Here is a 140,401-nt window from a genome sequence, read left to right as displayed (position 1 = left end):
AACTATAAACAAAACTCAAACTTCAAAGAATAGGGTAATAATTTGGTGAACTCGAAAGCTAGCATGATTGCAGCCTCTGCACTTATAGCTTTAGACTTGGCGATGGTAGCGAATGATTTTGTATAATTCAATTTGTAGTGTGTGGTTGACTGAAGTTGCTTTAAATCTAAGCCAAATCAACTAAGGTTCCTAGGTCTTGGGTTTGAAGCCTGCCACCTTCATCCAAATGTGAATGCTTGTAGACTCTCATAGCTATCTTTTCTAAAAAGTCAATTAAGGTGCAAAGAATTTGATAATCAACAAAAAGGATTAGGAAACAAAAATCCTTTCATAGTTGCTGGTATTTAAAAAGGGACACATTGTTCTACCCTTCTATCAAGAATACATCAACTGCTATTACAATGTTGTATGGCAACAAAACTAATTAAATTAATGATAATGTTTAACTTGTCCCACAAATTTTCTCCTAGAACAATGAAAGAAATTTAATTTTAAAGCAGCTACAGTAGCTACTCTATTAGGACATGATGAGAAGATGAGCTCTGTAAGATAATATAACCAATTTGTAGGATCAATGGTGGTGTGCAAGTAATTTTCACAAACAACAAAACTTAATGAATTAATGAACATGTCAAACAAGGTGAATACTGTTGCCGATCACTAAAAAGTTTTAGTCTAGTGCTAGTCATTAATTTGTAAAGAAAAGATGTCTCAGTCTTAGGTTTCACTATTTATTATGGTTTAGATGGATTCAAGCACTTTTCATAACATCTCTTTCAACTAGCCATGTATCAAATGATTGATGATGTACAAGTTCAGTAGTGAGGTTCATAAACTAATTACTGTATCTGGCTTGTAGGTGCATGAACCAATGCATTAATGTAGTTTGCTTATGTGTCTAGCTTATAGGTGAAACAAACTGTAGCTTTTTTTTTTCTTCCTTTTTAGCCATTTCTTTATTAGTTAGAAATGTCTGATGTCTTCCTTATTTTGTGCTTGTGAAGAAAAGTAGAACAGGTAACAGAAAAAGTGGATTCACTGAAAGAAAGTCTTGACAAGCACCTGTTCCGTCAACAAAAACGCATGCTGGAAGCCAAGGAACGGGCAGATTTGCTGGCAAGAGCTGTAAGCGCCAGTAAATTCTTTAGATTCAACATCAAGTTCCTTCCATCATTTTGTGCACCTTTTGTACCAAAGTATACAAAACAAGATGCATGTTAAGCACAATATATAGTTTGCCCAAATATATATTTTTCTCATAGGTATTTGCTTATGTTGGATAACTTAGAGTGCTTATTGCAGAATGGGGACTCTGCGCATGTTCTGAGAATATTTGATGAGGAAGCACAAGCAATGGAATCTGCTCGAAACTCATCAATAATGCTGGAAGAAGCTTTTGCCACCGGAGTTGCTGTACTGTCCAAGTATGCTGAGCAGAGGGATCGTTTGAAGGTGACCCAATTCTTTCCAAACATTTTTGTATATGGAAACTATGATAATCAGGCCTCTGCATTTGATTCATAGAAATAATTATTCAAAAAAATATATTTATGAATCATACACTATTATCTTACTCATCCAATTGGATTATCATGAATCATGTGGGATAAGCTTGCTTAATAATAGAATTAAAAAAAAAAGACTATTCGAAAAGCTAGTTAATGATGACCTTCCATGGATTCACCTATATAAGCCACGGCTAAGGTTGCAAAAATAAGTGCTTGAATACCACTTGTAAATAATCCAATGTCTTGTTTCTTCAAGTCTCTAGAATTACTATTCTATTTCTAGGAATAGCTATTCTATTATAGGATTCGAACACTACTACCGGTTCGAAAAAAAAACTCGATTTATTATGGTTAACAAAGTGGTTTCTATATGCTCATATATTTAACAGATACTTTCTGACCTAAATGAAATTTGATCACTTTTTGTTTGTGTATGAAACTTGCCCCTTGCTGATGTTGGTAATTTGTGCAGAGAGCACAAAAGAAAGCCCTGGACATCCTTAACACCGTAGGGCTATCCAATACCGTGCTGAAGCTGATCGAGAGACGGCACCGCGTCGACAAACGGATTGCTTACACCGGCATGGTATTGACCATCGTCGTGGTTCTTGCATTCATGTGGTGGATTCACTGACCTATAATGTTCTTCAAAATGTGTCCTGAGCCTCTGTCATCCATGCTCCACACTAAATTGGCAACTGTAACTGCTTGCCATATGAACTGTGCATTTCGATTTCAGTCCAACTATACGAGTAAATGACAATTAGTTTCCTCATGGATGCAGTTACTTGCGTAGATCAACGAAAACGATTACAGTGCGTGTGTTTGATACTGTTTAGTTATCCTTGAAATTATTGTAATATTTTATGAAGAATATGTCATATAGAGTAAGACTGGAATCTCATACCGGTGAGAGTTTGGTGCATCAAATTGTTTTTATGTAATATATTAATAAGACTAAGTAGATTAATTAAACCAAAAATAAATATCAGATAAAATTATAGTTAAATTTATTGATGAGTGGTCTGTGAATACACCTGTAGTCTTGTTATTATCATTTTTAACCTTTATATTTTATTAGTATTACCAAAGTACTCCTCCTCATTTTAATTGCGCACTTTCATAAATATCTCTCATTAACGTTTAACAGTAAAGTGCTTTTGCTTCTAGAATATAACTGAGTTAGTTACGACGGAGTAAAGTTGTAAAAGAGGATAAGAGTTTGAATCTCGATGAAGTCGAGTAATATCTTCTTTTTAATTTACTTTCTCACAAATGATCATGACATCGTTGTGGCCAATTGTAACTTCTCTCATCCACGACCTACCATGTGAAGCTGTTGGAGTGGCGGATTGAATGACACCCACCGTGTGAGGCTGTTGGAGTGAGATTCCATCTATGTAGAACCGTAAAGAGCTTTCACACATAAACCCTACACCAAAGTACTTTCATCATTTTCCTCTTGTTATCCTTTTCTATTGCTTCGAGTACTAGCTCCCTTTCTTTAGTAATCATCTCTCATGGGACCCTACATAAACCCTTTGACCTGAATTCCTTTCATCATGGCTAACCTGAATCCCTAAGAATAATTGGAACAATTTCTATTGGTGCCGAGTACTAGCTCCCTTTCACTTTCCCGAATCATCTCCCATGGGACTCTCAAACTTCGAATGCTGTAACCATAACTCTGTTCCGCCAGCCATTTCTTATTATACCACCAAAGTAATTCCTTCTAAAGGTTACTTATTCAGAGTGAAACAAAGAGCAGTAATCAAACTAGGTTCTTCTCAACTCTTGTCGCCAGTATCTTCCTTTTTTTTTTTTTGCTTATATACCATTATTACTACTCTCGTTCAGTATTTGCACATCTTTTGAGATATAATCTTGATCATTGAGATATATGCTACCCTGACTGTGATACTAGTTGTTTATATGTTGCAGAAGTATGTCTAGGTAGAAATAATCAGCTAGCTACCTTTAGCAGAAATGTATTAAACATAAAATAACATAAATTGGATATGTTGAGGCTCTAGCAGAAAAGAATCAAGTTACATCATTGGTAATGTGAGCCAAGTTATATGATAGAGCCAGATCTAGATTAGTTGACACTTTCATTTGACAGGTAACTGTTGTTTCTCATTGACAGATTAGCTTATTTTCACTATACCTTGTAGTTCAGTTGGTTCAGCAACGTTGATTATATCATTCAGCTCAGTTGTAGACAGTTGTTTTCTTAGTCATCTATGAATTACCAGCTTGCTTGGATTTCATCTTGATCCCTGTACAACCTTGTGTACTGACTACTGTTTTTGGCATTGTTTTTTAATGTCAGATGTGAAGCATGTAGCAAGAATAGATGTTTATTTAATCAAGGTGGCTGTATTTTGTCTGTTCATCTAATGTTTTCCTGTCTGAAAATCGGTGCATTTCTGTTTTCTGGTGGAATTCTCGACACTATATTTGTTATGTCTTAGCTCTGTCTTCACTAGAGGAGGATTTGATCACTGCATATCTGATTAGACTTGCAATCCTCTGTTATCTTGCTTGACTCAATCTCTCTAGCTTGTCTGTAAACTTTAATGTAATCAGATGTTTGTATTTGTCTATGGAGCCAAACTACCTTCTCAATTTTCCAAAGAGCTCTGGGTAAATGCATATTGAATACAGTGTTTCTGACTGATACAGTGGCCTTTTGGAACACAATGGTATGAGCAAACTTATGTATGCACCATATCACCGTCTCATTTAAAAACAAAATATGGTTCTTTTCGACTTCCAAATGGTTGGTTCCTGCGATCGTATCTGTGTTTACTTCTTGTTGCTAATCTACCTACCATTTACCTTGGCTGCCTGTGGTCATGATATCTTGTTGTTATCTTCCAAGCCTGATGGTTGTGAATTTGATACTAGGCACACTCATTGTGAAATTACATTGCGGGCAACAGCTAAGACTTCGAGCTATTGCTAGAAAAGGGATCAGCAAGGATCATGCCAAATGGTCACCTGCTGCAACTGTTACATATAAATGAGGAATTGATGGAAACATTGACGCTTGAAGAGAAACGAGCCTGGGTTGAGAGCAGCCCTACAAAAGTTTTTGGCATTGATCCAAATACTCAACAGGTTTGTCCTATTGTTAGTTTCCCAGATTTTGTGTTTGTTCCTTCAAGGAATTTTTCATATAGTTGCCATTTTCATTGCTCTTTATAATCGTCAAAACAGGAGCTTTTATCTACACTTGAATTTGTAAAAGTATATTAGCCTTCTTTGGAGTTCTAACCTGAACATAAATGTATGTATGCCCTTAGTTATCCCCACCAACTTGGGTTTCATTACAAAGATTGTGTTTATCAAACCGTTCATTTTGGTTTCGTTGATTAAATTCTATGGTTAAGTGCTTTCTACAAAGCTGGTATCAGAGTTTCCTGGTTTTGCTATGAAACCATGAAGACTATGGTGAAAATTTTCAGTTTTGTTACCTGTGGCTTTATACATTGTAGTGTTAAAATAAAAAACTTGTGCTGTAGTATCTTTAGCGATAAAATTAAACTCAAAATCTTTCCTCTTGTTCGAATTCATTACACCGGTAACAGTTCAGCTTCGGTGAGAGGGTTTTATGAGCTTGGCATTTGGAGTAACAAATAAGTAGTGACAGTCCTAGAATGTAAGGCTTAAGATGGATGCATAAAACTTTCAAATGCCTTTTTTGTGGAGTTAACAACGAAAGATGATTAAGTAAAGGTGATTATTATCGGCTAAGTTGCAGCAATACATTTGTGGTTTACCATTGTAAAGAGAAAGCAATTCCTTAATCTACTTTTATGAACAAGCAAAGAAGGTCGGGCAGATTGGATAGACCGATTAGGTGTGGCAGGCCGGGCGAGTTGACCAATCCGGTTGGGCATGCCAGACCAGCTGAATGAGTTAGACACAATGGACAAATTGAGTCAAATAAAATGATTGGGTTTGTCGGGCCAATAGGTCAGTCAGGCAGGTTGGGCTTAGTAGGTGGATGAATCAGACAAAATATTTCATGTAGGAGTATTTTATCTTTGTAAAAATTATTTATTGTCTATTTCTAGTAGATTTGAAATACTTATTCCTTGTCTATGTTCTTCTGTGTAATCCAAATTAAGGAAGAATTGTTTCTGCTCTATTTTGTCTATTCCATTCCATCTGCCAATCACATCCTAAATGAATCAGCCTGTTTATAAATTTGGAGTTTTTCAAAAAGTTGAAACTAATAGCATTTGATAAGTTATTTACAGTTCAGAACATATTTATCGTTTGCTCGAACAATATCGCTACTGAAGACTTGGCACTAATAGTTCTAGACTTACTGATATATAACTTTTCTTGTCGATATCAGGTGGTAGTTATCGACCCAGAGGCTATGGGGAAACCAGGCCTCATTGAGATTTTTGTTGAAGAAGACAGTTTCATATTCACCGTTGAATCAACCGACGCCATCAAGGCATCGCAGATGCTCGTCAATGTGATCGAAGTTCAAGACGAGGCATCCGACATGAACGAACTAACTTCACACCTGGGAATTCAGTCGATGTAGATGTGAAAGAGTTGTTAATCTTTCTGGTAGTTGTGAAAGAGTTAATGCTTTTTGGCACTAGAATTCTTCAGACTTTCTGTCATCTGATGTATATGTTATATCCAAGTGTGTAGGTAACCATAAATGGTTGAGACTAACACGGCTTGAGGAATATGATGAGGATTCAAAGTGTGTAATAGAGTTTGATTTATATAAAAGGGTAGTTTAGTGTATGAAATTTTTATTGCGGGTTTCGAGAAAGGATATGCAACTTTATATTACTCTGGAAGAGATTATTTTCGAGATTCTGATCTCTAGATCATAGAGTAGTGTAGTAACTTTATATATGGACAAAAATTAAAATAATATGAAATAAATTTGTAATAGATGGAATTTTTTTTATTAATTTAGTTAAAATTATTTCTGAATTAACCGAATCGAATCATTTTTTTAACTAATTAAATCAATTAAATTTTCAATTAAAAATTGAACAAATTGAATCAATAAAATATCAGTTGATTTGATTTTCAATCGAATTAATTGAAACAATTGATTTTTAAATATTATAAAAAATTTATTAACTAATTAGGGATTTATAAATTTAAAATTATTTCTTATTTTAATTAATTCCATTTATTCAGTTTAACCAAGAAATTTTAAAATGGAAACTGAACTGAATTAATAAAATTAATCAATTTTTTTTAAAAAATAATTAAAATTTTGAAACAATCGAATTGAATTTTTAAATTTGATCGATTTGATTGATTTATTTGATTTAATCAAATTTTTATTTACCCCTGTTTGCAACATCCATAATTGTAGTTGCTATAATTCCGATCAAATTTGAGCAATTTAATCTATTATAATTTCAATTATGTCTATAGGTACTATAAGTTTTATAGTAATTATGATTATCGTTGTTATAATAATTTTAATTAAATTGGATTAAAAAGAAAAGATTAAGTCAATTTATATTAACACGATTATAACTATGTATAGTGAATAGTAAATAATACAGTTATTTAATCTCAAATATATACATTCAAATAACCTTTTTAAATACTATATATATATTTTAATAATAAATAAATAAAATTTTAAAATTTTTTATGTTGATAAAGAAATTCTTATATAAACATTATATATCCATAAGTAATAATACGATTATTTATTATCACCTCCTCTTCTTGGACCGTGAGGGTTTCGCTTCGACCGTGAGGGTTTAAGCGCCTTCGATAACCGCCGGTGGAGGAGGAGGAGGAGAGGAGAGGGAGAGATGGACGGCGGCGGCGAGGACGGCATCGATCCCGCCGGCGGAGCCGCGATGGACCTAGACATGGCCCTCGATCTCGACCTCTCCGGCGGCGCCGCCAAGCGCCCCCCGCGATCCGCCCGCTTCCAGCCCAAGATGAAGGGCAAGGTCAAGGACGAGCCCCCGATCCGGATTAAGCCCGAACCCGACACCAAACCTTCCTCTCATCCCGCTTCTGGGCCAGACCCCGTCAAGGAGGAGCCTGGAGTTGACCCCTTGTCGTCCCGCCCGGACGCAGAGGCCGAAGCGAGCGGTGCGATGGATGTTGATGGAGGTTTCGAGGAGGAAGTGGAAGAGGATGATATAGTGGTTCGCGAGATCGACGTCCTTTGTTCTCCATCTCCTCTCGATGAGGATACCTATGTAAGTCTTTTCTTCTCTACTATGTTAAATTTGGAAGTCATTCTGGCTGGGTGCTGTGTACATTGCCTGGAACCTAGAGATGGATTATGATTCCTTGACAAAAATGAGATTTCAGGAAGTTAGATTCAGTTTTAGTATTTGTAAGCTAGGAATGGAATTCTGTTACTTCTTGTTATGAATTGTGAATAGGAAATTAAACTTGTCTCCTTAACTAGTAATGAAAAAGGATGGGCGTACAAATCTACACTTCTGGATGGAGTTTGGAATTCCAAGTTTTGTGAAGTTGGAATTTTCCTCTAAATTATCATTGGAAATATGATTTTGGAATACTTTGCCTATTTGAATACTTTACCCAACATAAATAGAAACACAATTTATTTTGAGATTTCAATGAGGACATAAATAAGCATGTGTCTTATAAGATATCCTTGACTAGGTAGTGTCAGTGACAAGGGAAAAAAAAATACAATCTTGATAGCATTATCAACTGAACATAGTTTCATATGGATTTGCTTGTCTTAAATGAATAGTACTTTCAATCATATTTAATGTGTGACTCCAGTTACAAACTTCTATTTTTTTTCAGCTATATATTTTGCAGTATGTACTTAGACCTTCTTGGAGACCATATGAACTGAATGAAAGATGTGATAAGGTATGTTCAATAGATTCAGTATCAAGTGCGTTTTCCTTTTTTTTTAATTGTTCAAACTGTTATACATGTCTATTCAGATCCTTATATATATTGCTTTTGCATTATTACAACCTTGCTTTGGCTATTTTTTTGTCCTTTTCAGGTCCGTGTGAAGCCAACAAAATCAAAGATTGAGATAGACATGAGTCTGGATATTGATAGTGAGAACTATGATCAAGAAGCTGCTGATGTCCTAAGGTTAGAGAAGCAGGTACAGAACTATGTGACCTTGTATTTCCACTCTTTCTTATTGATGGATACTCACAGGAGTCCTTTATGCTGCTGAGAGCATAAATTCATGACAAACTTTAGACTTGTGGTCTCTAGTTTGATGGCTATTGTACTTTAGATTCATTAAATGTCCCTTTGATTGATGATTTCTCTTAGCCTTTCTATGACATATTGTTGCATGAAGATGAAGGTATTTAGTCGATAGTGTTATCTTTGTTTGAAGATTTAAATACTTATTGCCATCCGGCATGTTTGAACATCTCGATCCACTGCTTTATTGAAATCATCATAGTATTGACATGTTGTAACTTCGTTGAAGATGGTGAGGGTAAAGTAGAGATAAGATTCTCCATTGTCCTTAGCCAAAATTTGATGTTAGAATTTATTGAGAATATTGTAAAGCATCGTAGCTGAACAAAATAGTTAAGAATGACGATAGGTACCTAACTAATTGGGTACCCTACTTAAGCTGGTCAGGTTCTGATACTAAATAAGTTGGATAATTGCCAGTATTTTAAGATATTTGGACAGGTTAGGTGCCTGTCAATATATGAATACATGTTCCACCTCCTTAGGTGGATTATTTTCCCCCATAACTCCTTCCCAAATAAGTCCTTTGGTTATGTTCATGATAATTCGATGGTATTATTAGTAGTTGCATGATATGTTGCCGATATATTTGTTATTGATGATAATCAACAAAGACATTTAGTACTTGTTTAATTAGTATGGTAAAAATCATGTGTACCCCATCCATTGCCATCCCCATATATCTAAACGTATAATTGGACATGCATAATTATTATATGCTTTATATATATTTGGACAAAAGGCTAAATAACCAAGATCATCAATGAGCCCTGGACAAACTTTTTAACAAACCAATCCATTAATTATTCACTAGCATTCTTCATTCTTCATGAACATTGATGAGTTAAATTCACAAGTGTTGAAGCTTGCTTTTCTATCTTATCTAGCTTTAAAATATGTTCAAGCTTCATTATTTTCCATTTCTAATATTTAAAATATAAATGAACTCTTATTAAGTTGAGTATTGAACTGGTTAGGGAACGATTTGTGCATTTACAACCCTTGTTTGGTTGACCAGGTTATGGATTGCCTTTATTTATCACTGACCAATCAATTTATTCTCCTAGTATAATTAGGTGCTCTTTGTTTTTTTTTCACATATGCTTATATTTTTTTCTTCTATACAACTTTTTGTCCTACCTGGTTTTGTTTCACCGCTAGGTCCATCGGTATGAAACTTAGTGGCACTTGAAATGATTGCCAGATAGCTACTTTTATAATTACTTTAGTGAGTGATATGTAGGTTTCTTGTATCGCAAAGTTTTCTTCACCCTGACACTTGATTCAACTTTTTCCAGACATTGTCTTCTTCAAAGACACCTTTAGTAGCTAGTTATGCTGTCGGGATGCTGAATGGAAACCAGGTAACTTTTTTTGCTTCTATTTCAACATAGTTCACATTTTTTCTTTCAGAAAATCTAAATTGATTTCTGCAAATTACCAGATTTTCTATTCATCATAACAAACTTAAAATTTCTTGTAAGTTCTGTTTTAGTCAACATGGATGTGCTTTTGTTGGCGTGAGCATTATATATAGATGCCCTTGGAAATTATATCAGATGCCCTTGCAAATTACATATCACTAGCAGATGGGTTTGATTGGGCTAGTACTGGATATTGCTTAAAGAATATATAGAGATATTGATGGGAATTTAACTTGATTTTGTAAACTTTGTTTGGGCTTGTATGATTAGCCTCATCTCTCTCTATTACACTGTGTATCACCTCTTGCTATCTTCTTTTGCTTCCTGACGGTTGGGTCATCTTTTCCTCACATTTTACTGTAAACAGAATGATGTTATATGTGCCATAAAAGGCAAAATTTTACTCATTTGTCACCCAATCAATTTTTTTGATAGAATCTCCTTGTCTAATTGACATTAAATAGATTCTGACATATTTGACTACTTTACATGGGTATTAATCTTGGAACAATCTTTTCACGTAGAAATACCTGCTTTCACTTATAAGCTCATAGCCTGGTCATTATTTAGTGCTAAAAATATAACTTCGTCAAACAAGAACTTTAATAAAGAGCAAAAGGAAACAATCTCTCTTTTAGAGTTATAGCTTCAATTTATTTTCCTGGTAAAAATTGTAAGAAAATGACTTAGGCTTTGTTTGCTTGAAGGGGTACAGGATACAAGAGAAAGAAAAGAGGTAGAGATAGGAAATTAAAGGAAGAGAAGTATATTATTTCTCTAGGTGTGTTTGTGTGTGTGTGTGTGTGTGTGTGAATCTTCTTCCAGAGGCAGAGATTGTTGATGCAATAGGAAGGCTCATAGTTGAGGGCAAAGTCCAAGAATGAGGGGAGACAGGTGTCTTCATTGATAACGCTCACTCAAGCTAGCAGGATCAATTTTGAGGGGGCAAGAATTTTCTTCTAGCTTCTTTCCATACCCAGCTTTCTTCAAACGAAATGCTCATTTTTCTCTTTCCTTGTTTTCTTTTCCTTTCTTTCAAGCAAACAAAACTTTAATCATGGGTTTCATTGTCTTAGTGGATGGATATTGGATGGATATTGTTGCTTACCTCTCTCAAATTTGTTTCTTATTTTGGTTGCTTCTAAGACTTTATATTTTTAATTGATGATGTATATGTTGTATGCTGTTTGACTTGTTTACATCAATGGCCTACATTTGTCAAGAGAAACTTAATTTTCTTAATTTCATTGCTTGCAGTTGCACTTAAATCCTGTACATGCAGTTGTCCAACTTCGCCCATCAATAGGATACTTAGATCCTGAGATGAAACAAAATGCGCAGAGTGCCGAATCAAGTGCAAAATCTGACATCAATGCTGCAGGTTTACCAGGGTCATCCATCAAGCAGGTGAATTTCATTTCCTAACTCCCCCTGCTCAAAAAAATAACACTTAAATTGAAAAAGGTCTTTGATATTACCCGGTCCCTTGTTAAAGATATTTTGTGGCATTTTCACCTGAAGGCTTCTTTGGTCTTTCACCTGAAGCCCTGCACGATGTTTTACCAAAGCTTCTTTGGCATCGCTCGAGCCCAACGACATGTTAGGAGGTGTCGCCCGGGCCTAGCGATGCATTCGTACTCCAGAGGCGTCGCTTGAGTCATCGTGCAGGCCATGGGTGCCAGCGATCGTGAGTCGAATTAAGGTTTTTAACTGTTTAACTTAGGTTAATAATTTTAATCTACTCCTAACTATGGTTAGGATAATTTAAATTTGGGATAATGTAAATAAGTTTAATTAAAGTCTAATAAAACTATCCTATTAATTTAATATATATATATATATATATATATAATTATTTTATTTTTAAATATTTAAATTATTTTTAGTTAATATATTTTATATTTAAAAATATCAAAATTATATCAGGTACAACATGATACAGTACCGAAACTGTATCGTTCTAATCCGGGACTTGAAACCTTAGTACGGTTGGAGATTTTAAATTATGGTTCTGTATCTTGATTAGTTATTGCATGTTCTTTAGTTTTGAAAATTTTGGACATCATTTGCTGCCTAATCTGTGTTAGTTGGAAACATTTTTTACTTGTGTCAATTTGTTTTGATGCATACTGTAAAAACTAGGGAAAATTAAATATTATATACTCAATAAAGATGGGATAACCTTTACTATATTAGGACTTAAGGCGTAACCTTAAATATAAAATTCTAATAACCTTATTTATACTAATATCTAGCACTTCCCTCGAGCTGGAGCATATATAGTATTTGTGTGTAGCTTTTATTATATCTATCTATATCTTTTAATATATACTATCTATGTCCAGTGAACTGGAGAAATTCCCATAAACAGACTATAGATTAGATACTACTATGAGGACATGAAAAATATTGATATTCTCACGGAAGCAAAACAAAACTTATATAGTTAATGAAGCATGCGATTCATAATCCGTTTGACCTTGGGCTAGAGATAGTTGATAGAGTACACATGTATTAGGATCGGAAGCAGGGGCTGTTAGTAGTTCTATTTGTGTCCAGGCGAGCATGATCATTGATCTGCTATCCTCATAACGATTTTGGTGGTAGGGTTTTGAATAGAGGCCTGCTCCCCTATTATTTGGTTCTGGCCTTATATCGTAGCGGGTTCAATGTTAGGATTCTCTGCATTTGGGTTTCACATTATGTCGCAGTGGCTTTGACTGGTTTTCCATTCCTTGATTCAAGCGTTATGTTGTAGTGATTTCAGTGGTAGATTTCTCTGCTTGGTTTCAACATTATGCCATGGTATGATCGAGGTGAATCTTGGATCTAGCAGCAGATGAGGTCTGTGCACGTGTGATGCATTACATACAATACGGTGGAGTTAGCTAGGTTGAGCATGGGCTAGCAGATTCCATGTCTCCCTGGTGACAATGAATAGATCTGTAGCTAGCCAGTTGGGCCCTTGTAGATGCCATACATCTAGAGCAGCCAAGTGTGAATCTTCTACATCAGTTTCATGAGGCGCCATACATCTAGATGAAGTTGGCATAGACATTGACAACGCACAGTTGATTCTAGTTGCGTGAGGCCTCACAAAAGTGACAATCTTATGTGCATAAGGTCAAGCTGTAGTAGAGTGAGGTTTTGCATTAGAGCTGTAAATTCCTATTTTCCAGCTGTGGTAATGACAGTGATGAAGGATTCGACGCAGGCATGACAATGATGATAGAGGTGAGATGATCAAAAGATGAGGGATGACCTCTCCCCTAAAGAGAATCTGTTTGGAAAATTCTACCACTAAATGGGTGGTTCTCAAACCTTGAAGAAATTAGGAAAAGCAGAATATTATATTACATATAATCATGGTTGAACCACATGGTTCTATATATAGGATCTTAGGCAACTCTAAACCTAATGTAAAATTAAACCTGTTACACCAATAACCTTATTAATACTAATATCTCTAACATATACATACTCTCTTTAGTAAATTAGTAAATATCCTAATAGAAGCCAATCTAATTTAGGTGGAATGACTTTCTCTTTGTCAGGGCTGCTTCTATGGTTTTCTAGTAGTATCTTACATCATAGTTATATTCAGTCTAGAATGTGTATTTGTGCTTCAGCCTTCATTGAAGTTTTACCATTTAAATACTGTAATTACTGAAAACTTCAAATTTCCTTTTCCTGAACAGGAAAAGTTGGGCCAGGCAGGTTCAAATGTAGGTGGAGAAAATGATGAGGTTTGAAGCTCCATGCACCTCATTATTGATTTGATTGCCTTTCTACTTTTGATTCTTCTCTCTTTAATTTTTGGTTTGCTCAATCAAATTGACTTTGATTTCGAACTTAGCTATGATAAATCAAGGATGACTGCAAACAAAGTTCTCAATCTTTTGTATGAAGGAACAACTCACATAGCTTGTGATTTATCATTGAAGTAACTAAATTTTCTGCTTTGGTCAATCTCAAGTTCTCAATTATTCTTCTTTATTAGAGAAGCATGCTATGTGCTATTCAAAGAAAGGATTGGAAAGGAGATCTAACAAGGACAAACAATTTGAAGAAAAGTATAAAGTAACCAGTCAAAAGCAATGTGTTATTTTGTAATGTTATCATTACTTTTCCACACAACATTACGGAGCAATTCCATAACATTCAATAGGATCATTACATATACTTTTTCTAAAAGATCACCTCTTTTTCTCTCTAGGTGCAAGTATCTGTTTTTCAGACACACAAACTGCATTTTGTTTCCCTGCTAGACTAGGGCCTCTAAACGGTATAACCAGCAGTTCTCCAAGTTAAACAATGCTTCCTACTAGATCTTCATTGGGGTTTTCATTGAATTGTTTTAAGAAATAGATGCTCTAATAGCTTTACCTCCTGACCTGTACTAGATGGTGGTTCATATTGTGAAAATTTTCTGTTGAATTGCTAAAATATATTTTTTACAATGTTAAATCTCTTTCATTGTTCTATCTGCAGCCATGGATGTCTCTAGAATATCATCCAATTGATAGCCACTTTACAGATAGATACCATCAGAAAATGATTGCAGAAGATCATCATCAAATTCCATTTTTGATTAAACCGTGAGACCTCAAACTAGAGAACTACTAAACATAACTCTTTTGATTTTATTTCCCTGCTATTAGTTCTCAAAGGTTGCACCTTTTCATATATGTGATATAGATTCCTGACATTTATCATATTGAATTGATGCTTTAGATCTGATTATATCGACTCATTGCACCCTGGAACATCAACAGACAATAAGAGAAAAAAAGTTTTTTCTCTAAGGTAAGGGCTTCCAGCTGCAGTTTCATCTTATGATCTTCTGATTGTGTCCTGCAGGTCTTACTTCATTGTACCCTGCATGTCTTACTTTTTCTTTGAACCATATTTCATTTTGCATGTGTATATCAGTTCCAATCATTCTGTTAAACATATTGTTTTATTAAAGGACTGCAAGGGTATAATTGATTTTATTTCATAGTTATTAATTTAAATTCACACTGAGTTTTTGATGATTTGACTGCAATAATTATTTCAAAACCCATGCACCTGGAACCCTTATTATCACAGATCAAACAAAGATTTGTCATGTATCTTTGATTTCTGAGAAAATATTCTTTGCTTAGGTTCTCTTCTAGCTCTCTTTTCTAAAACACAAATCTATTATGAACATCTTATCCAACTGCTGCATTTGTTAAAACCAAACCTATTGGTAAGCTCTGGGATGCTCATTAACTTCATATTTGCATCTTGAGCAAACAACTTACTCCAAGACAATGAAATTTATTTGTTCAATAAAGTGCTAGTAACTCTCCTTCACCAATTATATTCTAGGAGCTTTCTTCTACTATGAGCTGGTTTTTGCTGTTTTCCCCCTTTTTTGTTTAAAAAAATGAAGCTCACCAGGTGTATTCAACCTGATCTTTGGATGTATGCTTAGATTTTTGTTTTTTTATTTAGTTATTTTTTGTGATTTTGCTGCAAGTTCTTGCTGACTTAAGAATTCTTTTTTTTATATTCCATATCAATAACATGAGCTAGATTCTGATTAATTCTCTGCATTGCTTGAAAATCACCAAAACCTCATTTTATCTTGCCTTGTTTTTTTTTAAAAATTTCTGGTCAGCTATAGTCAGTTGAACTGAATGCTTGTTGAAAACATGATTCTTATTTTTTATATTGCAACTGTAATAAATCTGGCTTTTCATGTGTCTGTAGGCACTTGCTCTCACTCCCCTTGGAAGAGCGGTTGAAGAAATGGTTTTGTGAGGTTTAATCTCTTTTTGTGCTTAATTTTTTTTATCTGATCTGCATTTCTAAGTTTAAAGCAAACACACTTTTATACCTTTAGGATTTGATTTGTATAAACAACCTGCCTCCTGTCCTATTCTTATTTGTGTATTTTATTTTTTCAAAGAAGTTGAAGAATTGTTACTGTGATATTATTCCTTAGTTGTTTAAGAAAACACTCACTGGCATACTAATCTTTTAGTTTGTATGAAGGTTTAAATTGTTTATATAATTTAGTTAATTTCCTGAAACTTAATTTTGGAATTGTTGGATGAAAAGTGTGCATTCTCATTTCATGATTTTATTTTAAATCATTTTCCCATAAGCATGGAATTACAGAATCTGCCTGAGTCCCACAAAAATAGTAATTATTTGAAAACTGTCAAAAATTTATTCTTACCCACCTTGATGTGTCATTCGACTTTATACTTATACATTATTTCTGTGTCATGTTTGTTGGTATTGACAAAAACTTTTTGAATACTTTTTTTTCTTGTTTGTTTGTTGGAATTGAATTTAAAAATCATTTTTGGACCACTTTATTGGCGCTACCATTATCCTATATTCTGGCCAACGATCTGATTCTGTGTTTATGTACTATTAGTCGCTGCGCTTCCTACTTACGTTAATTGTCATTTAGTTGCTGCAGGAAGGAATACCAGGTTGACAAGGTGGCAAGAGAGAAAACTAGAATAGATCTAAATCATTAACGCCACGAGTGAAACTCAACTTTGGCTTGTTGAATTGGGGATGGGAATGTTGGTGAAATGGCAGCTGGAATGAGTGACAGTAAAGTGGTGTACAGTTATTGAGGCAAACTGGTAGTGGCTGAGGAAGAAGAGGGTAATGTGTGACAGGAGGGTCAAGGGCGACTGGAAAAAGAAAGAACTGAGATGGCTGGTAGAGAAGAGGAACAGGAACTGGAAGAAGATAAGAAGCTGAAGAGTGAGAAAGATAAGACTGAGAAGAAGAGGCAAGCTGGGAGAATCTAGGAGCAGAGAAGGCATGCTCATATGAGAAGTGAAATAGAAGAGAGGAAGAGGAATGTGATAGGACCAGAAGAGGAAGCAGAGCAATGGAAATGAGAGTATGAGAAGAAGAGGAAGAAAATAGAGGTGAAAGGGGTGAAGACTCTTTACCATATCAGGAGTTAAGAGACTTGGGACATGAGAGAAGTGAGGAGAGAGGAAATTGGAAGAAAAGGGGAGAAATCAGGATGCTTTGTTCTTACTGTTAAACCTCCTCTTTAAGGGCAGTCCGGTGCACGAAGTTCCTGTCAATGCGAGGTCTCGGAGAAGGATCTATTGTACATAGCCTAACCCTGCATTACAAGAGACTGTTTCCACCATTCGTACCCGTGACCACTAGGTTACACGACAGCAACTTTATTGCTGCCAAGGCTTCCCTTCTTAAACCTCCTATTTCAGTTCAATAAATTCTTTGTATAGGTATCTGAAAAGAAACCACCATAAATAAACACACCAAATAACTAAGACCTAATACCTTACCTGTTGTATCAATTATCACTAAATACCTATCACCATTGTATATTATTTGATCATCAGATTCCTGTCTCTACTTAACTGTCATTGCTACTCTCATTGCCTGAATGCCTGGTATATATTTCATTATTTGTCTTAATGGGATTCACTTGTTCATAAGACCATGAGGCTTTTTCCACTGCATTTATGAAGAGTCAATTACACTTATAGAGGTCTATTTCATTTCATGATACAGTAGTTAGGTCATAATAGAGAAGAGCACCATAGTTCATTGGTTTTATTGATTATGTGATAATACCTTCTGTTGATTTATCATACTCTACCTCTACGTGCAGGTTTGCCATGTGAATAATTTTAATGCACTCTTGGATCTTGCTCCAGATAGTTCGAAAGAAGATGTTCTGAATGTGCTGCCACATTATGCAGATTTGGTACAGGGATTGTGGGTTACAAAGAGCTCATTGTTGCATGAAGGCGAAGCTGCTCTTTATAGAGATTATCTTCTTTATTTATTCAGTATGAATCCCATAATTCTAACAGACAGATTGAGGATGATAAAATACACTGGTCTGAAATCTATACTTGTTCCATTGGCTGTTGAAAGGCGCGTACTCAAGCACTGGAAATTCATAAAGTCTACTGACTTTGTATTTATTAGAAACAATCCAAAAATTGTGGATGAGCAGGAAAAGGCTTGGTTGGCTTGCTGGAATAACATTAAAAAGTCTTTAGGCGAAAAGATGCATGTCCCTGCTCCAACTGGTAAAAGAGTTAAAATAGCCGATGATGTACATGAAAGCAAAGATAAGGCATCGAACACAGCAGTGTCATCACTGTCAAGTGAAACACAGGAGTATCTTCCAAAGATTCTCTTGAAAATTTTCCAGGATAAAAAAATTCGTAGGTAATGCATATAAGACTTATTTACTTAGGATGTTTCCTTGCAGGTATTCCAGTTTCAGTAGCTTGTTAGTTGCAAAATCTTTTTCAGCATTCATAGTCAAGCATGGATGTGTGTTTGACTGCTTTGCATTACATGTATATTGTAGTTGTATGATTCAGTAATTGATTTGAATTTTTTTGCCTGCAGTATAAACTCAGTTGTCAATGGATTGAGAGGCTTGGCAATCAGCAACTCTTCTCGTCCAAGAGATGACCCTAAAATTAGAGCGATTATTAATGCTGCTACCAATGCTGCATCTGCCCCTATATCTGAGCTCCAGTCTATTGTGTCTCAAATCGCTGTGGATGTACATGGCGTATATGTTCTGAAATCTACAGGAAGTTCAGATCTCCATCGATTGAGGTTATACCATTTTGCGAGCTTTGTTATGTTATCTTTGTTTAAATGCTGAATCATGCCTAATATTAGACACATTTGTGGCAGAGATGTTGTCATTGATCTTTTCAGGGGCAAAGAACCTAATGCGAAGCTCAATAAGCAGGAGATTCGCATAGCTGCTAAAACACGTCACCAGAAGGATATTAATGATTCTGACTATAATCAGGTTAGTGCAATAGTTTCAACATTTTTTTCCTTTTCTTTTCTTTGTTATTTTTTGAAAAGAGGTGTGATAGATATTAAATATTCAAATGTGGATTACTTCTCATTTAGTACAATAGCTGAAATTCTTTTACTATTAATCAGTCTAAAGGCAGCAACACGCACACGTGCGCACACACATGCGCGCGCAAGTCTAGCCCTACCTTTTGGTTTGAATAGGTTCAGTTGTCCACTCTTTTGAATGTCAGCCTAAAATGTAAAATTGTGAAGCTGCTTCTATACTGTATCTTCGCTCAATTCCTTGTCAGCTTATTTTCCTGTTTTTGGCATCTTCTACTTTATGTAACAGGACATAGATAATATTTACACCCAAAGTCTACAAGAGTGGATATTTCAGTTAATATGTGAGCTTATATGCTAAAGAATTGTTTGTCAGAATGAACAGTGTTGGCCACATGAATATTTTATTTCAATTTGCCTCTATGCAAGACACTTATAAATCATTGAATCCACCTATGTATCTGTACGCTGAGAAAACATAATTTGAGATTTAATTAAAATATTTAATATATGATATGATGTTTCTTATGATAAATGTAATTGAAAGGCATTGTTTTCCAATCCAATATTCCTAAAATGATTGCAGTGTCCTTTCCAATTCTAAGTGTTTGTCCAATACTAATTCAAGTCTCCATTATGTTCTCATGGCATTCGGTTAGACCAATTTCAGGGTTATTACATGTCAGTATCACTTCCCTACATATGATCACGGTTCTAAATTGGTGGCCAACCTTGATTTATCTTATCTTTAGGTCTGATTTTTCCTTGATTGATCTGTTACATGATTATTCATGCATGTTACTTTGGTGACAGTTTCAAGTTAACCTTAAATAGATGGAAAAATAAGAGGAAATATGTTAAAATGATACGAACATTTTCCAAAAGTACTAATAATTTCAAGTTGAATCAAATTAAGAGTGAGGGTTATAGGGAAACTGAAGAAACTATTAAATTTTGAGCATTTGGATATTGCTACCAGTTTAAACTTCATATATAAGTTAACTGGTGAGATAAGATCCATGTAGCAGATCCTCAACTAATATATACTCATCATTTGTTCTTGTTTTTAACTTGTTATAATATGACTTCAAGAACCTAAAGCTTTAATATCTTTCTTTAAGTTGGAACATCATCCAATTTGGAGTTCTACTAGTGACCTCTGAAGGAACCAAGAAGAAATTGGTGGCCTCAACTTAACCAGAGGATGCAATTGCAAACAAAACAGAATGATAGTTTGAAATCATGCAAGCTGCTAAACTTTTGTCAACATTAAGGCTTTTTTGATTTTCATGTAGAATTAGTTGGTTAGGTTTCAGGATATGCTTCTATTTTGTTTTTGTTTTCCTCTTCATCTAGATGAAGGTGCCCAAAAAATTGACAAACTGGGTTCTTGGATGCTTAACTTAAACTAACAACATAACTGCATCTAGAATGAATGATCATAAAATAGTGAAGTTAGTCATCGTCTCTCTTTTCCTTCGATGTGGGTTTTGTAGAATTTATATCATATGCCGCCTCACATATTATTTACCATTTTTTCTCAACACTCCAACTTCTGATGTTCAATTATTTGCAGGTAATACGTGAGTTGTGCGATTCTAGCAAAGGATCGTGGGTACTGAAAAGTGGAGACTAGTAATCGAAGACTGATGGTTACTCGGATGTGGATAAATTTGCAAACTGACACCTTTTTTTGTGAGTCTCAAATGCTAACTTTATATCATTAGAGAAAATGCGCTATGTTGAACTTGTTTTTCACTTTTTGAATATCCAACACAACTCTATCTGCCATTTAAAAGCTTGTTCTAACTGATATCCTTTCGTATTATGTAGCCTAATAATATCGTATTTTGTCCATGAAATAATCAAACGCGCAACAGCTAACCATGTTATATCGCTTGCTTGTTTCATTAGCATACTTTTAGGTCTTAGCATCTTGCTACCCTTGGCAGGTGATATGCCTGTACCAAGATCCTTGATGGAAAATGCTACCAGTAAGATGGTTTTGCCTAGTCACTCAAACCTTGTTTCGCGTGCCATAGGCGCTACGGAACTTGAAATATGTCCTTTGTAACTTATTGCACATTCCATGCCAATTTCAGTGTGTCACTGTATCAACATGTTAATGTCTTCATGAAAGCCTGCATGTTTGAACATTTATTTCTCTTAGCATGGCTAATTGTATCTATTGATATGTTCTTTCAGGCAACATTGTGCTTGTTTTTTATCGGCCAAGAGGACTACTACTACCGTTATGAGTTTGAACAATCGAGGTTCAATATTTTCTCTCGGTTCTGGGTTCTCCTATTGTTTAGTGATTGGAAGCTCCATGAACTCGGGTAAAAGTTGACCATTCCATTTCTTTGGAATTCTGTGATGTACAAAGTTAGTTGATGCTTCCCAATTTTAAAGAAACTATTTAGTGAAGAATTGTAATTTTATATTATCTAGTATGATGGGAACTTAGTGCATTGGCCTATTGTATGTTTAATTTTGATAGACTAGCCTTTGATGTTCTGGTTCCTCTCTTTTGAAATTGGATTATATGTACATTTTTTAGTTTATTGGCATTACGTACATGACCTTTTTTTTTCCCAAAAAAACTGTATGGTATAGTCCATCAAATTTTAGTTGACTGTGTTAGATTTAAGAAGCAAAAAAATTCTATCAACTCATTGGTGTACGTTTTTTTTCCAAATTAATTATTCAAACTCTTGTGAACTTTTGAAATTTTAAAACCTGCATCTTGTTTGTTTTTTTGTTTTTAAACAAATTCATAATAAAAACTAATAATAATAAAATATTCAAAGTTAGTGAATTGACTACTTTTTTATTATAAAGTAGTAAATATATTTGCTAAATATGAAAATTTACAATGAGATTTACTAACTAGTGAAGATGATGATAGATTTGATTATGAACTATATAACTCTCAACAATAATTATTTGATTCAACAACAATATATTTACGTACATGACCTTTTTTTCCCCAAAAAAACTGTATAGTATAGTCCATCAAATTTTAGTTGATTCGCATTCACTTTTTTTTTTCTAAAATTATTCAAACTCTTGTGAACTTTTAAAATTTTAAAACCTGCATCTTGTTTGTTTGTTTGTTTTTTGTTTTTGAACAAATCCAATAATATAACAAGTTGGTCCATAAAAAATGTAATATTTTTTATTCAAATTTTAATTGTAAATATAATTTTTTAAAAATAATTTATAATATTGAATTTGAAATATTTATTTGATAAAATCTTACTATTATATAACATTTGTTTATTATCTTCATAAATATGATAATAAAGTCTACTTTTTTATAAAGTAGTAGTAATAATAAAAACTAATAATAATAAAATATTCAAAAATAGTATAAGATGATGAATAGATTTGATTATGAACACTTTTTTTTTATTTGATTCAACAACAATATATTAATTATTCCAAAATTTTAGTTGATTCTCTTGTGAACTTTTGAAATTTTAAAACCTGCATCTTGTTTGTTTGTTTGTTTTTGTTTTGTTTTTGAACAAATCCAATAATATAACAAGTTGATCGTTTTTTCAACAAAATAAAAAATTTAATATTTTTTATTCGTAAATCTTTCATATTGTCATATATTAGCCTAACAATTGTAAATATAATTTATTAAATATAATTTAGAATATTGAATTTGAAATATTTACTTGATAAAATCTTACTATTATATAACATTTGATCATTATTATCTTCATAAATATGATGCAATAATAAAGTTATTATAAAGTGAATTGACTACTTTTTTTTTATAAAATAGCAATAATAATAAAAACTAATAATAATAAAATATTCAAAAATTAGTGAATTGACTACTTTTTTATAAAGTAGTAAATATATTTGCTAAATATGAAAATTTACAATGAGGTTTACTAACCAGTGAAGATGATGATAGATTTGATTATGAACTATATATCTCTCAACAATACTTATTTGATTTCTTATCCATAAACGCAACATTACATCTTCAGATCCAATCCATGAGAAAGATTCACGCAGACAATTACATGTTTTGACCCATCTGAGAGCCTCTTGTACTAAACAACTGCATTTACAATGTCCGTTGCGGAGATAGAGGATCACACAACTCTCGGCGATAATGATCAGTATCATTCTTCTCGATATGAGAGTTCATAAGCAACGATACCGAGCGAATCTAGCCACACCAGTATGCGAAATGTTCGTCTTTGCGATGACTACTAACCAGACCACCACACTTGAGACACACAAAACTGCTCCCGTCTGCGAACGCATCCAGCATAACCTGCTGCCTCCCGGACATAGCGAGGAAAGATCTCCCTTGAGAATCTAGCGGAATCGACGGGCCAACATGAAGAGGCACCAATGGGGGATTGTTGGACGACCTCACCGGTCCTTGTGCTTCTGCAATAGCACATTCTGCGAACAATGAGGCCAACTCGTCTGCTGCAGCATCCGTCTGCAATCGATTGCGGTATAGCTCACGTGCCCGATGCAGAGTTTCAAACACTGCTTGTTCTCCGCCACCCGATCTGATTGCTGCAAGTACCTACATGTTAGGGGCGTTAGGAGAGCATCAAAGGATCAATTTCACACAACTGCAGTTAAAGTAGGTGCCTCATCAAATGATATGCAAATCATTACGAAAGAGATTAATACTTTACTTATATTTTAAAAAAATATAGTCCGATGCATGAAACTTCTACTAATGCGGGATCCCAGAAAAGGATCTATTGTGCGCATATTTTCCCTGCTTAACAAGAGGCTAACTAGAAAACTAGAATACATAACCTCCAAGTCATTCAACAGCAACTTTACCATAAAGCAGTTCAAGCATACTACTTGTTTCAACTGCAATAGAGAGACTACAAATTCCTGAGATGACAAATCGCTAAGTCTCTCAAATGGTACAAGCTGTTTGTTACCAGCCCCATCTTGTAGCCACTACTAATTTTTTTCTAGCAGTCATAAAGCAGTAGGATTTAACCGACTACTTTCCTCGCCTTCAGGGCAAGCAGTTATTGTTCAGTACTTCCCGACGAGATCTAGGGAAGGAATCCAATAAGCACCCTTCCTGCAGGCCTCTAAGGAAGAAAGTACCTCTCCAGAAGAACATAAGCATCCTATTAAATAAAATCACATAAATGTTACGAGATATGTTCTACTAATAAAGATCCCAGTGCAATCGCATATACTGTCAATAAACTTGTTAAGCAACCAAGGAAAAAGCATCAGTTGCATTAACTGTTCCCAAGCTACTTAGCTATGGGATAATCTACACAGTATATCTAAGCAGACTGCTAAAAAAATGACTTGGCATCTTCATGTTCAACCATGAAAATAATTCTTCAATTTCTACATAAATTTATTAGCTCAGTTTTGATTTAGCTTTACCTTTGAGAAACTTTGTTTTCAGTTTTGGAAATTTCAACTTGAATTGATCTATTGTTGCTCAATCAGCAAAAGCAGAGGAACTCATGAAGAGAAAAATAAAAAACTTTCCTGCATACCGCATACGTAAGACTGTAAAAACAAGGGTAATTTTTAAAATGCACACAACGGTTAATATCGTATTTTTTTTTAAAATGCCCCCCTAAGGTTTCATTGATGTCAAAACTAGTCCCAAGGTTTACATTTAGCTGTCAAAGTACCTTCTATCTAAGAGTAAAATCCTTATTTCACCCTTCTAAATTACCACCTAAACCATTCATTTGTTAATAGAGAGAGAGCATCATAGAAACAAAATAGAAACCTTAAGACGGTATTTTGAAAATGCAATTAACTGTTGGGAGCATTTTGAAAATTACCTCAGAAAACCTATCTACTCTTGTTTGCATCGCATCATTTTCATACCTCCACACCTTTCTGAATGGGCGCCATAAAGCGCTTATCAGGGTTAGAAAGAGCCCATTAGGAGAAAAGTGTCATCTTCACCATATGACTAAAACCAAATTAATTTAACAATATGTAACCTTCTAATCTGACTAGACGTCATTGATTCATGATGGAAGGGTTCTCATAAGGCAGGTTTCATAAAAGGCCACTATCATGATGACTAAGGGCTATGTTATCTCATAATTCTTTACCTGTATCCAAGTGTTTTCCATAGGAATGTGATACTCTATTGAAGCATGTAATCCAATATTCGTGTGGTATATCAAATATCAACAATATAATTGGATGTCAACCTTTTGTGTTGTATTGTGAGGCCTTTAATTCCCAGTCAACTGTCAATTCTTTCCCTTCTCATCCATTGACACCACTACCCACAAATGCTCTCAAAATTTTTTTCGTGATCTAATTGGAGGACATGGGCCCATCAGAGAATCCCATAAGGTCATGCAAGAATATAGCTGTGATGGCTACTTGTAGGACAATGTTAAGCTACTCACACAAAAAATTTGTGTCAAACAAAAGAGAGGAACTATCTAATCATCTCTGTATGAACAACTTGACACCCTCCTTTTAGAGGAATATCTTGTCAGTTTAGCCCATCAAGTCTCTATAATCTGTATGAGTTAATTAATATTCTCTTGTTAGAGGAATTCTTTGTTAATCTCCACAAACTTTTAAGGAAAGCAACAACTTACATCTAGTTCTAGTACACTAATATACAGTTTATTATCACTGACTGTTGTTTTAAGAAAGAAACCAGCTTTATAATGCACAAATTACATTTTGATAATAGCAAGGACTCTAGCTAATGATTATTAATATTGAGGCTCTTCTTAGCGAGGAAAGCAATCACCTAATTTTTTCCTGCCCCATGTCATTCAAACTACCCCAATTAAACTAAAAATAACACTTTTCTTTTGTTTTTTATAATAACCAATCCATTCATGCATTACAGGAGTTCTGGGCCGGTCTAAACTGGAAAAGGGTAGTCAAGATCTATACACCCTAGGACAAGAGAGTTTCTCTCAGTCGTCTGTGAAGAAATTGTGCAACACTTTGTAGTGAGATTATCTTCCTCTTGCCCATGATTTCTTCATCTCTGAGTTTACTTAAATTATTTGCATTAGCAATATTTTCATTGTGCTTTACCATTGTCTGCTTTGACACTTTAGCTCCAGGGAAAATTCATTGAACTTGTTTCTGATACCAATAAGGCAATAACACATACCCCAACCCAACCATAAATCATTAAACTGTATACCCCAATCGCTTCGGATTGGATAAAGAATTATATTGTACCATTAAACTCTCTTCACACCCTCTACTCTTCGCATTTCTAACATTAATTGATTCAAACTTATTTAAATAAACCATTTAAACTATCTTTTTTCTGATTATATCCTCTCAAAGGAACACATAATTGTTAGTGAATAATATTTTTTTTTAACCCAAAGGATCAATCTCAAGATTCATATCTACTACATTTAACATGTTGCAATTATCCAGGTAAAAGTGAGCTCTAGTCTGAAACAAATGAAGTTTAGCATGATTCCTATAAATGATAGAAGTTGTCTAAGCCACCACTATTGGACAGGTAACAGTTCCACAGGTTGCTATGCTTGCGTGTTTACCTCACAAGAAGTAGCAAAGCACCTCAAATACAAAAAGTATGGATCAAACCTTTTTCTAATAACCTAAGCTTTTGGGATAAGAATCATAGCAGGATAGTACTCAGTTTCTAATCATATGCCAAGACTTCAGTAGGGAATTATTACTCGAAGGAAAAAATAGATGGCATTCTTCTACAATAGCTCAAGTCTTTAGATGAGTGGTCACTCAGAATCTAAAAAAAATAAAAATGAACTACATGTTTATAAAAGACACCTAAGGCCCAAAAAGCAGGCATTGAGCACTACAACTAGTCTGAAAAAAATTCAAAAGCAAAGAATCATATAAGTGCATTTGAATCAAATAAAAGCAACACAAATTACATGTTAATCAGAGGGCATATTGAGGCAAAATATTTACTATGCATACTAGGACAATATCAAAAAGAACAAATAAGACTACATAGATTAATTAGGAAAATGAAATATCTCTCTAATAAGGTAAAATTCATTTATCACTACTTGACATTTAAATTTTAAATTTAAAATGGGTTTGTGTTACCCATGTTTTGCATAACAAGTGGCACCTTGGCAGGTTGCATTTGCAAGGAATGCGCTGCATGATTGATGTCACCATTATTTATACGATGATAATAAGAATCATGATATTATTAGTTGCTTCTTATTACAATGATCAGCACACAAAACTAAGTTATTTCCAAAATATAAAGTACCTATTAATGCAATAAATTCACGTTTTGTATGCATGAGTTCAAAATATTCTAAATCATCACGTTGCAGCATAGGAAAAATTGATATAATGTTGTTTATTTACCTTGACAACTTAGTTTGTCACAAGGGTTATCAAAAGGGAAGGAAACAAAGACAAAGTCCAAAAGGAAGAACAAAGCAGATTAATTTTTTTACTCACCAGAAGGGGCATCCAAGGAAAAGATAATAAAGATATGTTTATTAGAAGTTAAGTCTCAAATTGTGTTACTCCTATTGCTTAGTCATTCTAAAGAACATCTAAGCTGCACATGCTTACACCTCGCTTGAAGTCAAGGTTTTCCCTATGGGAGAAAATAATGCAGATTAAGAATAATCCAATTTTGGATTTTGAATTCAATTGCAGTAGTTGGCAATAATTTGAATTGTTTGGTAATTATCTTTTATGGATAATTGATTAATGAGCGTCAATGCATTTCCCAAATTCCTTGTTTACTTCTAATTTGTTTAGAATTGAGACAATAAAAACGATGTCATATCTATGTATTGATTGCTTTCAATCAATAAGAATTTTCCACTTTCAGTTCTCTCGGTGAGATTCCTTCTCTATGTGAGACTCCTTTCTCTACGAGAGATAGTTACCCTCATGCTTCATCTAATTTTTCATAATTTATGTGTGATAAAAGGGTTTAAATTTTCTGTTGCATCAGCAATCAATAAACTAAGTCTACACTAAAATAAGTTTTCTTTCTTGTTTAACTGGTAGGGTCGTCCTCCGATTTGAACTCAAAATGGTAATATTACAAGCTACAATCTTGTCTTGGATATTATATCTAGAAAATTAAGAATCCGCCCCAAAGCAAGCAAAAAACAGAAGATTACTCAGATGGACCAATGCAGCTAGTCGACATTGCAATTAAAATTGAGTAGTGATTTTAACTGAAACCCCACAAAAAATGATCAGGAAAATTACTTAGATTGGAGAAAGAACAATTCAAGATGCAAGAAACTGCAAAGACGATGCTGAAAATGCCAGGTTCGAGAAAAGCGAACACGCAACATTCATACTAATTCGAACAAACATATATACATAGTAACCATCCATACACCTCTTTAGCAGACAAAGTCACAATCATATTTAAGCAAACAAAATAAATTAGGTATAGGGCAAGCAACTCTATTAATTTTATACCAACTCTCGCAAAACAGGCGAGGAAGGCCGAAAAAAATCCCCAAAGACGGCGAATTAGGAAATTAGGACATACAAAACATCAAGAACACCGATCCCTCGAACAAGAACAGAGCAGCGACGCCACCACAAAACGACAGCGCGAAAAGGTGTTCCTCAGAGAACTCACCGCTTGTAGAGCGAGGGAAGGCTCGCCCCGATCGACGAGCTGGCGGGCCAAAGCGAGGAAACTCCACGCGTTCTCCTGGACGCCGCCGCCGCCGCCGGAGGCTGCTGCTAGGGTGCCCGGAGGCGGAGAGAAAGCTCCCGGGGCGTTCCCCGCCGCGGCGTCGCATCGATCGCCGGGGTGGTCGGCGTCCATGTCCTCCATCTCGCTCACAACGAGCGATGCGGCGATGCCCCAGAATTTGCCAAGAAATTATAAATAAATCAACCGTCCGCTTTAGATATTCTCAGATGCTTCTAGTTTATTCTAGATAAATAAATAAATAAATAAATAAAGATAATAAATATATCTTTATTTAACTATATATTTAAAATTGGGCCATTGAAAGGCTAAAAGTACAATGTTTGGCCCAATAAGACATAAAAGGGCCCAGTTCTTTTTATAGAGGCCCACTTTTATTTTTTATTTTTTTATTTTATTAAATAAATTTAGATTAAACGTATCGTAGCCGTCCGTCCATCAATCACTATTCCTCCGCCGATAACCGTCCTCCTCCGTCCATCCGCCTCCGCCGCCCTCGCCGGTGAATCAGCTGCCCAGTGGAAAGCCTAAGGTTGCTATAATATATAAAATAAATTAATTCAATAAATAGTTGATGGAAACAACAATGTAGATCAAAATTTTATTGCCCAGTTGAGTTGGTTACTTCGGGGTAGGATTTGTTGAAGTGGATAAGAATCGAATTTTGACAAAGTCGAGGCAATGTCCTTCTCCATAATGACCAAATGAAACTTCTCGATTTACCTCCTCATAGATGGTCATATGGCCGACCGTGTGGATTGTTAAGGTGGGAGATTCCACCTTTTACTGAAGTTTATTCGTACTGAGTCGGAGTTATCAGAGAGGTCGAGCTGTCAAACGGACCAACCTATGATGGGGTGGACCAATCCGTCAGGAACCCTTCATATGGCGTGGCGGGGCGGGCCACGGTGGATTGAAAATTTTGCAATCCAACCCAACTTAAGACGGGTTGCGGGTTAGGCGGGCCAACCCACGAGCCTGTCAAAAAATAAAAAATATAAAAAATATTAAAATTTTAAATTTGGATTGTAGTTTAAATGGATCAAGTTGAAAATTTAAGTTTGGATTGCAATTTAGACGGGTTAAGCCCATTAATTCATTGAATTTTCTCCTTTAATTTTAAATTTTAAAGAAAAAAAATAAATTTTCTAAATTCGCGGACCAACCTACGCGGATCGCAGGCCAACCCAAGCGGATTGCAGGTCTAGACATGTCGACCCACTTGAACCCACCTTAAAATAGATTTATAAAATTTCAACCCAACCCACTTAAATTGTTTGGTGGGAGTCAACCCGACGGATCTAACTCAAATTGACAACTCTACAAATCAATGAATTCAACAGTTAATAGATTATAGAAAATTACTTTCGATATTCGTGCACGAATTAACGGATTCAATAATTTCTACTGTGTCACATACCGACCGGTTCAAAATGGTTTTTCAGGTTAAACCAACCTAATGATCTCTGGAAGGCCTAATAAAAGCCTGAAAGAGGCTTCTGTAGATCAAATTTCTTGAGAAAAGTGAACTTGATACAATCTTACAAGCTTCTGCACAAAGAATAATAGAAAACAACATACAGATTTTTAGTTCTCAGACATTACAATAATAATAATAATTCCTCCACAAATGTTTTGAATCTTAGAAGCTAAGAGCATGCCCACATCAAAGAAGCCCTGCAAAATCTAGTGAAAGTCGAATTCCGAAACCGCAATCGCTTCCATCCGCTTTTCGACAGGTATGGATGCAGACCCAAGATGTGCTCCGGCATGAAGTCATGCCTTGTCAATACACCGACCACCGGCGCCCTCTGCATTCAAAGTTACACTAGTTATTTCATGAAGTAAGAGTTGAGACTAATTTTTGTTGAATAGCAAACATCAACAGGGAATTGAGAAGATAGAACAACTTCAGGTTGAGTTTCTTACATTGGAGGACTTGGGAACAACCAACAGATGCCTCAGACCGACTTCCCGGAATAGGATGAGAGCCTTTGCGAGTGACATTGTCTCAACGACTGTGTAGGGGGAAGTGTTTGTAAATGGATGCAAATCGATAAACATCTCCATCTCTTCGGCAGTGAGCTCTATATCCTCAATGCAATCATGTTTCCCTGATCCACGCTTTGCAAAGTCATCAGCCACAAATTTCTTCAAAGCATCAGAGCCGATGAGTGAACATGTCGGCAGAAAATGCTTCTTCCTCAACAAACTTAGGAGATGCGCGCGGAGGATCAGACCAAACAGCACAGGAGGAGAAGAAAATGGTGGTTCATCTATCACGGGGAATGCATGATGGCCGGTTGTCTTCAATATATGAACTATGTAGCTGACCTTTTCGACACCGTTAAAGGTTCGTAGAGGACCTGTAACGACATCACTTACTGTGAGCTGCCTCATGTATGGTTCTGCATGGTCTTTCAGATAAGGAAGACACTTCAATTTCAGAATCAGATCATAGATGTTGGGATTGAAAGAGTCGGCAACCGTTTTCGATATCAGGAGAACCAACATAACCAGGGGAAGCAACAAGAGGTTGTTGGTTAGCTCTAGTATAATGACACACACAGACACAGTCATCCTCATTGTTCCACCGAGAAAAGAAGCAGCACCAAGGACCGCAAAGAGACCATGATCTAGAGTCGTGTTTGTGCCCATTAGCATTCCCGTGACACGCCCATAGGCTGCACCGGTCAATATAATAGGCACAAAAAGGCCGAAAGGTGCAGCTACACCGTAACTTACGATGCCAAGAACATACGAGGCTACAAAGGACACCATGATGGACGACTTATGGAAAACATCATTTGTGCCACTGCTGAAAAGTTTTCTGATTGTATTATCGTTGGTGTTGAAAAACAAGCTGGCTAGATCATTGTAATGATTTGGAGGGCACTGGAAGTTATTATAACCACCGGAGCGGCCTATAACAGGACAGTCATCCTTTTCACAAGGCCTACAAGGTGCGAACCATGGTAACCCAAACAGACAACATGATGTAAATATCGACACAGTAGCTGCAAGAAGCAATTTATAGGCTGGTCCTTTTCTGGTAAAACAAAAGATTTCAAGTTTGGAAAGGCCATCTTTCAAACAAAAGAACATATGCAAGTAAATAACCAATCCAAAATTGTCATCCTAAACATTTGGAAAGAAGAGGGAAATGAGAAAATAGTGCGTACTGGTTGATTAGGCTGAATGTTTGAAGGACCTTCAGCATAAGAAAGTTGTATAGACTTCCCAATATCCCCCCAATCACCCCGAGGAGGATCACCGGAGGTAAGTCAGCTAGATGATAGGCAATATTATCAGCAGTAACATCGTACATTATGAGTCCACCCTTCCCAAATAAACCGCATTTTCCTCTTTCGCAAACATCAATCAGAGCCCTGAGGGTGACAGCAACTACAGCAGTTGTGAAGAAAGCTCTCCATATTAGGGCACTTCTCCACCTGTGACATGAAATGAATATCTGAATTAGGAGGAGACTCGGAATACTATCATCCATTGAGACGAAAGAAATTAGCATCTCAGCAAGTAATCGAAATGGCCTCCTTTTTTGTTACCTGAAAGAAAAAGGGTATTTCAATCAAACAACATAAAATTTCTATTACTGCTGAGAATGAAACCTTGTTGATTGGCCTAAAAGGATAAGAATGTCTAATTGTGAGCGATATTCAAAAGCTTTAACCAGTGATTCTTTGTTCTTTAGGAAACAAATGAAGTCAATATAGCATGTGGCACTACCATGAAGACAATGACTCGAGTGCAAAAAGAACTCCACCAACCGGAGCACGAAAAGCAGCAGCAACGCCAGCAGCCGCACCGCAGGTGACAAGGTCACGCCGATCTCTATCATTTTTGAAGTAGCGTAGCCATCTCCATGTCATGCCATACTTCTGCGACCCGCCCTGTCCAACTATTGCACCGATGCACGCACCAATGTGAACCATTGGGCCTGCCTTGCCCACATGGAGAGAGGATGACACAGCTGCAATCAAACCTACAATCTACAATTCAACTCATGAGAAACAATCATAGTTACTCGAGTTAAAAGATACAAATGTTAGAGCATGGAAGTTCAATAAAGTGAACTAAAAGTCGATAAAGTTGAAGAGGTTAGAGATAGACATTGATGAACTAACCAAGTTTCAGGCAAGCACTAGTTTTAGCACCGAAACATCTTGCCATTTCCTCTAACTTCGATCTCTCTTCTATTGTCATCGACTATGGATGGAAGGACCCATCTTAAGCAAATTCAATTCATTGAAGTGCAAATTTTAGCTAACTTTAATATGAAAATGATCTACACAGATCATGGATGAAGCTAAAAGGAATAAGAGCTATGAAATTTATGCTTATCCTTGATCACACTTTTCATTTGAATATCAACTTCAACTTCACTGAAATGTGAGAACACTGATAACAGTTTCAATTCAAAGAAAAAGAGAAGAGAAATCGAATCTCCCACATGAAGATTGTCAGCATGCGCATCGAAATCTCACCTTTACAGCAAGGGTGCGCAGTGAGAAGATATCAGGAGCATCGACGCCATTCAAGTAAGCTTTCACCTCTGGAATCCCTGAACCGCCGGCGGCAGTCGAAACAAACGCCGTAATCGTCGTCGCAAAGATCAACAGGGCCAGATTGGAACCAGCAAACACCCCAAACGCAGTCCAATACCTTGAGACAACCACCGTCGGCAAATTAGCTTGAAGAAAAGGGCCAATCTAAGACGGTGGATCAGATGGGGGAAGATCTCGACTGAGGCTTACTTATCGGCGAGCATCAAGTCGGAAACGGTAACGAACTTGAGGCCGGCGACGTTCTCCACGGAGAGGTTATTGAAGAAGCCAATAGCGCCGGCGACGAGGCCGATGAAGAGGCAGAAGGTCCACTTGAGGAAGACGTACCGAAGTATAGCCGACCGGCCTCGGCTCCTCCAGTCCTGGTTGAAGATCTCGTTCTCGACCAACCTGAAACGCCCCCAAAAGCAAAATAGCAAAGCTGCCATAAAGATCCCATCTTTACACGCCAAAAGATTCAGATTATCCAAAAAGAGACAGAATCATCACTCGTAATCGAGGCTCTCTATGGGGCAGAGGTTGGAGCCGACGATGGCGACTTGGGAGGTGTTGTTGGGGGCGTGGCGGCGGAGATTAAGCGAACGGTGCTCCAAAAGCGGCTCCTTTAGGGTTCCTATCTGCTCCTCTTCCTCCACCTCTTCCTCCGGCGACGAAGAAGCAGGAGGCAGCTCCTCTTCCGAAGCGCCCGCGGCGTCCGCCATTGAAGAGAGGAGAGAAGGTGGCGAGGGGGAAATGAGAGGGAAGAGAAGAAGGAAGAAGAAACAAAGTTGATGATGGATGATCACTCCATCACAGCCGTCCATTCGGTGCCTACAGAAGCCAAGAGGATATAGAATCCAATGGCAATTTTGAATGTTCTTCTAATTATTTTTCAAAAATAAAATAAAATAAAATAAAATTTGTTTTTTTTTCAAATATTTCGAAGTTATCAACTTATTAAATTAATTAAATATTTTAAATAAAATTAGGTAAATGTCACAAAGGCACTTGAAATTATAGAAATAAAAAAAAAAAAAAACAAAGAGACCTATTATATTATTTATTTCAAAAATATCCTTGCTTATAACATTATTATAGTAATTATAATTAATTATTATAATTATAGCAGCTACATTATAATTGCTACAATGTTATAATTAGAAACGGAAACTAGAAATTTCATATTGGAGGAGATGCGTGTTTACATTTAAGGGGGTGACCGTGTCATGTGTTAAAATTAAGGGGGACATTTTTATATTGCCCCTGACTTGTATTAAAACTTTAATCGTTAATATAATACTATTGTAGCATTATACTATACTATTTATAGCTGCTACATATTTATAGTACTTACTGATAATTGTTATAATGTTATAACTGTTAGTAAGTAGTTGCTACAACTATTTTAAATTAATTTTGATAAAATTTTAATCAATTTTGATAAATTGATAAAAAAAATAATTTGATATAATAGTGTTAATCAAAATTTTACATTATAACTCCATAATTATTATAGATTATAGTAGCTACTACAGCTAACAATATTTTTGATATAAAATATATGATGGATATCTTTTTATTTTTTTATTGAAAAAGAAATATCATTTTAACTATTTACATAATTTGAAGTATCTTTTTGAATTTTTGTCCAATAAAATTGTATTATTTTATCATTCAATTATTAATTGCATGAATAATAAATCACATGGAAATGATTGGCAAATTGTCACACTCTCTTATTTATTTTGTTTTGTAGGCATTAAATTAATGAGACGAGGTGGAAATTGGATTGGGGCCCATGTAAATCAATAATTGAATCATACCGGTCGAGATCCACCTCATTATTTTGTCATATCTACATGTTTCAATTATCATCGATAAGGAGAGTAATAATTTCAATAATTTCAAGTCCTCATAAAAACATCGATGAAGTTATCGCGAGATTATGCATTTTGCGTGTGGATTAGTCGACTCAAGTTTGTCTTTTACACGGTCGACATCAAAGAGGTACGAAGAATCCATGTCAAAATTAGTCAGAGTTTAACTCCTAAATGTAACCTAAATGTAATAGGAAAGAGAACCTTAACACAACGGTAAGGTTATTGTTATGTGATCTAAAGATCACGAGTTTAAATATCAAAAATAATCTCTTATAAAATAGAACAAAACTGTGTATAATAGGCTTTTCGCAAGAACTCCACATAATAGTCGAACTTATCAAAACTAAATTGTCTTAAGGCACACCATATAAAGGAGAAGCCAAGACATTGTAGAGAAAGAAGTCGAGGAGGAGACTTTTCGATGTTGTGTCAAAGTAAGAACGAAGTCTCAATCGTTACTGGGTATCGATAAGGATCCCAATTGATCCACCAACCCATGCAAAGACATCCTTGTGCATCATCAACACAAATTTGTATCACAACCCACACAAGGAGAATGACAAGAACCTCATTCACAAGCAAATTCTCTGTAATCTTTCGATCCCGACTAGGTTAGATGATCCATGTCCAATTTCTCAACACAAATTTGTATCACACAAACCAAGAGCTTGAGATCGTTAGCTTCAAAGGTCAGTTTCCAGTTCTTCCTGAATGCGTTGGCCTACAAAGGTTCCACATTGAACTGATACTCATCCATATCCTCACCAATCTACTGCAAGAAGAACGAAGTCTCGATCGTTACCGGGTATCGATAAGGATCACAATCGATCCACCAACCCATGCAAAGACATCCTTGTGCATCATCAACACAAATTTGTATCACAATCTACACAAGGAGAATGACAAGAACCTCATTCACAAGAAAATTCTCTGTAATCTTTCAATCCTGACTAGGTTAGATGATCCATGTCCAATTTCTCAACAAACCGAGAGCTTGAGATCATTAGCTTCAAGGTCAGTTTCCACCGAACTCTTCCTGAATGCATCGGCCTTCAAAGGTTCCACATTGAACTGATATTCATCCATATCTTCACCAATCTGCCGCGAGAACGTTCAACGTGAGCGAAACATGATTTCTTCTCTTGTTACCAAATTGCGATAAGTTACCGGCAAGGGCTTGGAGCAGCAGCACTCTCTTTTGAACTTTGGTCTTTAGCATTTGAAGGTTGAAACCCGACTCTTCAGTTTCGTTCTCAGCCTAAATTGTAGTCCTCCACTTTTGTAGCGTCTTCGCAAGAATCTACACCATTGCAGATAAAAGGGGTAAAACCTCCTAAATCATACCGAATTAACCGAAATACCGAACACAAACAAACATAATTTATCCTGATCGAAACAACCAGAAAAAAAAAGTTACTAACTTCACTTCAGCATGAAGTTTGAGTTTCTTCTGATTAGCAATTTGCAGGTTCTTTCTCTTGGCCTCAGCTTTCTGTAAGAAATTTTATATCAGAAACAAGATACTGTGCCAGTCGAAGAATGTGTAGAAGAGTCACAAGATTAATGGTGTTCCAGTTTATTCAAAACAATTTCATGATGGAAAAGAATTCCATCTTTTCCCAAGAGCTGAGAAAATTTCTGTGAGATTTTATATAAGAAACAATGCCAATTCACGAAGAACAACAATTCCAAACTTCTTGATAATTCATGAAGAACAACAATGCCATTTCTATGATTAGGATCATTGAGTACATTCTCATAAATTCTTGAATTTCATTGTCTTTCTAATACACAATCAGATATAGAATTAATATTCAAGAAAATTATGAGGTTGCAAACATCTCCAAGAAAGATTGGAGACTTTGAAAATTGCAATTCTTGAGATGCATAAACTAAATGAAGAAGAAAAGATTGATAGATTTTGAATGATCTCAAACACAAATCTGACGAAGAAAATTTTTAGAGATAGGGCCATGAAGAACCATCTGAGAAATTCATCAGAAAAGTCTTCTAAGAAACTGATCAACAGATTCAATTGGACTAAGGAACCAACATATGAAAAAAAGCTCTTGCCATATCTCAGATTCCAGGCCTAAAGATCTCACCTTTACCAGATCCTCGTAATTCTGCAAGAGGCTCCGGTGGCTGAACCGCGCCTTGGCCGGCGGAGAGAACTGCGCGGCCAACTTCTTTCCCTTATTCATCGACGCCGCTGCCGCCCCAAGATCTCACCTTTGCAGGCGGAGGAGAGAAACCCTAGAAAAGTCGGCCACCAGATAATCGCACCATTGGAGTCACCACAGAGAAGGCGTGCACCAGCCAGGAAAAGGCTCCGCCTTACAGCCTGATCCGCCGCCTTAGGGCTTGATGGGGAAACTGAGGTGGGGATCTGGAGGAGCTCTCGCGCTGGGTGGAGGCTGTTCTGGTGCGCAGAGGGGCAAATCTGGCAACCTGCGGGCAATAGCGTTGGGTGATCCATACGCTGAGGGGCACGCACCTGCCTTGTCTTCCCTTCCTCCTTCCTATTCCTTTCTCCCGCATTGATTTCTCACCTCACCTCACCTCTGGGCTTTTGGCCTTGCCTTCGGTTTGGAGTTTTCTTCACTCGCTCACACATCCGTCAGGATCGAGGAGCAAGGCAGTGACTTTCGGCCTCGGAGGGTGGAGATCCTTCTCCGAAGTCTTCCTTGGGATGGTCGACAGGGGAGGAGATCGGGAGAAGGGAGAAAGAGACGCTCTGACAAGGTCGGTCGCCACAGAAACATCCGACGGACTAGATCGATTATCCTGCTCCAGCGCCGGTAACACAAAACCTTCTCCATGGCTTCGTCTTCTCCGCCTTCGATCTCTGCTTCGGACCGATCTTTCCACCAAAGCTGCTGCCTTTGATGCGATCCTTGTTTTCCAGCACATGTAGCTGGAATCTATGTTTCTTTTGCGTTTTTGATCTCCGTTTCCTTCCCCTTTTCTTCGGTTAGGATCGCGGAATCCAGCGTAGTCGGATCGGCGACAAGGGAGAGATGAGCGTGTCGATCTCGGCAACCTGCGGGCAGTAGCATTGGCTTCGTCTTCTCCGCCTTCGATCTCTGCTTCCAAGGACCGATCTTTCCACCAAAGCTGCCGTCTCTGATGCGATCCTTGTTTCCTGGCGGGAATCGGGAGTAGGAGGATCGGCGACCGGGGAGAGATGAGCGTGTCGATCTCGGTCATGACCTTCAATCTCCACGAGGGGGATCTGCCAGCGATAGCTCCAATTCGCTCTGCGTCATCATCAACTACTCCCCTACCATTCTCTGCAATCAGCGAGGTGAGTTCTTCGCGGAGGCGTGCAGATCCGATCATCGATTGGAGGATTCCTCAATTGATTGATTGATTGTAGGCTGCTTTCTCCTCGATTGATTGATCGTAGGCTTGAAATGGCAGCTGGAGTATCTGCAGCAGTGTTTGCAGTGCAAATTTAAATTAAAAAAAAACATGATAATCCTAGTAGCTACATTTCTGTTCAGAGTTCTGGTCGGTTCGGTCCCACGGAAGTTTTTTATTTTTTTTTCTATCGACCATGATCGACTACCACACATGGTGGTCGACCAGCGACCATACGATCAGGTCAATCACCATGTAGTCGATCACCTGATCAACTACCACGTGGCAGTAGAGCCCATGGCGTTATAACGCCACGTACGTTGCGGATGCACTTAGGGATTCATGACTTGCTGCAGTGTTCTTCCACATCAATCTTCCTAGCATTTTCAAATTTAGTTTAGAATTTAAGATTTTTTAAAGATCAAATTAAATTAAAATTCAAATAATTTAAATTAAAATTGAATTTAAATTATTTGAAATTATAATTTAATTTTACTCGAATAAATATTTAACTAATTCGAACCAATCTCTAGTTCAAATTTTATTTCAAACGATTTCTATTAAAATTATTTATATTTTTAAATTTGAATATATTTGAATATCATTTCTTAAATATTAATATTTTCATATACTGGTACATGAGATATTGCCTACCGTTGTCTAAATGCGAGTATAATTAAATCATAAATATAAATATTTTTCTTTTCCAAATTTGAATTTAAAAATACAACGATATATAAATAAAAAAATTAAAATAATAAAATTTAAGTTTTTATCTTTTATTTATTTTATTTTGCTTTTTAAAAATGATCTTCTATTTTTTCAATCTTATTTGATTTTTTTATATATTAGATATTCAATTTATATTGATTAATTTTGAAAATAGATGATTTAACCCCATATTATATTATGCTCTAAACTCTTATTTGAGGAGGAAATAATTATTTTTATTAAAAAAATCAAAGTCAAAAGACCTTCATATTACTGGCAATATAATTAAAAGAGTAGTTTTTTTTTAATTATCAAAATAATATTTTATTTATAATTTTATATTTAAAATGTACTTAGAGTTGCTCAAAATTAGTGATCTAAGCAGTGAAATCAGCTGCTGATAAAAAAAATTATAAATGTGACGTTGTTTTGATGATGATAATAATAAAAATAAAAGACGTATTTTGATTTTCTATCCATATTATATTTACTTCATTGTCGCGTATTAATCTTGCCTGGCTCTATTTTTTTTTTTAAAAAAAATCTTATTGAGAATGCAAAACGATAATGTTTTCACTAGATAGATTGGGAATAGTTCTTATTATAATATTAAATGACCTCAAAATATTTAAGAACAGCGATGACTCTCAATGCATAAGCATTTTTCGATTTACCTCTTTTAATAATCGATGAAAAATTTTTATAAAACCAATCAATCATTTTCAGAATTAGTTACTATTATCAAAATTATGAAGTTTGCAATTATCATATAAATTCTCGGTCGCAATCAAAATTAGTATGCACGGTAGAACATAAATGAACTAAAAGAAAGACATGAGATAAGAATTTTTACTTAGTTCACACTCTTAATGTCCACTATCTTTTTTTTCTTTTCCGAAAACTTTCTCAAAATGAGGAAACCTCTTACGGGATTAATTCAAGCACAAGTAGAATAAAGATAGAACATATATAATAGATTCACTCCTCGTGGCACTTTTCTGATAGAACTTAAGACTTTTTTTTCTACAAAAGGTGGATCCGCCACCTTAGCGGCCTCACACGGTCGGCCCCACGACCATCTGTGAGGAGGTAAATCGAGAAACTGCAGTTGATCACGACGCAGGAGGATATTGCCTGGCTTCGCCAGTATTCGAATCCTTGCCCTCTTCTACAAGTCTGCTATGTCGTAACCAACTCAACTATGCCTCGGGGACGAACTTAAGACTTTTTTGAGCACAAGACAGAGAGATTGAAAGTAGAATTGATTATTGAGCCTTTGCCATCGAATCCTCTTTTATAAGACTTTATTGATCGATTGAACTTCTTTTTCGGTCGACTGATCAAAATCCAATCCCGCCAAGTTAGGGCTTGATTTCTGACTTTTCCGATCGATTGAACCTCCAAATTGATCGACTGAACTCAAGCTTTCCTTGCTGGTTCAATCTGATCAGATCAATATGCTTTATGGATCGATTGATTGTTCTTATCGATTGATTGATCCTCTAATTTCCTTCCTCGGCCAGATCACATCACACTCAATTGGTGAATCAAATCACGATTCGATCGACTGATCCATACAATCAATCGACTGATCTTTTTCCTTTTGGAATCAGATCTTATTCAGCTCGATCTTACTAAACGTGGTCAACAAAACACTTTATTTCCTCCAAAACAAAATTAGTACAATAGCAATAATAGTAGTACAAAACAATGTTAACGACACCGTACTTCGGTTGAGCAAAATCCATTGGTTTGCACACAATTGATCGAAAACTATATTTTAGTCTCCCAAACCTCTGATATACTGATCCCACTTGTTTGAAGTTTGTTCTTTCAAGACTTCTCACTACTTAGAATTTACTCTTCTAGGATTTTTCTCTTTGTCAAACATCCGATCATCGTTGGCCTGCTTTAGCTTTTTCTTTACTAGACATTCGATTAACCTTGACCTGCTTAGACTTTTCTCTTTACTAAACATCCAATCAACCTTGACCTGATTAGACTTTTCCCTTGTCAGACATTCAATTAACTTTGACCTGTTTGGACTTTTCCCTTCACTAAACATCCGATCAACTTTGACTTGACTGAACTTTTCTCTTATCAAGCATTCGATCAACCTTAATATGCTTGAATTTTCTCCTTTGCCAATCATCCGGCCAACCTTAACCTAACTGGACTTTTTCCTTATTAGCCATGTAATCAACTTTGATGATCATCCTTCATGTAACTAAACTTTAACCTTTACTAGTCATTCGAACAACCTTAATTAATTTACTAGACGTTTCCTTTATTAATCATCTAGTCAACCTTAACTTGACTAGACTCTATTATACGTATTGTCAAACAAATATCAAAACTCTGAAGGTCGATTGCACCAACATATTATCTTTCCTCCAACTCTCCTACTAAATTTGACTTCAGCGTCGAAGAAGTCTAGTCAAAGTACACCTTGGCCTCCCTTCTAATCCCTTTCCAACTCTTTCCAACCTTATCACTCAAAGATTACCATCAAAGTCTCAACAATACTCTATCATCATAAGCGAATCCGAAAGAGACCGACTCGATAGAAACTGACCTAACATGCATCCAACTTACCAAAAGAGTTTCATTACATATATGTTAAAGAGTTATCTCATCCCTTCATCTCGGACCGAATCATATTGGCACCTTTAATGATTTCATCTAAGCATACTCAAATTATTATTCATACATTTTCATTCATAAATTACAGTCGTATTTATTACACAAATGAACCATAATTAGTTTACAACTTTAGGGCATCCACAATGCATGGGGATATTTCATCCAAGTATTTGTGATCCCCACGTCCACATCATCAACCAAATATCTCCTTCCTCAAATATCCCAACTTTCACAATCAAATATCCCACAAACTAAATATTTATGGGTCCCACCTATTCTCATTATCTCACTTTTAAATATCATACTTAAATATCATAACTAAATATTATAATTAAATATTATAAATCCCTTTATTATTTTATTAATTTATATTTAAATAAACTTATTTATAATTTCTAATTTTTAATTAAATATTAAATAAAATTAATTTAATAATATTATTTTTAATTAAATATTAAATAAAAGTAATTTAAATATTTTTTTATAATAAAGTATTTGAAATCACCGGGCAAAACTCTTTGCCCGGTGATTTCAAATCACCCCCCTCCAATGGGGGATATTTGGTGCATGGGGGTATTTATCCAAATATCCCTTCCAAATGTCCCCCATTGTGGATGCCCTTATGTCCCTGTTATGAAACCAATTCCAACACGCAATATATATACTATACAAATAATTAGGTTTATTTATGACTTTTTTTCATTGACTATTGATTAGGTAGAGATAAGATTTGACACTCAAACAAATTTAAATATACAAAAAAAAACTTCCTCTCTCTTTAAAGAGAGAGGAACCTGAAAATCTGAAAACCTATTCCTATTCCTCAGGTAACAAACTGTATTCTATTTCTTTCATGCTCTCTCTATTGTTTCTAAAGTTTTTGCTCACTTTGCCTCTCTAGGAGACGTATATAGCGTGCAAAGGTGGGGAAGCCAGTCGTAAATAGAAGTGAGGATCTTGCAGCAAGAAGGGAATTGAAAGAAGTAGGGTCTCAGTCACTGGAATGTAGACAATGCATTCACCAACTGAACGAACTCGACTTTGGAATACATCAGCTCGGTACAAGCAAGGATACATGGAGAAATCCTCCTCTCAAAACACCAGCTCTTCGCACAAGACAAGAAGGCCAAGCTATTGGGGAACTGTAACAAGCATGTGGAGAACTGTAACAGACTCTTGGAGCATGACAACAAGGAATTGGAGAGAGACAACAACCTATGGCAGAGAGACAAACTCGTTACAGGATCGAAGTTCACCTTCAGAACATACAACCTGGATGCACAAAGCACCAGACCCTCCAACGGAAATTCACAAAAAATACCGTTTGGGTCCATCAGAGAACAGGACCCGCAAGATAAAAGAAAATATTAAATATATTTGTCAATTTTTTTTTTTTTTAGATCTTTTATCCAAATAATGACAACAAGACTCTAAAAATATATCTTGTGTGTATGCAAAGTGTGTGGGAAAAAACAAAAAGTCATTAAGGTTGTGGTGGAAGTTTGTGGTTTATTGTAATAGTGTGTTACTGTGTGCATGCGTGAGCTATGTGCTTGTAATATAAATGTGGAGTAACGATACAATACATAAAACACAATATGAAAAATGTAACATGACACACTATAGATCTGGGTCTCACATCCATGCAGTGGATCCCACATCCATGCAGTGTAGTGTGTCATGTTGCATTTTCATGTAGTGTATTATTTCTCATAAATGTGTATCTTAAAATATTTGTAATATATATAAATGATATACTGCACGACGAGAAATGCATGACTCGTGCGTGACACCGCCGATCCACTGCCGCCCTCACGCGCTTGCCGGCACTTCGTCCGGCATCGGATTCCGACTAGATTGTGGCCGAAATCTGACATAATTTGATCAAAATCCGACCCGATCGCGGTCGGCAGTGGCATAACCACGATCGGGCCGAGGACAGGTCGGCGCCACACGCCATTCCTTCCTCAGCCGATCTTCGACCATGATTTGATCGGATTGTGGCCGCGCCATTGCCGGACGCATGATTTGATTGTTTTCGATCAAATTACACCAGATTCCGATCACAATCCAGTCAAAATCCGACGTCAGACGAAACACCGATGAGCAACGCATTGATCGCGCCCAAAGCGACGACCGACAATAGTCAGACGGCGCGGCAAGGGAGACGACAACGGCGGTGGATCGGCGATGTCGCGCACAAGTTGCGCATTCCTCATCACACAGTATATCTTTTTTTTTTCTCTCTCTCTATATATATATATATATTTTGGGGTGTATTTAACTCTATAAAGAGCAACAAAAGTATGATTAGTTTATCAAAATGAAAAAGAAGACGTTTTTTATTCGAATTTCAGTTTTCGGAATTAAAAGCACCGAAAGAAGTAATAAGAAATATATAATTGTTTTCTAAAACAAAGTTTGAAAAAAAACATTCAATTAAGCGATTTAAAAGTTGACTTGAGCAGGTCAAAAATGGATAGGGAGAAAGACAGCACAAATTTAATTTTAGCATTCTAAAATATAATGGATAAATAAGGAGAAAACTGAAGTTTAAAATTGAGAGGCAAAAATTAAAAGGGTGTCCCAAATTTATCAAATGTCATATGTATGCCTCTTTTTAAAAAAAATTAATTAAAAGAACACCCTACTTTCCAAGAAACTCTTATTTTAAGTATGTAATTACAACTAATTACTACAATATATAACAACTAATATAACATATAAAAGCTAACATCTATATAGCAATCATTTAATAACTTCTATAACTATTTTAAAATAATTTTAATCAATTTAAAATTTTGATAAAATTAAAATAATTTTAATTAAATTGATAAAAAAAAATTTTGATATAATAATATTTAAATTTTAAAATTTCAAATTTTAAAATTTAAGATTTAATTATAATTATATAATTGCTACTTAATAGCTTCTATAACTATTTTAAAATAATTTTAATCACTTCAAAATAATTTTAATTAAATTGACAAAAAATATTTTAATAATAATAATTTTAATTAAAATAAAATAATTAATTTTTTACATTGTAATAAATAACAACTATTACATATTATAACAGCTAATCATATTATAACAGCTAATCTTAATTATACCTAAATTAAAAGTAAAGATATTCTTAAAAAAATGAGATGTCCTTTTGTCTTTTTTTTAAAAAAGAATCACCCGTTTGGTAAATTTGATCTATGCCCAAAATTGAGTATCTAAATTTTCAAAAAAAAAAAAAAAAAGAAATGAGAAAATTGTATTTTGCATTGTTTTCTTAAATCTCTCATGTTTGGGAAAACTATAATGCAAATGATAAATATACCAATAATTTTCCAAAAACTATAATGCAAAATAAACATACTAATAATTTCCAAAAAAAATACATTAAATCAGTAATATATTTCAAACAAATCTACTATTTAGTTATTTAATTAAAACAAAAACAGAACATGCAGCTGAAGAACACGTCGTGGACGTCGACCCACGACGTGTCAACTGCCCCAGAATGCAATGCATGCGACCGACCATGGCAGTGGAGCAAAAGGCAAACAAAGAGTCAAGAGAGGAGGAAGGATCACACCAACAGGTGCAGAGAAGAGAGAAAGGAGAGGAGCTGTGTCATGGATAGGGAGGCGAAGCGGGTGCCGCCGAGCTCATCGGATGTGCTGCACGGGCGGCGCCGGCTGCCTTACAGCATCAGCACGATGGCCGTCGGCGGTTTCCTCATCTTCGCCGCCATAGGGTATTGCGGCCTTTACTACAAGTCGAAGCCGGGGACCAAACCCTCCGACGTCGCCCGCGCCACCACCGCGACCACCGCCACCGATAAATCCAAGTAGTTAATGTTCCAGTAGTTCTAGCTAGTTTGTGTTTACTTCAAAAACTAAGGTCCTATTATCATCTACATGTTCAGAATCGAGCAGGGAGTGAAATATGAACAGTTGTAGTTGTGTATGAGCAACTGGTAATCAAGAACAGTTCAGAAAGATTTCTAAGCAGCAGCCCATGTTCTTCAACTTTATATCGAAAGACTATTATTAAATTTGCAGAGAAATGACAATCAAAAGAGAATCTAACCTTTTTCCAGCCACTATCGATGTCGACAATGTCAGGATTGAGACAAGGACGCTGCATTATTTGTCACGGGGAGCCTGAGCTGTTGCTATCTCTTCTTCTCGTCCATCAAAGAACTTTTACTGCATCATTTGAATATTGATGGAGGAGGATGAACTGAAACAAATGAAGTTCTTGAGACAGATATGAATTAGTACAACAATGGAGGATGGTGAACTGAAACAAGGCAGAGTGGAGATCGATGGAGATAATTACAGATTTTGATGATGAATATAGTTACATATGTTGATTGAGGATGATCAGACTGTAGAAGTTTGGAGTTCGTCGGATGATGAAGTCAAGATGATGTCTTGGAGCGCGGGGCGGAGCTCGTCGCTGCAGAACTTCTCGTATTCGGCAGTGTCGCCGCCGTCCCTCGTGACCTCCACCACCAGGACCGGCGGCGCCACTGTGAATATGTCGACGGAAATCGTCAGCTTGCCCATCCGACCTCGTTCCTCGCCCTCCAGCTTCACTCCCGCCGAGCAGATCTTCGTCACCCGGCACTTCGCCGCCGCTCTGGCCGCAAATTTTTCCAGCCTGGACACCACGTCGCTGGCCGGCTCATTTGTGGCGAAGCGCATGACCTTCTCCCTCCGCTCTCCTCCGAGGAAGAGGGCCGAGAGGTCGAACCCATCCGAGAACGATATCAGATGGAACGCGTTTAGTTTCTCTGGTTCCTCCCCCTCTTTCTTTGCTGGTTCTTTGTCGCCGGAAAGCTCCGATTCTAAGTTCGCTGAAGGAGACGGGGTAGCAGTTACTGATTTGGGAATCGTCGATTTTTTGAACCAGGGAGATGCCGTGAGCCGTTCGACGGTGATTCTTGTCTTGGGGTTCGGGTCGAGCAGCTTGGTGACGAGCCGTCGGGCGTCCGACGAGAACCAAGGGGGGCATCGAAAGTCCCCGCGGCGGATCTTCTTGTACATAGCGAGTATGTTCTCGTCCTGGAAGGGGAGAAATCCAGCGAGGAGGACGAAGAGGATGACGCCGCAGGACCAGAGGTCGGCCTTCGCCCCGTCGTAGCCCCTTTGGCCGACCACCTCAGGAGCGACGTACGCGGGCGTACCGCAGGCGGTGTGAAGGAGGCCGTCGGGTCGGAGGTGCTCGGCGAAGGCGCTGAGCCCGAAATCAACGATCTTGAGATCCCCTTGTTCGTCGAGAAGGATATTCTCCAGCTTGAGGTCGCGGTGGAAGACACCTCGGCCATGGCAGAAATCGACGGCAGAGACGAGCTGGCGGAAGTAACGCCGGGCGGCGTCCTCGCGGAGGCGACCGGATCGGGCCACCTTGGCGAACAGCTCCCCACCGCGGACCAGCTCCATGGCGAAGTAGATCTTTGACCGCGTCGCCATCACCTCGTGAAGCTCCACAATGTTGGGGTGGCGAACCATCTTCATGACCGAGATCTCCCGCTTCACCTGCTCCATCATTCCCACCTGGATCACCTTCTCCTTGCCTACCACCTTGATGGCCACGCCCTCACCTGTAAGAAGATTCCTCGCAAGATGCACCTTCGCGAACGTGCCCTGCCCGATGACCCGCCCTATCTCGTACCGCCCTTGGAGCACGCTGCGTCCTTCAACAGAAGTCGCCGGCGATGTGGCCACCACCTCCTCCATCCCGATCTACTACAATCTAGAATTTGCTTGCAGAGAGTCGTAGCACGAACGCAATCGCCTTAGAGAAAGTAGATACTGAATGTAATAATGCCGATCTACCCGTCCTCGACGTGCTTCCGGTGGCAAGTGCGGCCGGAGGTGTGCTTGCTGGGCCTCCGCCCGCCCCAGAGCTCAAAGAAGGATCTCCACGTCATCTTGCTGCATCACCTGGAAACGAGAGAGACCACGCGCCCCAACCAAACCCTGATCGATCTCTCTCTCTCTCTCTCGCAATCTCGACGGCGAAGAGGAAGAAATGGAGACCCCTCGGCGGAAGCGCACGCCGCCGCTGCGCTTCTCCATGGACGCCTCGGCAAGGTTAAAGTAAGGGCAAATTGAATCGAAAAGACCTAATTGCCCCTCTTTCGCCAGCCATTAAAATGGTCGTGGGAAGAGCGGGAGAAGGGTAACATGGTCATGTAAAGATTTCGAAAAACTAACCCTTAGATGGAGATCGGACGGTGGGGATGGGAAAGACGTTATGCCACCTCACGTGATCGAGTCCGTTGGTGGACCCACGCATTTGCATCTTCACCGTACAATGTGTTGGCGATCAATTAATTAAAGCTAAAAAATGTACTATTTATTTCATACTCAATGTCTATACATTACTATATTCTAAAAAACAACTATTTTATTTATAAAATTATTTATTCTCATTATATAAAATTGATTTTTATTGGAGGGATCAATTTGACACTAAATCAATAAATCAAATAAATTGATCGATTAAATTTAAAAATTTAATTTAATTATTTCAAAATTTTAATTTTTTTAAAAAATCAATTATATCAATTCTATTTTAATTTTAAAAATTTTTATTCAATTAAATTGAAATAATAATATTAAGCAATAAATTTCAAAATAAACAATATTATAAATTTAATTAATTGATAAATTTCTCTTATTTAAAAATTTTAATTAATTCGATTTTCAATCGAATTAATCGATATCTTATGGATTCAATTTATTCGATTAGTTTTAAAAAATTCAATTTATTTGATTTTCATTAATTTGGTTTGATTCTAATAGCAACCCTAAGTGCAATTATAAAATATAAAATAAATAAGAGACAAGATTTGAATCTCATATATATTTTAGAAATTGTGTATAAATTATATTTTAAAAAATTAAATATGCTAAATTATAATTAAAAAATACTTTAACAAAAAGTAAAATCTACCACTCTAACGGTCATATACGATCAAACTCAACCCATGACTATTTATGAAAAAGTAAATTAAGAAATTATAATTGACCACTACGACTTATAATTAGAAAATACAAACTAAGGATTAGTTGATGCACATTATCAAAGTAACTCTAGTGTGATTTAATTAATTAATAATTTTTCCGGGGCTAACTAACATCTACAATGCTGCTCTGTTATAACACCTATTAAAATTTAAAAAAAGTATGTGGGACCCACTCTTGTGATATGAACACGTTCAAAACGTTGAATGTGTTCATGTATTCACTTTTTTTTTTTGATTTACAAGGGGTATCTGGGCATTTGGCACCATGTTCATGTATTCACGCTGCAAAAAGGTTGGAACCGCCAACCTAGCGACCCCCCCACCCCGGCCCCACAAGTATGAGGGGGAGTAAATCACGGTGAATGCGGGACTGACCAGCGCGTGGTGGCCGAGGAATTTGAAACATGGCACAGATTGATGTTATCGCAAATGCAACCATGAGACCTCGAACTGCCCACCTCATGCTGCAAGCATCCACGCCCTGACCAGCTGACCCCGCCCGTAGGGGCTGTGTTCATGTATTCACGTTGCAAAAGGTTGGAATCGTTCATGTATTCACGCTGCAAAAGGTTGGAATCTGCCAACCTAGCGGCCCCACACGATCGGCCCCCCGACCATCTGTGAGGAGGTAAATCACGGTGAATGCGGGACTGGCCATGACATAGTGGTTGAAGGATTTGGAAACATGACACATTTTGATGTTATCGCATGTGCGCCATGAGCCTTCGAACCGCCTACCTCATGCTGCAAGCTCCCATGCCCTGACCAGCTGTTCCGCCCGTGGGGGCACCTCCATGTCAGGTGGAAGATAATAAAAAAGTATTATTAACACGCTATTAACGTGATGGTGGAGATGCTCTAATCACAGGCTTAAAAATTAAGAAAGGTGACACGTGGTAGTTAAAATAAGTTATGTGGGTCCAATCAAGTGTGATAATGTGTTATTATAATCATTATTATTGAGAAGAGGACCCGAAAAGAATCAACGTAGGCATATGCCAAAACTAATAATTATGACTCATCTACCAGTAAATTTATAATTTATATACCCGTCACCAATTTTTTAATCTAATAATAATAACAATATCTACAATTGGAAAATGGGAGTATATAATTGCATTATTGCATGCGCTTCATTATTATTGGAATAGATGGTCGGGAATCTCCTTGTCTCACTATTATTTTAGTATTAAATATTACCTGAAAATTTTATAATTGTTCGGTAAGGGCTACGTGGGTGGGTGAACAAATTTATGCATCTCTACCTGAAAAATTATATTTTGTATGACAAATTGACATAATTTAAATTACATTATATTTGTGTGTCATATTTCCACTAAGTAAATTTTAAGAAATTACTCAACAAATGATATACAACATAAAAACACATTTTAAAAACAAATATAATACAATTTTCATACTATATTTTTATGTAGTATATTAATTCTTTTAAATTTTATAACAAGATAACAATTAAATCAATTTTACTATATGAGATCAACTACACCATCAAACAATTATTATTTTACTAGTCTGATACAGCCATTAAAATAAAAATTTTCTCGAATTCCATTAAAATCCTACGACAAATTTCAAAAATCTCGAATTTGAAATTCAATTGCGATACACTACATGTGTGATTTTTCTTTAATGGATACAAGATCAGAAAAAATAATCTATCTAGATGGGTCACCGTGAATGTCTTAATTTATTCTAGTGACAGGTAAAAAACTTTTAAAATAACATCAATTACCACCAAAATTAAAATGCAAATTAAATACCTAATGCCAACTAAAATTTTTTTTATTTTATTAAATGAGATATATTATATTATTATTTATATTTAAATAAATTTTATTTTAGTTAATCATTATTAAAATCTTCTTTTAATTGCTTAATTAAAACATTCGTTAGTCATTTAAAATATATATTTGTAATATTTTATATATATCTTTTAGAATTTTTTTTTTAATTTTCTTTTTATTATTTTCATCTAGACTAGTGATAACCTAATATTAACTCAGTATAATATAACATAGGAATTTTAACTATCATTTAATATAATTTTTTTTTAAAATTTTAAAAAATTTTACGATAACAAAGAACACTTGGATGACTCTCAATGATGATTGTTTAGATTGCATTTCAAGTGGCAATCCTCTGAAAGCAAACGATGTGTAGTTCCATTGTTGCAACAAGTAATGGTTACATGATTGTTCAAATGTGGAGGGAAAAAGGTCTAATCTTCACCATTATCCACTGACCACAGGGGATCTGTTTAGGTCTACATACTAAGAACTCACTCGCATTCAGCATAACTATTTTTTTTTTTTGTAAGATGAATAGCTCGAGATAGGAGTAGCATACGTTTTATACCAATTGAGAATTCTCACTTACTCAAATTAGTCGGAAGAAAGACGCCCTCGGCTACTAACCAAACATTGTCGGTACGCTTATCGCGAATTCCGCAAACCTGCAAGTTATCAAAATTACAACAAGTCACTCATTTTCTCAGTGATAATGAGAAGAATGTATCGATCAACTACTACCTCTTGTTGTCCTCCAGCTATTCGAGTATATTTCTTGTCATGGCTATGTAGGTAACCACCAGTATCGACATGTCGCAGCCTTATCCGCTGATCTTGCCTCCATGTCTCCCCATTTCCCTCAATCTCCAAACTAAAGATGAAAGTAATGATATGGGTTAGAAATCTAATCTACAAGATTCACTCATCCGGCAAAAATGTTTAGATATGAAGCTATTCTAACCGCCAATAGTCGCCAGTGTCCGAGTTGTCATCTCCTCCATAGCAACTAACCTGTAGCAGACTAATATAGTAAGAAAATGATCGATGTTGTGTACATAAGATCAACATTGACACCAGGTCAGCAAGAACATTTATTTTCCTAATGTACAAAAGCAAGCATGCAGGAACTTCGCGGATCCCTGTCTGTGATTTTGTTTTTGCCAATGTTGGAGGATCTATAGGAACCATATCCTGATTAATCGATACACTGCAAGACGACGACATGTTTTCCTCAGTTTTGGATAAAACTAGAGGTTTGTTGGAGCTAATAGCACAATCAAGATAGAGGTGAAGAAAGGGTGCACTTAGAATGCATGTGATCTACGCTAGGCATCTGGAGCTAACTTCGAAGGTAGAGTTGAACCCTAGAGATAACAATCTTTCTCAATGTAATTGAGAGAATCTCGAATCTTTCCACTAAAATATTGCAAGAAACAAGTCAATGGAGACTGGTCTGATGATATTTATCTCAATATAGTGCAATTAAATAATCTGACTCCTCCAGAAAGACCTGTAAACTCTTTGAAGAAGATAAAAACAAGATCTATTTCTGAAAGCTCTTTATACATAAAGAACCCAACTCCAAATAGTTGGGCTGGACAAACATGGCTTGATGGATGGTGGGACTCAGCACATAAGCTTAAACCTGAAACAGTCCATATGGTACTAAACCTCTCTACATGATGATGATGATGACAACGATGAGCTTTCTATATAGATTTTTTATACAATATTTACACTTAAGCCACAAGTTTCCGGTAGCCATTTCTATCTAGTGCAAGCCAACAAATTTAATGCAAGAACTTATGCTACCATTTCAATGGATTGATCATGTTATTCATCATATTTCGGTCCTTGGATAAGTAATGCATTTATCGATCCTATTGTTTATGGTATATCCTAATTATCCTACCTGCATCTCCTAAATATGAATTTAGCTCTTGTTCCTCATTCCATTTTTGTAAACATTCACTATAATTATCTTCCTGACGCCTCAAAGTATTAGAGCAGGGAAGTAAAATGGTTCAAATTGATAGCAGTTGTTGTGTTTTGCGAGTTGCCAATGCGTATATATATTCACAATGAACATAACACAGGACAGGTCACTGCAAAGATGATTAAGCAACAATTTCTAATAGACAATGTTCAAGGAACAAAGATGTCAACTAATTTTTGTACACACATGGAAAAAAAAAAAGTATTACTGATTGTGATAGCAAATAAAAAGGAAGGTAAAAAAAGCCCAAATATTAGTATGTTACTGACTTACATTAAACAAGGTGAGTACAACCCATATCCACAAAAGCTGTCCTCCAAACTACTTTAACATTCATGTTAACTATATTATGCAAAGCTCATCCATAGATGATGCACCAAATAAACTCAGATAAAGTTGTGCAATCCATAGATTCACTAATGGAATGTAGTTTTTTGCATATGCAATTGCAAATCCAGAACTTATTGGTTGTACGAGTCTAAAAAAATTAAAGAAAAAAAATGAGTATTTTATTTAAGCATTTAACCAAACTCCTGGTTGCTGTCTTGCAACAACTTTGAATGCACCTCAATAGCAAAATGTAGGAAAACAACATGATTACTTTTGCATCAAATGCATGCATGTGTGTGACTACCGGATCCAAACTAATTGCCTTTTAGAAAAGGAGCAAATCCCAGATCACCATAGAAGATCAAGAGAGTTTAATGCTAGCAATCAACATGTACCATCACAAGCAATACTGACCTCCAAATTTCCTGATATTGGCGAAGCATGAAGATGGCTATGCAGCCATTTTCGAGTTTTCATATGCTGTAATCTTATGATAGTTCCATGTGGTATTACATCACCTTGTTTCGCAGATGAATCAGGTGGAGACTTCACAACCTGCATTGATAATCATGATGGCATATATCACACTAGGAAATGTTGAGATGGATGACATAAACTTAAATGTGTACCAAAAGTACAAGTGACTAGTGAATGGAATCAAATAAACTGTATTTATTATTCTAGTTAAATACAATCCTTGTGCTTTATCAAGAAGCAATTCACAATTTTTATCTAGTATGTTACTCCAGCATGTAAGAATAACATGATTTGAAAAAAAAAGTGAAAAAGAAAATGGCAAAAAGCCAATAATACAAAAATAGCAGGGAGAGACGTGAGGTATTAGATCACAGTTTGGACTTTTGGGCATCATGAGCGATCCTCGAATGTATACAAAAAGGTTAAGATATTCAATATGCTTCCAAATATGTATTCAAGTTGGGATAGCAATCAAAAAATAATTGGTTGATACCATGAGCTTTTTATTTCCAACCAAAATTTCACACTCAGTTCAGATGGCTATGGTGGTGTGCCCATTATGTTTGTGTTTGTATGCTGCAACAATAAAAAAGGCATGGTTTTTGACTCTTTAGGGCCCATGTGTCATGCACTTTTCTTGCATTTAAGGTTTCTCTATATGGAATGGGAAGTACAATATCAATTAATTCTTTATATTCTGTCATGTAAAGATGCTGTTTGTCCATGCAACTGATTTCAATTTCCTATCATTCATATTGTTATGCAGTGAATCTACATATCAATGCAGAAAGGCATTCTCCTATAGTTCATATTATTGTCTAATTACAACAGATATTGCGACCTACTAACATGTAGCCAGCTGAGGTCTGGTGTAGGTGAGATTAGAGAAAGTAGACAATAGAGTTTGGCTGAACTACAGCCCAAGTCAGCCAAGCTGCTGGTGATCTATTCAGTTCATCCAAACTGTTAGGAGTTCAGACCAGGTGTCAGGGTTCTTTTGCAAGTTTGAGAGTTCACGATGGTTCAAAGCTGTGTCACAATGTTGTCTGAGGCTAAGATGAAACATGATCCGAGGTTGAGTGAGAGCATGGTCCAATTGAGTTGCCCGTGCATAGCAATCCCCAAATTCATAGGATTCAAGATGGGCGCCCCCTTCACCATATAACATGGGGCAGCGGAGGCTGTTGGCATGGAGCCTTTGGCGTCAATGATGCGTCAGTCCCTGGTTGGCCAAGACCAGTATTTCTAGTCCAGCATTTAGCCCTTTATCGTCCTGCCACCTTTCCACTTTCTCTCAAATGGATGTGTAGGGAATTTTACCCTCAGAATCCCCACACCATGGACTAACCTCTTTCTCTCCTGACATTAGTTCAATACATCAACGAACTAAAATCTCAGATTCTCATTCTTCTTATATAATCTACATGTCAGTTTATTAGAAAATGTAAGTTTATTGAACTTATAGACAGATCACACAATAATTATGAACCCATGCTATTATCAAGAAATCTTGCGCAATCTTGTTCCGGAAGTAAATAAATCGATGCAAAGAGAAGAAAATAGAGTAATCGCACCAACAATTCTAAACCATACCCAATAGCTATTCGAATCATCCACGTTGGGAAATCCAGTGACCGACTGCTGCCCGCTCCCGGAGCCATACGGCACATCGTGCGAGTGCAGCCGAAACTTCGTCTTCTCGTGCATCAACTTAATAACGCTACCGTAGGTTATCTAAAACAAAATTAGAATTAGAATTAAAATCGTACATAAGAAATCCAAGAAGCGATCTAGGGTTTGGGAGGAGATCCACGGACCTCGACGCCTTCTTGGACGGCAGCAGCAGCGGGGGCAGGGGATCCCTCGGGGAACTCAAGGCCGAGGTAGAGGAAGACTGAGAGCGCGAAGAAGGAAAGGGCCATGACGAGGAGCAGGAACAGGAACCAATTCTGATGCCAGAAAGGGAGTTCTTGGGGATCGACCGAAAAGCGCGGTGGGGGCGAAGAGGAGCGCTTCGAAGAGGAAGCGGTTTTGCGGCGGGTGAGCCCCTTGGCCTCCACCGGAGCCACGGCGACTCGATCGCGGCCGCTCTGCAGAGCGGTGGACGACGACGAGTAGACTCGATCTCTCTCTCAGCTCTCTCTCTCTCTCTCTCTCTCTCGGCTATCGCAATGCGCTTGGCGTCCAACTACGAACGGTCTCGCAGAAGACTGGAATTAAATAACGCTTGACCACGTCAGTAAGTCTGTATCATCCAATGGAATACAGACGCGTGGCATCAAAAATTACCGGTAGCAAACAATATATTAGTTTAATATAATAATAAATGGATTTACAGAGAAAGTGGTCGTGCCGGAGTGGTTATCGGGCATGACTAGAAATCATGTGGGCTCTGCCCGCGCAGGTTCGAATCCTGCCGACCACGTTTTTTTCCATTTTTTTTGTTTTTCTAAAAAAGGATAAAATAAAATTAACGTTTTTTTTAAAAAGGTTTACATTATTATAAAAAGGTTTTATTGTACATTATTATATAATTTGTATTTAGATTTTATTGTATACTCTCAATATAAATTGTTCAAGAAACTAACTAGCTAAGGAGTTTCCATGAAAGACTTTGAGTAAAAAGTCTAATTATGGTTGTGAGACCACTAAGGTGGCGGATTCCACTTTTTGCAGAAGAGATTGATTTTTGCTCAACTTAGATGCCTACACTCCTCTAAGTCAATATAGAGATTGTAAAGTCGAGCCAAAGTACAAGAGTAGTTAAGAAGCTTTGCCCACCAAGCACATCAAGTTCTTTCAACTTTTCGCGAAAGAGCATGTTTTATAAGAGTGTTCTACGACCGCCAAGAACTCCCTCCTCTTCGACCATAGATTCGAATATTTCTTACATCGTCAACTTCGACACATTGCCTTTGTGTTTATGCACCCCCTAACTTGTTTTATACCATCAAAAGGAAATCCTAAATTTATATTCTTCTCAAAGTTATCCCTATTCAATAGAAATGATAATCATTATTGTTTTTGTTAAATGTTTAACAAATTTAAATATCTTACCATAAGTCAAGACAACAACAATGAATCAATCAGACAAATGCAATTCTTTAAGAATCTTGAGAACAAAAAAGATGAAAAACAAATCCAAAACTTTACTTTCCTTGTCTAATAGATCGAAACAATTTGCTTTCCAAGTAAAAAAAGCTATACTACCTTAGAGAATGATTCAGTGTAGATTTGAGAATAGTAAAGTGTTACTACTACCTCTTTCAAGTTTAAAGAATCATTAGCTAAGTGTTCATCAACAATAGGGAAAGAGATTATCAACTTCATTACCAACCAAAATTGCAATCGCCAAGAAGATTCGTGTAGGCGATAAATAGGTCAGCGAGTGGCACTGACCCGTGGCTAATCGATGTTGCGGTAGGCCAGTTGCTATGACCTATCTCCTTTCTGAGGTAGAGAAATTGCCATGGCCCTTAACCGGCTCGCAATCTCGGTGAAGCTTGGCCTCTGTGAAGGCTCAGTGGCCCAGCATTGCTCCATCAGTGATCTCCATTCGGGATCACAAGATTCGGGCACAGGAGGCCGCAATGTGTCACTCACAATCCCACCTGTTGAGTGGAGAGAAACATAAGCAGATCTGAATGCTATTCAATGGTTGTGCTTATGGCATGCTAATAGCGAAAACTTAAAGATGTAGACAATAGAAGTGGCAGATTTGGACTCAAATTCTCATGGCATTGTCAATATGATAAATCACACTACAAAGATGTGATACAAGCAGAGAGATCGCATGGCATTATGTAAAAATCACCTATAATGGCTCCGTAGTGCATATCGCGATATGGTTCGTCTCCAGTAATGAGCTCCCACATCACTATACCAAATGAGAAAACATCAACCTGAACCACGATGAATGGGTAACAATAGACGTAAAATCGAGATCAGGATAAGGTAAGAAATTAAGATACATTAGATTCAACAGTATGAATGACACAGCTAAGTATTACCATCTCACTATACTTATTCTCTTTGCCGCCGAGAAGTTCAGGTGCCATCCATGGGAGTGTTCCTCGCATGCCACCAGACATCAACGTCTCGTATTTCAATTTTGAGAGACCAAGATCAGCAACCTGCAAAATGTGAAGCTACATGACATTGCAAAACCAGTAGCTTCTTGTCACAGGCTAAAAGGAGAAACTACTAACATTGCAAAATCAGAGTTAATGTTTCTTCCTTGTTATTTTGCACACAAATATCGCAAAATAAACTGATGGAGAACACACTGGGTAAATTTGTTTCTTCGAGCTCAAACCTTACATTGTAACCAAAAAAAAAAAAAAAATCTTTTTTCTACATCTTTTGGTTCCAGACTAAGGGGGTTTTCCAAAAGTATTCATGTTGCAATTCTCCAAAATGCATGGATGTAAAATCTTTGTGAGGGAAAAAAACTTTGGTTGGCAAAAATTATCTAAAACCGGGGAAAGAAAATAGGTTCTCAAAAACTTAAATTATTAAGCTATTTTTATTCAACTTGAATTTATTTTTTTAAGAGCATATTTTATTTAATCAACAAAACTAATATTGATGATCAAAGTTAAAGAATTACTGAATTAGTTCATATTTGAATTTATGAGAATCCTTTCTCACTATAGTGACTTCGGAAAAATAATTTCCTTTAGATTTACTGATTTTGCTAGCAATTATGAGACAGATACTAAATTCTCAACTCCAGTAATTACACTATTTCTTTCCCTAAGCAACCTTTTGTTAAAAAAACTTCAGTTAATCAAATGGAATTATATTGATCCACAATGCTATAAAGCTAATGCACATTCTAATTCATGATTCATAAGAAGTGCTTATTTATTATGTTTACTAAGGACTTATTTTTCTCTATATTTTACTAATATTTCAACACAAATAAAGTGGCAGAAACATTGTATACTGCACATGCTTTTATGTTTGTCTCACACCTAGCACAAATTTTAAAGGGATTCAATTGTATACACAAATTTTCAATTGCAGAAGTTGGAATTTACAAAGTAGTCACAATCAAAATTTTAAGTATATACTATAACCTTTACCTTGCATATCGGACGCTGGGGATCCCTCAAGTTGACCAGAAAATTATCACTTTTCAAATCGAAGTGTATAATACTTTTGCTATGCAAGTATTCCATGCCAAATGCCACATCCATCGCAATAAGAAGACGCCGACGCTTATCAAACATCCTGCCAAAAGGAAACAACGGCAAACTCAAATAAATAAAACAATCAGCCAACTGCATAAGATATATCATTAAATCACATACAAGCATAGTTATTATGATTGATCAGACCAGCCAGCATGTCCAGAAAAATCAGAAATTCTACAATACAATAGAATGTGCCGATTTCTGACAACCCACTGAAGTAGCTAGTTTGTAAAATCATCTTGATCTCACAATTGGTAATAAAAGTAGGGGGGAAAATGTGGCACCTCTAAGTTTTCTTGATAAAAATTGAGTTGGAACTCAAATACAAAACTAAGAGCTAATGACCACCCAAATTGAGATGTCAAGTATTGCATGTTTTTTGTTTTATTTTATAATTATTTTTTTGAAAGAAAGAAAGCCATCGGTGCTTTTTCAATAAACTTGAAGAATAATTGCATAAATGTAAGAGATTATCATACAAACGTTCTTAATTAAATTTCTCAAATTAGTTGATATTCTGAAAGACTACATTTAAAAAAAAATCCATTGAGATCTTTTAATTAATCATATTGGTTTTATCAATTTTCAGTATTATATATTAAAATTTATTTATTCAATATGTTCTAGTAAAAGTTAATACAGTTGGCCAATCCAGCATTCCAACTCATAACCCAGGTACCTAGAACTTCACCAGATTAGTAACTATGCTTACAGTATAGGGCAGTAAACTTAATAGATAAGAGCAGTTACTAAACAAAATCACAAATGTCGAAGAGAGAAGAAGGTTGCTTAAACTGCCTTCCTTTCAGATTTACTTCCTTTTGCCGAGTAAGTAAAATTCTCTGGCACAGGCAACAATTGATTATGGGTAAAGAGGAGACTTAAGTTGCTTGCGACCAGTTATTTTCGAGTTCACAAAAAAAATGGCCAGTTGGCAGTTGGATTTCTTTAATCCAGTACCTCAACTGTTTGAATGAACTTGAACTGGAACACTAATGTCTCCGGCTCAGAATTCTAGATCCAATCAGTTCGGTTAGTCCAATTCTAATAAATACAAGTAACAGTGCAGAAATACTGACACAGCATTAACTAATCCAACAAATGAAGTAAAATTATTATAAAAAAAACAGCATTAAGTGATTACTTCTCATTCTTCTGCAAAGCATGCCGAAGTGAACCATTAACCATAAACTCTGTTACTGTTGCAATAGATCCCTCAGGGCCATCAAGAACGATTCCATAAAATGCCACAACATTTGGATGGTGCAGACTAGCAAGTTTACAAGCCTCATTCAGAAAGTCAGTCCACTGGGTTTATTTAGAAACACATGTAAGCATGTGTTGTACATGAAAAGGAGCATATCAAGATAATTACTACCAAAAATGCATACCGCACGATCCTGCTCTGAGGAGTTCCCAGAAAAAATCCTATCATTGATTCTTTTGATTGCAACATCTGTGCCTCTCCATTTTCCATGATATACAGTCCCAAAAGAACCTGATCCAAGTTCTTGCAACTCCTCCAAATCACTATTCTTTATTAACTGGAGGCGGATGCAAATATAATTTTAAGATCATGGGAAAATATAGACATAACAGATTAAACTACGAACAATATTAACACTATCTTCTGACCTGGATGTGTTCAATCACTTCTATATTTGGAAAACGAATCTTCGGTTTATCTGACTGTCCGTTCCTAGTCTGCATTACAATGATTTTAAGCAGCTGGTAATAACATAAATGCATACAAATGGGGAAAAAAGGCATGACCATCACCTCTGCCTTTCCATCCATAGCTACTTCGTCATCTATAGCTGTACATTCCTTCAAAGAATGGTGACCAGTCTCTTCTGTTTCATGGGAACTGAGAATAGGTACCAGAATTTCACATGACTGTAGGGTTGGTGCTGATGCTGTTGCTCTCGCTCTCCCTTCATTAATCTGGATATCTTGCTTAATGCAAGCATCTCCTAAATCATTGACAAAAGAGATGAAGAATATCTTGAACTTAAAAGATCATCAAGAATTATTCATAAAGCATAAGAAAGACAAAAACCTTTTAATTGATGTGGAAGCTCTGTGGGCACATCTGTTTTTGAAGAGTTTGGTAAGTGACCAGATACACTTGCAGGAATAGGTATCTCGAAATCTGAACTTTTTGCAGGATAGTTTATATTGTATAAATCCTCTGTTGCTGCAGAAATATTACTAGGTCTTGGAAGCAGGATTGTACTGTCCAACAGTTTCACAGGAACCGTGTTGCTGGTGAGTGGATCTGAGGAAACAGCTCGATGCAATTGGTCCATGTTAAGGTGAAGCTGTGCACTGTCATTTTGAAGTATAGGCCCACCATCAAATACTTCTACTAGACGGGCACTAGGAGCCTCAATGTTCTTTCTATCACTTACATTCCCATTGCTGGTATAATTGTTGTGGGTAGGATCTACATAATTGTACATCCCTCTCGGTCCAGCTGCTGTTTCATGATGATACGAGTATGGCCCATAATTCCCTATGATGTTCGGAGTGTGGATGGCATTAACAACTTGAGAACTATGCTCATATGCAATATTCCTCAACATAGATGTCAATTGATTAGGTAGCAAACTGGAATTTCCGGCTGGAACCACTGCAGATGCAATTAGCGGATTGCTATTAGACAGTCCACTCTCTCCGTCCGGTATCCTGGTGTTATGGCTATTCAACATGACAAATGGTGGCTGTTCAACCCTTGAATCCTTGGAGGTGCCAATATCAGCCACAACAACGGATCTTGCATGGTTGTTGAAACTATGAACTCCAGCAGGATTTGCATTAAGAGGTTGTAGCATCCCATCCATAGGCCTAACATGACCATGCAAGAAAGTAGGCACAGTTCTGTCGGTCAGTTGTACTGCCTCTTGTACCTCTGTACTTCCAACTAAATTAGCATCAACAACAAAAGACCTATTGGTAATACCCAGATTAAGTGGATAATTATGGTATCCGATCTGCTGTGGCAATTGCATTTGCTGTGAGCCAAGAGATTGAGTGACGAATGTTGCATAAAGGTTGTGGGGTGTGACCAGTGAACCTGATGTTTGTACTATATTATAACGATCAGTATTTACAGGCGCTTCTGATTGGTTTTGGACCGACTCTTCTTGATGAGATTTCTCAGGATTTCCGACAGGTCCATGTAATACTTGTGAAACACCTGGTAAATCACCAGAAGCTGGAGGCATGGAAATCTTAGTGTGGTCCAGATTGGCTGGATTCACAACTGGTCTTGCATTAATCAGGGGGGTAGCCCAAATTGTCTCAGCAAACTGATGGTTCCCTGGAAGAGCAGCAGCTACCAAATTATTAGGTTGTGTTTCCACCGCATTATCCGTGGGCAACAACATACCTGCTGTCTGCAAGGGTAACCTTTTTGAGAGATCCTCTGAATGATAACTTTGTAAGAGTGTATTTGCTTCGGGACTAGCATGTTTCTGGTCATCACCTTGTTCGCTGAGAAGGGTATCTGAATGTACATGAGGTAAGGCTCTCTGACATAGATAACATCCTTCAAATTTCACTGACAGCCCTTGGGATGATGGAGGCACTTGGCGGCGTTCTACATTTGTTGTGATGAAGTGCGGAGGAGGGAGTGGAGGGAGCTGTGATAGAGGCTGAAGCTTTGCATCACCAGGAATCCTTAGAATCTTTCCAGCATTAGGGTCCATCTGGGATTCCACTCTCATCAGCCCATTACCCACATGGGTGGTTGTGGTGTTAGTTTGGGATGGCATCATATATGCATGCGGCGGCCCTACGACATTAATCTGTCGAGGAACTCCCATTGCTAGGAAAGGTTGGGGATTCATCATTTGAGCATTTTGTGCAGCTATATAGGATTGTGCAACAGCTGGTGATGCAGAAGGCAATTCAGCTTGTATCGTGTTGATGAACAAATTTTGATTTGGCGCGGTAGGGGGCACCTCCAATTGAATTGGTATTAAAAATTGAGTTTGGCCACTGGAAATTGTGGTCATCAGTAGATCTGGAACGTCTTGCCCCACAAAAATAGACTTTGATTCATCAGATGCGACAGGGGTGGTCAAAAGAAAAGGCAACATACCCTCATTGGCAGTGCCTTCGTTGCCCACTGCCTCAGCAACCGCAATTCCATCCGAATTCTGGGTCGACGATAAGCTAGCCACGCTATCCCTTCTCCTGAAGCTCAAATCCAATCCATTGATAGCCTCGAGATACCTCGATCCAGTGTCCTGTAAATCATGGCAGGGAGCAAGCGGATCGGTACCCACTTCCGAGGGCGAGAAGAGGAAGACCCGAAGCTTGGCATTGGGATCCTCGGCCGCAAGCTTATCGTACTCCTCCATCATGTTCTCCAGGTCCTCCTCTGTGGAGACGGATATTAGGGCGTCGAGGTCCTCATCTGGGAGCTGGTACCGCAGCGCGACGGAGCCTCCGTAGACCTCAACCATCTTGCGAAGGATCTCGGGGAGGGAGACGTCGCGCCGGACGGTGAGAATGCGGGTCTCCCCGCCGACGTAGCGAAGGGCGCCATCGCTTAGGCGCGGCAGGATCTTTCCGCTGTAGCTGTAACGGAGTTTGACCCTGCGGTCTCCGGCGGAGGTGGAGGGGTGGTCGGAGCCGGCAGCAGCGGCGTCGGTGGTGCGCAGTAGGAGGAGATCCCTGTGGTCGGAGGAGGCCATGCGGCGGGGGACCGGAGCTAGGGTTTCGGCGTGGCGATGGAGAGCGAAGAGAATGGAGATCGGAGAAGAGCAAGAAGAGAGGCTGAGACGAAGTAGAAGAGAATGGAAATAAAGAAAATATTATTAAATGGAGATAAAAACATTTTTATTTAAATATATTAAAATAAAATATTTATATTTATATTTATAAGATAATAAAATATTAATGAAGATAATAAATAATATATATTCAAAATTGTTTGATTCATTTAGAGAGTTTATTTTCCTTTTAAAACTTTTTTTAATTATTTTAAATTTAATAAGAATTTTATTGATGAATATATATATATATATATATATATATATATATATATCAAATTTAATTAATTAAATGAATAGTTTTTTTTCAAATCCATCTAAAACAATTGATTTAGGCTACCAATTTTAAGTAAATGAGTTTTCCAATTTCCCTATTGGTACTTAAAATTCTAAAATATTCACACTTATCCTATTTTAAATAATAAATTTTATATTTTAAATTATAAAATAATTATACAAATAAAAAATATTTTGGATAAGTTCAACTAAAAAATATAGATACCGTAATAACAATTAAACCTTATCTTACTTAGGTAGATAGGATCCACAATTAAAAAATTATAAAAATTTAATAGTTTTAAAAAATAAAATAAATAAAGTATTAATAAAAATTATCAAAATTTTGAATCCATTTTTAAATGAAAATACTAAAAGTTTAGAATATGTATTTTAATTAATTTGAATAATTTAAATCCATTTTAATGCTCAATAGAACTCAAGCCTGTATAACATTAAATTTGAATAATTTTGAATCCAAATTTGACTAAGGATCTAGTATTTGATATGATGAAGATTTTTATATTTAGGTAAGGGATGAGCAAAAATTCAATTAAATCGAATAAATTGATTCAACAGATCGAATTTAAAATTTTGATTCGATTATTTCAAAATTTTAATTATTTTTTTAAAAAATTGATTAATTTAGTTCAATTTCGATTTTAAAATTTTATTTCAAGTTAAATTTGATTCCGAAAATAAAAATTGAATTAAATAAAATAAAAAAATAATTTATAAATTTTTAAGTAAGTAAACTTATAAATTCTTAATTAATTGATAAATATTTTATAATATTTAAAAAAATTAATTATTTTGGTTAATTCGTTCGAAAATTAAATTAATCGGTATTTTATCAGTTCAGTTTGTTCAATTTTTATTTAAAAATTCAATTGATTCGATAGTTTAAAAAAATCAATTTGATTCAATTTTGATTAATTCAGTTCAGTTCGATTGGTTTTAACTGAATACTCAGTCATATATTTAGGTATAAAGGTGAGTTTAATAAAATCATACTCATACCTAACTCGAATATCTGATTAAATAATATATATATATATATATATACATGTAATGTTGATATTTGTAAAATCAACACCACAGTAGTACTAGTTTACATTAAAAATTGATTATCGAATGATAAACAAATTGGTCTGATGGTTAAGATGAGAAGGAATATCTAATTCTCCGATATATATAGTATATGATGGGGATATCCGATGGGATAGGATGAATATTGATATAATCAATGAGGATAGAGATGGAGATGAAAATGAGAATGAGAATGAGACGTAGAATATGAAATTCAATTCAAATCTAATCCATTGTCATCTCTAATGTTAACAAAACTCTTATCTAATCATATACATCATCTCGATAATATTACCCAAAAGTGAGAATCCTAAGATTACAACTCACTAGTAATCTTTCATAGCTCATATGGCTATGTCTTCGATATTGAGAATTGTAAATAAGTCAAATCGAATCAAGTTTTATAGTGTTCAAACTTGTTTGATAAGGTAATCGAGTCAAATCAAATCAAGAATAAAATAAACCAAGCCATTGAAATATTTGTTAAGCTTGGTTTGATTTTCTTTAAGCTTGAACTTATTCATTTATATGATATCGAACTCTCAATTTAAGTTTATTTGATTATTTAAAATTTTTATACTTTACACTTATTTAATTGATTATTGAGTTAATTTTTTTTATTAATTTTAAATTTATTTATTTATTTTTTGTGTTGAGTATCTACAAATTTAATGCACATCGAAGCATCCATATACTAACATAAATTTATATGGGAATTAAGACTTATGCTCTATTTCCTTTCAGACAAGGGCGGAGCCGAGTACAAACATACTTGAGCTGTAGTTTGAGATCCGCTTGAAGATTTACTAAGATTTTAAGTTGATGAACAAAATTATTACAATATTAATTCGGAGTTAACTTTTGTTATTTTTAGTTAAAAATAATTTAACCCGAATTGATTATAAATTTTGGCTCTTTCATTGTAGTTCTAGATAAGAAGAGGATGAAAAAGAAATTTAAAAGGTGCTCCGCTGGTGGATTGGTAAATCCATCCGTCCATTATTTGATAATAAATAAATAATGAAAAAGGATGAATATTTCTCAGTTTTTAGGAAAGAAAAAACTAAGCAAAAAATCCCTCAAAAAAATAAAAATGACAATCCAATTCTCTAAAAAAAAAAAAAAAGGTGGAATTCGTCACCTTAACGGCCCCACACGGTCGGTCTCATGAATTTGTGAAAGGTAAATCGGCCTTTTCTACAACTCTGCTACGTCGTAACTAACTCAACTATACCTATCAAAAAATCCAAATATTGACTTCCTTTTGACCACAAATTTTTGAAACATGGAAAATAAAAGTTTTCAATCGACATCAAGCACCTTTTTCATAACTACGTTTGGTCCGTCCACATGATTGATGTGCTCTCATTCTTTTTTTGTTTATTTCATATTAAAATACTCATATGGAAGTTTAAAAGTAAAGAAAAGACAAAAATAAATAAATAATTAAATAAATAAATATAATAATTTGACCATGGCAGCAGTTTTTTCAATTGCTACAATATTCGGTCAAACCATTAGCTATCGTTTTTTATTCCTAAAGCATTCGAATTTGGCATGAGAATATTCCACTTTACTCCAAAAGAGCAATTCTTTTCTAAAAACATACCCTTATAATACAAAATCATGAAATCCTCTTCTGTTTTACAAAAAAAATTAAATTTCTTATCATCTTAAAAGACCTATATAAAAAATCCAAAATAATACTTTTTATAGAACATAATTGATCACGACAGAGATTCGAACTTTGTCTTCTTCTGCAACTTTGTTTCATTGTAACCAATTTAGTTATATCCCAGAAGTAAAAAAAAATCATCAAATCCTCCCTATTATTATAAGTGTCCTCTATTTTTATTATCATAAAGGCACTTTTTTGTTGGAAATAATTTGATCATTTTTAATAATTAAAAGTGCATTTAGTAAAATGCTAATGATAATAATAAACTTGTTTATCATTAACAAATTTAAAGAAAAAACAAATTGACTTTTGAAGGACAAGTCTCATTCAAACGTATTAATAATCTGAATTAGATGGGATTGTGACTTATCAACAATAATATAATTATTAATCATATTTTTTCTATAATTTGATTAAGCAAAATGAAGATAAAAATTGTAATTATTTTAAATAATATATGAGAAGGATATAAAACAAAGGGAAATTAGATTTTTTTTAAAAAAATATCGAATTTTTAATTTGATAGAAAATCAAAAGCACCTCTAATTATCCAAATCAAAAGAGTTAGGAAAATAACCTCTTATGGTATATAATAACGTTTCCTCGGAATTTCATATTGACAAGAGATTCATATTTTTTAATTATAGATATCCTTTGATTTTTTGTATTTTAATTTTGATAATTTTAAAATTATAAAATAATTAGGGTAAAAATTAAAATGATATTTTTTTAAATCATCAAAAAAAAATCTCACTTTACGTTTTTATCAAAAAGATACCACAATTGTATATAATTACTTGACTATCCTTTAATATTATTTAATATTATTATCTTTCATTTAATTTCTAAATCAATCAGGTATATTATAATAGGTACCAATGACAGTTTCTACTGCTTCATACTAAATTACAAAAATAATAATACATACGTATATAATGAATATTATCTAAATTATAAAAATAATAATACATACGTGTATAATGAATATTTAATATTTATATACCACGATCATCTGTGAGGAGGTAAATCGAGAAATTATAATTGATCACGATGAAGGAAGGTATTGTATCGGCTTCACCAAGATTCAAACCTTTGTCCTCTTATGTAACTTTATTTCGTCTAATCAACTCAGCTATGTTTCGGGGACTTCAATATCTATTTTCAATTAGGATGAATTATTTTAATTTTTAAAATTTAGATTCAATATATTAACTTAAAAATTATTGGACTACATTAATCCACTACAGCTCAACACTAACTATGTCATTGATAACTATAAAATTATAATTATATAATATAAATAAAAGTGATAGATATTTATAATTTATATTATAATAGTTATAAAAATTAAAATGGGATATTTAATTATAATATTAAATAATAAAATATTAGATCTTTATTAAAATAAAATTAAAATGGGACCAATTGGGGGAAAAAAATCGCTGCGGCACTCGTGTTCCAGCCACGCTTTTTCTCCGGAGTCACAAAAATCTGCGTCTCTCTGGCTTTTTAAACCCTCCACCGCCTCCCCTTCCTCCTCCAGTCGCCCCCGTTCGGCCTCTCTCGCCGCTCGTCTTCTTCCCGGAATCTCGCTCTCCTTCGTCGCGCTTCCGCTTCTCGCTGTTCCCCCTTCCGTCGTCCCGAATCGGAGCCGCCATGTGCGTGAAGGATGAGATCGGAGGGGAGGAGGCCGGAGAGGTCGAAAAGTTGGGATCCCCCTCGAGCTTCGCCAGTTCGCCTGTGAGTGTTCTAGTTTTGTTCTGTTTTCTTAACGGTCTTTCAGAAATGCCCCCGTTTTGTGGTTGGTTTTAGGTGAGCTTGTGTTTTTTTGGTTCTTCTGATTGAATCCGGGGGTGTCTGAACTTGGATTCTTGGTATTTGTTGCTAGTTTGGCCGATTGGAGTTGAATTTTAGTGGGTTCTAGCTAAAAAGTTGATTCTTTCGTTCTTTTTCTTATTGTTTTGGCTCTTCTATCTTCGAGGTGAATTTTCTGCGTGATGAACACAGAAGTTTGTGGTTTGATTTCTATCAAAACTACTTTTTTATTGAATTGGGAAATATTGATGATCTTCAGTGTCTTCTTGAATTTCCATTTCAGATTTTCCTTTTTGGGTTTGATTTATTGAACTCTAGACCTTTTGGTAGCTATCTTGCTACTGACTCTTCTTCTCCATTGTTATATTATGTTTATGGTAGTTCCTCATGATTATTTGTTAAAATAAAAAACAAAAAGTCTGCATCATCACTGTTTTTTTGTCCAAATAATTGCTTATCTACTTGACCTTGACTTTGCTGGTTCTGTGTTCAGATTGTGCAATAATATTCAACTATTCAGCAAGATACATGTGTTCTACATCAACCTTCCACCAAACTGGAAGAATATTAATCTTCTTAATTATTAACCATGTGTCTATTTCCACAACTGCAAAAACTTTCCACAAATTTGCCCCGATCTACTTCTACAGGAAATTTTATTGCCTTCTAGACTTCTACTGATTTTTCAGAATACCCCTATAGTTCTATTGTTGTTGTTTTACCTCCTCGATATATTTAATATTATCGATAAAGTCCACATTGCACCCTTGAAGTTTTATTTACTCACATAAGGCACATGTGAGTCGAAATCACCTCCTCTGTTATTGTCGACAACAAATGTAGTGTTTTCAAACTCAAACACAAGCCAGGTGTGGTCAACCGGTTGGGTTACAGCAGTCGAAACCGGTTTTTATGCTTTCCCTTCTTATTATGGCCACTATTTGTGATGAATTCAGTTTTGGCTTTAAGCTATAATGGATACTTAAGTTAGGATTAACTGCAAGTTTCTGCTTTAATGAGTTAATTAACTTTCAGTTTAAGCTTGAGAAATCTCTTTCTTATTTGGAAATGTTAATGAATTGGGCAACAGATACATTGGCATTTATGAATCTTCTCAGTTCAGATCTACTTCTCAACTTGATCAAAAAAATTTCTGCTTTTTACTGAAACTCATTAAGATATTAAACAGTTAATGAACAGAAATGTAAGATTTTTCTTTTGTGGTTTCAACTATTTGTTTGCTTATTTATGTGTCTGTCTTTGGCTGTAAATCTAACAATCTCTAGTTTTGTTCAGATGGAGAGGATATGTGAGAATACAGTCTCCATTGACAATCTCAATCCGGTAATGAACTTTGTCCCGATCCTTCGTTCTGGGGAATGGTTTAATATTGGAGCTCGAGAGCACATGGAAGATACTCATGTATGCATCAGTGATCTAGCGAAAAAGTTTAGGTGTCGCTCTCTTGATGCGGAGGCGGTTTCATTCTACGGGGTAACTTTAATTTGATTTGTTTGGTGTCGTAGCTTTATATTTAGAAACATGTGGCTTGTGTTTATGTTTTTGTGGTATTAGAAACAAAGACTTATTGATTAGGTCACACATCAACTTCAAAATCTTTCTAGTTTGTTTGTTCCTATAAGTATGTTTTGATTTGTCAAAGCAATGAATATGACTGCAACTCATTTCACACCAGATGAGATGAAGAGGGATTTTGCTGCTTATAGAATGAGATCTAACATTTAACTGCCTGCCTCCTCCGACCTTAGTTATCGAGGTCGAAAGGAAGCGATAAAAATGTCGAAACCTTATGAAAACTGGTTTGTATTGTTGTTGAATGACTCAGATATTGTCTGATTGTTCTGTTTCTTTTAGGTGTTTGATGGGCATGGAGGGAAAGATGCTGCACATTTCGTACGCGATAACCTACCGAGGATCATTGTCGAAGATTCTGACTTCCCACTCAAACTCGAGAAGGTTATCGTCCGATCATTTCTGCAAACCGATTTGCAGTTCGCAAAGACATGCTCTTCTCAGGCATCTCTACCTTCAGGCACTACAGCTCTTGTAGCAATGATTTTCGGAAGGTAACTACTAAGGGAAGCACATCTCTTTGAACTTTTGGTAATCATTGTTGTTAAATAAGTTTAAGTTTTTCGTATATTCATGTTGGTTCGAGCAATCGTTACTGAGGGAAGTCAATTTGCAGATCTCTATTGGTCGCAAATGCAGGTGATTGTCGAGCAGTCCTTTCGCGACGTGGTGTGGCTATCGAAATGTCCAAGGACCACAGGCCCTGCTGTGCAAGGGAGAAACACCGCATCGAATCCCTCGGTGGCTACATTGACGATGGCTACTTAAACGGGCAACTAGGCGTCACTCGAGCACTCGGAGATTGGCATCTTGAAGGCATGAAAGTGCTCGGGCAACCCGGAGGGCCACTCATTGCCGAACCAGAGTTGAACCACCTTATGCTGTCAAACGAAGACGAGTTCTTGATCATCGGTAGTGATGGCCTATGGGACGTCTTCTCGAGCGAAAACGCAGTGGGTTTTGCAAGACGACGATTGCAACAACACAACGATGTCAAGGCTTGTTGCAAAGAGATTATCGACGAGGCGTTAAAGCGAGGTGCAGACGACAATCTCACAGTCGTTATGTTGAGCTTTCAACCGGATCCTCCCGTGCCAATTGGTCATCGAGGTAGGTTAAGAAAGACCATATCGGCCGAGGGGCTGAATAGCCTCAAGTGTTTGTTAGAAGAGAAGTGATCGACTAAAGATAACTAGAGAGTTACATTGTTTCGTAACGTAACGACCTATTTATACGGCAAAGTGTATCGTATCTCCGCGACCAGAGAAATAAACAGCCTCATGTATCTATAGGCCATTCTCATACTTGTAACAACATTGTAAACATTGACATTCACACACAAAGAAAACAAATGTTGTATGAACAAAAAAACATTTGTTTCATACCATTTACGTAGAAGAAAATAAAGAACATGGGTAGAAAACAATTCATAGGAAATATAGTTAAAAACATTTTTCTAGATTTGATTGTCTGAGAAAAAAAAAGGCAACACTTAAAAAAATATCCTTTTTTATCGGAATGGACATTCTTTGTTGATTTATTATCAAACCAACATTTCATATTTTTGAAATTGTTTTTTATAGCAACTACAAGATCATAATTATTATACAATTATAACAATACATAATTATTATACAATTATAATAATTAAGATTTCATAAATATTATAATCATATAATTATAACATCTAAAATCACGTAATAATATATCTATATTATAACAATTATAATTTATAACTACTATGACATAATATTGGCATGTGTTGATTAAAGGGATTAAAAATGCATATGATTTCTTCAAACCAAGAGGACCTTCGATGATTTGGAAGTCATTTGTTTGAAGTGCGAAAATATTACTAAAGCATCGTTTCATATTATGATTGCTAGTACATGCCAAATTACGAACGATAAATCGGATGCTCTACGAGGAGAACAAGGAATGTGTCTTATGTCACCAACGAGAGGAGTCCAATAGCTACTTATTCTTTGAGTGCCCCACCACTAGGACTCTTTGTGACCAAATAAATCATTAGTTAAAAATTCAACTTGATTTTTCAACATTAAATGAGCTATTTCAGATTTTTGGATAGCATTACAAAGATGGCAACAACAAGATGAAGGCTCGATATCTTGGCATCTCAAGCATGATTTATGTGCTTTGGGAGGCCCGCAACAAGTCTCGCTATGAGGGAAAGGCACCAAACGAAGAGATGATGCTTCAAAAGATTCAAATACATGTGTTCCGATTTTTAAACCATGCTTAAGCAAATGGAGATCCCGATTTTTGGAGATCATCCAGTATTCTGTCTACCAACTTTTATGATTTTGTTGAATACGCTACTTGTTGGGTGTTGATGTCTTGAAGAATTCAGTGTTGAAAGTAAGTGATTAAATGTATCACATTGGGCGACATGCGCCTAAATAATGTGTTTGGATGTTGATAGCGTGTAGGAGCTACCTCAAGTATAGAGGTCCAAGCTCTAAGATGGACTTGTATTCTTTGATTCTACTTTGAGAGTACTTAACTCTCAAAGCATATTTATACAATATGTACCTATTTCTAGCATGTGTTGATTAATATTAACCACTAGAAATGAAAAGTTAATATTACAAGAGATATAAATTATAATTGTTACAATATAATATTATTAATATTAATTAAAATTGATTAAAATTGAGATATAAATTATAATTATTATCATATAATATTATTAATATTGATTAAAATTGAAGTCTAATATTGACTATAGCTACTACAATACAATTTATGAATATTAATTAGAGTTGCAATGTGTATGTTATGATAACTATGAATTATAAATACTATAATATATATATATATATATATTATATTGATCAAATTAAAATGTCCATTGAAATGCCCATGTTAAAATAATTATGTTATAACAATAAAAATAAAAATAAAAATAAAAATAATTTTAAAAAATATGTATAAAAATGAAATAAAATACCTTTGATAATAAATAAAAAATTAACCATTCCCATAAAAAAAAGAGAGCCTTTTTTATATTAGCTAAAAAAATCATAATTTATACTTAAAAAATAAATCATAGGAAAGAACTTGAAAACATTTTCCTTATTTATATTTTCTTGGTCTAAAAGGAAAAAAAGAGAGTTTTTATTCTTTATCTTTTTATTGGAGGGAAGAAAAAAAAAAATTTTAAAATCAAATTTGTAATTTTAAATATATTTTTATCTATTCTATTCACACATAATTATTTCATTACACATCCATTTAAATAGACAAATCAAATGCATCATTATACATATGAATTATGAAGGAGTTCTATACCAATAACTATTGTCTCAGACAAATGCAAAGCACACAAGCATTCTTGCTGTGTTTGTATGACAATTAGCACAACTAATAAACTCATAAGAAAAACATGATTCAAAAAAATAAGTTCACTTTGAAATGGAAAGTTTGTAAAGAAAAGTTAGAACTCAAACCGCAGCGAATCCCTTCTTCCCGCGACCGCTAGTCGATCCAGCAGGAACGACTTTTAGCACGTTAAAGCGAACAGTCTTCGAAAGTGGCCTGAGTAGAAGAAGATAGTATTCAGAACTACTGGAATTGTAATAAGATGAAAGTCATTGAAATGCAATCTAAATTTCTGATTCTTGCTAAATTTGAGGCTGTATAGTAATCATCAAGCTCGAGTGCTTTTTCTCAAGGTGATGGTCCTCTGAGATCATGGCAAAACTTGTTCAGGCGAAGAAGGTAGGGATCAAGATTGAGACAGAGCTCAATTGGCTAGAGGAAACAGATGGGGCAGGCAAAAAGCTCAATCAGGTAAAAGAGTGGGGATCACGATAGAGGCGGCTCGAGAAAGCAAAGCTGAAGCCCGATCAGACGAACACAGCTAGATTGGGAGCTGAGGATCGAGGCGGCTCAAAAAGTGAGAAGCTGAGGATTACCTGCACTGACCAATTATGACATGGTCACCTTCCTTAACACGAAAACAAGGGGATATGTGTGCAGGGATATTGGAGTGTCTCTTCTCGTATCTACAGCCAAGAAATTGCCATCTTTAGTGCCAAAAATAAAGAAAACATAAAAATACTGTCATGGCAGTTTGGTTTCCTTCTTGCCTTTGATATTTCTTGACATAGTGAAGGTAGTTCCGCCGTACGATGATGGTCCTGTTCATCTTAGCGCTGTGGCAAGTGCCTGCTAGGATGCGACCACGAATTGATACAGTGCCAGTGAATGGGCATTTCTTATCAATGTAGGTCCCTGCAAATAAGGGATTATGCTTCAGTGAAAAAGCAGTAAAAAGGTTCACATATCACTGGAATTCATAGAGGCATTTAAGATAAGATCATGTCACCCGTGCCGATATATAATTAAACATTCTAAAACTTAAATTGTAGTATAAAAAATATTAAAACTAATTTAACTTGATAATAGTAGTCCATGCCACCAAGATCCAAGAAGTTCTAAGACAAAATGTAACCATTGGGTAGGAGTAGCTAAAAACGAAACACCTTCATGAAGCAGAAAGAACCGCTAAGAGTTGGTAACATCCTCCTAAGAAATAATAACCTTGGCAATAGGAATGAGAATGGGTATTTGAGGGACCTACAGGAGTCTAATAGTTGGTAATCTTCATAAGAATCAGAAAAAAAACTCAACAATAGGAATGATTTTTTTTAGAGAGTTGGATACAAAATTTAATAGTTCACTTAGAATGAGTTTGGTTTGGAATCTAACAAGGTTGAACAAGTTTAGGTTTGAAAAATTTGTAATCCTATAGCAGAGTTTAGTAACAATCTTACTAGATAAAATTAAATTAGCAGAACTAGGTAGACTCACAAGCTAAAATACTAAAACATGAACAATATTTTAGCAGTCTAAAATAATAACAACACAAGTTTCATCGAAGAGCGATAATCATGCATTTCTGTTTAAAGTTGTACAGGTAGGTTATATGTCATGGAGATAAATAAATTGTAGATAGTAGAAGGACTTGTTTCTTCATTTAATTACTATAAATAAGAATATGCACTGCAATAATATCACAGCATATCGAATACTACAAGGAAAAGAAGGTTGTTAGAATCCATACCTTCAATAGCTTCTCTTGGTGTCTTGAAGCCGAGACCAACATTCTTCCAAAATCTATTCCCACCCTTTCCAGGCTTCTTTCCCTTGCCAGACGTTTTTGAGCTATAAATTGCCAAGGCATTGTACCAATGCTAAGTCCTCAAAGATAAATTTTATTAAATAAATAAATGAATGAACGAACTTTCTAGCATCCATGTACGGACCTCAGAAACACCTTTGGCTGCTTCAAGAATGCCCTCTCTGTCTGTAGAACGCAGCAATGCACACACCAAAAACATTAGAAAATGCCAAACATGTCAAAAAATGGCTATACATAACGGCCTCGATCAACCATGCTGAAGGTAAAGGAGCAGCGGCGAAGTGAAATATAATCAAGATGAAGCGAATCAGATAGATAATTAGCGATAACTCGGAAGCCAAAACTCCATAACCACTCCTCTACTTAAATCTAAGACAAGCCGGAGGCAAAAGAGTTAAAATCCAGAGCATCATTCTAAAGCGCATCAGAAAGGGGCCACATCGGCACAATAAAACCCTAATGGAACATCAAATGCTTCTAAAACAATAAACAAGAGACAAAAAAAACTTTAACGAGAAGTGAAATCCGCAACAGACAACAGGTCACAAGGTAACGACGAGAACCGACCTGTTCCGCCATGGCCGATAAGGAAGAAGAACTTCGCGAACGATCGGATCCTGCGTCGTTGTCTGAACCAAACCCTAGTGAGAGCGCAGCGCAGCGTTGATATTTATAGGCGGCTAAGCATAATTTTTTTAAAAACTATTTAGTATTTTTAAAAAATTAAATATGAACTATTAAATAAAAGTAAATAAAAATTGAACAAACTAAAATTTAAAAATTCAATATTTGCGCAGTTCATGAAATTACCAAAATACCCAAATCGTAGGGGTAAAAACGGGAAACCATTTCTTCAATACCGCAGATTCCTTGAGCCGTCTCTGGATTCCGAAGGAAATCGCAGTTTGGTGGCGCTGGTTTCTTCGATCCCTTCTCCTTCGCCTTTCAAGCTTCTGGATCTGCTCCGGTAAGCAGTTTCTTCCTCCGCCTTCGGATTCATGTGTCGCTTCTCATGGATCTGCGCTGTTTCTGTATCGCCCGTGTAAGAATGTGATTTCCTCCTTCAAATCTCTGTTAATTTTTCAGATCGATGTTCGATCGTTCTCGGAATTATCGTGAAACCATTTGATGAATCGCACGGGGGTTTTGTGTTGTTTTATTGGAGTGTTTGTTCATCATTCGCAGCTACATGAGGGATCCGGAGAGTTCGTTGCTTCTTGGAGTGTTTTCGATCTGGAAATTATTATATTGGATAGGCGGCATACTAACTGATTCGTTGTCTCGTGCTTTTAGGGTAGAATTGCGATCGATTCCTTGAAGCCTATGGGTGGTTGGAGCTTACAGCTCCTCTTGTTATATCTGGTTGTTCTTTGCTCTGCGAATTATGCTTTATGTGGGAGTACAAGTCCATACGTACGTTCAGAATATCCATCTACCGATATCCCTCTAGATAATGAAGCGTTTGTTATTCCGGAAGGTTTTAACTCCCCGCAGCAGGTATAGCCATGGAAGTGCAATAGCAATCATATTTTCTTCATCTTGTTGCTTTTCTGTGGTTTTCTTATCTGTCCGATACTCAATCTTCCTAGTTGCATTCAGGTTAGTATGTTTTGTAGACTTATAAACTTACAGGAGATAAATATGTTATGCTAATAGTAGCTTGTGCGTGATAGAGCCAAGATTGATGGAAATAGCTAACAAGGTACATAAGTTTGTGTTAGGGAAGCATGATAAGGATCAGACTGAATCAAGTTAGTGACCTTTTTTATCATGTTGTTTTTCTTATGAATCCTTAGAGCCGTCAATTTGGGTTGGATCTGTCGGTTGGCCCGGCCCGCTAAATAATTTAGGTAGGTTGGTTGAAATTTTATCAACTCATTTTAAGGTAGGATTAAGGTGGGTCGACCCGCCTAGAGTTGCAATCCGCGTGAGTTGGCATGTGGCAGACTTGGATTGGCCCGCGGTTGAGAAAATTTATTTTTCTTTAAAATTTAAAATTAAAATAGAAAATTCAATGAATTAGTGGTCTTGATCTGTCTAAATTGCAATCCAAACTTAAAAATTTCAACTTGACCCGTTTAAGCTGTAATTCAAACTTAAAAATTTTAATATTTTCTTTATTTTTTTTTTTGAGAGACTCATGGATTGCTCCGCCTAACCCGCAACTCTCCTTGGGTTGAATTGGAGATTTTCCAACCCGCCAAGTTGGTGGGTCAGCCCGACCCACCCCACCATATGATGAGTTTCTGATGGGTTGGCTTGTCCTGTCATGGGTTGGTCCGTTTGACAGTTCACATTAAGTATATTTACTATCTTATGTGTGGAACAAAAATGTTAGCCTGGCCTTCCAAATAGCATAGATGGACGGGACCATATTTACTAGGTCTTCAAACTGAATTCCATATAACATGGTTGATTGGAAGACCAAAAGTAGGTCTTAGATGAGGTTAATTAATCACCTTCTATTGTGCATTATATGTAGTGTTGATGACTAATAGTCATCTTATCAAATGGAGATCTTTACAGAAAATTTAAAGTATATAATAACTTTCTAACTTATCAGTTAACTAGAGAAATGCTATAGGTTAAAGACCCAAAGCAATGATTGAATATGTTTAATTGACACTTATTACACATTCAATCAGCAAAGATATCTATCATATGAAGTGTTGATAACTAATAGTTATTTTATCAAACAGAGATCTTTACTGAAAATCTAAAGTATGCCTTCACTATTTCTATATCATAACCTTCTTTCTACTTGTCAGTTAGCTAGAGAAATGCTATAGGTTGAAGATCCAAAGCAGTGACATGTTTAATTGACACTTATTACACAAATCAGCAAAGATATCTATATGGAAAACATATAATTTTCCTCCACTCTTTCATATTGCATAACTTGCAAATTAGCACACATAAACTTGGAAGTTGACTTGTTTACATAGGCTTCTGACCTTGTTTTAGATGTTTTTTTTTTTTCCACTCTACTTAACCTGCAAATTAGCACACATAAAGTTGGAAGTTGACTTGTTTGCATAGGCTTCTGACCTTGTTTTAGATGTTTTTTCCACCTTTTGAGAAGAGAAGCTAATAACCTTTTGGTTCAGTTGCTATTTTACATCAACGAATCATTTTCAGTTTGTCTGATACAAGTTGTGGTTCAGGTGCATATTACTCAAGGTGACTATGATGGGAAAGCGGTCATAGTCTCCTGGGTGACAACTTCTGAGCCTGGTCCAAGCGAAGTCTGGTATGGCACAGAGGAGAACAAATATGAGCTTAAAGCTGAAGGAGAAACAACAAACTATACATTTTATGATTATACTTCCGGATATATTCATCACTGCCTTATTGATGGACTTAAGGTAATGAAGTATCCTTATGGAAAATAGTCGAGTTTCTTATGTACCCTTTTGGAAAAAAGTCAAATTGCCCGATCAAGATGTCTGAACAGAAGTTCTGATGTACTAAAATGGTCTTTGTTCCCTTTGTCGCATATATTGAAGTAACACCTCCATAATTGCTTAAATAGTGACTACTATGGGAAGTTAACTGGACTACTATTTTTCATAGAAATCATCATTTTAATAAATTACATGTCGAAAATAATGAGAATTGGCTTCTCCTTTAAAGTTCACTACGATTAGGGACTACTTGACCTCAATGTTCACAGTAAGTTTTGATGGATACGTTCTATAGTTGAAGTGTCCTTGTCATGGAACAACTTTTCATCCAATAATTACTTGCTGACTACTGCTCTAATTTTAGTAGTGTAGCAACTTACATGATATGATGAAATCCTTTCAGTTTGCTGGTTTGTGCAATTCTTTAACTGCATTTTTATATGGTGGGCAGGCTTTTCACCTTCCCCCTGAGAAAAAAAATATATCTATGACTGTTTTGCTTTTATAAACAGTTTTATTTCTTATTTTATATTTATTTATCTATTTAATCAAAATAAATTTTCTACAAACTCTACTGTTTAAATCTGATCACAGATTTTTGGTAATTAGCCTGTCAGATATCAACTGATTATTGTTGCTTTCCAATGTCTGTGTACAATGTCTATGGTGATGACTGCCAGCCAGATCTTTGGCTAACATTTTCCAATTCCTTATAATGCAATCTATTAGTTCTTAATCAAACTTAGATTTGTTGATGTATTTTATTCATTTAGAACATCGTATTATGTATCTAATGTTTTTATTGAAAACATGAACCAGAAACTATAGCTGAATGATATTATTTCAAAACTGACATTTTTTGGTTTTTGTTGCAGTATGACACAAAGTATTATTATAAAATTGGAGCTGGTTCCTCTGCTAGAGAATTTTGGTTCCAAACACCACCTGAGGTCCATCCAGACGCTGCATACACATTTGGCATAATTGGTTGGTATAATTTTCTGTTACAACTGATATCAAGGGAACTGTAAAATTGATAGTATGGCTAATCTTCTAACATCATCAAGGTTTTGGATTGTTTTATCAGCTGATGATCAAATGTTATTTATAAGATTTAGCAATGAAAATGTGGATATGATATTCCTTTCAGAGGTTTTGTAAAACATATACAACGTGAATGTTGATTGTTCACTTGAACATGAGCAACAAAATAAGGTAACTTTAGACAACAACTAGATGATCATAAATGAAGGACAAGGAAACTAGAGGAGCACTCTTCTTTGCTTTTGTTTCAAATTAATTGTAGCAAACACTTGTATAATTAAATGCATGAATTATTAACTTGAAGGTCCTAGCTATGAGGACAAACATGCCTTCATCTGTAGAACATGCATGCCAAAAAAGATGATTAATTAACTTTTTGAGAATCATTTTTCCTTCCAAGTTGAATCATGCTTTAGCAACTTGCATAAATGTGATTTCTAATAGCATAGTTTTTATCACTAGGTGATCTGGGGCAAACTTATAATTCTCTTTCCACTCTCAACCACTACATGGAAAGTGGTGGACAAACTTTGTTGTTTGTTGGAGATCTCTCTTACGCAGATAATTATAAACATAATGATGGCATCCGCTGGGATTCATGGGGTTGCCTTGTGGAAAAAAGTGCTGCATATCAACCATGGATTTGGACGACTGGCAATCATGAAATAGAGTATCGACCTGATTTGGTACTTTTTCTTGCATAGATACTTCTATTGGCTAATATTTTCTGTCATTGTTTTTGTATTCATTTGTTTGCTTTTGTTAGGGAGAGACCACTATGTTCAAAGCTTTTTTGCACAGATTTTCGACGCCTTATAAGGCTTCCCAGAGCAGTTCACCACTTTGGTATGCAATCAGGCGAGCATCTGCTCATATTATCGTGCTTTCAAGCTACTCTCCATTTGGTATGCTTATTTGTCCTTGAATGCATCTTTTATCATAACAGGATGAAGTCATTTGTGCCTCGTCAAATCTCTGAAATTGTAGATGAGGACAATAGGATTTGATAAATTACCTAAGTTATCATCGGCCACTAGAGCCGTCAATTTGGATTAGGTCCATTGGGTTGGCTCGCCCCGTCAAACAATTTAAGCATGTTGGGTTGAAATTTTATCTAACCTATTTTAAGGTGGATTTAGGTGGATCCATCCGTTTAGATCCGTGACCCGCGTGGGTCAGTCCGCGATCCGCATGCGTCAGCTCGCGACCCGTGTGAGTTAGCCTGCGGGTTGAGAAAATTTATTTATTTCTTCAAAATTTAGAATTAAAGGAGAAAATTCAATGAATTAGTAGGCTTGACCTGTCTAAACCGCAATTCAAATTTAAAAATTTTAACTGGACACGTTTAAACTACAATCCAAATTTAAAATTTTAAATATTTTAAATATTGTTTTATTTTTTGATATGCTTGTGGGTTGGCCCGCCAAACCCGCAACTAGAGCCATCAATTTGAGTTAGGTCCGTTGGGTTGGCCTATCTCATCGAACAATTTAAGCGAGTTAGATTGAAATTTTATCAATCCATTTTAAGATGGATTTAGGTGGATCGACTCGCCTAGACTTACGACCCGCATGGATTGGTCCGCGAGTTGAGAAAATTTATTTTTTTCTTCAAAATTTAGAATTAAAGGAGAAAACTCAATGAATTAGTAGGTTTGATCCGTCTAAATCGCAATTCAAATTTAAAAATTTCAACTTGACCCGTTTAAACTATAATCCAAACTTAAAAAATATTTTTAATATTTTTTTATTTTTTAATAGGCCCATGGGTTGGTCTGCCTAATCCGCAATCCGCCTTAAATTGGGTTGGGTTGGAAATTTTTCAACCCGCCAAGTTATTGGGTCGACCTATCTCGCCCTGCCATATGATGGGTTTCTGATGAGTTGGTCCGCTCCGCTATGGGTTTGCCCGTTTGACCGCTCTATCCAGAATCCGTCTTAAGTTGGATTGGATTGGAAAATTTTCAACTCGTAAGTTGGTGAGCCGACCAGCTCCGCCATATGACGAGTGGTCCGTCCCACTATGAGTTGACCCATTTGACAGCTCTATCGGCAATGCATAGGCTTGTTGGTTAATGATTGATTAGTGAATAGTAACTCGACTTCTTTTCCCCTTTTGTCATGGAAGTATTCATGTAGGGCTGTGAATGTTGAACACAATTTGATCTGCACAGACAACCTGAAAGTCATAAAACACGACTCGACCCCAATTTGGCATCCCTAATTTTATGTTTCATGTCCACGTGAACAACCTTAACAAAAAGTTATTATGTTGCACCATAAATCCATAATTCCTTCCTAAAGATCTTGAAACAAGTTTTATCTTGAGGATTCTCCTTTTTATGATTAGGCATCAAGATTTAAGCTATCCTAGAATCTCAAAGTAATGATTCAACATTTTCACTCAGCAAACCATGAATCTTTTCTATAATTAATTGTGGAAGTGTCTCATGGATATTTATCCACTATTTGTGATCTTTTTTCAGTGAAATATACTCCACAATGGCATTGGCTGCGGGCAGAGCTGAAGCGAGTCGACAGAGAAAAAACACCATGGTTGATCATCCTCATGCACGCCCCCCTTTACAACAGCAATGCAGCACATTATATGGAGGGTGAGGCTATGCGAGCTGTTTTCGAGAAGTGGTTCGTAAAATATAAAGTCGATATGGTCTTCGCTGGTCATGTGCACGCCTACGAGAGATCGGTATGTTCTACTCCTGATTTCTCTGATATGGTTAGTTTGAATATGGATGCAAAGATGCCTAGTTCTTCATGTGGTTACTTGTCTTTCGGGCTAATTTCCTACGAAGGAATTGTAGAAGAAACAAAACATGTCATTGTGTTCCTCCGTTTTCTTTGGTGGAAATGGAAGGAGGAAAGAAAGAGGTTGGGGAAGTTCTCCCCAGCTTCTTCAAGTATTTCTACTGCCTAGGTCGAGGAGGAAGCAACATTGTTGACAAGATCAGTAATTCTGGTCAAAATAATTACTCTTAATTCTATAAATTTAAAATCTCCTTTCCCTAACTATTTCCTTTTTCCGATAGGAAACTAGCCTGTTAGATTTCTCTATCCAAAATGTGCATAACTTATCGTCGTAGTCGTGATTGTGCGAAAATATGCTTAATCTCAACTCTAGTTTGGAGTTTAGAATAGATATTTTGCTAGTAGCTTAACTTACTCAGTTTTGCAAGACCCTTCTAATAATAGTTTCACTTTCATTGTAGTATGGCATTTCCAATATAAACTACCACATAACATCGGGCAACCATTAGAAATACTAGATCATGCTCCTGTCAATGCGGAGTCTCGGAGAAAGATCTATTGTACCCAGTTTTACTCTGCTTTATAAGAAGTTTTCAAAACTCGAACTTATGATCTTTAAGTCCACAATAATAACTTTACTATTGCATATATAAAAGTATACAATCTTTAAATAGATGCATCGGGATCTTTCATAGGATAGTTAGCGTATCATCTCATATAGTCATATGACATTTGTAGGAAGAAAATAGAAATGAACTCCAAGAGAGATGGCTGAGTGGTTGATAGCCAATAGGAAACTAACCTTTCGATTCCTCTATCCAAAATGTGCATAACTTATCGTCGTAGTTCTAATAATAGTTTCACTTTCATTGTAGTATCGCGTTTCCAATATAAACTACAACATAACATCGGGCAACCGGTATCCTGTGCCCGACAAATCGGCTCCTGTATACATTACTGTTGGTGACGGAGGAAATCAAGAAGGTCTTGCTGGAAGGTAGCCGAAGAAACATTATATTAGATTCTCGAATTGGTTGTTTTTCCTGTTTATGATCTTCTATTTTAATGCTTCATAAGAATTCTTATACTTGGTGTAGATTTTTTGAGGTGCAACCTGACTACTCTGCGTTCCGGGAAGCAAGTTACGGGCATTCGACCTTGGAACTGAAGAACAGAACTCATGCTCTATACCATTGGAACAGAAATGACGACGGAAAACATGTACCGATCGACCACCTCGTATTTCACAACCAATACTGGTCGGTTCGCTCGCAAGCAATCGATAGTTGAGATTTCGGTTGGTTATCATTGACGTTAGGAAACATCATGATGCAGGTCAAGCAACACGAGGAGGAGACGATTGAAGAAGCACAAATTCCCGACCCGTGCTGGCCTTTTCGCCAAATATGGAAATCTCTTGGATGCGCTTCCATGATCGTATCGAAGCAAAAAACGATCATCCGTTCGGTGAATTTGACCAGATTTTTTTTCCCAAAAGAAGAAAAACAGATAAATTCATGCCAATAGAATAAGGCAGCCTTTGTATGTTTGTGTAGTATGTTGAATCATTTATGGGTGCTCGTGTTTATATACAGACAACTGCGGGCTTCTTGTTTGTATCATCCAAATAGTTTGCCTTATTCAATTATGGTCCTGCTGCTAATGTTTTTTTTTATTATTATGATAAGTATAATAATAATAATTGTTGTTGTTCTTCCTTGTGAATCTCCAACAAACGGCATTTTCCTCCTTTCTCTTATGTATCGAAAATGCTCACCTAGTTTTCATGAATTCAGATTTATAAAATAAAGTTTGGAATCTGTAGAAATTTATTATACAAATTTAGATTTAATAAAATCTTTCTAAGCTTACTAATTAAAATTCAGATGCTAAAAAGTTAAATTTGGGTCCCTGAAAAGACTTGACTTTATAAGATGTCTACTATGCATTATAATTGAGATTCAAACCATGAGTGCTTGAGTGCCCTACTGAGGTCCTCGGGGCCATGGTGCCATGGTAGGACATTCAGGTTGTCACCTAGGCACCCGCAGTTCAATTCCCAGCTACGACGTATTTGCAAGAATTTTTCTCTAAATGGGGATCGCAAGGATGCTGGGCATCTGGTTTAGCCGTTGCGTGCGCTTCCCGATTTACCCTGGTGACTGATGGGAAACTTCCGTGGGATCGGGTCAGTCACTTCCAGGGATTGAGTCAATACGACTAACTGGGATTATCATTTTTTTTTAATACCCTACTGAGCACTTTATCATTGCACAATTGCCCGAGGGCTATATTTATCTCTATTTTGAACTATGAAATAGTAATAATGAATGATCACTCTCCTCAAAATTTTCATCTAAATATTAAAATGAAAGCATAAAGAGAATGAATTGTACCTAGGCTAGCATTCACAAGCAATAATTGTTTCTACAAGAAAAGTTACAACAGCTATGATAATGAAGTACTTAAGAAAAAACCTGGGTTATGTTTATCATAAACACAAAGTCATTAAGCAACTCAAGAAACAAAAACAAAAAAACATTTATTGGATTGAAATGGTTTCATGATCTCAAGTGTAGGGGGAAAAAAATAAAAACCTAGAATACCACATGAAAGATGCAATCATGTAGTAGATGGAAATAAATTTACTTTGTATCAGGGGTTGATCAAACTCACAGTTTGAACTTTTTTCGTATCACACGAGATTTAGAGTGAAGGAGACGTAGGGATAAGCCTCTGCTTCACCGCCTATACCTGCGACGCTGACTTCGTCTTCAGATTTCCAGTAGGAACTGAAAAACAAAAGTAGGAAAACGGATCAAACCATGCGATGTGATGCTCCAGCCAAACAAGGATTTATGGTCCAAGCTGAACGTGTCGATAACAGAGAGTAGGATTCACCTATTAACATTCCCACATAGCTCTTCGAGAATGCTGCGAACCTTCTTCTCGCTTTTCATGGAAGGCGCCAAAACTACAGACTACAGACAATGAGGAAGTTTAAGTCAACACTTATTTATGTGAACTTTGAAAGAGAAGGAATGTGGAAGACTGTGGTACCAAAAACATTGGTGGCAACCCATATCGAAGAATGCTCTCAGCAAACACTCGTACGGCACAGAAGTGCATCCAAGAACTGAAAACCTGAAGAAGATGTACACGATACAATGGTAAAGAAAATTAGACACAACTAAAGCGAAGCCTTGTTCAACTGAAATTTCTTTACTTGCAAATGTTTAACATATTTCATGCTGACAGGAGTATTATTCTTGACCCATATATGAAATCCGACTGTGTTTGACATAGGTGTTAAGCGTTTTCTATGTAAGGATAACCAGAAAGCTTGTGATTCATTTCCTCTATGGTAGGTTCTTTGGTAAAGCTCCCCTCTCGATCTGGATTTCAAATTAAAACCAGATGTCACATAGATTGTGTATTTGGTGAACAAAAAGGCTGGAGGTTTTTGGATCCTCAGAGGGCCGATATTGTCCCGAATTCCCTCAGAGCTTTCTTTCAGCCGCTAGTTGAAAATTTGGCATTATTACATTATGAATAAATTTCACTGGAGTACCTTATGAATCAACGCAACCTAGCATTGATTCAGAACTCTATTTATATGAATAGGATTGAGAAAGTTGCCTCAAACATGAAAAGGATGAATATTTCAAACTGGCAAGACAATTGTAACTATCTTCAATTGTTTTTCCTTGTGAAACATGGTGACCTTGTGAATCATGGGCATGCTATTCTAACTAGTCTAGTTATCTTCAATTGTTTATCCTGATGGTTCTTGAATTATCAAATAGCACTGTTGATTTTGATTGGAAATTGGATCTACTGTTGCAATTCAAAAACAGGAAAAAAAATATCATGCATCCTCATACATAGCAACAGGAGATGATCAAGGATATAGCATCAGACTTCTTAACAATATCTGAAGGGGAAAAAAAGTTCAGAAATAACAATCTTTGACGAAGGGAGAAGTTGTCAGTGAGATAATTATCTTATATATAATTTCACAAATAATAGAGGAATATGGCAACATGGCAAAACAAAGATATATAAGCATATTAGATTATGCGAAAGTCACCTCTCCGTAACTGGCATAACACCATTGTAAAAGTGAACTCCTTTTGCTGTCTTGGTCTTGTATTAGTTTCTCAAGTTCTTCTTTCCTATTCGCTTGTGCTTCAGGACTATGCTCGAACTCGCGAATCTGAACCACAAGAAACATAAAGCTAAATTCTGTGATAAACAAAGTTCATGAATATATTTGACCATCTGGAACTTGTCAGAAAAGATATGTACACGAGTGAATTTCTGGTAAAAAAAAAAGTCCAGCATAATTGGGATTTTATATATCCATTATAGAAACTAACATTGGCAACCTTTTTGAGTAAAACAAAACTTGCTAGAAAACCTGGATTTTATATATCCATTAAAGAGACAATAACATTATAAAATCTTTTGAGTAAAAAAACTTGCCTGAAAACCTTTCTCTCGTGCATTATTCCGGAAGTTATCAGCAACCTTCTGAAACAGTGTCACTGTGTATAGAGCATACTCATTGTCCTCGTGCAACTTTTTTGTTGACCTAGGAACCTGATCATATTAATAGCATCATGGAGTAGTAAACTATCAAAGGATGTAAATAGAATCATTTGGTATCCAACTTCCAATCTATCAAGTATGTCTTAATCTGTGCATCAATCATCTCTTGTATGTCCTTAATTGCAAGGAATACCAACAGAAAGTATAAAAGTTAATATGCCCAAAATCACATATTAATTTGAAAGTCCATGTTAGCTCATTGCTTAGGTGACCCCAACAGAAAAAGAAACTAGAGATTAAATCCTCTCAAGGAGTTGAAAGAATAAATCAGGTTGAAGACAATAATGGATTAGTTTAAGATGATAGAGCTTAGAACATTACAGTTTAAGGAAACCGATTATTTATGCATATCTGCAATCGTTGGTACTTTGTAACAATAGAGAGGTTAAAGTAGAGAATACAAGATATTTTACTCATATTTGAAAACAATGATGGATTAGATTTGTACATAAAAGTAAATAATCTTAATGGAGCATCTTCCATGAAAGTGTTTTCAGACATGCTAAAATCGCAAATGTAATAGTTCATTAGACTTCATGATGCTAAAAGAAGCAAAGCGTTCATGAGCATTATCTTTTCTCTATAGCTTGAGGTTTATTCATTTAAGCATCAACAAAATGTTGTTAACTTGCAACAAGAATGTTTGAACAGACATGCAAGATAGTCAAAGTATAAACACATTGAAATAAACATATTCTATGTGGTAGCTTTGAGTTAAGCATCAGATGATAGAGTTGGCTTGTACTATTTCAACATATGCAGATGCAGACACCAAAGTCCTCCAGAAGTGAGTCTACAAAGAAATTGGATAATTAATTTGATATAGTTTGATAATTGGACAATTATATAGACAATTCAATTTTGACTAGGTCATCTACTCCCAGTTTCAAGAGGAGCAATCTAGTTCCCACAATGGTCCATATAATGAACAATGTATAGCTCGAGAGGAAAGTGGTAATGCTGCTGAGGTTCCTGTTAGTCTATCTTTTGTCCATCAACTAAAAATAGTTGGCATGGTTTGCTCAATACAGTTACCAGTAAGACCATATCCAAAGAATTAAGTTTATAAATTTCTGACAAAGATATTTTGTCAGTTCCATTTTACAAGAAAATTCATTCTACTTCAAAAAAATAGGTATAATAAGAAAAGTAATAATGATAATAATAATAAACTGAGCCTATACCAGCTAAATCATGTATGATAAAATGATTTACCACATAGGAAGTTAGTGTTTCATAGCTTGAGAGCCAGTCCTTTTGAGAGTATTTTGGAACTACAGCAAGAAGTGTCACCAAATGTTCTGATGTGACAATATCTTCTGGATTTACCAAATTGGAAAGGTCACGTACTGCTAAGCTGTGATTGACAAAAAGGAAAGTTGTACTTAAATCACATTCTTTAAGGGAAAAATCTTAGAAAAATAGAGAGTTTGTACCTTCCACTTTGTTTTCTGTTTATTGCATTAAGTTGACTTCGGATATTGCTATACTCTGCAACACGAATCTGCAAAAAATGATTTCTTCAAACAATCAGGCTTTAATATGAAAGGAAACCAGATGACCACAGATGTGGTCTTTAGACTCTATCAATAATCAGGGTGTATTTGTTGCTTCATCCATATGTGTAAACAGTCAAAATCACAGTTATAAACTGAGTTCACTACTGTTGAGTTATCAACTCCAGAATAGTAGAAAACATAAAGTGCTAGCATTCTCTGGCTTTCAAGTCTTCATTTGCTTCATTAGAGCCAATCTCAATGAAAAAACAATTGTATTAGAATGTGTGGCCCCAAATAAAACCTCTAACAATCAAGGAACCCTGTCTTTAGAGATAAAGAAGGGCTATGGCTTTCTTTACACTGTATGCCCACTTTTTTTCCTCTTCTTTTTTAAATATTTCGGCTAGTTTTGGTGAATCAAGATGGATCGTGAGAGGTTTATACAGTCAAAATCAAAGTAAAGTGTTGATTATATTTTTACTGATCTTGTGGCAGTTAAAGAAGTAGGCTAGGCATGCACAATTACGTGAAATTGAACTCAAAATCAATCTTTCTAATTCTTGAAAAATAAGGGGCAAAAGGATTGACAAGAATTATTTCTCGTTCTTATTATACGAGAAGGATTTAATCTATACAACTTTGGTAATTTTCATCTTCATCGTTGACTATTAATCAAAAACATTCAATCGGAACATGAACATATGACCAATTGGTCCAAGTTAAATACTGGGATTTGGTTTACTGAGAAAAATTTGAGACCAAAATGAAAATTTCCAATTTGAATATTCATAAACAATCAAACCAAATCCATTTCAGAAAGATTTGAAACCAAACCAAATTTATTGGTTCCATTTCAATTTGGTAAGTTTAAACTGAAAAAAAATATATAAAAATGGATATATCGAGGAAAACCAAATAAAATTTTCATAGTACGACAGGGATTAGTCATTCATGTATATATGTTAACTGTTAAAACGGGTTCAGTTTTACTGGTACGAACAGGGTTTGATTTTGTAGTTTCAGTTTATAGATGCCCATCCCTAATAGATATGCAATACACATTTCAGCTCTTTTGACTAATAGCTACTTATTGAAGGAAGAAAAGAGGAGAAAAAATGAAAACAAGGGTATTCACTAGGGAGAGGCAAAAAGAACTGAATAAAAAACATTTAGTATTTTTAATATTCTTATTGATACATCTGCTTTGGAAAAGTGATTAACATAGTTGTTAAATCAAATATGATAATCCATCAATTTCTTATGAGGTCAAAAGAACCATCATCCATCCATGAAAACAAAATTATTTGAAAATGTTGATAATACTTGAACAGGAATTTTATGATATCGATAACATCATGCATTCATGCTGAAGGAATTTCAGATGAAAACTAAAATAAGTACCCAGTTATAGGAGATAAGCCAGGCATCATAAAATGAAAAATACAAATTTAATAGTTCAATGTAGAAGAGTCTCATTTGTAAAATTCAATCTGTTAAAGCAAAAGCTATCATCAGCAACAATAAGAAAGAATGGGGAATCTAAAAATTGACCTTCATATCGTCCTCAATTTTCGCCACTTGAACATGAATGCCGTCAACGATCTCCCTCAGAGGCGACATTGTGGGATACTTCCCTTCATCCCAAACAAATCTGCCATCCAGGGCAAATGTTTCGCATGATATTATCATTAACACTTCCAGAAAACACGATCAAAGAGAAGGGTGAAAAAATTGCTGAATTTACCTTGTGAGATAGGAATCAACGGGAACCCCATCCACAGTCAAAGAACCAACCTCGACGCCGGACGCCTTCTCTAGTTCCTCGATTTGACGACGGATCTTGTGCGTCACTCCTTCGATGAACGCATTCGACTGCGTGACCGGATTCACAATTAAACGAAGCATAAGGAACCTACTGACACGAAACAATTACCTTGACGAGGTCATCACTGATTGCGAGCAGCGAATCTAGGGTTCCGACTCGCAGATCCGGCACGTTGAACTACACCCCGCAAGAACACCGAGACGATTTTAAAGGCGGGAAGCAACAACAAAAACAAGATGCAGTAGAGCTAGGCTGATTACGCGATAGAGCGGGGTGTCGAAGGAGTTCTTCGAGATGGATTCGCGGAGGCGGTTCCAGACGGTGGTGGCGGAGGTGTGGATGGGGAGGGAGACGATCCAGTACCTGGAGGCAGCCGCCATTGGAGGAGAAGGACTACGACGCGATCGCCGGCGACGAGTTGATCGGCTGATTCGCCTCCTCCCGCAGCACGCGAACGAATCGACTGAGGTGGGCGATTAACTCCACTTCCAGAATTAAATGGGAATTTGGAGCTCACGAATTATAGCGAGTTATGGCTTCAACTTTCTTTTTCCTTTTTTTTTAAAAAAGTAAAATATTGAAAATTAATTTGTTTAAATACACTTTTAAAGTTTATTTTATTTTTATTTTAGATTCAGCAATTAGAAGTGTTAAATTACATCAAAAAATAATAATCTTTTAAAATATATCAATCATTTTAAAAAATAATAATATTTTTATTTTAGCTGACCAAGAGGATATATCACAGTGATTACTTGCATAACGACGATTTCTTTTGATCGATATAAAATTGTCAAACAGATTAATTTATAACAGAGTGAATCTAATCCATTAAAAATTCATCATAAGACGGGGTGGGATCTACCACTCCAACTGTCCCACACGGTTGAGAAATTTCAACGATCATCTAGGTTGTAGATTAGGCGGGCTAACCTACAGACCTATCATTAATAAAAAAGTATTAAAAATTTTAAATTTAGATTACAATTTAAATTGATTAAATTGAAATTTTTAATAATGACATTGTAATTTTTAAGTTTGAATTATAATTTAGAATGTTCACTAATTAATTGAATTTTCTATTTTAATTTTAAAATTTAAAATAAATAAATAAATTTTCTCAATTCACAAAAAAATACAAGTCCATCAATTCGGGTCAATCCACAGCCGGATCACGGAAAACTAGGTGGATCAATACTATCAGAATACATATTTTAAAATGATGTTGATAAAATTTCTAATTAAATCTAAAACTAAATTGTTTGACTACGAGACCAAAACAAATATTACCTCAACTTCAAATTGACGACTATACCCATATGTAATATATCTTGAGTGAAATTTAAACCAATTCATTATCTAAAAAATCTGTTCTATCTTTTACCTTTACATCATAGTCCCAAAGGTGACCATCACGTTGATCCACATCAATAACAAAGATTTTTTTACTATTTTTTAAAAATATATATTATGAAATATAAATATCCTAAAATTGAGTGAATATTATTGAAAGTTACATGCGCCTTTGATAAATTATCACTATATTTGCCTCCTTAAGTTATTATATTTTTTATTCAAATTATGTTTAGGAAGAATTTAAAATCATATAGAATATAAAAATTATTCTTTTTCCTTCTATTTTCACAAAAATAGAGAGAATAAAATCTCCAAAAGAAAAACAAACTATCACGAATAGAATAAAGTAACTTTGAGCAAAAGGAACAATAAACCTTGAGGTCCTGAATTCGAATCGTAAAATAATCTCATAAAACTAAGTAACACCAATCCAATGTGATCCGATCATTCTTTTGAGATGCATCAATGAAAATCTTGTGCATCCTACTATCCTTTTTAATGAAGCAACTTTGAGCAGAATTAACTAATGTCATAACTTACCATAAGGCAAAGAAACATTGATGAAGGAGCTCATTTTTGGCATTGGGACACAATCAAGTATGATACAAGTCATTCACAACCCTAATTAGTTGAAGCTCAATCACTTTGAAGTATTGGTGATTTAACAGCTAATTTTGAATGTTTGAGTTAAATACCGTCGACTTTGAATGACAATGTCCATGCTTTTAGGAAGATATAGCTTCTATCGGATCACCGTAAAGTTCTTTCGCGACGACAACTTCGATAGATTCAGCATGTATCAGTGTAGTAGCTTCAAGGAAGCGAACTTGGATGCAATGTCCATTGCTTCCTCTAGCCGGGAAGCTTCGTTCCCCTAAAATATAAAAGTTCGTCTTAAATTCCAAAATCTAATTCTTTTAACATCGTTATTTCGGTCTTCAAATAACTTACCTGGCCCTGCGCGATACCGTTATTCCCGCCGCCACCCTTCCCTTTGAGGGGCTTCATAACTTCATTCAGCCATTCTATCACAAGTCCATCCTTTGATCCATTGTCAGGCACACCGGCACAAACCACAGCTTTGTTCGATTCCGCATCAGTGCTGAATGCCATTACGGCTAAACCCTACACAACAATGATGCGAAAACATTTTCGTATGAATTGATCAACTCACGGCTAGTCATAATAATGCAAATAAAATAAGAAACCGTTACCTGTAGTTCTAAAACCTTCAGAACAGCTTCCCTCACTGCCGAAGTATCAAGTCCTACATCAACTCGGACGATACAAAACGTTTTTCCTCTTGAAGCGGCAGCTTTTGCAGCTTCTGTTGCTGTTTTAGCCGCTTTCATGATGTTTTCCTCGGCGGTCTTCTTTTTTGCTTTTCTAACTCGATCCTGATAAGGCGTAGCAACAGAGACTGAGACTGAATTTAGGGAACAAGATAGTCTGTGGCACTGCTTCATCAACTGTCAAGTTTATCTATTTGTAATGTGGGATTTACCTCCAATTGAGAAACCTCAGCTCTGAGATCTGCTTTTTTGGCTGCCGGAATCGCAGCTGCATCTATTTTACTTTTCAGGGATGCAACTTTCTACAAAAAATTGATACAGAAATAGATACGATCTTTCAAATCAACTAAAGTAAGCGTCAGGATTATTGCTTTAGGGCCTAAATGTGTACATTGTCCTATTTATGCAGAATGTGAAAGAAGCATCAATCAATCAAGCTCATGAATAAAATCTTTATCATAAACCTACTTCATTTAAAGAGAGAAGAATGATTTAGTCGATTCGTTACCAGGTGGTGTTCTAGAAAAGTCTTGTTTCAATTCATGCCCGAGGCTAACAAGCCCCTATAGGGTAAGACTGTAAATGAACTGAACGTTCGTGAACCAGTTTAGTGTGGTAAAAGCTTGTTTATATTCCTTCAATACGTACAAGATTAATTAAATAAACAAGCTTAAACAACTCGTTAAACTAAACAAACAAGCTTGAACATATATGTGTTCAGCTCGTTAATATTCGTGAATAATGTTCATGACCTATAGTCATTAATAAAACTTTTATCAACATGTTAAATAAATAAATAAATTTTTAAAATGAACAAACAAGTTTCAAACAAGCATGAATTGAGAGCTCGATGACATCTAAACGAATCAAGCTCATAAAAAATAAACCACACCAAGCTTGAATAATCATTTAAATGGCTTGGTTCATTTTAGGCTCGGCTTGGCTCGATTACCTTATCAAACAAGCTTGAACACCTCAAATCTTGACTCGGTTTGGCTTGTTTACAGCCCCGCCATAGGTAGTGATGCACCTTATTTTATTGTCAGCACCGATTGATATGATCCTAAATATTGCAGTATAATGATTCTTTGCTGACCTTACAATTTGTCATAGTTGTTGGAATATCAAAAGTTGAAATTGTTAGTGATGGGTTTTAGTCACCTAAATGTGAGCTTTCTATTTAGAAATTTTCCTTCACCTAAATTGAAGAGGATATCATGTACGGCAACTTCCAAAACATCTGAGAAACCACAATTATCAAATGTTCTCAGGACTCGGAAGTATAAAAAGAATTCCATAACAAAGTTATCGGTTAATATTTCTAAATCTAGAAATGCAGTTCCAATTATGTAGGAAAATAGAACGGGAAAAGGAATTCATGGAATGTGCATCGTAAACTTGTATTTGAAATATCCAGTAGTTGAGTACCTTCTCAAGCAAGCTTCCTTCAGATTTGCACGCTACATTGATTTCAGAAGCAAGAGAAGAAGCCAAGTCTAGTGCCTTGAATGCGCAACCAGTTGTGACAGCTATAATTCTTCTGATTCCCTTAGCGATTCCCTCCTCAGACAGAAGCGCAAATGCTTTAGCATCTCGAGTGTTTGATAAATGAGTCCCTGGCATAACAAAATATTAGGTATCGAAAGTAAAACACAACCAAGGATGTCCAGAAGGACAAAAATTTACCTCCACAAAATTCTGTGGAAATGGATAACCATTCTTGATTATCAGGATCTTGTAGCATGTCATCCACTTTACGGCCGATGGAGACAACCCTCACCGGGTCAGGATAGATCTAAGAGATTAGGATAGAGATTTAACAGAGACAAGGTTGAGTGACTGATGAAACCATGAAATTTCATTGTCAAAATAATAACTTTCATACTTCTCCAAAAACAGCTCGCAACCCGTTTATATGTTTTGCTGCAGCCAGGGATGCTTCACTTGCATACACTTCTAGCTCATCTTTTATTTGCTGATTAACTATTGATTCGATTTTTCTCAACTCTTCGGGATGAACAGGTTGTCCTGTTCACATGTTGACTAATAAATTACTAGTGCCGAGAATATCCAAAATGAACTCTACGAAAACAGAGTTGAATATTACCGTGAGAAAAATCAAATCTTAATTTCTCGGGAAGCACAATCGAACCCTTTTGATCAACATGGCTCCCAAGCACTTCCTGAATCTCAGTCAAATCACGAGTAAGAGAATGGAGGAAAAACAACCATGGGAGAAAAAAGAAAAAGATAACTGAAATTGTTTTCCATACACGAAGAGCAAAATTAAGCATGTGAGTGCATGTATGGTTTGGAGCAATCAAGCTGCGTCTGTCATAATCAACCTATTAACCAAACAAAAAATAGATAAAAAGAATTACAATGTATGAAAACATTAGTCTAGGATAGAAACAAAAAATCTATAATCTTTTATCTGTTTTACCTTGCATGTTACTTTATCACCGACCATCAATGTCTTAGCCCCTTCCGCAAAGGATCCAATATGGAGGACAAAGCCTCCATAGACTTGAACATTGTTTACGTGAAATGATCCAAATGATCCTTCAATCGATCCAGTATCATATATCTAGTAAAGTAGTAATACCAAATAGAAAGTGAGAAAACAATGCTTTCAACACATGGGGGAAACAAGATGAAGTCCTAATATGCTAAAATGACATAGTATAAGCCATAGTCTGTATTTGAGTATCTAGATCTGTGAATGTGTAATTGAGGTTTCGGTACATTGGAACAACTGTTAAGGTGTAACTTCTAACTTATATACACATCCCTGAAATCAACTCGCTGCTGAAATCATACTGGCAGTATGTCACTGGAAATGCTATTGTCTCAAAAGTTAATGCTCAAAGAAGGTTTGTTAAGGGAAGTGAATCATGATTTATGAGGGTTAACGAGTCAAAGATGGAAAGCCAACCATGTTAATCAACACTAACGAGTACGTCATGTACCAGTAAGGTACTGGAAGTCTATTAATGCCCATTGAAGCCCTAATTATAGTAAAAACCTATTGAGTAGCAGAAGTCTTGTACTCTTGTTATAATTATGCAAGCTTGTATTAGCCCATATGTTATCAGTAAGCTACACAGTGAGAGTGTCAACTACCAACAATTTAGAATAGGTTTAGATTAAATTTGTATCATTTTAAATAAAAGAGTCTATCAAACCAGTTCAAATGCTGAGACAAGATGAAGAAAAAGAATGATAAAACTGAACTAGAAACGCTTCGATCAAGGAATAAAAACTTAAATTGTGCATGATAAATTACCTGACCCCCTTGCTCGGCATAGAAACTTGTACTTTCCAAAACAATGCCAATGTCAACTTGATCAAGGGCTGAGTCTAAGAACTCAGTACCTGAGTATATAGCTTTAACCACACTTTCATGGTCCTAGTGAAAGACAAAACTCTATATTAAAATTCTGACCAACTTGTGTATTTTTTGGCAGAAAGGACAAACTACACCAACCATAACACCAGGCTGATATCAACAAATTTGCTCAAGATGAAGGCATCCTAATCACAAATAAAATATTTGGAATCTAGCTGATGAAAGGGGAAACTTACCAGAACACAAGCACTAAAAAGATACTTGTATTTGTAGAATGCATTATAACATACTATGAAACGGCAGTGCATGAGATTCTATATTACCATTCTGACCAACTTATGTATTTCTTTGGCAGATAGAACAAATTTGGCTACAACAATCATAACACTAGGCTGATATCAACAAACTTGCTCGAGATGGAGGCAAGCTAATTACAAATAAAATATCAGAATCTAGCTAATGAAAGGGGAAATTTAAAATTTAGAGAACACAAGCACTAAACAGCTACTTGCATATGTAGAATACATAATAACCTGCTACGAAAAAGTAACGCATGAGGTTGCCACAAATGTGGTGTTGGCCTTCCATCGCAGAGAGGTTATTTACTTGAATTGATGTTACAAGTCTCAATTAGACAACCTTATTCTTATTGTAGAACCATGAAAGCTGGCCCTCTACTAACCCACACATTGGGATATATCAAAATAAATAGTAAGATTCAGGAGAAGAGAATTTTTAACTACATTTTTTTGTGAAAAAATCAATTAGCAGCTAGTGTCATTCCCAGTGAGATCTACGTTCAAACCTGGTGCCATATATACTTGTAGCTATCATCTGTTGTCCCCACACCATTCTTATGCAACACAGAAATGGCATCAGCGTCCATCACAATGGAATGACCAGCTATCTGGTAAGAACACACAACAAACACAAAATAAGAAAAAGCATTATCATAGGGAAACGAAATTAATCTACCAATTTTGACACATGGAGCAGAAAACTAAGTCCTTTGTTTACCAAGAATCAATCCCAACAAATTTAGTGTACATCTATATATAAACTACTGATTATCAATGAAAAACTAGATAGAATTTTTTTAATCAATGAACAACTTAAATATGTTGAGATAGAAGACTTTATTTTACACATATATCCAAGGAAAGACACCTTGAGGTAGTCTCCAGAATTTTAAGATATCTCAAAGGATCATAGAAAATCAACTTCAAGATATCGTACATATGTTTGGGGCAACTTAGTGACATGGAGAAGTAAAGAACAACCGGTAGTAGCACGAAGCAATGCAGAAGCACAAATCTCCTATGATGTTCTAATAAATGCACGAAGTTGCACATGTGATATGTGAGGGGATATGGCTTCGGAGATTATTGGAAGAATTGAAGTTCTCTAATAAATCTCCTATGATGTTCTACTGTGATAATCAAGCAGTTGTTAACATTGCTCATAATCCAGTTCATCACAATCGAACAAAGCACGTCGAAGTGGATCGTCATTTTATCAAAGAAAAAATTGATAAAGGAATTATTCGCATGATATACATTCCAACTAAGGAACAAACTGCAGACATCTTAACAGAAAGTCTTCAAAAGTCAATGTTTGAGAATATGGTAAACAAGCTACGAATGACAAATATTTACATTCCAACTTGAGAAGTGTTGGAATATTCGAAATATTTGGTAGAATAATATTGGAATATGCAGTAAATCACTCTAATTTAGAAGAAGATGAACTCATTCCTTTTTTTTCCTTGTTAAATTAATTCTTTCCTTTATTCTTTATCTTTTTTTAATAATTAAATATCATGGCCTACATGCCTAATCATTTTCCATTTGTTCTTTTATGGACAAAGTTGTATATATATGTGTTAAATCTTTGAATAAAATAGATGGATATTTTCTTGTAATCAATTTCATATTCCTGCACACACCTTGCTGCGAGCATTTCTAGCCTTTTCCCTGGCTTCTTCCATTGCAATATTGAAACCTTCAACATCAACAGTCAGTCCTCTTTCTTCTGCCATCATCTGTAAAATGAATATTCACAACAAAGAAAGAAACAATTCTATAAAATAGATATGCAAGAACTGTATATTGATACACATGCATGGGCACGTGCTCACAAGAAAGAAATAATATCCAAGTAATGAAATTGTAAATTAACCTGAGTTAAATCCATGGGAAATCCGTAGGTGTCCCACAAAATAAATGCCTCCTGCCAAAGAAGGATAGTTACCACAGTAAGTATGTGCAAACGAACAAACAAACTCATGTGAAGATTAAAATAAAAAATAAAAAATAAAACTAAGCAAATTGTAAGCAATAAAATTTCTAAAGACAAACAATGGTTATATGGAAAAGAAAAGATGGGGGAAAAAAGTCTTAACGCACAAAATGGGATAAACATTAGAAAGTAAAAAAAGGAAATGTACCAGGCTAATTGTAATCAAAAGATTAAAGTCAACAATTAAAAGATATTGAAGGGAACTGGAGTACATATCAATGCAGATAGGAACCAGGAGAAAACATTAGAATGCATATCAATAATTCCTTAAAAAGGAGCGGTAAAAGCAGTGAAACTTAGAATATTAGTGGATGACAGATTTAGTGGATGTGAAAACAAGAAAAGTGAGAATCTCAACATACTAAAATATCTTTGAAAGATTCCATTAAGGCAAACAGCTTGTCGATATACCAAAACAACTGAAAACTGAGTGACATATCTACAAAGCTAAAAATTTATAAGGAATTTAGATATAGAAAAATCAAGGAAGAATGCATTAGCCACTTCCCTCGATGTTGCATGAGACATTCAGCTAGATTAAATAAATTGCATTTTTTGTGAAAAGATCACATCTAAAATTTTCCAAATAACCAGCCATTAAACTTGCCTGCCCGCTTATTTTACTGCCTTGAACATCCAGCACAGCCTTCTTAAACTTCTCAATTCCCTGCGAAAACACAATGATGCAAAAATTGGGCAGCCATAAAAAGAGTAACTGACTTTTTGCAATTCATCTTGTTGCCATGCCTAAGCAGGGCCAGCTCGAGGCTTATGCCTTGGGCCCCTATTATATTTTTTTTCTGCCTAGGGCCTTGGAGGCCCCATGCCTAAGTGTTGTTTGTTTGAAACATATTATGCATTCAGATATTATGTAACAAAGTAAGCTTCCTTCAGCTATAACTAGTAACTTTCTTCATTTGGTATGTTCTGGTAACATGTGGATTCCATCAGGGATATCAAGATATATATAAGTAGAGAAAACAAAAGGAGAGAATTACATACCATGACTTATCCAAGAAAAAAATAAAAATGGCACAATTAAAAGTGAACAAGTGAGCAAATGCAAGTTTGTAACAACAGGTGGAGACAATGCTTAACATGAGAATAGGTAGGGAAAACCAATGGGTCAAATAACATGAAGTCTTACCCGGCAATGAATAGAAAGCAAAATATTCTAATATTTTAATTTTAAACTAGAGTATATCAAATGTAGATAGAGAATCTAATATGTGGCATGAACCATAGCATTTGAAAGAAACAAAAGAACATTCCTAAATCTGAATCTTACAATGTTGCAGATAATATTAGAGGTATTGAACCACAAGAATGGAAGCATATGAGGAAAACCAGAATCACCTTCACAAGTGTCCTTCCAAAACTTGCTTCCTCTTCTGCAATTATTTCTTGTATCTTAGATTCATATTGTCTGAGCTCTGGGAATACATCACCCATCACTCCGACAACAACACCTACAAGACTAGATATTGTAATAGTACTGTGATTAAACAGAAGAGATGCTATAGGAAGCCCAGTAATTAAAGATAAATGTATGCATGTATATCCCAAACAACGAAAGAAGAGTAATTGGAAATAAAGACATAACACAAGCTTTGATGTCTCCCAAACTTTTAATTAAGATTTGTCTTGGATTAGAGAGATTGATCAGAGTTTAGTGGTCAGGTTTGAGGTTGAATCAATTTAAATAAAGTTAACTTTTTTAGAGGCTAATTGTGGTGCTATAGTGAGTTTCAAATCAATTTGAGGTTGTTAGGTTCTTTGAGGTTGTGGTCAAGTGGAGATCAAGCTGAGTTTTCGAACTCATGTAGGCTTGAATTAAAGTCAATTTGGTTTTAATTGGCTAAAGGTGAAAATGTTTGGCTCAATGGGAGAACTCATGTAGGCTTGAATTAAAGTCAATTTGATTTTGATTGGCTAAAGGTGAAAATGTTTGGCTCGATGGGGGAGAACTTAGCTTAGGGGTTTAAAGGTGGATTTTACCTTATTTAGGGAGGAAACAGCACCACTTCTTTGTTCTTTTAATTTGCGTGTGACCGGCCTCTCATCCCCATCTTGATCTCTTGAGCAACACTCTTACCTTGCTTTTCCTCTCCTGATCCCAATACTTCCTCTCCAATTAGATCAGCCTGTGGATCCTCCCTCTCCTCTCTTTGCGAACCCATGTCTTCTCCCTATGTGCAACCAGTAGTCAACAATGGGAGCTCTCTCTCATGTGTCTGAGTAAGAGCAGGGGGTCAATTTCTTCTCAATCTAGGGCAGTGAGCTCAAGTCTGGTGTGCTACTCCACCTATCATGCTTCTCTCTTGAGATATACAACATCCAAGATGTGATGGCGAGTCAGCTTGGGAGCAACAGTGAGGAGTTTCTTCCATCCTAGAGCAAGTAGACCTCCCTTCTAAGTGAATCTTTAAAATTTCTACCTTGTTTAGGTTGGTAGAGAAGGTTTCTCATCGATTGTAGTCTTGGACAGCCTCTTCTAGTCGTGCAGCAGCTGTAAGGGTCATCAAATAGCCCACTCTTTCTTTGTTTGAAGAGTTTTCATAGGTTAGATTATGTTATGTCATTGAGTTAAGCTCTTGTATGGTGGTGTTTGCTGTAACATTACTTCATATCATGCGTGTTGACCAAAGTCTACCTTTTGGTGGACTAAACTCGGATGGATCATGACAAGATCTTCATTGCAACATTAACAAGAATATAAAAGGTAAAATGAGTTTCATAAGTTCCAAGATAATCATAGTATTATACTAATTCCCATGACAATATCACATACCCCAGTAATTAATAAGAAAAAACTCTTGTATCTGAAGTCTAATCCATGCAGAAAAGGCTTATTTAACACATTGTTCATACTGACCAATAACCATCTCTATGCTTCATAATGCTCATTTAGATTTGGAAGGTAACATAGCTGAAGTAATTTGGTTCTAGCAAGGTTTGAAATTTTATCTGAATATTGAGTATTATTTATAGGCCTGATTTGATCTAATTCAACTAAAACACAATAAATGTAGCATGAATTATATCAAAACATAGTTTACCTATAAAAATGATTCACATTTAAGTTTAACAATCATTAGAAAGAGTCCCTTCATTATGAAAATAAATGTTGATTATAAACAAGATTTGCAATCTCAAACCAACTAAGGTTGTTGATAAATGTATGGGATAGATGAGTGTACAAAAATGATATGTATAGTGTTGCTTGCTTTAAAAAATTATTATGGCTAGCAAAGGTATTTTCAAGAAGATGATGTTAAAAGTAACTCGTACAGAGACTTGATCAGTTAAACTGTTTGCATTAGCTCAACATAGTCCTCAAGAGAAACCAAGTAACCTAAGAAATATTCTTCATTGACCATATAGCTTATTGCAATGGGTCCTCTCTGGATCAGTTAAACTCTTTACATTAGCTCAACATAGCCCCTCCAGAGAAACCAAGTCATCTAAGCAATATTGATGACCTGTTGCATTAGCTCAACATAGCCCTCAACAGAAATCAAGTCATCTAAGCAAAATTCTTCATTGACAATATATCTTATTGTAATGAATTCTGTCTCTCTAATTATATCCAGTTTCTTAATAAAGTTTTGCTTCCATACACTAAAAGTTCTCTTTTTTTGGCTTCAGATTTGTAGCCATGATTTGTGGATAATGTAAATGGAGAAGGGAAAGAAAAAGATACAAAATCACTTCAGGCCAAAATGAGAGTTGAATCAAAATGTAAAGTTGTCCAAAAGGACCAAAATGTCGTATTAATGAAAGTTACCATTGAACTATATACTTGAAATTTTACATATCAAGATGGTCAGATGTTGGAGCTAGTAATCTATACCAAGTATATATGAACTAAGGAAGAATATGAGATGATCCAAACCCATCGATTTCTGTCATGATTAGAAATCCTTCATTATTAAAGGTTTATCAGTGCTAAATAGATATATCACTGAAGCCAAATTCACTAAAAAGAAATTTTATTAAGAAGATGCGTGAAAATGAGAAATTTAAGTCTCTTTTAATGCCCAACAAAACAAACTTAAAGTAAATGAGAATAAACAATTAGACAAAGATAAATAAACAGATTAGAAATAAACTCATACCTAAATGTGGTAATCCCTTAAATAACTATTACACAAACTATTCCCTTAAATAGAGCATCAATTATATTAACAGCTTTTGGTAAGCATTAAATTGCTTTATTTTTGTCAAACCTACGTATTTTTTAAAACTAATTTATTTCAGATTTTGTCAATTGTAAAAAGCTACCATATTCACAGGAAATGACTTGTTTTACAAAATCCTTAAAAAATGTATCTTTGGTAATACAGTACATGATTTAGTCATGTTATATCAGATGTGAATCTTCCATATGCCAATAAGTATTACATGGAAGTATGGAATCTTGAGCAAAAATGAACAAAAACCAAACTTAGCCAAAAGAACAAAAAGGCTATTACCCGCTAAAAAATCCTTCTTGTCCTTTCAGAACTTCTCTGCCATAACGAACAGCTCTCCGGAGGATACGTCTAAGAACATATTCCCTCCCTTCATTGCCTAAAAGTCAACATACACATAAGATTACTGTAGATATTTATGAAAATGGATTAGTCAACAATTAAATGACAAAAGTAGATGTTTTAAAAATAGTTGTTGCCTATGAGTCCATAGGTTACAGGGCAAAAACCAAGGTTTGTATTTATTGCTTCATTTCCTTTCTGCATTTATTATTTCTATTATGCTTATAATTTGAATTTTTTGAATTGCACTATTCGCCACCCCCCCCCCCCCCCCAACAATCCCATATAAAAACCCTTAGGGTGCGTTTGGTTCAAGTTATTATATATAACCTTGATTATGTGATTACCAAATAATCACATAATCAAGGTTATGGGGTATAAAATATAACATAATATTGTTTAGTTCAACTTATTTATTTGTAGTGAATAAAACATAACCAGTTTAACATTTATTATATTTACCTTAATTCAATTTATTTTAAAATTAAATTAATAATATTAATATTAATATACTAATAATATTAATGATGATAATAATTTTTTTAACATATTAAAATATATATTAATTTATTTATTTTTAATTTAAAATAAATCATTATATATTTTTAATAAAATAATTCATTAAAATAATTGTTTTAATAAAATAATTCATTAAATTAATAAATATAATTCATTAATTTTATTTTTATAAATTTAAAATAAATTTATATATTTTAATAAAATAATTCATTAAATTAAAAAATAATATATTTTATTTTAATTTGTTAATTTTATTTTAATAAAATAATTCATTAAATTAATAAATATAATTCGTTAATTTTATTTTTTAAAATTTAAAATAAATTTATATATATTAATAAAATAATTTCATTAAATTAATAAATATAATTTGTTAATTTTATTTTTTAAATTTAAAAGAAATTATCTTTTTTAAATTTATAAATATTTAAATTAAAATCTATTGAATTAATTAACCCGGTTTCAATTAGATTTCACGGTACATTTCAATTAACTCAATTTTAAAATCGAAAGGTAATCATGGAAAAAATTTTCGTTAACCTCCGGAATCGCAGAAACCTTAGGCTGCTAAGGTAATCACATTCCCAGATTATAATCCATTTGTTGATGTGATGGTAATATGCATTACTTGAGAATCGATCATAACCTAAACCAAACAAGGTTATCGTCGATTCTTGGACAGATAACCAAGGTTATCAACGATAACCCCCAAACAAACGCCCCCCCCCCCCCCCCCCCCCCCCCCCCCCTAAAGTTATGTTCCAGCTGCAAAAGCTGGTTAATTGAGGGTATAAAAGGAGATTTGTGTATAGAAGCAACGAGAAAAAGGAAGATTATAGTAAGGAGAGTAAACACTCTCCGGTCTCCTTGATGATGATTTCCACTAGCATTGTCAATTATTTATGCAATGAAGGCATACAGTATATTGGAAAAAGAAAATGAGATGCATTGCCTTTTCCTCATAATATAATATTTCCACAAACTAAGGAAAAGTTACAGATATGTACAATACTTGTTTCAATAATTGTTGTGCAAATGAATCAAACATGAATGCACAAGCAGTGATCTCTTCATGCAACAAAGATGGTCCGAATGAAGAATAAATTAGAAATTTTAGTATCACAATGCATCAAAAAAAACAGAGAGCAACAGATGATACAGAGCTAGAATCATTAATTGGTTCAGTCTTATTTATCATGGTGATCTGAATTAAGTGTATCCAATTAAATGCAAACTGCAGAAAGAAAAGGAGTTAAGGAGGAAACTTTTCCAGTTACTTACCAGGACGTGAACCATCAGCAATAGCAAAAGAAAGAGTTCTAATGTGATCAGCAACTACTCTGTAAGCCATATCAACTTTATCCTGATCATCTGCCCCAATTTTACCTGAGTAAGGTTGAGCCCCTGTTAACTGCCAAAATTGACATTTAAGTTTCTTGTTAAAAACAAAAATATATATCATGGACTTGGGAACTCATAAACAAACTACGATAATTGAAAACTTACTTGTCGAATAGCATCAAATATGGGCAAGAATACATCAGTATCATAGTTGCTCATTTTATTCTGAAGAATTGAAGTCAATCTTTCAAAACCCATCCCTGTATCAACATGTTTGGCGGGTAAAGGCCTTAAACTGCCATCAGTTTCCCTATTGAACTGCAGCATAATTACAAATTATGAACTGTTTGGGAAAGGGTCAACGAGGCATGCAAATTCAAGTAAAAGAGGAAAAAAATATCAAATGCCACACCTGAATAAATACAAGATTCCATATCTCAATGCAAGTAGGATCATCATTGTTGACCAACAAGGCCGCATCACGATTCCCAAGGCGGTCAAAATGAATTTCTGTGCATGGTCCACAAGGGCCAGTATCACCCATCTCCCAGAAATTGTCCTGTTGAACAACATTCCTACATGATGCTAAAAGACAAGATGAGGTCCTATTATGATTACCTTAGGTGGCCATCCTTATGTAGTTAGAGATGGTACAGTGTAACCAAGGCAAAATGAATCTTTAAATGGATTGAATGACGTTCATGTTACAATGAAAAGGTACTTTGGATTGAATGACAACCCAATCGTTACAGAGTATCTTATGAGTTATGAGATCACTTAATCCTACCTTGCAGCCAAAAGGTAGGACTCGCCTAGGTGCCAAAAATTTTAGCCATATATCTCGAGCTTCAGTATCTGGTGGCAGGCCTAACTTCTCATCCCCACCAAAATAAGTTGCATAGATCCTGTCTTTAGGCAGTTTGTACACCTGTAGATCAATAAATAAGTAGCTACTCTAAGCTATATAAATGCCCTTAACACAATTGACATCTTCTCAGAACATGTTGTGCTACTTATGTGGTTCATTTATCCTGATTATTCTCAAAATAAGTTGCATCCCTACTGACTTGTTACAAAGGAATTGAAAATATACTGATCGCCGCAAATCATAATTTCAATTCACTGGTTTGTAGAAAAAAAATAACTTTTTAAGCTAAATAATTAAGAAAATAATAACCAAACTAGAAACTAGACTTCGGGACGGTCAGAAACACCACACCCCAGCAACAACAGAACTCTTCAGAACACATTAAAAGATGGAACCTTTCTTTCTGTGCTGTGGAGCACATGTGAGAAGAGTTACGATTTAGGAGTGTTTTCGGTCTTCGGACCTGAGTGAGAAGCTCCCATGCCCAAGTGATGGCCTCGACCTTAAAGTAATCACCAAAGGACCAGTTCCCGAGCATCTCGAAGAACGTATGGTGGTACGTGTCCTTCCCAACATCGTCGAGGTCGTTATGCTTACCTCCGGCGCGGATGCACTTCTGGGTGTTGCACGCCCGCTTGAGCCGCCCAAGCGGCGTCCCGGGATTCACGGTCCCCAGAAAAATCGGCTTGAACTGGTTCATCCCCGCGTTGGCGAAGAGGAGAGTCGGGTCGTCGAGGGGAACCACGGGGCTCGACCCCCACTCGACGTGCTCCTTGCTCTCGAAGAACCGGATGAAGGTTTCCCTCACCTTGCTCGCCGGCCACTCCACCGGAGTCGCCTCGTCGGCCATCTTCGCCGCCGGAAGGCAGAAACCTAACCCTGCCGCGAATGGCGGAGAAGACGATGACCAGAAACGGTCGCAGAAGGAATTTATAGAGGGAAGGAAGGAGATAGGGAGCAGCTTGCAACCGTCGGGGACGCTACAGCGTGGACGGTCAAGATATTATTATCGGTGGAATCAACGATTCTTGACCGTTGGATCGAATGATTCCTAACGCTACCTGCTCCTCCTTCCCCAAACCCCATAGAAAACGGCGTTACCGTGTCAGTGTGTAACGGCGTAAACGTGTTACGTTTTAACATCAATATATCGCTCCGATATATCAAAGACATCTTGATTAAGTGATTAATTAAATAATTCCAACTTTAATTGAAGAAAATATTCTACTTATAAAAATAAAAAATAATTTATTTCAATAATTTAGTTTCTTAAATATTTGAAAGTCTTAAAAGTAAATGCAAAGTGCGTGTTGGGAACTTTAATAAATCAAGAATCTATATATTCTTTGGTGTGGCACGTGCCGTTAGAGGAGAATATGCTAAATTAGATTGTATTTAATAAATTATTAATTTTTTAAATATATAAAAGATATTTTGATGATTAAATAAAAAATAAATGTTGTAAATGGGATTTTTAAAAACACGTACACGAATGTTCTGAAGGTTTATTTTTTAGAAGTTATATTTTAAATTTATCTAATAACTATCTATTTCTAAAATTAATCGACTAAAATTCAGATACGTATTATAAAAAAAATAAAAATAAAAGTTGATAGACAAATAAAATATTTTAAGATAGTGTCGATCTACTGAAAGAAAGAATAATAGATTCTCGATGTATACAAATAGAATTGATTAAGTTTTTTTTTATAATATGGTTCGTTCAACTAATCTATATAGATCATTCGATATTATTGATTTTTTATAATATATTTAAATATATTTTATTTTTTTTTATTAAACTTTTTTAATATATATATATTTATTATAATTCACGTCGGGTCGTGTAATATATTTCAAATTTTCATTAAAATATTTTAATTTCATTGATTTTGAGAGTAAAAGGCCTTGGTCAATTATATTGGAGTGCACGATCAAATTCTTAAGGAGAAATTGAAATTCACATTTATTGTCTCACGCGCACTCGTGCAAGATCTCGTATAGCTGAGTTGTTTATGATATAACAGAGTTGTAGAAGAGGAAAAGGATTCGAATCTCGATGAAGTTGAGATAATATTCTCTTTCGTCGTGATCAATTGTAATTTCTCGATTCACTTTCTTATAAATGGTAAACTGCCCTGAACTGACCCATTTAGATTTGCTTTTAAAAGGAATTGATAAAATTTCAATCTAATTTATTTAAATTATTTTAATCTGACAATCCCAATTATATTTAAACAAATCTAAAATTAAGAAGGTGATTTAGATATTAATAATGGTATTTAATTTTTTAAAATCTAGAACGGTATCAAAATTTCAATTTTGATTAGAATAATATTATTTTAATATTGTATCGATGTTTTCATGTATAATGTAATTACCTATAATATAAGTCAAATAAAATTGTTTTAAATCTTTCCATCCAAAAGGTTACATGGGTTCAACTCAACGAGGCGATAGAGGTTAAGTCAAGTTTGACCAAGCATTAGCTGGTTCAGTCGGCGAAATAGAGATTGTGTTCATCAACGTGAATCACGTGGTCCATTTAGTTGTTTGATTAAGTTAGTTGGATCTAATGATCTAGCAAGGTAGATTGGTAGAATTATAATATCAAGGTTTAGTGTAGCGTAGTTGTTTCACAATCTATTACATATCTAATTTATCTTTTTATAGATGGCTGTAGGTACTTGATGATGTGAATTCAACAGAGTCAATTTTTTGAAGATCATAATTTTTGACTCGGATGTTAAAACGAGACGTAATCGATTACTAATCGAAACTCTTTCAAAGATGGAACTTATATTCATTATTTTTGGACCTATCAAATATCATTTAGTGCCGTTTAGAAGATCTAAATATTTTTTTTTACTATTTATAATATTTTTTTTTAAGATTTGAAAGTATTTTTTATTTTTATAAGTTAGAATTTTATTTTAAATCTATTTAAATATATATTTAAGTTTTAAGATAGTTTTGGATTAATATTATTTATTTTCGAGTTTAATTTAAATTGTTTTATTTTTTTTTTTATTCATATGTAAATCTACAGATCTAATAATTTCTATTATGAGACCAGATTATGACCTTTTATAGCATAGGATTATAATAAAAATTATTATTTTTTATAATATTCCTGAAACCAAATTAAGAAATAGTTTTAAAGCTAATTGTTAGTTAGTTAGATAGTTAGTTAGTGTAACAATGCCATTTTTGATTCGCCATGAATTGGAATTGGACTTGTTTTTCTTTATTTGGAAACTGGACTTGCTTTCCTCGCAAGCTTTGTTTCTTCCAATTCCAAAGAGAGAGAGTCAAAAAAGGCAAAGAATATTAAGCTGTAAATTTGCGATAATAACGATGATAATTATCGCTAATAATAATTGTTTATGTTCCTTCCCCCCACGAACTGCCTTCTTTCTTTATCCAGCCCCGCAAGCAAACCCTCGCAGAGAGAGAGAGAGAGAGAGAGATTGAGATTGTGACGGCTCGTGAATCGTGATCATTGCAATCGCTGGTTGATTTGGTCTCATCGAATTCCCCGCGGTGTTCGGGATCTATCCGTTTCGGAAAAATCGCTTTGATCTTGTTTATTTGTCGCTTCCGATCGGTGTTTATCGTCGCAGGCGAATTGGGCTTCTTCCGGATTGGCGCAATTTTCAGGCGTTTTGAGGAATTTTTTCGTGAATTTTGCAGTGAGGGTTGTGTTGAGATTGGGGGATTTGAGGAGGAAAAAGTGGTTTTGAGGTTGGATTTTTGGTGGCTAGGGCTTCGATTTAGGGGTGGGGAAGATGAGCTCCGGGTCGATGGCGGCGTCGACCACCACCGCCGAGGACGTCGTCCTCGGGAAGAAGCTCCTGGTGCATGTCGCGGAGAACGGGCACAGCTTGGAGTTCGAGTGCGACGGCTCCACCCCCGTCGAGGCCATCCAGCGCTCCATCGAGGTCCACTGCGGCGTCGCCTTGGTCGAGCAGCTCCTGCTGTGCCGGAACACCTCGCTGGATGGGCAGCAGACGTTGTCGTACTACAAGCTCCCCCAGGACGACCGCGAGGTCTTTCTCTACAACAAGGCTCGGCTCCACGATGACTCCCCCAGGCCGCCCCTGGAAGCTATCGAAGTTCCCAAGCCGGCCGTCCCGCCACCGCCTTCTCCGGCCAATGATTCGCACCCTTTGGACAATGCGCACGACCCGGCCCTGAAAGCTTTGGTTTCCTACGAGCGTCAGTTCCGTTACCATTTCCAGTTCGCCAACGCGTTGTATGGCTGCTCTCAAGCGAAGTTGGAGTTGTGCAAAAGACTTCTGAGGGAGCAGCAGGTTCAGGGGAGGGCTCTGGACACTGCTCGCGGCAATCTTGAACACACATTTAAGAAGTTGCACCAGCGATATACAGAATTCATTAGGAGCTTTACCCAGCAGCACAAGAGCCACTCTGACCTCCTCGCCAACTTCGAAAGGGATGTGGAAAAGCTTCGGTCCGTGAGGCTCCATCCGAGATTGCAATCTAAAAACCGCAAGTGCTTGCTCGATCTTGTGAAGGAGGATGACCTAAGAAAGTGCATGGATAGTTGCTTGAGTCTTCACCGGCAGTTTGAAAATCAAGTTTCACAGTTGAAAAAGGGTTTTATGGAGCTGAAGAGAAGGTTTGAGAATTTAATCTCATCTATGAGCTCAGCTAGTTGGGGAGAGTTGGAAAATATGATAAAAAATCATCAGAAGAGTCTTAATGATCTGAAAACTATAATGCAGTCACTGAGGTTAGATTTCTGTTCGTATGTTACCATTTTCTGCTACTGCAACATCCAACTAATCCAATAGATTGAAGTGAATCAGTTATAGTTGAAGGTGTAATGGGTATAGAGAGACGAAAGATAAATCTATTTAATGGAAGAAATGATTATTTAATTGATTTGAATATTACTTGTGATTAATCTTGCATACTCTTAAGTAGACGGATAAAATCTATGTAGCCAACCCTAAGTAGCTGCGTCTTTCACATCTTGACAATGATGATGCCTATCAATTTGGCGTATTAGGATATCTAATTTCATGTGTAGAATTCCTATTGCTCTTATCTTAAGAAGATTGCCTAGAATAAGCGACTAATTACAATATGTGGATCTGAATGTTCTCTTTTATCTCATGAGAGTAAAACAGCAAACAACAAGTCATGTGTCCCAACTATTTACCATTAGCTAAAGCTAAATGGGTCTTACCCCTCGATTGATCCCTATGTGAGACTATGCCACCAAGAATGCCCAAGATAATTGAATCACTTGTAATGATGTTAAGAATATTTTCTTTGGTCTTCATATACCCTCACATCAGAATTTAATTGATAATTTTGTGTTACTATGAAATTATCCATCTTTCAATGTTATTGTACCATATTTGCTTATTTCACATATTTTATCAAGCTACGCTCAAGTAGTTGTGAATACTAACATATTTTATCTCATCTTTCCTAGCAACTACTTGTGAATATTAACTTTTACTATTTTGTCTTTCCTAGCAACCAAATATATTCATCTCAACAATCTCACCTCTGTTAGATCTTAAATATCATTTCTTAACTGTTCAATGCTTGTTAACCTATAAAGCATAACTAGTCATTCCAGATTCTTTTAAATTAGTTTAACTAGCATACAATGATATTTCAGATGCTCCTTTGACCTTTCCATCTGAACAATCCAATCATTTCCTTATTATTGTCATAACCTCATCCCACTCTTCTTATTGAAAAACTCTGCCTGGTTGTTGGAATTTGATCTGCTTAAGTATGGACTAGCATTCATATTTAGCAATTTAATTTGACTTTTGAATTTAATTTTCTGGTTGTTGTGATTATAGTTTAGGACTTTATAAGACCGGTTTCTCAGACAAGTGATTGTTCCTCCTTCTCACATTAATATAAGCTGTGTTTTAGATAGCCCAATTGTATTATACTTGATTTAATGAACCTTTGTAGAAATTGTGATTGTCCAAAACATCCAGGGGTCACTGAACCTCACAACTTCATGTTTGCTTTTCTCCTATGTGTCAGATAAAATTGCTGTAAGATTTCTCTGCACCGAGATAAGTTTGCCTCCTCATTCCACCTTTATGTAGCATAAAGAACAACAGTGGTAGTATAACCAACTTAATCAGGTGATACATTGTCAGAATCAGGTTCTTTACAATTTATGTCTTTCATTAAACTATCTCATGAATCATGATGATATTAATCAAATTATATTATTCAGCTTTTACCATTCCGAAAAGGGAATTTTGGTTAGGCTGCAGACTGTGTTCTGCTTAAGATGGACTTCTAGCCGTTCATTTTGAACTAAGTAATCTTTATGATCACCTACTAGGCCATGCTCTTCAATAAGATCCTTTCTCAAAGCAAGATATTTTTTGTTATTTCATCCTAATATCTATAACCAGAGTTTTAGGCGACCCATAGTTATCCTACTCCATCCAACAAACCTTTGTAGTAACTTTGAATGCCCACTAGAGACGTCTCTGAAACCCACTACTTAATTTCTGCCTTTATCCTTCGAGCTTCAGAAAACATTGCCCTAATAACTATCCTGGCTGAGATGGGTTTTGCTTTTCATTTGACCTCATTTTTAGCTTTATGAATAATAGTGGTACTTTGACCACTTATCTAGGTCATTTGTATAAGCAGAATCTTTATTGGAAAAGGGTCGAGTCTGAATGGATATTATGTTATGGAATACAGTCAGAACACCGAGCAGTCATTGGAGACTTGCTAAGTTGTCAGTTATTTTGTCGATACATTTTAGTTTTTAATTTCCATTGAATGGAGCAACGATTTTTGCTTTCAGGAATTCTCTCCTGATGCATACTGCTTGCTGATGACAAACTATTTCTTTCTGCACTTCATTTGTCTATTTTCTTGAATGCTTGTTTGAATGTAATGTTGGATTTTATGTTTCTTTTGCAGTAAGGATGTTGAAACTGCTAAGAAGCTTGTGGATGATTCTGATCTGTCACTTTCTCCCTCACTTCGCCCTCATGATGCTGTGTCAGCTCTTGGTGGAATATATGATGTGCATGAAAAAAATCACCTTCCAAAAATGCAGAATTGTGATAATGCCATGTTAAAGTTACTTGATAAGTGTAAGTTAAAGAAAAATGACATGAATTTGTTGGTCCATCTCAGTATGCAGAAGGTTAAGTTTGTTCAATCTGGCATCAAAGACATGATCAATGAGCTTCATGCATATCAAGAAGTAATGGGGCATCAAGACCGGGAGTTTGAAAATGTAAAATTTGTCAATGGTGTAGGACAAGCATATAGAGCTTGCCTTGCTGAGATTGTAAGAAGGAAATCTTCTTTGAAGTTGTACATGGGCCTGGGTGGACAACTGGCAGAAAAGCTTGCAACGGAGAGGGAAGCTGAGATTAGACGACGGGAGTCCTTCTTTAAAACTTGGAGTAAATACATACCGAATGATTTATTAGCTACCATGGGATTGTTTGATTCTCCAAGTCAGTGTGATGTGCACATAACACCTTTTGATGGAAACTTGCTGGAGATTGACATGGTAGATGTAGATCGTTTTGCACCAGTGTCGTTAGGAGGATTGATCTCTATGTCTGAGAAGCATGCATCAGAGAAAGATTTCTCTGCTACATGTAGCAGCAGCAATATCACTAAATCTGAAGAAATTTCTTTACAGAGTGGTGAGAAGGTTCATTTTCTCGAGGTTTGTGAATCGGTGGATATTGCTGGAACTAGTAGGCTGGAAGTTGAGAATGCACAATTGAAAGCTGAACTTGCTTCAGCAATTGCTATGATCTGTGCACTCAATACTGATACCGGATATGGCTTGAATGAATTCACAAAGGATGATATGTTGAAAAATCTGAAGGAGAAGACAGTTGAGGCGCTTAAATTGAAGGATGACTTTGCCAATCATCTTCAGTCTGTGCTGAATATGAAGCAAGAGCAATGCTTGTCTTACGAAAAAAGGATCAAAGAGCTTGAGCAGAGATTGTCAGATCAGTATGTGCAGGAGCAGCAAAAACTTGCAGGTAAAGATGTTTCAGATTCTAATATGTCCACCATCAAGAATGATACTCAAAAGTTTGGTATTTTTGGAGATGGGGATGCTCACATACCTTACACGTCAACCATGACTATGGATGAGGTGTCTAGCACTTTTGGTTTGTTGGACCCAAAGATGGATCATGTTTATGGACAAGCAAGTAAAGCAGCTGAAGTTGGAGATGAGAATATGAGCGATCTTTCTGGCACACTTAATTTGCATGCTATCAACTCTACACACAATTTAATGGATGCTTCAATGCTAGAGCAACCTCGGGATGAAGGCAAGGTTGACCCTCTTGTTGATGCAGTGAAAATGATGACATCCCAATTGACCATGGCAAAGGATTCATCCAGTATTGGTGCTGGAACTTCTGAGAACATTTTACCTTGTGAAACTTTTGATAAGACACTTTTGGAGTCCAAGAATAGCGATAGCCTTGTGATAGGCCTGCAAAACGCCCTGGTGGAGAAGTCAAAGAAGTGTGATGAATTGGAAAACAAGCTCAAAGCAACTACGGAGGAGGTCAGCTGCCTCAAGAAAGAACTGGAGATGAATCGAAGCCTACTTGATGAATCACAGGTTAGTTTCTAGAATAGTTGATAATTCCACTTGAATATATAGTGCATATATGTGGGTTATGTATCAACGCAATAATGTTTATATTGAGAGACATGCATCTCCTTGAGCTATGATAAGTTGCTCGCATCTACTCTGTTTACAGTTAATAGTCATGTCTTCTCTAAATTCTCCACTTCTTGTTGGGTTACGACTTTCTATTTGTTAGACCGATACCTCATTATCGAAGCTATCCAACAAATCCCAATAGGTTTTTGGTAGTTTGTGTACTGAGCTCGTGTAAATTCTCCATTTGTCTTTCAAGCTTTCTGTTTGTTTGCGTTCAGAAAATTTAATACCTAAATTAATATACATGCAGTAACATGGTTATGCAATATAATAATAGGTTGATGACTTTCGATAGGCATATATTACTACAGCATGTGGAAAAATAGGATTGACGAAAGTTCTTAATTATTCAAACATGACACCAGATGTGTGTTCAAGTCCTTCTAATGTCTCTGATTAAACAAACTTAAGTTATAATTACATCAATCCACATGTTGGGCTTCAACTGAGTTATAGTTCTTCAAAAAGGTTGTGTGGGGTGCATATGCAGCTGTCCGTGTAGGCAGATTTGGAAGGGGACTGTAGAATAGCTACATATGGTGGCATGATCTATATGGTCGACATGTAAAATTGAAAAGGAAAAAAATCTGATCTGGTTCATTTAACCAATTTAGATTGAACCAAATTAACCTTAAAAATCCTAAGTTACCTTATTTGTTAGATTCTGACTTTTTAAGTGTTTTGTTAATCATTTGTTTTAAGCCGATCCCACCTAGTGGAATAAGGCTTGGTGGTGGTGGTTGTTGTTAATCATTTGTTTTGCAAGCGATCTGCACTTTAGATATTCTACATTGTTGTTATAAGTCGAGTTCTTTACTTCTAATGATTCACATTTTATTTTGTGGAAGTGAAAATTTGGTGTATTGATTAACAAAGTTTGTTATATATGTTAGTTCTCTTTATCAATACAAATATTTCTTGATATTGACTCCATATGCTCCCGCATGCTTCATATATTTTATGCAGTGGTTCGATCGCTTACCGCTTGTATATGCTTTTTGAAACCTTGAGCCAATATAATCAGTTCACTTAAGAAAAAACAGAAGGGTGTTTGAAAAAGAATGTAAATTAGAGACCTTGATATGTGCTCGTCTTGGATTTCTGTGACACCTGATAGATGCTGGAATATGATACTGATTCTCGTGAAATATTTACTCGCATCATGTTGTTTCTCTTCATTGTCGTGACGAAAACATTATTGATATGAAATATGCATCCATGTTTTTTTCTGTTTTAATTTTGGAGAAACATTCATGGATCTGAAACACAGTAATGATTTCGAAATTTCATAGTTAATACATCTTACAAAATTTTAAATTTTGCTCACTGCAAGATGAACTGTGTCCATCTGGAGAATTGCCTGCATGAAGCAAGGGAGGATGCCCGCACTAACTTGTGTGCGGCGGACAGAAGGGCCTCGGAGTACAACGCTTTGCGTTCAAAAGCTGTTAAGATGCATAGTTTCTTTGAACGATTTCGCAGTTGTGTTACTGCTCCTGGTACTGTCGCCAATTTCGGAGACTCATTACGTTCTTTGGCTCAGTCTCTTGGCAGGTATCCATTGAAAGCTTTCTTCTCCCGTTTCGTTTAAAGTTCAAATACCACTGCTGAAAGAAACCTTTTCAGAACTCTTTTCCTATCTGAGTTGAACTGGCCATTTACAAGATCATTTTCCCATAATGAATTCTTTCTTTCGTTGGTCTATGTTTGATGGTACATGAATTAGTAAAAGCAAATTCGTTTTCTCAAGACGACTAACTGATCTATCTATTAGCTCGTATCTAAATCTTCAATTCCTTCTCTAAGCATTTGTTCTTCTTTTCGATTTCCAGCTCTCTCAGTGAGGATGAAGATGATGTTACCAGGGAGTTCCAAGCATGTATAAAGGTCTTTGCAGACAAGGTGACCTTTTTGTCTCGCCATCGCGCTGAGCTCTCCGAGCGCTGTTCAAGGGCAGAAGCTGCACACGGGAATCTCTTAGGGGAACTCAAAGAGAAGAACGAGCAACTTAAAAGCTTATACAGTAAACATCAACTAGAGAAACAGGTGGGTCGAAAATTCTTCTGAATTTTTCATAGCATTTTGTTACGATATCGATAGACCTACCATTCTCAGAAATATACTGCTGCATTTTTGTTTCTTTTGGACGAAAACATAAATCGGTAAGGATGTAATGTTGATTCTAGTTTGTAGCTTTTTGTTTTCGATTCAGTATGTTCTCAGAAATCTAAAATGAGTAACATTAGCGTTTACCGACTCTTTATGATTTGGTCTTGTAACATGAGTTATGCTATCTAATATTTCTTTTTGACTGCTTACTTTCAGGCAAACAAGGAGAAGATTGCTTTCGGTCGTTTTGAGGTTCACGAGCTCGCTGCGTTTGTCTTGAACCCCGCTGGACACTACGAGGCGATCAATCGAAACTGCCCGAAGCACTACCTCTCCGAACAGTCTGTGGCTCTGTTCAAGGAACAACATTCAGTCAGTCCAATTTACATAATTGGACAGATTGTGCACATCGAGCGACAAGTCGTACGGCCATCGGTGTCGCCCAGGAGTCAGCGCGGAGATCAGCTAGAAGCTTCAAACACCAGCGAAACCAGTAGCCGTCGGTTGCTCGGACCGACTGCTGCATCGAATCCTTACAATCTTCCCATCGGTTGTGAATACTCCATAGTGACGATTGCGATGCTACCTGACACCATTCATTCGGCTTCCTGATCTCGCCGCCGGAAGAAATGAAGGAAGATCAAAATTGTACATAACATAGAATTCTCTTTTGCTTCAGGGTAATGATGTATATATCTTATGGATAATAGCTTTGCACCTTCTTTGTAGATGGAAAGAACTTCCTCACTCTATTAGTTTGTGAATAATGTCTTTTTGTTTTCTCTGAAAGTCTTTCGATGCTTGGTCACTTGAATCGTAACCTACTGTTTCGACGATAATTCTGAAGGGCGTTGCAAATGTACCGATGATGATCATCGTTAATTTTAATTTTTATTTTTGAAGCAAAGAATATACAAATGTTTTAGCTTTCTAACCATTTTCTAACTATTGCTCCTACTACAACTCTAATGGGTGTTCCAAATGTGCATGAGCAACTACACGAGATCGATCGCAAACGTAACAATTAGAGGGGAGTTTAGCAAACATTTTGTGTATATGATATTAAGGATGTTGCAAATGCATCGACAACCACACGAGACCAACCATGAATGTAACAATAAGAGGGACTTTACCGCAGAGCTTGCGAGCAAATATTTTGCAATTAGAGGGGAGTTTAGCAAACGTTTTGTGTGTATACAATAGTAAGGGATGTTGCATATGCATCAATAACCACAAGAGGCCAACCATACATGTAACAATAAGAGGGACTTTACCGCGGAGCTTGCGAGCAAACATTTTACAATTAGAGGGGAGTTTAGCAATATACGATAGTAAGGAATGTTGCAAATGCATCTACAACCACATGAGACCAACCATGCATGTAGCAATAAGAGGGACTTTAGTGGGGCATAGTTGAATTGGTTATAACGAAGCAGAGTTGTAGAAGATGACAAGTGTTCAAATCTTGGCAAAGCCGGATAATATCCTCCTCCGTCGTGGCCAAGGAGCAGAGTTACAAAAGAAGACAAGGGTTCGAATTTCGACGAAGTCAGACAATACTCTCCTCCGAACTACAGTTTCTCGACTCCTCACAGATAATCGTGGAGTTGACCGTGTGGGGTCCCACCTTTTGTAGAAAATAAGAGGGACTTTATTAAGGAGTTTGCGAGCAAACATTTTACAATTAGAGGGGAGTTTAGCAAACATTTTGTGTATACAATAGTAAGGGATGTTGCATATGCATCGACAACCTTAGGAGACCAACCATGAATGTCACAATAAGAGGGACTTTCCCGCGTAGCTTGCAAGCAAACATTTTGCAATTAGAGGGGAGTTTAGCAAACGTTTTGTGTATATATGATAGAAAGGGATGTTGCAAATACATCGACAACCACACGGACCAACCATGCATGTAACAATAAGAGAGACTTTATTGCGGAGTTTGCGAGCAAACATTTTGAATTAGAGGAGAATTTAACAAACATTTTGTGTGTATACAATAGTAAAGGGTGTCACATATGCATCGACAACCACACGAGACTGACCATGCATGTAACAATAAGAGGGACTTTACCGCGTAGCTTGTGAACAAATATTTTGCAATTAGCGGGGAGTTTAGCAAACATTTTGTGTATACAATAGTAAGGAATGTTCCATATGCATCGATAACCATAGGAGACCAACCATGAATGTAACAATAAGAGGGACTTTACCGCGGAGCTTGCGAGCAAACATTGTGTTTATACGGTATTAGAGATCGCCCGTAAGGATTGTAAATGCCAATCAAAATTATATGATGAAATTTAAATGTAAATTTTAAGAGGCAAACTAATTCACTTGAAAGTTTAGCAACAAGATTGAAACTTCAGAGATCTTCTTGTTCTTCTTCACATTCTTTTGGTTATTTCTAATCTCCTCAACAATTAGATTAATGTAATCAATGCATGAAAATTAGTCCTTACATTATTTAGAATTCAATCCCTACACATGAGCCAAAGGAAACTTGTAGGAAAATATTCTAAATTATAAAAATCATCGATCAAACCGTATTTGTTCCGAGTGTTTGGGGTCGATATTCTACATTACAAATTGCAATTAGAAAAACATCAGCATCCAACACTTCCTTCAGATTCATTGCCCTTGCAAACTATGTAGTAAGTATAAGGATAGTGTTCAACCTGAGCATATTGGGAAGTCTGTTAATGAAACGAAGGTGGGAGTCTACTGAAACTCGACGCATAGTTTCCTGCTTTCGGGCGCATCAAGATGCCAACGGCTTCCCATTCCAGTGCACAAACAATGTCCTGTAGGAACAAGTGAAATGGAAGAAATTTAAAATCAGATCGTAAGACGGAACGAGAGGGTACAAAACTCACTGATGGGTTTTGGGGATCGATATCAAAGGAATTGATGGCACAATACTCCTGTAGTAATCTTTTTGGTTCTTCACCTGTGACACGAAGTAGATAGGCCTTTTCAACAGTTAGAAAAAGAAAATGATGGCATTGTTTCTTCGAAAACAAGAGAACAACAGTGTTCGAGGTAAATGCATTTTCTTAACATAGTTTGATTTCAAACAATGCATACCTTTTATTTAAAAAAAAACCGAATTGCAATTCGCATACACAGGAACTAGGACAATCTCTTAAAGACAGGCATGAAACTTTCAGAGAGACAATGGATTCCTTACTTTCTTAAACATGCATACAGAAGCCTGGGCCATAGAGAATGCTTTAACCACCAAGTAATTTTTAAAGATGAGTTCGACATAGAACATAAAGAGAAATTCTAGTGAAATCAAAGATTGAAAAGAAAACCATCATTCCGTAGCTCAACAAGAAAAGTGAACCCACGCTTAGGTGTAAGCAACTCATCCTAAATGGTTAACCCCAACCTACCTAAAGCCTTGACCAATTAACTTACAGGCATATCGTCATGGCCATATGAGCTAATGAAACTCCTTATTCCTTTTTGTTTAGAAGCAGTAGTTTACCCTACTGACCATGCAATGGCATATTTTCTCTGCTTTGTTTATTTTGCTGGGAAGAGTTTCGAAAGTTTTGGATGGACAATGACATTCAAAGCTCAACTCAAGAATATAACATTCTCTTGTTCATAGCGTCAAGAATAAAAGTGCACATAAAGATCTGTTTCCTAACAACCTGTTAGAATCTAGTCCAGTTTGTCACCAATATGTGGAAGGAATGTTGAGAATATAATATAGCTCGAACATTTGGTAAGTAGTCGGTCAAATTTAACAGTACAAAAAGGGTAAAATAGTAAGAGGAAGCAAACCTTGTTCAAGAACAGCAAGAATTCCTTCTTCTGAACACATCATGACAGGTAATAGTTTGGCAGATGTAGCTGAGTTAACACTTGAAGAGAGAGTATGACTATCATACTGGACTTCCCATACTTCATCGATATCAGAGAGCAGTTCTGGTCCACCAGCCCCAGACAGAAGAATTGGTTGCTGTGGGTATCGAAGATCCCAGGCAAAAACTGTACCAGCGGAACCTCCAACCTTCAAAACTCAAAACATTTTTTCTCAGATTCAAAAGCAAATGCTGGGAGAAATACCCTAACTAGAAAATAAGTAGTCAGATAAATAGAACAGATGCATAAGCCACATGTGGTTTTGGTTAAATCAGCCGATATACTATTTGAATTGACTCTATTTTGAAGCAATATAAACCAATGGTAATTTCCAGAGCATTTTAGAAACTAAGAACAGGGAGGAGATACGACCAGATTGTTTAACATAGAAAGTAGAGAATTAGGTAGCACTAAATGTATATGAGATGAACAATTAAAAGGTGGTTTTGCTGAAGATTAAAAAAAAACTCAAGAAAGACAAGAAAATCACTTTGAAAATCATCATCGAATATCCGAGATAAGATTTGGTTTGGGGGTTAGATATCATAAGTCATAGTCTCTTATATTAAGGAAGGCCAAGAACTTTAAAGTAATGAAGATATAGGTAAAAAAGTCCACATTGACGCCTGAAAGAATTTATCTAATCTAAGTATAGTTTAGTGAACTACATTATTACAAACTTTGAAATTTAAAGATGCCAATTGAATGGACAAGAGACTTGTTAGTTGTCAATTAATAAGAATAATACTGAATGTATAAAATGCAACTTCGAAAACCCAAAAAAGGAAAACTTGAGCTTTGGGCATCTCTAAATTTACAAACAAGGAGAATTTGAGCATTAGACATCTCTATAATTGTACAAAGAAAGATGATGAACATTAACCATGAAGAAAATATCAATAGTTAAATAAAGGTAATGCAAACAAGAAATCTGGATAAATTTTGAATCCCATAACTTTTGTTCTCAAGGAAGTAAATCAAATCCTAAATCGTAGCCCACCCAGGTACGATATCAATGCGAAACTTCATTGCTTCAATACCATACAATTAATTTGACTCAACACAAATTGCTAGCCCTAGTAGTATTGAAGCAAATGCATAAACACTCTTTACACTATGAAAAGACAAGAAGGGAAATAAAAGATTTTTGCAAAGCTACTCTTTGTTGGGGAAACAGAAAAAGATTAGCAAATTGTAGCCATTAAAATAATATCAAATTTGTTTGATGGCTTGTATTAACTTATCTGTAAATGAAATTGCACCCACCAAGAGGAAGTCAACTCACCATGCATATATGCTTGCGTGATGGATGGATATCTATTGAATGAACTATGCCGGCAGCTTTTCCTTGTGCCCTGCAGCACAAGCATGGTTGAAACAAGATTACACCAATGGCCAAATGCGGAATCAATCTAAATGCATTATGCAGTATTAGAAGTATCACCATCAACCAATCCAATGAGAAAGAAAAGCGAGAATTGAGAAACAATTGCCAGTTAAGAGTAAGGTTTTGAACAGAAGGGATGATGGGAATTCTCACCAGTTAGAAGTGAACTGAGATACGAACCCGCCGGGCTTCCTCGGATCCCACCACTGGACGCCGAACCCTAAACCACCGGTTGCAAACTCTACCGGCGATGCCCACCTAACTGCAGTGTATGATGCCAGACCTCGGCTGTCGTACACCCTCCGGTAGTCCATCTTTGATTCCCCTATGCTCGCCAGATTCACACGTCCGTCCTCGCCCGCGGTAACGCACTCCCTCCCACCCTCCAGGAGATCGATGGCAGAGACTACGCCGGCGTGCAGAGAGCGGTCATTGGGAGTGGATAGTTCGGACTCAATGGACCCATCCACCGGGTCGACGAAGAGGACGTGAAGCGAGCCCGAAAGGGTGGAGGCGGCGACGGCGAGATGCTTGTAGGGAGTGGGGGAGGACCGGAGGGCGGAGATCCGGGAAGAGGAGGGCCAAGAGGAGCGGAGGTGGAGACATGGGTGTTCTCGACTGGATGAATCGGAGGAAGGGGTTAAGATCAGGGAGTGGATCTCGATGGCGGAGGCCGCGGCCGGGACAGCGGCGTCCGGGTCGTGGACGGCGGAGGCGACGAATCGGTCGAAGGCGGAGACGGAGGAGAGCCACCGGACGGCGTCGACCGACTTCGATTGAGGAAGGCGGTGGAGGATGTCGCCGTACTCCGCCATTCCTTCGCCGTCGAGAGTTTGCACAGGAATTGAAGTGAACGGGGGAGTGATGCATTTATACACATTATTTATTTCTCACGTACCAGACGCCTGATTGGTTAGTCGACTGGCCCCCACCCGGTACGATATCGAAGCACTAATCTTGATGCAAGTATCAGACGAGACGAATAATGAGGCGCAACGGACATTGGTTAGTTGACTGGCCCCCACCCGGTACGATATCGGAGCACTAATCTTGATGCAAGAATCAGACGAGCACGAATAACGAGGCGCAATGGACGTAGATCTCGCGGTAGGCTGTGTCGGTCTTCAAAAGCGGTGCTTGCCTTTCGAACCCTAATAACCAGAGTCTGGAGTGACGAATTCATACCCATTATTTATTTCTGACGTACCAGACGCCTGATTGGTAAGTTGACTGTCGGTACGATATCGAAGCACTAATCTTATCAGACGAGCACGAATAATGAGGCGAAACGGACGTAGATCTCGCGGTGTGATTGGCTGTGTCGGTCTTCAAAAGCGGCGCCTTGCCTTTCGAACCCTAATAACCAGAGTCTGGAGTGACGAATTCGTACTCATTATTTATTTCTGACGTACCAGACGCCTGATTGGTAAGTTGACTGGCACCCACTCGGTACGATATCGAAGCACTAATCTTGATGCAAGTATCAGACGAGCACGAATAATGAGGCGAAATGGACGTAGATCTCGCGGTGTGATTGGCTGTGTCGGTCTTCAAAAGTGGCGCCTTGCCTTTCGAACCCTAATAACCAAAGTCTGGAGTGACGAATTCGTACCCATTATTTATTTCTGACGTACCAGACGCCTGATTGGTAAGTTGACTGGCGCCCACCCGGTACGATATCGAAGCACTAATCTTGATGCAAGTATCAGACGAGCACGAATAATGAGGCGAAACGGACGTAGATCTCGCGGTGTGATTGGCTGTGTCGGTCTTCAAAAGCGGTGCCTTGCCTTTCAAACCCTAATAACCAGAGTCTGGAGTGACGAATTCGTACCCATTATTTATTTCTCAGGTACCAGACGCCTGATTGGTTAGTCGACTGGCCTTCACCCGGATATCGGAGCACTAATCTTGATGCAAGAATCAGAGGAGCACGAATAACGAGGCGAAACGGACGTAGATCTCGCGGTGTGATTGGCTGTGTTGGTCTTTAAAAGCGGCGCCTTGCCTTTCGAACCCTAACAACCAGAGTCGGGAAGGCGATGAGGGCGGTGACGGGATCTGTGGCTTCGTCGAGACCGATCTCCCTTTCGAAGGCGGCCGCCGTCCTCGCCCGCTTCACCGCTGGCCAGACCACCGCCGCCCGCCCGGACGTCTCCGCCTTCGTCCGCCGCGCCTCCGCCGCCTTCGACGAGCTCGTCATCTTCCACCGAGCCGCCCGGAGGCGCCCCGAGCTATATGCGACCGAGAACAGCAAGGAGGAGGCGGAGAAGTGGAAGGGCAGAAAAAGGAGCAGAGACGACCCGCAAATCGGCAAAAAAGGTGCCGACGGAGTTGGAGTCCATGGTGAGAAGAAGAAACAGCATAGGGGGGAGGGCTTCATGGAGGAGGGGATTCGACATCGCAGTGATGGCGTTGAGCCGCAGGAAGATGGAAAAGGAAGGAGGAAGCAGATGAAGCCAGAGGTGGAGGAATTGCCGGAGCTGGAGGATCAGGAAGATCATCACAAGAAGAAAAGGAAGAAGAGAGAGAGAGATTTATGAAGAAGCTTCATTGCTGATCTTTATTCAGGAAGCTGAGGTAGTCTCTTTTTTTTTTCATCTGATTAAGATCGCCACTGTCAATCTTGTCTGTTCTAGTGCCGACACAGAGCATGCTCGATTGATTTTTGGTTCTTAGTTTGATAAAATTTTGATCTCTACTTCAAAGACTTCCTAAATCTGACACAGTACTCTCTTGCTGGAGCAGAATTGCCGGAGCTGGAGGATCAGAAAGATCATCACAAGAAGAAAAGGAAGAAGAGAGAGAGATTTGTGAAGAAGCTTCATTGTTGATCCTTATTGAGGAAGCTGAGGTAGGCTCTTTTTTGTTCATCTGATTAAGCTCGCCACTGTTAATCTTGTCTGTTCTAGTGCCGACACAGAGCATGCTCGATTGATTTTTGGTTCTTAGTTTGATAAAATTTTGATCTCTACTTCAAAGTCTTCCTATGATCTAGCTTGATAATTTGGATACCGCTGGGTCCAGATTTAATGTCCTACATAGAAAAATAATTACAATTTAGAACGGATTAAAATAAAATATTATTAAAAAATTCGGTTTAATTCTAATTCAATCAAAATCTTAAATCTGTATAATCCGATTAATTCAATAATTCAGAATTTATTTTATTATTTTTAATAATTTTTTATTTTTATCATAAATTTTATCCTTTATCTTAATTTAATTTTTTTCAAGTTGGATCAAATTGGTAGATGTAATTTATATATATTTCTTAATTTATTTTGATGATTGATGAAAAATTTATATGAAATTAAACAGATCATTTTTAATATTATTTTCATGGAATTAAATTAATTAATCAATTTGAAGAATTAAATATTTAAATTACTCAAAAAAAAGTTTGATAATTTAGAACACCATTCATTTTTACTAGAGAGAATTTAGGATCGTAAATGAAGATAATGTTTGTGTTAATTTAATGTCAAAAATAAAAGAAATAATACATTAAATAAATAAACTTGAATACTCATAATTTAACTAAATCATGTTACCATTTGAGCTTGGCTCAAGCTCAAGAAACCTTTTAATAAACAAGCTTGAACAAGCCCGATACAATACGATAAACAAGCAAGCTTGAATATAATCAAGTTCAATTGTGCTTGACTCGGATTCCCTCTGTGCAAATAAATAGAGTCTAATCTTGAGTTTACTTAGATATTATTCATGTCTATGATTATTATTTTGGGCCCTTAGTTTTTGTAATAGTCATAGTTTTCAAATTAGTTAGGGCTATGGTTCACGGTCGCAAAATTATTCAAAAGGGATTGTAACCCTTTTGCGGAGTGTGATTTTAATCCAAGTGAAGCTCAACCATTTACCTTGTGGTTCAATCGACCATAACCTTATGCTCGATCAACTTACAACTCAGACGATACACATGACTTATGCGTATCGCTATGTCGGTATTTTTGATACAACAAAAACATACCCCCTAGGTCAAGGCATCGAATTGATACAAAGTAGAGAACAAAACACTGAACAAAATGAGCAACTCAAGTAAGAATGACAAATATTTGTCATTCACATTTATCGCGGCTAAAACGACATATGATGTTAAGAATCAAGGAACTAGTAATACGAAAGAAAGCAAGCTGGGGTCAGAAGAATTTTAGTTTCCCTTTGCGCAAAGACTTAGCTTCGCAAAGAGCCTTCTCGGAGGCTCCGAACAAGGTCGAACAGGCATTGGAAGTGCCCAATGTGATTGCAAAGTAGAGGTAGATGGTGCATAAGAATGCCAACAGAGCTAGCATCGTCAGGAGGAATCTGTGTCGCTCGAGAAGGGTAGAGCAAGACCCCAGCTCACTGAGACCCAACATCTGTTTCTTAGATGGAGAGGACAAAGAGAAAGCGTTTTGAGCCCTCCTGTGAGGCGACGATAAGGTATCATGCACCATTCTGTTTGGATTTCCCTGGGCAAACACAGGAGGATAGCCACATTTATAAGCAGTTTCAGACTTTCAGTCGAATAAAAATGAACAAAAATCAAATGAACGCATCTGAATAAGAGAAATATCAGATTGAGGTTCCTTTTTCAAAAAAGTCAAATGAATGCCCCTCTCATGATTTTATTCCAAAAATATTCTTGGATCCAACACCGTTATAGAAGCTACCGAGTAGCTTCTACAATGTGTAGAAGTTATCAAATAATTGCTACAAAGAGTTTAAAGTGAATTTAAGATTTATATTGTGTAGAAGCTAACCAGTAGCAACTACAATGTATAAAAGCTATTCAGTAACTGTTACAATGTATTTATAATGATTTTAGAATTTAAAATTTAGAGTTTACACCGTGTAAAAGCTACTGAGTAGTTGTTACAACGTGTACCCGGTAGCTACTACAAGGTGTTTAGTTTAAAGTTTCGGATTTAGAATTTAGGACCTCTAAATATTATTATATCAAATATTATTTATCAATTTAGTCAACATTATTTAAATTTCATTAAAATCACTTTAAAACATTTGTAGAAACTAAATATAGCTACTACAAACCTAAAAATTAAACCTAAATATGTGACTTCTACACGGTGTAAACCCTAAACATTAAATTCTAAACTCACTTTAAAAACATTATAGTAGCTATTGAGTAGTTTCTACATGTTGTAGCAACTACCGAGTAACTTCTACAAATTTATAAATTTTAAATTCTAAACTCACTGTAAATACATTGTAAAAGCTACCCGGTAGTTTCTATACGTTGTAGAAGCTATTCGATAGCTTCTACAACAGCGTTGGGTGAAGAATATTTTTGGGATAAATTATGGGGGGACGCCTATTTGAACAGGTTTGCCAATCGAAAGTCTACAAACCTAAACATTAAACCTATATTATCAATTGAAAGTCTACTGAACAGGTTTGCTTTATCCAATTTACATCGAACAGTATGAAGAGTAAACTTCAAGTGCCGATGAGAGGGTAAAAAACAAGAAGAAAGAGGATCTTGTGAAGCTAATACTATCAAGCAGTTTCGATAAATTAAAATATTTACCTACCTATTACAGGACAGGTTTAGAGCCAAAGAAAGCAAGAAATTTGATCTAGTTTATATTCAACAGTATAATAGGAACCCTCATGTGCAAAGAAAAGGATAGGACCTCTATGTTCTAATGTATCATCCCATATTTTAAATTACTACAATTTCGCATTAAAGTAAGAACTTTGAAAGGCTTCCACAGATTAGCCAAACTCGTTTTAGCATCATAGAAATTATTGATTTGAGAATATTATTTCATATTTGAAAGGTAGAGATATGTTGATCCATAAGCAAGAGAAAAAGAGTGAGTAGTAGTAATCAGACTTCAGACATGGAAATGCACTACATCCAAACCATATTGACTAGTAATTAAAGAATTTAATGGATCTAATCTAAACTGACATGATCCCTTTCCGGAACATAGATTTGTTTGTGTAAATGCTAATGAATTGCAATTGTTTGCTCAACTGTGACCTTAAAGTAGATTGCTACATTGGTTGGGAGATTTTTAGATATTAATAAGGAGATAATCTTCTCCACATGAATCAGCAAGTGTCTTACAAAGTAAGATCACATCTCCCAAAGTTCTGTTAGACGTTCATAGAGAAATTTGTTTCCCAGGAACATTTGTTAGAAGAGAAAAAGCTCCAACCTCTCCAGGTAAAGCAAAAAAGGTTAAACATTTACCCGCAGGTCACGCAACACCAGCAGAAATGTGGAAAACCCGTCATAGATCTGCCGCTCAGCAAAGAATCGAACACGAAAAGCAAAATCCAAAAGGAAACTATTCGATCAGTAGGGCAAAGCGTAACGCAACAGCAGCAGAAATGTTGAAACCCCATCATTTCGGTACTATCAAAGAGCAGAAAACCTGTCATAGATCTGCCGCTCCGCAAAGAATCGAACACGAAAAACAAAATCCAAAAGGCAACTATTCGATCAGTAGGGCGAGCATCGAGAACGATCACAAAGCATGAGAATCTCAGATCGGAAGGAGCCGCGAGCTCAACCATGGGCAAAGGGGCGCTAAGATTGAAAGCAAAAGAAAGATTGTAGCAAGGGGAATCCGTAACCTACCTGTGGAAGATGAGAGATCCGACACGGAGAGGAGGGAGGTGGATAAGGCGACGGTACGCCGCTCGCCGGCGTCGAGGCTATTCCCAGATCGGCGACGTGCTCGGACCGGAGACCAGGAGGAGGATTACTGCGTTCGTCGAGAAGAGTGGAGAGGAGCTACCAAATATATAGTAGGGCGGAGGGGGTAAATATGGTAAATTGTGATTGTTGGAGGGGTTTATCCAAAATGGCCAACGCGTTCTCAATTCTGAGTTTTAGGAAAATTCCATTTTGACCCTCGAAATATATGTTATTTGACAATAATTGGCATAGTAGTCCACGTGAATGAGTTAAAAACCACATTGTAATGTTACTAAAATCTTACAAAGTGTTCTTTGAAAAATCATTAAATTTTAGAGAGCATTTGAAAATTATTTCAAGACTATCAATTTTTTTTATATAATCTAAGTATTCAACTCTTATAATCTAATTAATTTTAAAGATAATCGATATAAAAAATTTTCATCTATCATTAAAATAAATCAAAAAACATAGATAGATCTATCTTGACGGACAACTATCAAGAAGGCATGAATAGCGATAAGTGATTGATGCAAATAGGAATACATTTTCCTTAGTGTCAATGTTTGAAGAGTGATCCTAAAATATAAATACCAAAATACCTTCTAATATATGCTTCTCAATATAAATTTTAATAATAAAAATCACATTGTAATGCTAATAAAATCTTACAAAATGTTCTTTAAAATATTATTAAAATTATTAATTTATTTTAATAATCTAGGTATTCAACTCTTACGATCTAATTAATTTTGAAAGTGATCAATCTGATTCTAACCATCAAGATAAATCGAAAAACACAGATAGATCATGACAAATGATCATCTTAAGACTATCAAGAAGGCATTGATAGCAACAAGCGCTTGATGCAAATAAGAACTCATTTTCCTAGTGTCAATGTTTGAAGAGCGAGTAAACGATGATAAGAGGGTCGATCTTCGAGTATAAATACCTAAATACCTTCTACGAGTCGTATGTTGACATCATTCGAAGCGCAACTAATACTAACCTAACTAGAGAAAGGGAGGAGTAAATGCCACCTCCCTAAAGGATTACATATACACTACCAATTTGATGTATGGGTTAGGTTTAGATCCACAACTATAAGGACCTTTGTAGGCTTAGAAAGGCTCCAACCTTCCATCGACTAAGAGTCAAACACACATTGAACACACTACTAAAATCCAACACAATCCAAATTTAAGTAGCCTACTTTTACCTTCAATCCCTAAATTGAGATCCCCTTAATTTTAAAACTTTCATATTTACGCCAATAACAGAGATGACAATGGATCGAATTTCATCCCTATCGAATATTCAACTTTTATCTTCATCCTTATATCCATCGGAAGAACGGATATCTTCTATATTAATAATATTCTTTATTCCATCTAACTATCATCATATCCAAAATAATATAATTCAATAAAAACAGCTATAGACTATGAAAGGAGAAGCCAAGTATGTTACACAATATGAGATGGAAAGGAATAAATAATCTCACACTTGCACTAAACAGAACAAAAACTCATAATGAAGAATATTATGATGCAAAATTGGCTAACATGGGAGGATCAGGAGGCGATCGAACTGATGTTTAACCCAGCTCACCGACCCGGTCAGTGGTTCACTTGCCGATCCGATTTCAAGAAACTCAACTATGTTACTTGGATTAGGGGAAAGGAAAGATACTCAAACTCAAGAAGTCCTCTCTCTAATGAATTCATTATCATACAAATTGCTTGAACAAATACAGAAATTGCACAAACCGGCAGAGAAGTAAAAAAGAATAAAACTACTTTCCACAATGATAAAACAAAAAGGTGAAAAATTGAATGCGAAAAGTTTACATTTTGGAGAAAAGATGAGCTCCATGACTGAACAGCATCTTATCGCCACTGATTAAAAGTTTAGGAAAGAATAGTTATGAATAAGGCTGCCACTTACCCTACTTGAAACAAATTATAGCACCAAATTTCTCCAACAAGTAATCGACATTCCTGATATTGATGGAGGTCTTTCAAAATTTCCGCAGAGTGCTAGCAGAAAAATCCATGTGATCTTAATAATCTCAGGGAGTAACAATTCCCTAGTGCAGAACCCCAAAATGAATCACTCAGAAATTGCATAGAGCAACTGATCAGAAATATTAAAACTGCTAGAACATAGATCGAATAAACAAAATGGTCGGGAAACATTGCGAGAGAACAACTAGTTGGTGCTACCTAAAACTGATTAGTCATGTTAAAAAGGGAATAATCAAAAGATTGGCCAAGGCAAAATGCTTTGCTATGTTTAGGCTGCTACATATAGTGTAGCAGATGGTGAATGATTATAGTTTTGCTGCATATAAATGAGGGGAAAAGGAATATTATGTAAAGCAAACTAGAATTAAATATTTAGAAGATTTAGAATTCTAAAAATAGATTTTGGTAAATCCTCTTATTTAGGAGGAGAAGTTATTCAAGGTGGTTTTTAAGAAGGTAAATGCTTTAGTTTGGTTTGTATCTTAATTTTTAAATTGATTTATTTGTTAATTTGATTGAGTCTGTTTAGGTACAAGATTATACATACTCAATAATATTTCTTTCTTTCTATTTCTAATTTTGACTGAGTTGGAGTCTTTTAAGACTCCACCTTCTCTCATGTAAATCAAATTCTGCCTAATATCTTTGATTATTTCTTGGTGTAAAATAGTTATCTCACATGTCGTGTACATTTTGAAGCCAATTCTGTGTGAGTTTTGGTTTAACTCTAGTGGCACATCATTATGTTTAGGTGTGTGTTTAAGTCTATAAATTTGAATTGTAGTTTTGGAAAGTGACCTTTAATCACAAGAAAGTTTTGTTTTAGAGTGACCGGGAAAAGTGTTCAAATTACGAAATGAATGTACAATCTGAGCCGACAGAATAAGAATGAAATTATTTAACCCATGGATCATAGGAAAAGACAACTCCTGTAGTACCTTAATCTTCTTCTCCAGCATGCTCTAGTAAATAGTTTGCTGCCAATTGCTCATTCCTGTCGCAGGCTAGGAATGCTTCGATAACTCGTGCTCGCTCAAAACCCAATGCTTCAAGCTGAAACAGGTGAAGTGCAACAGGCAATAGATTAGCATATATAATGTATCGCCATTATAGTATAGTTGCAGTAGCGAAACATACACGTTCAATCGCCTCCTGCTCTTCAGGTGTCACATTTATGGTATGTGGCATCTCATCTTGGTCAGGCTGATCAAACAGATCCCTGAAGATTGTTTATATCGTAAGACTCAAGGCTTTGAGGTATTCACATTAATTTGAGACATAACGATAGACCGAGTTCTCAATTATCGACATGCACTTCTAGCTAGAGACCATTTTAATAAAGCTACCAGTATTGCACATATAGGAAGTGTCAGAAACTAGTCTCTAAATCCAATCCTTCCCATGAATTTTTGCTGACTTAAGAAAAAAGAATCACAACTTATCGCGAAAGCTCCAAAATGATCGCAGAACTCAAGCTATTAATAACTCACCCAGTTACCAGAACATATAAGTGCTGCACCACATTAACTGGAAATAGTATCCAAATAAAACAAAGAGAGAATTTTTTTCCAACTAATAATTGTTAAGTCGGATGTCACATAGATAGGACTAGGATGTGAACATCTTAAACTAGATGTGAAAAACTAAGATTCAGTCGGTAACAACAGTCAAATCCTGAAGGTAATCAACCACGTAATGTTTATCTATATAATGAACTAATTCTTATCTGATCAGTTTTCAAGCAATTACCATGGCCCCAACTCTTGAAACAAGGAACATAAAGGATGCCTCAGGATTCATGTAAGTAAATCCTAAACAAAGACCAAATAGTTTTGAGGGGGCATTTAGTGCATTCATAGACAATAATATGTGATAATCCATACGGAAGAATTAAGAATAGTATTGATTATTGAATGAGTCTCCAGATACTATACTTTATGCCTGACTGAAATATGAATGTTAGTATTCTTATTATGTTGATGCAAAGTTAGAAATCAAGAACAAGATACTTCTTCCAGAAAATGGAATTGGAAGGATGAGAAGTGGCTATATGGAGAAAAAGGAAGGGGGGACAGAAGAGGAGGTAATTGACATCTTATTTTGAAATTTGAAGCCAGCAGAAAAAATGTCGGATTAGCCAAAGTGGATGCTCAGTAGGTATAAAGTCTAAACATTCATGCAATCAACAAATACAAATCAGTTTGAAAACTCTTATGCCAATAGTAAATTACAAATAGTTCTTAATTATTATTTTACTAAAATCCTAAGTTTAACTCAATGTCTTTACAACTCACTAGATACTTTTAAATAGGACATGACATCCAGAGAAAGGTACACGAGTTAGAAATAAGAAATTTCACTTGTCATAACACGACCATATCAATAAATTTGAATTACAAAAACATAACTAACCCTTCAAGACCTTCAATAGGTTCATTTATTAACTGAAGAAACTCTGCATGATGCTCCTGTATTAATCTCAACAGCTGAGGGTTTTGTTTGCTTAATTCCTGAAGCATTGGCTACAAGCAAAGAGCTAGATAAAATCATACTGTGTAATGGCAAATCACTTCAGATGCAAGTACCAACCTGTAATATTTGTGGATTTGCTTGAACCATGGCTCTCAATGCTAAGAACTACAGCATTAAAATAAAATGACTGTAATTTTGAACAATTAATTGTTACAAATGTTCCTAATTACAGATACAATGAAAAAGATCCTCTTGGTCAATGAATAATGACTATCAGTTGTTTAAGGAGTTAATTGCTTTGGAGATCGCCTAACAAAACATAGTAACTAACTGAAACACTGACAGGTATACCATTTCTCTCTCTGATGTAGTTGTTTTAGCAAAATGTTTATATTATTATTATTCTCCATGGTGAATCAATTAAAAATTTATACAATTAAAAAGTAGAAAAATTGTGACTGATCCCATACTTTGCCAACAAAAATTAGACTGATTATAGGACTATCCAATCAGTTCCCACCCAGAGGTTGTACAATCAGATTTATCAACTATCACCAAGTAACAAGTTATATTGAAGAAACTTGTAGACAGGTTCACATTCTTTTTTCCATCAAGCCTATTAGGAGATATACCATTCAAAATTATGCCAATAAACCTCTCTCAGCGATTAAATCTAAGCAAAATATATCCAACTATACAGGAGGGATATTCCGTTAAAAAAAGGATTAAAAGCATAATGCCAGAAGTTGACATACTTGTTGGCTATTTCTGAGGAAGTCAAGAGAACCACCACCAGCACCACCTTCCGAGTTATTGCCCTGTCGCAGAACAAGTAGATCCACTTTTATTCACATACCAACATAGCACAGGAGTATTGAGGTAGATCATCGAACCTGTGGGAACATGTTCAAAGGTGAGGAATTTGGTACTCTAGAGAGTGGCCCTGCAGCAGCCACATCAGCCCCTTCAGCAGATACCACAGATGAAGGGAAATGATCACCAGGAAGTGCGATTTCAGCTGTTGCTGGAATGCCCTATATCAGAATTAAAAGATGCGACCTGTGAGTATCTTAGTTTGTATCATCGGATATTTTAATATCGTCAGTTTTGCTTCAATGACATGTGAACTATACATACAGAATAGAGGTATTCCACAGCTCGCTCTGGATTATTGTAAGCAGCACGAAGCGCACGCAAAATTGTCTCTCTGTCCCAGTTCCCACCACCCATCTCCAATAATTGGATAATCGTCTGCTCCATATTACTCCCTTCAACTAAAGTGGATGCAACTTGGGCATCAGACAGCCTGCAGATATATAGTTAGATATTTACATTGAACTTGAAAAGGAAATGGTATGCATGATTAACCTCGAGTATCATAGAAGTCTAGGAGACATTAAAAATCACACACATATATGTACCATAAAAGCTTGATGAATCAAAAGTTACCTCCACAAAGCAAAACTTACCTCCACAAACAAAAGAAATATACTAGTGATGTCAAGAAAAAACTTAACAGAATTAGGTAGCTAAGATCCTAAGAAATACGCATATGAACAAGGTGCAGTCATGCCAACCATCCAGATATAGAATCATGTATTAAAATATTTTCTATTAATGAATTTTGGAACAGCAAAGTAACATTATTCCCCATCTTTCTCTATTTGCTTGGTTAATGTATTGATAGTCCATTCAAATCCTTCATTGTAAAATAGAATTTTCTAGTAATCATCATCACCATCTAGCCATGGTAACCCAAAGATGGGCTATCCCTATATGTATATCTTACCCCTCCATTGAACTTTATGCAAGGTCGATGTTCTTTTCGAAAAGGTAAAAACAAATAATTGTTAGAGTCAAATTTAAAATTGAGAAAAAAGATCCATTTTGAAAATGTCTATCGACTTAATGATCACACTCCACAACTATTGCTAAAATTCATATTAACTATAGGAAAAATTTATGCTGAAATTGACACATAAAATAAATACATGTCCGACAGTATATGACATAGTTCATTTTCTATCTGGCATTTAAAATTAAGAAAAGGAGAATGCCCAAATGATTAGAGTATGCTTTCATGAGTAAAGAACAGAGTTATTAAAAGGCATTTCTAGACTAAGTCATAGGAACCACACCCCCCTTAAGCACATTTAGTAGCCTAGGCAAGGTGGCTTTACCTAGGCACTAAGATGCATGCATTTAAGAAGGCCCAAGGTTTACCAACAACATGCCGAATAATAAGCCATCAAATATCTCGTCGTCTTCCTAAGCTTCTACATCTACTACTTGGCCTTATAAATGCTTGTTTTTGGTAGTCAGTCATACCTTTTGTGTTTCCCATGATTGACTGCAAGGCAAAATAATTTTTAAAAAAACTAAAAGTAAGTTGGAAATTTTAAGGATATGGAACATTTATCAAAACAAGATGGGGATGCATTGTCATATAATCAAAAACAAAACTTCTGCCACTACATAACTACGTGTGTTGATGTCGATACTTTTAACATTTGAGTTCTGATATTAAATGAAATTGTGTAAAAATGATGATCATATTAGAATTTAGAATCTTTGATTATTTTGTTCTAACTTTTTTAGAGTGGTTAACTACTATCATCAATTGATTCTTATAATGTGTTATATCATCTACTTATATGTATTGCACATATAAATCAATTATATTTGAGAATATGTAAATATGAGACTCATTTTACCCAAGTGTTTAACACACAGCTAGGTCATATCAGATCTTTAGGGCCTAATGCCTTTAAATGAATGGGGAAGGGTGAAGTACAATGTATACAAGTTCATCATGTCAGAACAAACATTTCGGTGGAAGGCAATTTGTAAGAAGCAGACTTAGGGATTAACTAAGACCTATTTCTAGACATTGATTACTTGGAGCAAGAGTGCTTCAGAGAACTTTGAATTGATTGCTGGCATTCAGAAGAATATACTTCTCTTACTAAACAAAGATATCTTTTCAAACCAAAGTAGAAAGGTATTTAGTCATGGATTAGAAAAGATAAAATAAAAAAATACTAAAATCCAAGATTAAATTTAACCCTAGTACACAAAAAATGAGATAAAATAGGAAAGAGATAGTATGGATGTCTACAAAGGTAACTAATAAATCCTATAGTTATAACAGTTGAATCTAACAAGTGAAAGGTATAAGAAGCTGATGGAGGCCAAAGAAGATATAAGTCAATACAATAAATACTGATTTAGATTTGAATATCATTAGTGATATAGCATTGCACAAAGCACAAGAGACAAGATTCATGTAACTGACCCCAAAAATTGGGACAAAAATTGTTTGATGCCGAGTTGTATATTAGCTACACTACTTTAAGCCATCTTTGCACTAAGTGAACTTAGAGAATTCAGAGTAAAAGGAGGAGAAAACAAATCTAATGCAAAAAGAAATACATTGCAGTGGGCCAGCAGCTATCTTTGAAATTCTCAATGCATTTTAATTGGTATGTACAAATAGGGGAACATCAAAAATAACAATCATTAACATTTACTCTGCATTTGGGCCTTGAGATCTAGCAGGTGCACTTGATGAATCCTCTGCTACACTGAAACAAGATTGTAAAAAGGTCAGATGACAAAGGCTCAAGTATCGATCAAGAAGCTGCAGCAGTTATTGTACAAGCATGCATACAAAGAATAATAGTACAACTAAGAATACGGACATAGGTTGTGCTGGAGATTCTGATGGAGTTTGTGATGGAGCTTGTGGGGGAGCCTCCTTAGGCGTAGGATGCTGAGCCACAGATGTTGCTGATGGCTATCAACACATGCATTACGTTAAGAAGGTGGGTTGCCAACACTTAATAGTGAGACAGGTAACATAAAAAAATACCTGAGAAGCAGAAGCTCCACTGGTGACTGCAGCTTTGCTCTAAAAGATTTTGAAGCGGTAAGTACATTAAACAGAGCAATAAGAAATCAAAATAGTGATTGGCGAAGAAGAGGTTGAAATCATAAAAACAAGAAAAAGAATAAAAATAAGGAAATGTTATAATTAGGCCATTCAGCCGAAATGGGAGTTTCAGCTTAGATAATCGTGCGAGACTAGACATCCAAAAATAATTTTAAAGAAGGAAAGAAAAAAAAAAACAACCAACAAAAGCATGGAAAAGCAGAGATTTATATCTCACGAAAGCAATAAATTATAGAAAATGTATACAACTAAAAGTAAAATTTTCAAAAGTTACACATGAGATAAGCCATTATACCATTACATATAATGTATGGAAACCAGAAACTATCTAGTAGTCTGCAGAATGAATTTATTGGAAGAAAACTTCTAGAAAGTACCGCTCTTTCAAGCATTTAATTATGTACAAGATGTTCCGAAGCTGCAAAACCATTCTTTGGAAAAGCTTAGAAAGTAGTAAACAACCTGGTAACAAGAATTTTGCATGATGCACAACAACCAAAGAACAAGGTAGAACAGAAAACAACTATAGGTGCACATCCTTCAACTTAGAACACAAATCGGGTGAAGAGGGATGGGTCCAACACAGCAGTGTTAGCATAATGCAGTTATCAAAAAATTGAAAAACAAAATAACTATACAACTAGTAGTTTAGATACATAATTCAAGAAGCAACTAAGCTTCATGCTTATCTAAGTGCATTTTGTAAAGGGCACTTCCAAGCATCCTACAGTGAGCAACCATCTCCCTTGCATGTTCTAACTTGTCCAGAAAATAACAATAGGAATTTGTTCCGGGTAATTCTTAGATGAACATTATAATTATATTACTATTAAGACAACTGAAAATCCATGTGCAATAGCATAGGCACTCATGTGTGAATACTATGTAGGTGCATATTGATCTCTGGAAAGCTGAAGATTCTCATAGAAGTTGGTAAAGATAGAAGATCCAAAATTAGAAAAGACAAAATAAAACTAGTAGAGCAAATACACTAGAACAATATTTGCACAAATAAGAAGAATGATCAAATGCTAGCAATCACTTTCAGATCTCATCCACCCGTTCAGACACCAACATTCACACACCGCCAGTTCAAGTGGATATTCAATATTTCTATATCACATGTAAAAAAAATTCAAAAATATTTATAGATACTCAGACTCTTCATGTACACTCTCCATACCTGTGTCAGATATCCAACATTTGAATACTTTACTCCAAGTGAATGCTCAATATTTCTATTAATCACACATAAAAGATTCTAGAAATAGACATGTTGAACACGCAAATCCATACCCATGTCAAATATTCATATCTGAATCTGAGTGCATAGGTACCAAACACTTAGATCCACACCTATGTTGGACTTTGGATCCACGCCTGTGTTGGATACTCGTACTCGGGGGTCCGAGTAACATAGATCTTCATAAAACGCATGTTGACATGGAATCAAAAAAAAGATTATCTTGATAAATCAGGCCAAAGAGACATTGATAACTAATATGGGAAAATACTATTGTTAGAACATGGAAGAAATGAGAAAGAATTATACTATTATTATCTTTCACCACAATGAATTACATCATGAGTTAATTATAAATCTACACTATTGTGAAAAGTTTAATGCATTACTTTCTTTACTAATGGATAGTAAAAGTTATCGCCCCAAATGTATACAATATTCTTCCACATCTGCTAAAGCCTACAAGCTGCAAATAGTTACATGTCCTAAGTATAGATAAATTAATTTTTGGATTTAAGTAGTAGAAGGTCAAGCTCATGCTAAAATAATTATTGAGGACAAATGCATTGAGAATACAAAGTGAATACCTTGCTAAGCATGACAACAAGAAAACCATCTTCGCTAACTTTATTTTCTTCAAGTGTGGTTTCGTCTTTCAAAACTTTGCCATTGTGAATTAGCAACTGCTGCCCCCATGGATAGTTGTCCTTCCCTTGTACTTGCTCGATGTTTTTCTTCACAGCTATAATCTGTGAAATCAGAATATGATATACAATCCAAGTACAACTAGATGATTATAGCTGCTCAAACAAAATCTATCTCAACTTACAGTAATTGAGTTGTCCAAACAAGAATATCAACAAATGCCTTATTCAAGATCAACTAAGCTCAACCACTATTTCAGTTTTGGTGCGACTTTCAATGATATTCAAATAAATATTCTGCATGTTTCTAACAAGTCATACATGTGAATGCTTTTACAGAATCCACTGATAAATATTAGCTGCTATAATCTGTCCGGTGGGATACTTATTCAAATTTATTCTTTTATTTGCCCAATTTTTCAATAAAATAAATTCAAAGTTAAGAAAATAGTTGCAACTTTTAAGTGAAAAAGTGGGCCAATCAAAATAAGTTAGAATATCACTCCGTAAAAGACAATATTTTGGAAAGACAAAAAAGAAGAAAGCATCCTCGACCACTGCATTCCTCAACAGAAAACTGCATTAGCATTGGCGACTCAGGAAACAGATAATTTCGTGATTTGTAAAGCATAAACCCTGGCAAAAATCAACGAGAAAACAAACCATACAATGCTTACGATCAGACAAGAAAGTGGATAATAACAGGATGGGGATTATATTACCGTATAATTGGGCTGAACCCGGATTTCGAAATGGGTTCCCTTGAGCGTCTTCACCGTCAGCTTCATGGCGATCGAAACCCTTCCTGCTCGCCTCGATCTGGCAGAACCTATCCCTCGTCCTCGAGCACAAGCGAGAGAGAGAGAGAGAGAGCCCTAACTCGAAGAAGCAAATTGGAGATCGGGAACGGAAAGAGAAAAGAGGAGGGCTTTCCGTTTTGGGGAAAAAACTAAATTCACCCTCTTCTACTACTCCCTCTTCAAAAAATGTCCCCGAAAATTTAAAATTTATTAAAATATCCTCAAAATTAATATAAAAATATTAATATTTAAATTTAAATTTAAATTTAAAAAATAATTATAAATTTAAATTCAAGGTTTGCACCGCTAGTTCGCTCGTGATGTTCAATATCTAATAATAATAATAATTCTAGTTAGTCTCATTAACTCAATTTATATGGTGATCGGTTCGGTCCACGGAAGTTTTCCATCGGCCATCAGGATAAATTGAAAAGTGCACGCAGCGGCCAACCTAGATGTCCAACATCCTTTGATTGTGATCTCCATTTGGAGAAAAATTCCTACAAATACGCTGTAGCTGAGGATCGAACCGTGAATGCTTAAGTGATAATCTGAATGTTCTACCGTGGAACCATGGCTCCGGGGACATGATGTTCAACATCTTGAGCTCCCTACGCTGGGATTCCTTTCTCAGTTCTTCGTTAT

General features: G+C 36.0%; 17 protein-coding genes and 1 non-coding gene across 23 annotated transcripts in view; 8 read left to right on the top strand and 10 right to left on the bottom strand.

Annotated features, from left to right (window-relative positions):
- The window catches only part of LOC141847836 (membrin-11-like), a 3,306-nt gene extending 922 nt beyond the window's left edge, over positions 1-2,384 (top strand). Inside the window, exons 2-4 of the mRNA XM_074735923.1 lie at positions 1,005-1,125; positions 1,303-1,452; positions 1,981-2,384. Of these exons, the coding sequence (XP_074592024.1) occupies positions 1,005-1,125; positions 1,303-1,452; positions 1,981-2,142 (433 nt within the window). The 3' untranslated portion in view covers positions 2,143-2,384. The remainder of the gene's footprint in view (positions 1-1,004; positions 1,126-1,302; positions 1,453-1,980) is intronic.
- Positions 2,385-4,496: 2,112 nt separating this feature from the next.
- On the top strand, positions 4,497-6,075 carry LOC141847083 (DNA-directed RNA polymerases IV and V subunit 3B-like). Its single transcript, XM_074735066.1, has 2 exons — positions 4,497-4,631; positions 5,878-6,075. Exons 1-2 carry the CDS (start codon positions 4,497-4,499, stop codon positions 6,073-6,075), a joined length of 333 nt encoding a protein of 110 aa, XP_074591167.1.
- Positions 6,076-7,266: 1,191 nt separating this feature from the next.
- LOC141847717 (uncharacterized) lies at positions 7,267-21,589 on the top strand. Its single transcript, XM_074735785.1, has 14 exons — positions 7,267-7,729; positions 8,316-8,384; positions 8,527-8,634; positions 10,043-10,108; positions 11,426-11,575; positions 13,867-13,914; positions 14,660-14,766; positions 14,903-14,974; positions 15,908-15,959; positions 17,817-18,385; positions 18,572-18,787; positions 18,869-18,989; positions 20,622-20,740; positions 21,251-21,589. The coding sequence occupies exons 1-13, from the start codon at positions 7,331-7,333 to the stop codon at positions 20,679-20,681; spliced, it is 2,037 nt and encodes a 678-aa protein (XP_074591886.1). The 5' UTR covers positions 7,267-7,330; the 3' UTR covers positions 20,682-20,740; positions 21,251-21,589.
- A 1,405-nt stretch (positions 21,590-22,994) lies between these two features.
- Positions 22,995-28,891, bottom strand: LOC141847720 (uncharacterized). 2 transcript variants are annotated; one of them, XM_074735787.1, is made up of 2 exons: positions 28,650-28,891; positions 22,995-23,609 (listed from the first exon to the last, which is right to left on the bottom strand). In XM_074735787.1, the coding sequence occupies exons 1-2, from the start codon at positions 28,848-28,850 to the stop codon at positions 23,238-23,240; spliced, it is 573 nt and encodes a 190-aa protein (XP_074591888.1). In that variant the 5' UTR covers positions 28,851-28,891; the 3' UTR covers positions 22,995-23,237. The 2 variants fall into 2 exon arrangements, with proteins under 2 accessions (XP_074591888.1, XP_074591889.1); XM_074735788.1 differs by having other exon boundaries at positions 22,995-23,599.
- A 1,347-nt stretch (positions 28,892-30,238) lies between these two features.
- On the bottom strand, positions 30,239-34,034 carry LOC141847479 (putative chloride channel-like protein CLC-g). The gene is made up of 7 exons (XM_074735533.1): positions 33,803-34,034; positions 33,503-33,703; positions 33,233-33,410; positions 32,475-32,737; positions 31,910-32,179; positions 30,657-31,776; positions 30,239-30,538 (listed from the first exon to the last, which is right to left on the bottom strand). The coding sequence occupies exons 1-7, from the start codon at positions 34,012-34,014 to the stop codon at positions 30,377-30,379; spliced, it is 2,406 nt and encodes an 801-aa protein (XP_074591634.1). The 5' UTR covers positions 34,015-34,034; the 3' UTR covers positions 30,239-30,376.
- Positions 34,035-45,842: 11,808 nt separating this feature from the next.
- Positions 45,843-48,044, bottom strand: LOC141847233 (CBL-interacting protein kinase 6-like). Its single transcript, XM_074735225.1, has 2 exons — positions 46,225-48,044; positions 45,843-46,125 (listed from the first exon to the last, which is right to left on the bottom strand). The coding sequence occupies exon 1, from the start codon at positions 47,625-47,627 to the stop codon at positions 46,269-46,271; it is 1,359 nt and encodes a 452-aa protein (XP_074591326.1). The 5' UTR covers positions 47,628-48,044; the 3' UTR covers positions 45,843-46,125; positions 46,225-46,268.
- Positions 48,045-51,083: 3,039 nt separating this feature from the next.
- On the bottom strand, positions 51,084-55,700 carry LOC141847688 (stromal cell-derived factor 2-like protein). The gene is made up of 6 exons (XM_074735750.1): positions 55,351-55,700; positions 55,127-55,267; positions 53,471-53,611; positions 51,692-51,741; positions 51,472-51,601; positions 51,084-51,395 (listed from the first exon to the last, which is right to left on the bottom strand). The coding sequence occupies exons 1-6, from the start codon at positions 55,453-55,455 to the stop codon at positions 51,312-51,314; spliced, it is 651 nt and encodes a 216-aa protein (XP_074591851.1). The 5' UTR covers positions 55,456-55,700; the 3' UTR covers positions 51,084-51,311.
- Positions 55,701-55,876: 176 nt separating this feature from the next.
- On the top strand, positions 55,877-55,958 carry TRNAS-AGA (transfer RNA serine (anticodon AGA)). Its single transcript has one exon. It is a non-coding gene; the product is annotated as a tRNA-Ser (tRNA).
- Positions 55,959-56,696: 738 nt separating this feature from the next.
- Positions 56,697-63,434, bottom strand: LOC141847329 (RAF-like serine/threonine-protein kinase PRAF). Its single transcript, XM_074735344.1, has 9 exons — positions 60,791-63,434; positions 60,511-60,704; positions 60,367-60,435; positions 60,123-60,275; positions 59,876-60,039; positions 58,621-58,768; positions 57,544-57,666; positions 57,348-57,435; positions 56,697-57,144 (listed from the first exon to the last, which is right to left on the bottom strand). The coding sequence occupies exons 1-9, from the start codon at positions 63,432-63,434 to the stop codon at positions 56,966-56,968; spliced, it is 3,762 nt and encodes a 1,253-aa protein (XP_074591445.1). The 3' UTR covers positions 56,697-56,965.
- Positions 63,435-68,015: 4,581 nt separating this feature from the next.
- Positions 68,016-71,327, top strand: LOC141847195 (putative protein phosphatase 2C 27). The gene is made up of 4 exons (XM_074735178.1): positions 68,016-68,295; positions 69,667-69,864; positions 70,246-70,457; positions 70,580-71,327. The coding sequence occupies exons 1-4, from the start codon at positions 68,212-68,214 to the stop codon at positions 71,139-71,141; spliced, it is 1,056 nt and encodes a 351-aa protein (XP_074591279.1). The 5' UTR covers positions 68,016-68,211; the 3' UTR covers positions 71,142-71,327.
- Positions 71,328-73,268: 1,941 nt separating this feature from the next.
- LOC141847682 (small ribosomal subunit protein uS17-like) lies at positions 73,269-75,761 on the bottom strand. Its single transcript, XM_074735745.1, has 6 exons — positions 75,698-75,761; positions 75,255-75,295; positions 75,053-75,153; positions 74,076-74,220; positions 73,902-73,991; positions 73,269-73,521 (listed from the first exon to the last, which is right to left on the bottom strand). The coding sequence occupies exons 1-6, from the start codon at positions 75,707-75,709 to the stop codon at positions 73,428-73,430; spliced, it is 483 nt and encodes a 160-aa protein (XP_074591846.1). The 5' UTR covers positions 75,710-75,761; the 3' UTR covers positions 73,269-73,427.
- A 251-nt stretch (positions 75,762-76,012) lies between these two features.
- LOC141847194 (phosphoenolpyruvate phosphatase-like) lies at positions 76,013-84,021 on the top strand. 2 transcript variants are annotated; one of them, XM_074735177.1, is made up of 10 exons: positions 76,013-76,097; positions 76,424-76,627; positions 78,295-78,495; positions 79,410-79,521; positions 80,041-80,264; positions 80,345-80,483; positions 82,064-82,284; positions 83,219-83,340; positions 83,441-83,602; positions 83,679-84,021. In XM_074735177.1, the coding sequence occupies exons 2-10, from the start codon at positions 76,454-76,456 to the stop codon at positions 83,776-83,778; spliced, it is 1,455 nt and encodes a 484-aa protein (XP_074591278.1). In that variant the 5' UTR covers positions 76,013-76,097; positions 76,424-76,453; the 3' UTR covers positions 83,779-84,021. The 2 variants fall into 2 exon arrangements, with proteins under 2 accessions (XP_074591278.1, XP_074591277.1); XM_074735176.1 differs by lacking the exon at positions 76,013-76,097 and adding an exon at positions 76,107-76,172.
- A 787-nt stretch (positions 84,022-84,808) lies between these two features.
- LOC141847530 (V-type proton ATPase subunit C-like) lies at positions 84,809-90,751 on the bottom strand. Its single transcript, XM_074735586.1, has 11 exons — positions 90,539-90,751; positions 90,387-90,455; positions 90,198-90,325; positions 90,005-90,104; positions 88,391-88,458; positions 88,170-88,311; positions 86,829-86,945; positions 86,434-86,559; positions 85,404-85,487; positions 85,245-85,324; positions 84,809-85,135 (listed from the first exon to the last, which is right to left on the bottom strand). Exons 1-11 carry the CDS (start codon positions 90,656-90,658, stop codon positions 85,039-85,041), a joined length of 1,131 nt encoding a protein of 376 aa, XP_074591687.1. The 5' UTR covers positions 90,659-90,751; the 3' UTR covers positions 84,809-85,038.
- Positions 90,752-92,176: 1,425 nt separating this feature from the next.
- LOC141847643 (alanine--tRNA ligase-like) lies at positions 92,177-106,712 on the bottom strand. Of its 2 annotated transcripts, none has more exons than XM_074735697.1 (22): positions 106,300-106,712; positions 105,756-105,896; positions 105,381-105,527; positions 105,134-105,286; positions 104,909-105,038; positions 103,049-103,145; positions 99,930-100,050; positions 99,181-99,240; positions 98,454-98,504; positions 98,221-98,316; positions 97,081-97,182; positions 96,213-96,335; positions 95,370-95,513; positions 95,200-95,271; positions 95,034-95,109; positions 94,812-94,954; positions 94,613-94,721; positions 94,355-94,542; positions 93,139-93,228; positions 92,849-93,031; positions 92,586-92,759; positions 92,177-92,508 (listed from the first exon to the last, which is right to left on the bottom strand). In XM_074735697.1, exons 1-22 carry the CDS (start codon positions 106,684-106,686, stop codon positions 92,434-92,436), a joined length of 2,862 nt encoding a protein of 953 aa, XP_074591798.1. In that variant the 5' UTR covers positions 106,687-106,712; the 3' UTR covers positions 92,177-92,433. The 2 variants fall into 2 exon arrangements, with proteins under 2 accessions (XP_074591798.1, XP_074591799.1); XM_074735698.1 differs by having other exon boundaries at positions 106,434-106,484.
- A 2,594-nt stretch (positions 106,713-109,306) lies between these two features.
- On the top strand, positions 109,307-117,479 carry LOC141848072 (autophagy-related protein 11). Its single transcript, XM_074736190.1, has 5 exons — positions 109,307-110,589; positions 112,782-114,471; positions 115,910-116,130; positions 116,409-116,622; positions 116,902-117,479. Exons 1-5 carry the CDS (start codon positions 109,625-109,627, stop codon positions 117,295-117,297), a joined length of 3,486 nt encoding a protein of 1,161 aa, XP_074592291.1. The 5' UTR covers positions 109,307-109,624; the 3' UTR covers positions 117,298-117,479.
- A 1,709-nt stretch (positions 117,480-119,188) lies between these two features.
- LOC141847796 (nuclear pore complex protein NUP43) lies at positions 119,189-122,777 on the bottom strand. Its single transcript, XM_074735883.1, has 5 exons — positions 122,102-122,777; positions 121,847-121,916; positions 120,481-120,709; positions 119,562-119,635; positions 119,189-119,489 (listed from the first exon to the last, which is right to left on the bottom strand). The coding sequence occupies exons 1-5, from the start codon at positions 122,761-122,763 to the stop codon at positions 119,385-119,387; spliced, it is 1,140 nt and encodes a 379-aa protein (XP_074591984.1). The 5' UTR covers positions 122,764-122,777; the 3' UTR covers positions 119,189-119,384.
- A 1,209-nt stretch (positions 122,778-123,986) lies between these two features.
- Positions 123,987-124,960, top strand: LOC141848020 (uncharacterized). 2 transcript variants are annotated; one of them, XM_074736131.1, is made up of 2 exons: positions 123,987-124,528; positions 124,697-124,960. In XM_074736131.1, exon 1 carries the CDS (start codon positions 123,991-123,993, stop codon positions 124,489-124,491), a length of 501 nt encoding a protein of 166 aa, XP_074592232.1. In that variant the 5' UTR covers positions 123,987-123,990; the 3' UTR covers positions 124,492-124,528; positions 124,697-124,960. The 2 variants fall into 2 exon arrangements, with proteins under 2 accessions (XP_074592232.1, XP_074592233.1); XM_074736132.1 differs by having other exon boundaries at positions 124,678-124,960.
- A 5,466-nt stretch (positions 124,961-130,426) lies between these two features.
- LOC141847224 (putative ubiquitin receptor RAD23a) lies at positions 130,427-139,816 on the bottom strand. 2 transcript variants are annotated; one of them, XM_074735211.1, is made up of 13 exons: positions 139,679-139,816; positions 138,900-139,061; positions 136,989-137,027; positions 136,819-136,913; positions 136,648-136,701; positions 134,255-134,423; positions 134,011-134,151; positions 133,873-133,935; positions 133,235-133,282; positions 133,058-133,167; positions 131,783-131,864; positions 131,584-131,698; positions 130,427-130,733 (listed from the first exon to the last, which is right to left on the bottom strand). In XM_074735211.1, exons 1-12 carry the CDS (start codon positions 139,742-139,744, stop codon positions 131,585-131,587), a joined length of 1,143 nt encoding a protein of 380 aa, XP_074591312.1. In that variant the 5' UTR covers positions 139,745-139,816; the 3' UTR covers positions 130,427-130,733; position 131,584. The 2 variants fall into 2 exon arrangements, with proteins under 2 accessions (XP_074591312.1, XP_074591311.1); XM_074735210.1 differs by having other exon boundaries at positions 130,427-130,707.
- Between the last annotated feature and the right edge of the window lie 585 nt (positions 139,817-140,401).

Source organism: Curcuma longa, chromosome 16, assembly GCF_044706935.1.
Source record: "Curcuma longa cultivar G26 ecotype Majalengka, Jawa Barat chromosome 16, ITB_CL_G26_1.1, whole genome shotgun sequence".
NCBI lineage: Eukaryota > Viridiplantae > Streptophyta > Magnoliopsida > Zingiberales > Zingiberaceae > Curcuma > Curcuma longa.
Note: the sequence above shows the minus strand (reverse complement) of the source record. Positions and strands in the feature narration are given on the sequence as shown.

Bases quoted from the DNA above. Each gene is read 5' to 3' on its own strand.
- LOC141847479 (XM_074735533.1), bottom strand. From the start codon at position 34,014: ATGGCGGACGCCGCGGGCGCTTCGGAAGAGGAGCTGCCTCCTGCTTCT. The intron at 33,704-33,802 runs GTGATGATTCTG...GGGGCGTTTCAG, and splicing joins ATAGAGAGCCTCGATTACGA to GTTGGTCGAGAACGAGATCT. The intron at 31,777-31,909 runs GTACGCACTATT...TTGTTTTACCAG, and splicing joins ACATTCAGCCTAATCAACCA to AAAAGGACCAGCCTATAAAT.
- LOC141847796 (XM_074735883.1), bottom strand. From the start codon at position 122,763: ATGGCGGAGTACGGCGACATCCTCCACCGCCTTCCTCAATCGAAGTCG. The intron at 120,710-121,846 runs GTGAGTTGACTT...TGAGTTTTGAAG, and splicing joins CACGCAAGCATATATGCATG to GTTGGAGGTTCCGCTGGTAC. The intron at 119,490-119,561 runs GTGAGTTTTGTA...TTGTTCCTACAG, and splicing joins TCGATCCCCAAAACCCATCA to GACATTGTTTGTGCACTGGA.
- LOC141847682 (XM_074735745.1), bottom strand. The intron at 74,221-75,052 runs GTATGGATTCTA...CCTTATTTGCAG, and splicing joins ACCAAGAGAAGCTATTGAAG to GGACCTACATTGATAAGAAA. The intron at 73,992-74,075 runs GCAAGAAGGAAA...TCTTGGCTGTAG, and splicing joins TATGTCAAGAAATATCAAAG to ATACGAGAAGAGACACTCCA.
- LOC141847233 (XM_074735225.1), bottom strand. From the start codon at position 47,627: ATGGAGGAGGTGGTGGCCACATCGCCGGCGACTTCTGTTGAAGGACGC.
- LOC141847720 (XM_074735787.1), bottom strand. From the start codon at position 28,850: ATGGAGGACATGGACGCCGACCACCCCGGCGATCGATGCGACGCCGCG. The intron at 23,610-28,649 runs GTGAGTTCTCTG...CCTAACATGTAG, and splicing joins CTTCCCTCGCTCTACAAGCG to GTACTTGCAGCAATCAGATC.
- LOC141848020 (XM_074736131.1), top strand. From the start codon at position 123,991: ATGAGGGCGGTGACGGGATCTGTGGCTTCGTCGAGACCGATCTCCCTT.
- LOC141847717 (XM_074735785.1), top strand. From the start codon at position 7,331: ATGGACGGCGGCGGCGAGGACGGCATCGATCCCGCCGGCGGAGCCGCG. The intron at 11,576-13,866 runs GTGAATTTCATT...TTTCCTGAACAG, and splicing joins CAGGGTCATCCATCAAGCAG to GAAAAGTTGGGCCAGGCAGG. The intron at 18,990-20,621 runs GTTAGTGCAATA...AATTATTTGCAG, and splicing joins ATGATTCTGACTATAATCAG to GTAATACGTGAGTTGTGCGA.
- LOC141847643 (XM_074735697.1), bottom strand. From the start codon at position 106,686: ATGGCCGACGAGGCGACTCCGGTGGAGTGGCCGGCGAGCAAGGTGAGG. The intron at 100,051-103,048 runs GTAATAGCCTTT...TACAATATCTAG, and splicing joins CAAGAAGGATTTTTTAGCGG to TCTTGTAGGTGTTGTTGTCG. The intron at 93,229-94,354 runs GTACTCAACTAC...AATTTTTTGTAG, and splicing joins AAGGAAGCTTGCTTGAGAAG to AAAGTTGCATCCCTGAAAAG.
- LOC141847224 (XM_074735211.1), bottom strand. From the start codon at position 139,744: ATGAAGCTGACGGTGAAGACGCTCAAGGGAACCCATTTCGAAATCCGG. The intron at 134,152-134,254 runs GTATGTATAGTT...ATTCTGATATAG, and splicing joins CTGTGGAATACCTCTATTCT to GGCATTCCAGCAACAGCTGA. The intron at 131,699-131,782 runs GTATGTTTCGCT...CACCTGTTTCAG, and splicing joins AGCAGGAGGCGATTGAACGT to CTTGAAGCATTGGGTTTTGA.
- LOC141848072 (XM_074736190.1), top strand. From the start codon at position 109,625: ATGAGCTCCGGGTCGATGGCGGCGTCGACCACCACCGCCGAGGACGTC. The intron at 110,590-112,781 runs GTTAGATTTCTG...TTTCTTTTGCAG, and splicing joins ACTATAATGCAGTCACTGAG to TAAGGATGTTGAAACTGCTA. The intron at 116,131-116,408 runs GTATCCATTGAA...TTCGATTTCCAG, and splicing joins TTGGCTCAGTCTCTTGGCAG to CTCTCTCAGTGAGGATGAAG.
- LOC141847194 (XM_074735176.1), top strand. From the start codon at position 76,143: ATGGATCTGCGCTGTTTCTGTATCGCCCGT. The intron at 80,265-80,344 runs GTACTTTTTCTT...TGCTTTTGTTAG, and splicing joins TAGAGTATCGACCTGATTTG to GGAGAGACCACTATGTTCAA. The intron at 83,341-83,440 runs GTAGCCGAAGAA...TACTTGGTGTAG, and splicing joins CAAGAAGGTCTTGCTGGAAG to ATTTTTTGAGGTGCAACCTG.
- LOC141847329 (XM_074735344.1), bottom strand. From the start codon at position 63,434: ATGGCCTCCTCCGACCACAGGGATCTCCTCCTACTGCGCACCACCGAC. The intron at 60,705-60,790 runs GTTTTTGTCTTT...TCAATGATTTAG, and splicing joins GCTTCCACATCAATTAAAAG to GAGATGCTTGCATTAAGCAA. The intron at 58,769-59,875 runs GTAATCACTTAA...TCCTTTTGGCAG, and splicing joins GCTTTGCAGAAGAATGAGAA to GATGTTTGATAAGCGTCGGC.
- LOC141847688 (XM_074735750.1), bottom strand. From the start codon at position 55,455: ATGGCCCTTTCCTTCTTCGCGCTCTCAGTCTTCCTCTACCTCGGCCTT. The intron at 55,268-55,350 runs GTCCGTGGATCT...ATTTTGTTTTAG, and splicing joins CCGTCCAAGAAGGCGTCGAG to ATAACCTACGGTAGCGTTAT. The intron at 51,742-53,470 runs GTCAGTATTGCT...AGTCTGCTACAG, and splicing joins CAATATCAGGAAATTTGGAG to GTTAGTTGCTATGGAGGAGA.
- LOC141847530 (XM_074735586.1), bottom strand. From the start codon at position 90,658: ATGGCGGCTGCCTCCAGGTACTGGATCGTCTCCCTCCCCATCCACACC. The intron at 90,326-90,386 runs GTAATTGTTTCG...CCGGTCACGCAG, and splicing joins TCAGTGATGACCTCGTCAAG to TCGAATGCGTTCATCGAAGG. The intron at 86,560-86,828 runs GCAAGTTTTTTT...CTTGTGGTTCAG, and splicing joins CACGAGAGAAAGGTTTTCAG to ATTCGCGAGTTCGAGCATAG.
- LOC141847195 (XM_074735178.1), top strand. From the start codon at position 68,212: ATGTGCGTGAAGGATGAGATCGGAGGGGAGGAGGCCGGAGAGGTCGAA. The intron at 69,865-70,245 runs GTAACTTTAATT...TGTTTCTTTTAG, and splicing joins AGGCGGTTTCATTCTACGGG to GTGTTTGATGGGCATGGAGG. The intron at 70,458-70,579 runs GTAACTACTAAG...GTCAATTTGCAG, and splicing joins GTAGCAATGATTTTCGGAAG to ATCTCTATTGGTCGCAAATG.
- LOC141847083 (XM_074735066.1), top strand. From the start codon at position 4,497: ATGCCAAATGGTCACCTGCTGCAACTGTTACATATAAATGAGGAATTG. The intron at 4,632-5,877 runs GTTTGTCCTATT...TGTCGATATCAG, and splicing joins TTGATCCAAATACTCAACAG to GTGGTAGTTATCGACCCAGA.